This window comes from Oncorhynchus tshawytscha, linkage group LG13 (assembly GCF_018296145.1).
Source record: "Oncorhynchus tshawytscha isolate Ot180627B linkage group LG13, Otsh_v2.0, whole genome shotgun sequence".
Taxonomy (NCBI): Eukaryota; Metazoa; Chordata; class Actinopteri; order Salmoniformes; family Salmonidae; genus Oncorhynchus; species Oncorhynchus tshawytscha.
In genome coordinates, this window is record NC_056441.1 from 23,053,527 (window position 1) to 23,156,026 (window position 102,500).

General features: G+C 44.7%; 2 protein-coding genes across 6 annotated transcripts; both read right to left on the bottom strand.

The window, feature by feature from the left end:
- Positions 1 to 8,428: 8,428 nt before the first annotated feature.
- LOC112264501 (E3 ubiquitin-protein ligase TRIM71) lies at positions 8,429 to 61,713 on the bottom strand. The gene is made up of 9 exons (XM_024441148.2): positions 59,709 to 61,713; positions 29,331 to 29,498; positions 24,894 to 25,028; positions 18,698 to 18,802; positions 18,432 to 18,569; positions 17,855 to 18,190; positions 16,970 to 17,131; positions 16,612 to 16,806; positions 8,429 to 15,217 (listed from the first exon to the last, which is right to left on the bottom strand). Exons 1-9 carry the CDS (start codon positions 60,468 to 60,470, stop codon positions 14,699 to 14,701), a joined length of 2,520 nt encoding a protein of 839 aa, XP_024296916.1. The 5' UTR covers positions 60,471 to 61,713; the 3' UTR covers positions 8,429 to 14,698.
- A 13,666-nt stretch (positions 61,714 to 75,379) lies between these two features.
- Positions 75,380 to 91,426, bottom strand: topaz1 (testis and ovary specific TOPAZ 1). 5 transcript variants are annotated; one of them, XM_024441150.2, is made up of 20 exons: positions 90,425 to 91,409; positions 85,392 to 87,744; positions 85,242 to 85,309; positions 84,901 to 85,013; positions 84,549 to 84,598; positions 84,260 to 84,336; positions 84,092 to 84,156; positions 83,872 to 83,955; positions 83,524 to 83,587; positions 83,203 to 83,354; positions 81,672 to 81,761; positions 81,258 to 81,385; positions 80,643 to 80,703; positions 80,374 to 80,545; positions 79,392 to 79,498; positions 79,116 to 79,281; positions 78,841 to 78,993; positions 77,074 to 77,277; positions 76,784 to 76,967; positions 75,380 to 76,663 (listed from the first exon to the last, which is right to left on the bottom strand). In XM_024441150.2, exons 1-20 carry the CDS (start codon positions 90,807 to 90,809, stop codon positions 76,462 to 76,464), a joined length of 4,878 nt encoding a protein of 1,625 aa, XP_024296918.1. In that variant the 5' UTR covers positions 90,810 to 91,409; the 3' UTR covers positions 75,380 to 76,461. The 5 variants fall into 5 exon arrangements, with proteins under 5 accessions (XP_024296918.1, XP_024296917.1, XP_024296920.1 ...); XM_024441149.2 differs by having other exon boundaries at positions 85,392 to 88,446; XM_024441152.1 differs by lacking the exon at positions 90,425 to 91,409 and adding an exon at positions 89,684 to 90,413.
- Between the last annotated feature and the right edge of the window lie 11,074 nt (positions 91,427 to 102,500).

Below are 102,500 nucleotides of genomic sequence, written 5' to 3' on the forward strand. Positions count from 1 at the left end.
AAGGCCGCTCAGCAAGGAAGAAGCCACTGCTCCAAAACCGCCATAAAAAAGCCAGACTACGGTTTGCAACTACACATATGGACAAAGATCATGCTTTTTGGAGAAATGTCCTCTGGACTGATGAAACAAAAATAGAACTGTTTGGCCATAATGGCCATCGTTATGTTTGGAGGAAGAAGGGGGAGGCTTGCAAGCCAAAGAACACCATCCCAATCGTGAAACACAGGGGGTGGCAACATCATTTTGTGAGGGTGCTTGCTGCAGGAGGGACTGGTGCACTTCACAAAATAGATCACATCATGAGAAAGGAAAATTATGTGGATATATTGAAGCAAAATCTCAAGACATCAGTCAGGAAGTTAAACGCTTGGTCGCAAATGGGTCTTCCAAATGGACAATGACCCCAAGCATACTTCCAAAGCCGTGGCAAAATGGCTTAAGGACAACACAGTCAAGGTATTGGAGAGGCCATCACAAAGCCCTGACCTCAATCCTGTAGAGAATTTGTGGGCCGAACTGAAAAAGCGTGTGCAAGCGAGGAGGCCTACAAACCTGACTCAGTTACACCAGCTCTGTCAGGAGGAATGGGCCAAAATTCACCCAACTTATTGTGGGAAGCTTGTGGAAGGCTACCCGAAACGTTTGACCCAAGTTAGACAATTTAAAGGCAATGCTACCAAATACTAATTGAGTGTAAGCTGAAATAAATTATTCTCTCTTCTATTATTCTGACATATCGTTGGACTTCTATTGGAGGTATTGTATCGAATCTTTTCCATATGCATTACATTCCCTAAATCCCGTAACCACAATTCAAAGGTTTGTACAGTCTCCATTTTTCAAAATTGCAATATGAACCTTTTGGTTAATAGAGTACAACGAGAGACAGCCTTCCCTTCCTGGTTATTCCCATCAACTGTACCAAACAGAGAGATCAAGTCAGTAGAATTTTGATTCAGATTCAGTAGAGTCAGTAGAATGTTGTTTCAGATTCAGTAGTCAGTAGGATATTGTTTCAGATTCAGTTGATCCTTCATCACAGAGGAGGAAGGTAGATGGTGAGCTTACATTACTGAGAAGAGGAGAGAACATTCTCTCTCTCCGGCCTTGTTTGTCTCCTCTGCTCTGTGTCACTAATGCAGATAAACATTGTGTGTGTGCGTGTGTGTGTGTGTGTGTGTGTGTGTGTGTGTGTGTGTGTGTGTGTGTGTGCGTGTGCGTGCGTGTCCATCTGTATTGTGGTAGTGAGTAGCTGACGATAGGTATGAAAATGGCAGGAGGAGCAGAGAGGGTCAGATGATATGACTGTATGTCTGCCTAGGCAGGTTTCCAAAGACCCGGGTTCATTTGACAAAAGCAATGTCTCAAGAAAAACATTGCGACATGTCAATTGGAAACGGCCGATACAGGAACATTTTCTAAGATCGACAACATTTTTATCCTTTCGACATGTGTGGATTTTTATTTTGTCTCACTTTATTGCGACAAATTATGGTGAAACTGTTTGTTGAATAAATTATGATTGCAAAATCATTTTTAAGGTACGCAATGTCATCTCATAACTATAAAACTCCACTGCACATTAAATTCTAAATTCCTACTACTTACAAAATCAATTTGTTCAACTGTATAAAAAAAAGTGTTTCTTTGCAGGACAAGGATTGTCAAGAATGCCTGAATTTCTTTGCATTGCTTTTCACCATCCAATTATTTGAAATCCACAGGACTGCAAGATTCATCATGACAGGGACCATGGCGAGAAGTTGGCACATGAGAATTATTCGAATATGGCAAATCTTAATCAGTTCTTGCAATCTATCCATACTGGCTTTTGTGTGCTAACTGAGACATGAAACAGGTAGGTGGGAGGGTATACAGGCTGTCACCAAGTTGTATTTCTTTTGGTGTGATGTAATTATGTCCAGCTGTTTTTATCAAAACAAGATTGTAAATGGAAACACACCGTAACAGGCAAATGACGTGATCTTCCTTGTTGCACCCTCGACAACTACTGTGATTATTATTACTTGACCATGCTGGTCATTTATGAACATTTGAACATCTTGGCCATGTTCTGTTATAATCTCCACCCGGCACAGCCAGAAGAGGACTGGCCACCCCTCATAGCCTGGTTCCTCTCTAGGTTTCTTCCTAGGTTTTGGGCTTTCTAGGGAGTTTTTCCTAGCCACCGTGCTTCTACACCTGTAATGCTTGCTGTTTGGGGTTTTAGGCTGGGTTTCCGTACAGCACTTTGAGATATCAGCTGATGTAAGAAGGGCTATATAAATATATTTGATTTGATTGATTTGATTTGTAATGTCACATCTATTTTCTATGCAAACTTTCTAAATGTCGACAAAAAAATCACTGGACAAGTTAATGGAAGCATAGCTACAGACTGCTTTTTGCAACACAGAGGCAAATCTCTCCTGAATGATGTGTGTAACCTTTATTTAACTAGGCAAGCCAGTTAAGAACAAATTCTTATTTACAGTGAAGGCCTACCCCTGCCAAACCTGGACAACACTGGACCAATTGTGCACCGCCCTATGGGACTTCCAATCACAGCCAGATGTGATACAGCCTGGATTCAAACCAAGGACTGTAGTGACACCTCTTGCACCAAGATGCAGTGCCTTAGACCGCTGCGCAACTCTGGGTTCAGTGTCCCATGTAAGAATTAGGGTTAGGGTTAGTGTTAAGGCCAGGATGTAGATGTGAAGCTAGGGTTAGGATTGGCCGCACAGGAAGCATGACCTGGAAAAGGGTAAAGGCTATCCCTGACCTATGAAAGAGCTCTGATCAATATTGTAGAAATGTCAGTTGATTGGCTGGGACAGAGAGGAGCTTTGAACAATGTTTGTGTTGAAATCTCAGAGAACTCCCTGGAGCTTTCTCTCTTCCTCATATCTCTTCTTCTTTCTCTTTCTCTCACTGTCTGATTGTCTCTTTCTCTTTTTTCTCTGTCCTCTCCATCTCACTCTGCCCCTCTCCCTCCCTCCTTCCCTCTCTCCATTGGCTGAGTGGGATGATGCTGTGAGAGCGCCGTGGCCAATCAGGTCCTACAAGTTTCATCTATGTCACACATACGACACTCCTACGTCAGGGTTATGTCAAGCCTACGACAGCTGTCATGAACACTCTTCTCCGCCTTTCTATTCCTTCCATCCATCTCTCTCCCCATCCTTCTCGCTCTCTCCATACTCTCTCTCTCTGCGTACTCTCTATTGTCTCTCTTTTTCAGAACTGTGCTTCTCTCCTGTCGTCACATCTGCCAGTGTCATTGCAGCGTCTTAAAACTTTGTCACAGTGGAATTGACCAAACATCTTTGATAATACTCAGAATATCACAGTACCCAGGGATATATGAATAACAACAGTATTGCGTAAGAAGTGTTGCTCAGTTTTTTATGAGACACATCTCACTGTACCATTTACAGGGATGGTTATTCACTGGTATCTTCATCACGCTGTCAGTGACGTCAGCTATTCGGACCTGACAGCCAGAGAGCCAGGTCAACATTACTGTGGATGTGTGTGACTTTCTCAATTAGAGTGAACGCCACACACACACGTATTCTTGAACGCACACACGCACGCAAACACACCACACACAAATGCATGCATGCACGCACACACGTGCTCTTGAGAAGACTCAGGCCTAGATTCAATCAGATCCAGAGTTAACCGGCGATAGCCGACACCCACATAGGTGATGTTTTGATGGTGTTGGAGGCAGAACTGTGTTGGAGCTGTCAAATTAGTAAGCATCTGTTCTTAATAATTGTCACAAAGTCACACTGGTGTTAGAAGTTCAGAACGAGAAAGTGTAGGCTATATAGAAATAGTTATGCGCAAATTTAAAATTTCAACAAAATAATGAGGATTTCTATCAGCCTAATCGAGGCTTAGATTACATCTCACGTTCTAGTGCTTGAACTTGTAAACAAGGTTGCATGGGATTTCTCTTAATTTTTTATATTTATTTAACAGGAAAGACATATTGAGAACAAAAGGACTCTTTTTCAAATATGCCCTGTATAATACAACATAAATATACACATTATACCCAAATAAATACATACAGTTGAAGTCGGAAGTTTACATACACCTTAGCCGAATATGTTTAAACTCAGTTTTTCACAATTCCTGACATTTAATCAAAGTAAAAATTCCATCGTAGGTCAGTTAAGATCACCACTTTAATTTAATAATGTGATATGTCAGAATAATAGAAGAGAGAATAATTTATTTCAGCTTTTATTTCTTTCATCACATTCCCAGTGGGTTAGAAGTTCACATACACTCAATTAGTATTTGGTAACATTGCCTTTAAATTGTTTTTTTATTTTTATTTTTATTTATTTCACCTTTATTTAACCAGGTAGGCTAGTTGAGAACAAGTTCTCATTTACAACTGCGACCTGGCCAAGATAAAGCATAGCAGTGTGAGCAGACAACACAGAGTTACACATGGAATAAACAAATTAACAAGTCAATAACACAGTAGAAAACAAAGGGGGAGTCTATATACAATGTGTGCAAAAGGCATGAGGAGGTAGACGAATAGTTAGTTTAACTTGGGTCAAACATTTCGGGTAACCTTCCACAAGCTTCCCACAATAAGTTGGGTGAATTTTGGCCCAATACTCCTGACAGAGCTGGTGTAACTGAGTCAGGTTTGTAGGCCTCCTTGCTCGTACACACTTTTTCAGTTCTACCCACACATTTTCTACAGGTTGAGGTCAGGGCTTTGTGATGGCCACTCCAATACCTTGACATTGTTGTCCTTAAGTCATTTTGCCACAACTTTGGAAGTATGCTTGGGGTCATTGTCCATTTAGAAGACACATTTGCGACCAAGCTTTAACTTCCTGACTGATGTCTTGAGATTTTGCTTCAATATATCCACATCGTTTTCCTTTCTCATGATGTGATCTATTTTGTGAAGTGCACCAATCCCTCCTGCAGCAAAGCACCCCCACAACATGATGCTGCCACCGATGTGCTTCACGGTTGGTATGGTGTTCTTCGGCTTGCAAGCCTCCCCTTTATCCTCCAAACATAACGATGGTCATTATGGCCAAACAGTTCTATTTTTGTTTCATCAGACCAGAGGACATTTCTCCAAAAAAGTATGATCTTTGTCCACATGTGCAGATACAGTGAGTTATAGTTGAAATAATATGTCTGTAAACAATTGTTGGAAAAATGACTTGTGTCATGCACAAAGTAGATGACCTAACCGACTTGCCAAAACTATAGTTTGTTAACAAGACATTTGTGGAGTGGTTGAAAAACGAGTTTTAATGACTGTATATACAGTTGAAGTCGGAGGTTTACATACACTTACATCCACTCCACAAATGTCTTGTTAACAAACTATAGTTGGAGTCATTAGAACTTTCTTCTGAAACTTGTCAGTTTATTCTTGTTCTGAGAAATGAAGGCTATTCCATGCAACAAATGCCAAGAAATTGAAGATCTCGTACAACACTGTCTACTACTCCCTTCACAGAACAGGGTAAACTGGCTCTAACCAGAATAGAAAGAGGAGTGGGAGACTGCGGTGCACAATTGAGCAAGAGGACAAGTACATTAGCGTGTCTAGTTTGAGAAACAGATGCCTCTGTCCTCAACTAGCAGCTTCATTAAATAGTACCTGCAAAATACCAGTCTCAACGTCAACAGTTGAGGTCATCAGACTGGGGTGAAGGTTCACCTTCCAACAGGACAATGACCCTAAGCACACAGCCAAGACAACGCAGGAGTGGCTTCGGGACAAGTCGCTGAATGTCCTTGAGTGATCCAGACAGAGCCCAGACTTGAACCCGATTGAACAGACTTGAACCCGATTGAACAAACCTGAAAATAGCTGTGCAGCAACGCTCCCCATCCATCCTGACAGAGCTTGAGAGGATCTGCAGAGAAGAACGGGAGAAGCACCCCAAATACAGGTGTGCCAAGCTTGTAGCATCAAGACAACTCGAGTCTGTAATCACTGCCAAAGGTGTTTCAACAAAGTACTGAGTAAAGGGTAGGAATACTTACGTAAATGTGGTATTTCAGTTTTTTATATATATATAAAATAGCAAAAATGTCTAAAATCCTGTTTTTGCTTTGTCATTATGGGGTATTGTGTGCAGATTGATGAGATTTAAAAAAAAAAAATTTAATCAAGCTTTGAATAAAGTTGTAACCTAACAACATTTGGAAAAAGTCAAGGGGTCTGAATACTTTATGAATGCACTGTATATATATATACACATTAAAATATAATGCTTTAGGCATAATGCTTTAGGTATAATGCTTTAGGTATAATGTTTTAGGTATAATATTTTAGGTATAATGTTTTAGGTATAATGCTTTAGGTATAACCTGGGGCGGTAGGTAGCCTAGTGATTAGAGTGTTGGACTAGTAACCGAAAGGTCTGACAAGGTAAAAATCTGTCGTTCTGCCCCTGAACAAGGCAGTTAACCCACTGTTCCTAGGCCGTCATTGAAAAGAAGAATTTGTTCTTAACTGACTTGCCTAGTTAAAGAAAGGTAAAATAAATCAAATAAAATTGGGTATAATGCTTTAGGTATAATGCCAGGAGCCACAGTTCCATCTCCAACGCCACCAAAACAACCGCTATGGGGACGTCAGCTAAAACAGATCTGATTGAATAGAGCCCTTAGTCTGACATGAGAACATTGTAGAGCGCTGTCAACAGAAAACTTCTTACTGAACAACAAACAGATTGTCATTCACACACACCCAATCATCCCAACAATGTGTGTGTGTTTACTCAGGCGTAGCAACCTGGATCATCTCTCTGGCACTTTGTACACAAGATAAGCCCTGTACAGCTAATTGGCTCCTCTGAGAACACACACACTGAAAATCATACATACACAGAAAAACACACACACACACACACACTCGCCTGCGCACACACGCAGTGTGTTGATTGGTGTGTGTGCAGTCATACTTAATGGTGTGTGTACTAAAAGGCACTTCCCCACCATCTGGTGGGTTTCACCAGGTGTATTGTGGGTTGTTGTGTCCTACTGACATCTGAGTCGTGACTGAAACTCTTTCTGGACTGTGTGTGTGTGTGTGTGTGCTCAAGTGCACCATTGAAACAGTATGAAATGTTATGCTCTCTGGTTAAATGTACTAAGGCAATAGTGACATCAAGCTGTAGATAGAGGCAACTACAGCTGGTACAGAGTAAACCAGTGGTCACCTACTTCGAACAGTTAAAAGTGTGCAGGCTTTAGCTTCAGCCCAGCAATAAGACACTTTTTGATCACCACATTGAATGGTTTGATGATTAAACTGCATTAGGTGTGAATTATCCATGGACCAGAGCTGTTGAACACAATGTCTGGTACGGAAGGAATGGGCAACATGAGATGTGTATGCGTAATTTGTATTTGAATCATGCAACAACATTGATAGGAGATTTGTGCAACAACAACAAAAAATCCAGTTATACACAAGTATTTCAGGATTTAGCCCTAATTGATTTGAGGATGGGAATTCACATATCATGCAACTCCCCCTTTCTCCACTAGGGGGCACAGTGTACAAAATGTACATTCCACTACATTTTTTAATTACTGTCATTTAGCAGACACGTATCCAGTGTGACTTACAGTAGTGAGGTCATATATTTTAATACCTTCATTCATACTGATCCCCGTGGGAATCAAACTCACAACCCTGGCGTTGCAAGCGCCATGCTCAACCGACTGAGCCACACGGGACCTGGATGCTAGTTTGATGGATGACGGTCTACTCCGCTGCACCATCAAAGAGTTCTAGAAGCCCAATGTTCCTTTCTATTCTTGTTTTCCAAGAACTCCACTAAATCAGTTACATATATGAGCATTTCCCAAAAGCTTTCTGAATGGAGATACAGGGAAAAGGAATGGTTTATACATGACTGTGCGAGAGCGAGAGAGAGATGAGATTAGTAGCACAGCCTACATACATCCATAATAATATGACCTTGAACGCATGCAGCTGTCCCCTGCAGCACAACAGGAGAGGGTACCAGAGTTCAACGATCACTTCGAACAAGAATGATACTAACTCTTACACAACGTAGGAGCTCAGTTGAGTTGATGAGATTTCTGTCTTCATTTTGAGCAAAACATTTTTTTAGACAACTGCAAACCAAGGAGTTGGTCCGATGTGGTCATTGTCCTCCCCGTTGCTTCAGGAACAATATAGGAGCAATAGAGGGCACAAGAGGAAATTTATCTCCATTGCTGTCATTTCTCTCCAAAAGGGGTGAGATTCCTCCATGAGTGTTTGTGATGAAGGATATTGTTTAATTATAATAAACAATAAATAATCATAACAATGGCCAAACTTTCTCACTTAATCATGAGATAGCTTGCAATTTAGGAGAAAAAAAAGAGCTCCAGACAGAAATCAAAGAAATACAAGTTTATTTAAGTGTAAACCAAATAACTGCATAGGAAACGTTTATAGTCCACAGAAGACAGAGTGTAGCAGGTAACCGATATATTATAGTCTACTTTGCCATATTTAGACTGAAGACCTGACATCGGCACTTCTACACCAACCACAGTGTGAAAGGGGGAAACACACAAACGCACACAGGTATGCGCATGCACATACACACACGAAAGTACACCAACACAAAACACTCATGGATGTGCGCCCCCCCACACACACACACACACATATAGAAGCGCCAGCAGCACCCATCTAAACTTGGCTGGTCCCTGCCTTCCTCCTACCTCGTGGACTGAGAGGAGAATACATTCAGTGGATTTCTGTTCAACAACACGATGCAGCGCACAAACACACACACACTACCTGCCTGCACACAGGATACAGGACAGAACAGGGTAAAACAATTTTAAGAGCCGATAACTCCTTGTTTTATCTAGACAACTTGTTAGGACAACTCCTTGTTAAAAGCTGTGATGTTGAATTAGCTGTGCATTACTAAGCCCTGGAGGAATAGGCGTACAGAGAGTCTAAGTGTTGATAAACTGAGATTCTTAAAGATGCCATATTGTCACAAAAGCTCCATGACAGTAACATTCTAAATTGCAACTCAGTGGAACATCATTGGCATGGAATATTGGATGACAATGTGGCATCCGTTCTAATTCTCCAGACTCTGATTGGTTGGTAGCACAGTATCAGTCCTGTCCTGTGTTCCTGCTAGCAACGGATTGGGTGTGATCGAAAATCAACATGAACTCCCAACAAACCCTTTTCTTTAAAGAAATACATTCCAAAAGGGTCACAGAGAGTTGTGTGGTCTGGAGTATTTGTCCTTTTGTGTTAATCAAACAATTGAAAAATGAAACAAAAATAAAACATGAAAATAAAAGAGTACATTTGAGGGAGATTATCTAAAAAGCCCCCCAAAAATTATACGGTTCTTTTCCAGATTGAAAACTAATGTGTACTATGCTAAACGGACACACACATAGAACTTTTGGTCGCGTTCCAGCCCGTCTTTACCACAGTCGTGCTGCACATCTCACAAAGCCTGTAGAGGTGTTTAAAAGCACAGGAACCATATAGAAATCTCATCGTTTGGACAGCGCGAATGCAAAACAAGAATGTCCTGAAACGTGACCAATGAGACCAGTACTGAGGTCATAACAGAAAGGTTCACTACATTATCACAAGGGGGGACATGTTTCACTGTGACACCCGCATCACTGGGGAGACATGTTACACTGTGACACCCACAGGGTAGGGACATAGAACTACCTGAGTTTCTTTTCTTTTTTATCTTTCAATTTTTTTTCATATTTTTTTTTTCTTTAAAGATGATACAATCATTGACAGAGGTCTAAGACCTTGCAGACTTTCCAGCTGGTGCAGTTTCACTTTTAAAAACATCTCTTCTTTTTATTTTCTCTTAATGCTAAGAGAGGCCTGAAACAAAATGGTGGACAGAACCACACGGGCCAATAAAACCCCCGCCCAACAGGAGTACAGGTGACCAATCACATCCTCCGAAGACATCACCACACTTCCCGGATATCATTGAGGGGGAATCAAGCGATTCTAGCGATGCTAGGCAGCTAAACTTGTAAATAAACCTAGCTTCTTTTCACAGATAGTGTATGAGGTTGCAAAAAACACTACAGGAGGGGGGGGGTTTAAAAAAAAGCTGACTGTGCAGCTTTACAAGTTGTTGTTGTACTAACTGGCTCTGCTACATCTCTGTTTTAAGGGATGGCGAGTTGAGCTGTTTTTTTCCCATCTCAGGATTCAAGACATGGCCAGTCGAGCACTGATTGGCTTCTGCAGAGCCTCTTGGTTATAGGAAATACATTCGCAAAGGTCAAAAGGTTAAATACATCCAATGTACTCCTAACACACACACATCTTTGGCTATATAATCATGATAAAATCATCCAGATTCAGTAACCCACCCATCTGAGTTTACAACACCCATTTATCTGTGAGACGTTGGTTCACTGTAGAGAATTTTGAAAGAATGCAACAAATGAAAAATAAAAACAATGAACAAAACAGTTTAAAATACATGTTTTTCCTCTTTAAGAGTGAAGACCTAAGGATCTTAAAGATAGAATTTCCTGCAACTTAATTTAAAAAAAAGATTGATTTCCTGCAACTTAATTTAAAAAAAGATTGATGCAGACTACACATTTCATATAGTAATACTGAAACCCATCGACAGATCATATCGGTGAAGCGGTTGTGGGTTCTAAGCAGCAGGGTCTGGGGACTCCAACTCACTTGCCCTTTAATGTGCTAACGTCTCCACTGTATTAACATGTACTAAACAGGCTTATTAATGTGAAATAAACATCTTATTCACTCAATGTGTTCCTATACACCACAGTTTTGCATTGTCAAAGAGTTAGACTTTTACACTCATCTCAAAATAAATTACTATCCTCCTCAACCAACACTACGCTAACTCTAAAGTCCACACTTGTAAATGTTCTTACTGAGGAGAAATGGTGTATTGTGCTGCAATTAGAGGTCGTTCTTGTACATCTAAGGGGAGTAAGATGGAGGTCCTAACTCTTTAGAGAGAACACTCCCTCTCCCGCTAACGCATGGCAACAAATGACAAGGGGTATCTTACATGATCATGTGCCTCTGACATCACTAAGACTCTAAGGCCAATCAGCCAACAGTGACATCACAATCACTCTCACTGTTGGACAATCAGGTTACAGCTCTGCTGATCTGCAAAATGAGGTAAAGCAAAAGGGGGCCAGCCCCCCTAAGTGCATCCAATCAAAGCACAGGGATCTGTCCCCAACTGCTTTGATTCGCTAAACACATATCTAGGATATAATGGTCCAATGACATTCTCCATCTATGACAGTGTCATTCTGATGCCAACTCCATTTGGCACCAAACTCTCACAGATATCTTTTTGGCACAATTCTCAGATCTGCATTATTTGGTTTCTCCATATGATTAAAAGGCATAATTCACCACACTTCTAAACAACCCACTCATGGACACAGTGTGAAGAGAAGGCCATTTGTAACTTGTAATTTCAAATTAAATGGAGATCTTTGGTCTGACAGGTGAGGTAACATGTATTCAATTATGAGTTGAGGTAAAAGTAACATGAGGTATGTTAAAAACTAAAGTAAAGTGAAACTAAGGTATATAGTCCATAAGAGAGACTTTATGTTTATAAGTTACTAGTCAACATACTTGAGAGGTAGGCCTATTGTGTACTGTATGTAACATGAGGCATTTCAAGTGTGAGGTCAAATGTGTGCTGAGGTATATTTGCAAAATGACATTTGTATGTTGATGAGGTCTGAGAATGTAGGTACTGTAACAGTATGTATATGCTGGTTGAGGTAGGCTACATTAGAATTGAGATACACATGGGTAAATGTGAGGAATATGAAAGTTGAGGTATATATATGTTGAGGTAAATGAAGAGATGTGTAAGTTGATGCAAATTAGGATGGAAAGTGCAGGCCTACTCTTTACTCTGAGGTAAGAAGTTCAGTCAGCGACCCACTAATAGCACCCATACCGCTAGGCTAGGATATGCTAAGGGAGTGGCTAACTTTACAAGGGAAAGGGGTATTTACAACCCCTCTAACAGTTCCACCTCAGAGGTGATAAATCAGGAATCTGTTAGCACTCAATGGTTGTGTAGGCTGAGATGCTAATGCTAATAAGGGATGCCAGTTATGAGTCATATGAGTTATGAGTCAGTGTCACGTTAACATAGGTGGTGATGCTAGACTGAAATCACACACAGATACTCTTTGGTTGCTGTGCGATATGGTCTGGTTTCAGACCTTTCTACAACGTTCTCCTCAGACGTGGGCCTGAAAAGTACTTCAAAATCAAAGCTACATAAACCTATTGAGTTTTATATGGCTGGGATTCTTGTCTCAACAGGAAGTTACAGTACTGTGTGAATGTTAATAATATTTCACCACAGTTGGCCCTATATTCCTCTTCTCCCCACCTGACTGTCATTGACAGCATTGACAGTGCTTTGAATGCATCTTTTTGGTGAGAGTTGGAGGGTTTTAGACCTCCAACACTAATGATTAAACAACAAAGTGTTTCTTTCAATTTGTAGTTCTTTAGATGCCAAACCTACAGGTGGCCGTTGTGCAGAAATTCTATCTTTGGTTGACTCCACTAGCTGGGCTCTATATACCTCCATCTTTTGGAGGTCAGGTCCCAGATTCACAAAACGCTTCTTACGCAAAAACTTAAGAAGCTTCTTAAGAAAGAAAATAAGAAGTTCATAAGATAGTTCGTAAGTGCAATTCCTCAACAATATCTTAAGATGTAATGATTTTCTTACGAACTTCTCAAATATCTTCTTACAAATCTTAAGATGTTTGTTGCTAGGGAACCATTTTAGCTATCTAGCTAGCAATTGCAATCATGTTAGCATATTTCTTACTGAGATTACTGTTCTAAAACATGTTCTTGGGTTTAAAATAATCAATACAGAAACTTTCAGATGAAGTTTGTGAAGTGAATTAAACATGTTCAATTGCTTTTTAGATTTTCTTCTCTCACGGCCCTGAGTTTAAGACAATGGTTTAAAAACATTTCCAATAACTTTTTTTATGCACATGCTCCGGAACTCTCTCTCTCTCCAGCATTCCAGACTGGAAGTTAATAAATAGGGAGGGGCTTTGCAGTGACATCACAAGGGGATTAGATTCAATTCTAGGCCCCAAGAGCAAATCGGAATGCCCCCCAAATCAACACACAATCCAACCCTGATCTCTTATTAGCTCTCACTGTTGTCGGTCACGTCCTGTGGACAGTTACTCAAGATGCTCTCTTTATGGAGGCATCGTTCTCCACCTGCATCATTCACAACAAGATGTCACTCCGACACGATTCCAAATCAATAACTGATACAACATCCTGATAACTCCAGATAAACTTCTAAAATACTTTGGTGGGCCCTCTGTTTCAGAGTAGACAAACACTCATTTTTTTTTTTGCATTTTCATTATTTTTCTTATACTGTATATAGATCCAGCATGCTTTGCTTAATCAATCATGAACATATTCCTGTAATACTTTGATGCCTGACAGGGGAATCAACAATAGTCAATTGATAATAGGATCATTTGGGACAGCAGGGACAATCTCCCCACAACAACGACTACCTCGTGATTCCAACCAATTATCAAACTGCATCTGTCCCAGCTCCGCTGCGATCTATAATCAATAAACTAGTAAAGCTTAAAGGAGATTCTTCTGATTCTACTGATCAGTTTTACCTCAACATCAGTCTCCTCCTGTGGCTTGAGCTAACTAACTAACTAATTAACTAACTAATGCTGAATCAGTCTAAACAGGCTTGGCATTACATAAAACCCTCTCTTCTTCTTTTGACAGTGCCATGACACTACACATTGAGAGATGAGGGGGCAATTCTAAACAGAGATTTACTAACTAACAAGCTACCCTAAATCTAGATAACATCAAATGACACCACTGAACGCTCTAGACTACACTACAGGTCAGGTCGGGCTTCTATAACCAGAACTAAACATGCAGCGTAGAACTACAGCATCCGAGTGTCTCAGCAACAAAACACATTACCCAAGATGCACAGCATGAATCCTATTAATCCTGTGCAAATATATATATATATATATAAAAACATTTTTATGTTGCTCTTTAAATAAAATTCAGTATTGAGGTAGACTTTCTTTTCTTCTTTGTAAAACTTGACGGACTAGACCTCTGCTCGGAGAGTGTGAGTACATTCATAAAGAACTAGATGAGGTAGGTGGTGGAGCAGTGGGTTCAATATTTCAAGAAAAAGTGAGAAAAGTCCCTGAGATGGCGATTTGAGGAGAGTTTAGCGAGAGAGCTTTGAGCAGTTGAGATAGAAAAAATAGAAATTACGGATCTCTTTTTTGTCACTTTCACTAATGATTATCAATCATCTTAGTGGTCCCCTTTGTCATACAGTATACCACAATCTGAAGCTAAATGTAAAGAAATACAAACAATAATCAACAAATCCGTGTTTTCCCTTAATTTCGTAATAAAGTATTTCCGTCTGCTCTGTTCATCTCTCTGTTTTAACTGTTCTCTCTGTGTGTCTGTCTGTTGATTCCTCCTCTCTTTTATTTCCTCTCCCAAACTGAGAAACAGAGAGCAAAAAAAGAAAGAAAAAGAAAGAAAGCAAAAAGTTATTAGAACTCTTCAAAACTTGAGGATGCGGTTGTTTCCAAAATCGACGACCACGATGACTCCGTCAGGCGTCACGGCAACACCGGAGGGGCGGTCCATCTGTCCAAAGCCACTCCCTTGCATACCAAATTTACATAAGAAGTTCCCGTTGGGCTCGAATACCTGCACCCGGTGGTTCCTCGAGTCAGCCACGATGATCCGGTTCTCCTGGTCCACAGCCACACCCTGCGGACGCAGGAACTGACCGTTACCGGTTCCCTCTGAGCCCAAGAACCGGGCAGACTGGCAGTCCGGCCGGATAACCAGCAGACGATGGTTGTTGAAGTCGGTGACGACCAGGTGGTCCTCGTGGTTGAAGGCGACGCCGCGCGGTGAGTCAAAGTGTTTCCACAGAGCGCCCTCAAAGCCGTACTTGTTGATGAAGGACCCATCAGGGCCAAAGAGCTGGACGCGGTGGTTCCTGGTGTCAGAGACCAGTATCTTCCCTGCAGAATTCACCGCCACATCCCAGGGGTAGTTGAACTGCCCGTTCTACAATAGAGTAGAGTAGAATATCATTATTAGTTCAGCTCTAAAGTTTGTGTGTATATACTGTAAATAAGAGAGTGTGTGTGTGTGTGTGTGTGTGTGTGTGTGTGTGTGTGTGTGTGTGTGTGAGAGACTGATTTCCCTATCCCATCTGGACAAGAGGAATACATGTGTAAGAATGCTGTTCACTGACTATATCTCGGCATTCAACACCATAGTACCCTCCAAGCTCATCATTAAGCTCGAGGCCCTGGGTCTGAACCCCGCCCTGTGCAACTGGGTCCTGGACTTCCTGACGGGCCGCCCCCAGGTGGAGAAGGTAGGAAACAACATGTCCACTTCGCAGATCCTCATCACTGGGGCCCCACAAGGATGCGTGCTCAGCCCCCTCCTTTACTCCCTGTTCACCCATGACTGCGTGGCCATGCATGCCTCCAACTCAATCATCAAGTTTGCAGACAACCCAGCAGTATTAGGCCTGTATACCAACAATGACAACACAGACTACAGGGAGGTGAGGGCCCTGGGTGTGTGGTGCCAGGAAAATAACCTCGCACCCAAAGTCAACAAAACTAAGAAGCTGATCATGGACTTCAGGAAACAGCAGAGGGAGCACCCCCCCATCCACATTGACGGGACCGCAGTGGAGAAGGTGGAAAGATTCAAGTTCCTCGGCGTACACATCACTGAGAACCGGAAATGGTCCACCCACACAGACAATGTGGTGAAGAAGGCGCAACAGCACCTCTTCAACCTCAGGAGGCTGAAGAAATTTGTCTTGGCACCTAAAACCCTCACAAACTTCTAGAGATGCAAAATTGAGAGCATCTTATCGAGCTGTATCACCGCCTGGTACGGCAACTGCACCGCCCTGTGCGGTTTGCCCAACGCATCACCGGGGGTAAGCTACCTGACCTCCAGGACACCTACAGCCCCGATGTCACAGGAAGGCCAAAAAGATCATCAAGGACAACAACCACCCGAGCCACGAGAGACTTAAAAACAGCTTATATCTCAAGGCCATCAGACTGTTAAATAGCCATCACTAGCACATTAGAGGCTGCTGCCCTATATACACTTTAATAACGGTACACTAGTCACTTTAATAATGTTTACATATTTTGTATTACTCATCTCATATGTATATACAGTATTATATCCTATTCTCATGTCTTAGTCTATGCCGCTTTGTTTTTGCTCGTCCAAATATTTATATATCCTTAATTCCATTCCTTTACTTTAGATTGTGTGTATTGTTAGATATTACTTGTTAGATATTACTGCACTGTTAGAGCTAGAAACACAAGCATTTCGCTACACCCACAATAACATCTGCTAAACATGTGTATGTGACAAATAACATTTGATTTGGATTTTATTTGACTGAGAGTTTCTACCTTAGTGCCCTTCTCGCCAAACTTGAGCATGAACTGCCCGTCGAAAGTGAACACCTGCACGCGGTGGTTGTCTTTGTCCGCCACGATGATCCGGCGTTGGCTGTCGCATGCCACGCCCGCTGGACGGTCAAACTGACCGGGGCGAGAACCCAGGGAGCCAAACTTGTGGTAGAAGGCACCGCACGGTTTAAAGATCTGGACGATAGGAGTAGTACCAGAAGGACATTTTTTGGTTTTACTTGATATTAGGTTGCCACTGTACACGCAATCCTTCAGCTCTCACTATAGAAACAACATTTCTCCTTAGGATTACAGCTGACACCAAACCAATCCACGACATGAAATGAATGAAACCCACCTGTACGCGGTTGTTACTGCGGTCGGCCACCACCACGTATCCCTCCTTGTCCACGCTGATCCCCCAGGGGCGACACAGCTGCCCCTCCCCCTCCCCCTCCCCACCGAATGCAGACACCGGGGACCCCAGGGCGCAATAGCTCCGCCCAGACTTCACCAGCACCTTAGAACACAGGCAGGGAGAATGTTAACATTCTACATTACTTCTGCAATGTTAAAGTTGAATTATTCTATTGTTGCTTAAGACAGGGGGGTTCCCCAACTTTTTCACTCAGGCCCAACTCCCAGCATTGGGGAACATACCAGCCCCCCCTGTGTGCGCGCACATGAGCCACGTCTATTTCTATGGGAACAAGCACGGTTCATGATACATACGGTTCACACCCCTCTTGTTGGCAGAGAGGACCTTATGCAGGTTTAAAGCTTTTTTCCTGCAATTCTACACATTTTATTATGGGGTGCAGAGAAAATGTTGCAGTTTTAAAGCTCATTTTCTTGCATCTTGCAATTTGATACATTTTGCCATGTCTAATGTGTATTCATGTGATATTTGCGAGACTCAAATATTACTACAAAATATATGGGTTAAAAAACCTAGCTAAAAAATGTTAGCTGACATGGGCCATTTAATCTGGACATTTCTGACAAGTTATAAATAGCTCTCTGAGGTCTGACATGTCTGACATGACAAGAGGAACTGATGATGCACTGCCCAATTTTGAAAATGACTGTTGTGCATTCTACTATTACAACTTTCAAGAGTAAGTTGAAAGACGGAATGAGTTCCTTATAAAAAAGGCACGCCCCACAGTTTGGGAACCACTGGCTTTAGATGGTGATATATATTATTTGGTTGTTGTAACTAAAACAATAATATACATTTTACCTTAAAGGGGCTACCCATGATGTGCTGGTTACAGACCAGAACTGACACCAGATATTCTCCCTCTGCTTTGGGCAGGTAGCTGACTGTGTATGACCCGTTCAGGTGGTCACACACCTCGGCAGCCGACAGGTTACCATCCACTGCTGCCATCACTACTGCTGACACCGCATCACCGCCCGAGAGGCGGGGCTCCCCGTCATGGTCGTAGCCAATCACGGTGAAGGATGCAGGCTTGCCGCGGAGTGCGGTCTTTAGGCCCTCTCCATGAGCTTTGGTGACGGTAGCGAACGCTCCGCTACTGATCAGCCCCATGGACTGGATGGCTATGTACAGGGCCTGGGAGAGATAATAATGATATCATATCAATAATATGGACGAGTGGATACAGAAAAATTATGTACAAGAAATTGGCAGACAAGTCAATAATTTCATTAGTCCAAAGACACCAGAAATTTGGCAACAGTGTTGTACTATTACTGTAACAGTCAATAACATTGGCTCAGAGTGCACAGAGAGCCCACATGTCTCTAACCCGTCTCCTCTGGTCAGGGGGAGTGAACATAATGCGGTTATTTACCTGGTCTGGAGGCATGAACATGAACCTGTCGTCTTCCTGTGGCTGCAGCAGGCCTCTGAGAGACTTGAGCTCCTGGATCTGGGTCAGCATGCGCTCTCTGGCCAGCAGCACGTCCAGGTGACGGCCCTCGTCGAGCACCTGATGTTAAGTTATGAAGTCAGGAGACACAGACACCATATAATGACTTTAATGCCTTTGGACATTGTATTTAAAACTTGGCCGCCTTGCGTCCCCCCCTGTAGGGGGACATGCAACTTCTCCCATACCTGAGTGACGGCTGCAATGGTGCTGTCCAGCTTTGTCAGGTTCTGATGCAGCTTCTCTACCTGCAGGTACAGAGACTTGGCTTTCAGTTGGCGAATCTTCTCAACCTGGGAGATGGGGTAGAGGGAACAGGAGAGGGGAGGGAGGGTGGGAGAAGGGTAAAGAGAGAGATTCATTCATTGGGTAAGGGCAACCTCCAGTAGTGTGAAAATGGTTTTGCTCTCAATCAGGGGTATGATTTACTGCATATATATTTTATGAATAGGGATAGCAACAGAATGACATACCTAGAGTAGCAAAGAGGAGAGATATTATTTCCACTTCATTTCTCAACTCCTAATATTGATTAAATGACACTCATTGAAGCTAATTACACTAACATAGGCTTTGAAAAATCACCCGCAAGAACCAGTCGCAGCAATTATTATTTTTATTTATTTATTTTACCCTTATTTTACCAGGTAAGTTGACTGAGAACACATTCTCATTTACAGCAATGGTCTGGGGAATAGTTACAGGGGAGAGGAGGATGAATGAGCCAATTGGAAGCTGGGGATGATTAGGTGGCCATGAGTGCAGCTGGCTTTTGGTAAGCTTTCTTGACTTGAACATACATTTTTGCCAACACGACTAACCTTTTTTTAACCAGCTAAACAGCTGCTCTTAGCAAAAATATATTTGGAGTTGCCTTTCTAGCCAATAGGCTATGTTAGAGTTTATACTTCCTCTTGCGTCAAAATAATGAAAAGCTATTTACCAAATCTATTCATTTTTAAATGTTGATTACTTCTCCTTGTCATTATCATTCATCTGGTGAAAAGGCAATACATACAGGTTTGCCTGGTTGGGGGTCCCTGGGCAAGAAATGTTTGAAGACCCCTGCTCTAAATGACAAAAAGTGTAGAATGTAAATCAGTATACAGATTATAGTGACCTGTGGAACACATGCACACCTTTCAAACCAAGACGTTTTCCCATTATCTTCAGCATCCTGACATCTCTTTACAAATGAAAGGTATTGCCACCAACCGACCTAGTCATGATTGTGGTAAAGTTCTGCCTACGGCTTAGTATGAAATGGAGTCGTAATGCCGAGGCAAAATTGGCACGCACTACGCTCTTGATGGTTGCTAGGCAGCGCCCGTTACTACTGTATTCCTACCAGTTCTAAACTTTGCAAGGCATGTCACTTCACCCATCTCTTTGTATAGCCCACCACATGCACTGTTTTCTTAACCACAACTGGATGGATCAATAATGAATTACTGCGGGATGAATATCACTGATGAAAATATTGAAATAAAGTGGGCTAATGCAAATACAGGCATCAAATTGTTGCTTACTGAAACTCCAAAAGTCATCCAATTGTTACAATACATTTGAAGCAATAGCCTACCAGTGTGTGTTCAACTATTTCAGAACCGTTTTATTCTGCTTTGAGACAAGAGTGGGGACTCGTTTTGATAAATCCATCACTGGAATCTCTAATTGGATATTGGTTACGCTACAACTAGGCTGTGGAAATGTTAGCTAAGTTCAGGTAAGTGCTGCTCATCAGAACATTTTTCCAGCATGTTATGTAGCTTATCGAGTGGATTATTTTGCTCTTCACTCTGTCGCTTAGTAACCTAGGACTACTCTCAACCAAAAGCCTGTGACTTGTCTTAATCATCAATGTGATTTTGTTTCACTGAATGTCCGTCTGTATATTTGGTTAATTCTCTGGCTGGGAAAATATCTATCGGTGATCAGAAACATTTAGCATGCAATAATGTAGCCTAAATCAAGTGTAGGTCTATTATTTTGATCGGTCGTGTATAGGCAACTTCAAAATCCCGCAGAGGTTGTGAAATATGAACACTAGACGCACATGCTTTTGAAAATATAGATTGCTATTGTTTTCTATTGGTATCTTGATGATGCTTCTACATCTGCATTGCTTGCTGTTCTGGGGTTTAGGCTGATGTAAAAAGGGCTTTATAAATACATTTGATTTGATTGAATGTAAGACCCTACGCCCGCTCCCAAACAAAGCTGAGTAAGAGTAGGAAAGAGATGAAACGTGTATCAAAAACGCATGGGCTTGCCTTGGGTTCGGTTTCACAGATTGTCGTGACGTTATGTGGGGGAAATATTATTTGTATTTGATCCGGTATATTTTATTATATTCTTAGCCTACTATAAAACGTGTATGTTGACTGTGATCAGTGGTGTAAAGTAAACATTATTTAAAGTACTACTTAAGTAGTTTTATTGGGTATCTTTACTATTTATATCATTGACAAATGTTACTTTACTACATTCCTAAACAAGATTATGTACTTTTTACTCCATACATTTTCTCTGACACCCAGAAGTAGTCGTTACATTTTGAATGCTTATCAGGACAGAAAATGGTCCAATTCGCACACGTATCAAGAGAATATCCCTGGTCATCCCTACTGCTTCTGATTTGGCGGACTCACTAAACAGAAATGCTTTGCTTTTAAATTATGTCTGAGTGTTGGCTATCCGTAAATAAAAAATATAAATTGTGCCGTCTGATTTGCTTAATATAAGCGATTTAAAAATGATTCATACTTTTACTTTTGATAATTAAGTATATATTAGCAACTACATCAAATGTTTATACTTAAGTATATTTAAAACGCAATTGTTCTGGCCCCTGTAGTTGGGTTTGAGTTTGTTTAGGCTATCGTGTGATTCCATTGTTGACCACTTGGGGGCCACTATCCTGTGTTGATGTGTGTTGTTCGTTTAATACGCTAAATCCTGTAGAATAAAAATGGTCTACATTCCAAAATGGTGAAAGTCACATTGTGGAGCTGCAGACATGAAACTCCATCCTTCTTGCTATCATTTTGTAGAAGCATTGCCTGTAAGTCAAATTAATCATAACATATTTGGCATTCAACTCATGATGATATTTTGTATGAATGGTCGTTTTTAATGAGATTCATGAATCTTCTTGATAGCCACATGGATATCTGTTCAGTGCATTTGATCTTGTCATGTCTTGGGGAATCATTTACATCCGATTTAATGCATAATGCTGAATATTTCTGTGTTCATGAGCATGTATACAAATACATGCTGTGTTATTATTGAGTCATTTTCTTGTAAGGTATCTTTACTTTTACTCAAGTATGAGAATTGAGTACTTTTTCCCACCACTGACTGTGATCAGGGGAGCCTAACTGTGTCCTGTCCGTTTAACGAACAAAATAACTATTGATTTCATGTGCATTGCGGAGCCATGTAGCCTATAGGCTTCACACACCAGCAACATCATCAAACTCAAAATATGCCATTCTATTCTTTTGAAAATACATTTTATTAGTAATGTTTCTTAGGACCTGCCTAAACTAATGAATGATGGATTTCTTTGTGATTGTGTACATTCAATGATTTGAGTAAAATAGGTGTCCGCCCACATCGGCCCACTCTATTCCCAGTCCTATACGACCCGGCATGGGCACGGGAGACATAAAAGGGGTCACGTGGTAAAAATGGGACTGTAGGAATTGGGCTCTAAAAAACGGCAGATTTTTTGTTTTGTTTACAGGCAACATACCGTAAAGTCTGTAAAGGGTAATACAGTGACATTACTGACCGACTGAAAAGACCATTCAACAGAGGAAGGAGGGATGGGGGAGGGGGGGGGTAATAACATTACTACACAAAACTTAACAAAAGGCCAACCCCTTCCTATGTTAAAGAGAAGGACTAAACCCCCAGCCGGTCTGGTTCTATGTTAAATAGAGCCTTTTAGCAGAGACAAAGGAGGCTCTAAAAGAGAGAGGGGGTCTTTGTTAGGCCCTGTTGGAAGTAGAAGTGTGGTTTGAATCAGGGATAATCCTGTTATGGAGACGGGAGGGAGCCCCCAACCTGGATCTTTCTGTCTCACACACACAGACTTGCACACACATGCGTGCACAATTGATGGTTAAACCACACAATAGAAATCTCAATATCTCCTCTTTAGGTGTACTCCTTCTCCCTCTCTCACTCATGCACGCGCACTCACACACACACACACAAAAGACTGCTTAGATTTCTAAGAGAAGGAGCGAGTGTGTGTGTGTGTGTGTGTAACGGGGTTAGCCTTTAATGACTTTATCAGGAGAGAAAAGTGAAGCTGGGTTCTGTGGGTATATATGAGGGCTTTAAAGAGAGAACAAGGTAAGTGAAAACCTCCTCTATTATCTTCTGACCTCACACACACAAGCTGGGCGATATGGACAAAAATCTATATCGCGATAAATTGCCTGAATTTATGCGATAAACCAGTTTAATAAAACTACTACTACTACTACTAGTTTGATGGTTGTAGCCATAAATTGGCCCAACAATCACCGATATTAGCAAACGTATTTATTTTAAATGTCACATTTCTCTAGGCTACTTATCGTGGCTACTCAATGAACGATATCAGCAAAATGCCGATAAGGGATCCTTTAAGGTCATTTACGGTTTATCGTCCCAGGTCTAACATGCGCGGACACAAACGCCATCAGCAGCTGTAGCTTTTAATGCTGCTAGCGGAAGGCTATGAGTAAAGGTTGGTTTTAATGGTAGACTGGTGAGGATCAGGTTAAAGCTATGGGTCCACACCTGACAGGTTGAAACATGAAGGGTGTGTGTGCGTGTGGCAGGCCAGCAAGTGTCCTTTTGAATATATGATTAAAACCATGATCTCCTCTCGCCAGCCCCTAAAACTTTCGAACACACAACCAAACATACCCGCTCACACAAATATGAGTATTCTGCATATTAAAAGGTCTTAAAAAAAATCTACTTGATATTCATCATCTCCAGCACAACCCCAAATGTGTAAATAGCAATTAGTAAGCAAGGCGTACTCATAATTGGTTAAAATCACATAATGTATACTGATTATGTTGTTGGAAACATTTATCTTCCTTTATCTTTTTTTCTACAAAACATAGAAACATGCCATTTTCACATATGTTGGTGGTGCTGAAGATGATGAATATGAAGATAAAAATGGTTGCATTTCCCTTTAAATCAAATCATATTTTCCTTTAACTTGTCTGTGAGAATGTGCATATGTTACCACTGGCTCTCTGGGTTTCACATGAGTTGATATATCTTATTATTGAGCTCCAACAGCAGCCCATTTTTATTCTAAATCCAAGACTTCCTCTTCAGAGTCAGATAGAGTTGTGTATCAGAGTCTGGAGATACTGGGTACAGCTTACTCGGTTTGTTATTGAATCTTCAATGGGTCAGGTTTCACTCTGCATTTAGGCCAGGTAAAGAGAGAGGTTCGTAAACACTGGCTGAGTCAAACACACACACAGACAGACACACACACAAAGCACTAGTAAAGTCGTAAGTCATGTGGGTGGACAAGGAGAATTAGGTCCCCATTAGGTCCCCGCTTCCTGGTTCTGAGGCTTGGGGCCACATGGTCATACCTGTGTCAGGCAACATGTGTAAAAATCCAACATACCACACCTCACATTCCAGCTACATGCAAATACTCCCCTACACCGTCAGGTGGGTATGCAGACATGTAGAACCAAACATGTAGAACCAGTGTCTAGAGGTGTGAACAGATTCCCAACAGTGGTGGCTGCTGAGGGGAGGACGGCTCATAACAATGGCTGGAACAGAGCAAATGGAATGGCATCAAACACATGGAAACCATGTTTTTAATGTATTTGATACCATTCCACTCCAGCCAATACCACGAGCCCGTCCTCCCTAATTAAGGTGACAACAACCTCCTGTGATTCCCACTTCATAACATGTCTACTGTAGAAACACACCTTTTTGTTTAAAACAGGTCAGTCAAACAGTGACTGAACACCTGTCAAACCAGCTCTCTAACCATGTAAACTAGAGAGAGAGAGAGAGAGAGAGGGAGAGAGAGAGAGAGAGAGAGAGAGAGAGAGAGGGAGAGGGAGAGGGAGAAGACAGAGACAGACACACAGAGACAGACACACAGAGACAGAGACACAGAGACAGAGACACAGAGACAGACACACAGAGACAGACACACAGAGACAGACACACAGAGACAGAGACAGACACACAGAGACAGAGACACAGAGACAGAGACACAGAGACAGAGACACAGAGACAGAGACACAGAGACAGACACACAGAGACAGACACACAGAGACAGACACACAGAGACAGACACACAGATGGAGAAAAGAAAAGACGTACCCTCCAGAGTAGCTGACACTCTCTCTCCTCCAGGGCTTTCTTGTGTCTGATCATGATGTTCTTCACCTCTGTCTGAACCACCTTGGCCTTGATCTCTACCTGCTCCACTATGGCCTGGGCTTTCTCCATACTCAGCTAGAACAGGGGAACATGATAGGGTTAGAAATATCATACAACACCACTGGACTTGCCTCATTCTCAAATGAAGAAGAACCAACAAGGTCATAAATAGCACACTTCTTCATATACTCAGCTACAGCAGAGGTAATAGACTATAACAGGGGGTTTGAACAATCACACACCTCCTCCTGGTTGGTCCAATATCAACTACATCATGCAGGAAACAGGAAGTGGCCAGGAGATATGACTTAAAGGTGTAATCCGCAGTTAAAACGATAACAAAGCATGCAGTAAAAAGCTGAGGGATGTGGGGCTGGAGACATGTAAACTCTCTCAAAAGCATAGACAAAGCTGTAGATGCTAGGACTGACCATCCATGCTATCAAAAGTATAGATTTAACAATGTTTTGAGGCTATACAATGTTGGTTTACATTTACTTTGTTTACAAACATTGGAGTAAAACAATCGAATATTTTGAGTTCTGATGGGGTATGACAGCTGAACTAAGCTCATGAAGCATTTATTTATTTGTTATATCAAGAATCATTGGGGTACATATCATTAATTTATAAGTCCAAAAATTGATGTAGCAACTGCAGTGCCCGTTTAAAGACACTATGACATATCATCACCCTCTTATGTGACAAGGCACCTGCTCTGTTATGACATACTAAAATACAGGAAATAGACAGGACACAGGATATCTGGTGGTCAGGAATAGCACATAACCTCACACAACACAATGACACTACATCCCTCCTAACATTGCTGGTAGTTCCCAACTCTTTCTCAACATGAGCAGTGGCCTTTGAAGTCGAAGAGTGAGTAAGAAGATATGAAGTAGTAGAGGAGTAGTGTCACATTGACCACCATGTTGTTCTCACTCTATATGAGGGGAAGTGATGTAGTGGTAAAAAAATCAGAGAAATAGTTGAGTAAACACTTATTGCCGTTCACTGTGAGTAAAGTAATGCTTCCTATATTTCCAATGCATTTTTCCGCAAAAGGTAGGTAAACGCTAGCGCCGAATACAAAAGATGTGTAAAAAGCATTTACCCTCCACTTTTTTACCCATTTACTCTCACCACTGATGAGGGGTTACATTTGAAAGGAAACTGCATAAATGTTAAAATAGTGTGGTAAAAATCGTCAAGGGGACCTAATGGAAAATGTATGGAAAATAATTTTCAAACACATTCAATTCTATATTACTGGTATACACTGAGTATGCCAAACATTGGGAACACATTCCTAACATTGAGTTGCACCCCCCAATTTTGCCCTCAGAACAACCTCAATGGACAAGTTCTCTAAAGCATTCCACAGGGATGCTGGCCCATGTTGACTCCAATGTTTCCCACAGTTGTGTCCAGTTGACTGGAAGTCCTTTGGGTGGTGGACCATTCTTGATACACATGGGAAACTGTTGAGTGTGAAAAACCCAGCAGCGTTGCAGTTCTCGACACAAACCGGTGCGCCTAGCACATACTACCATACCCCTTTCAAAGGCACTTCAATTTATTGTCTTGCCCATTTACCCTCCACATACACAATCCATCAATAAGCTTTCACATAGATTCCCCTGGTCAGTCGATGTCATGGAAAGAGCAGGTGTCCTTAATAGCTTTCACCTGGATTCACCTGGTCAGTCTATGTCATGGAAATAGCAGGTGTCCTTAATGTTTTGTATATTGTTAGTCATTTATGTCTCTCTCTCTCTCTCTCTCTCTCTCCCTCCCTCCATTTCTTTTCCCCTCTCTCCTTATTCTTCCCCCTCTGTTTATCACTCTTTTCCTCCACTCTCTCCCCCTTTATCAGTCTGTACCTCTCCCTTCATTTGGGGGGTCAGGGGTGATTTGGACCTCACACTGTTGGGGGGGAAGGGCTCTTTTGTGACATCACCAGGAGTGGGGTGTCAAAGGTCACCTAAATCCCCCTGAGGTCATTGACCCCTGATCCATGGCTAAAGACCCACACCCTGGGGAACAAAGCCTGACAGCAGGGTCCTTTCTTCTCCCGCTGGCCGTTTGGGACGGGCAGCTAAAGGTTCAGCTATATCAGGACCCCTGGAGACAACAGCAGGAAGGGAGGAGGGGAATGGCTTCATCAATACTGACAGAGAAAGAGAGGGGGGAAGAGAGAAGGGGAGAATGAGAGAGCAAGAGAGTAATAGGAGAGAGAGAGGGAGATTTAGGACTAATTGTAAGCTCAAATGCGTAACTCAAATGACATTGAATTAATGAACTGGGAGATACAGTATGTGGTCCTTGTCCTGTGTGGCTCAGTTGGTAGTGCTTGGCACTTGCAACGCTAGGGTTGTGGGTTCAATTCCCACAGGGGACCAGTATGAAAATGTATGCACGCACTACAGTAAGTTGCTCTGGATAAGAGTGTCTGCTAAATAACAGAAATATATATTTCATGTCAAATGTATTCAACTGTTAAGCATCGATATGGCTGATCATGGTATATGTGGCTAATACAGCAGCAGCTTGGAGGCTTGAAGACACAGGAGGTAAAATTGACCAATCAGAAAGCAACGTAAGGCAGCTCTGGCCAACCAGCAGGTCACAAGTCCAGGGTCGGAGGTCAGAGGAGATAATGGATGTGGAGTGGGCAAAACTATTCTGGTACAGAGGTGGTGTGTGTGCCTGTACGAGGTCTGTATCAGGATATAAATAGAGGGACTAGTTGTAGAGTGACAATAATGTGGACTCTTCTTATGACGTACATAACCTTGGCTTGCTGGACTAGATAGTGTTTCAGGGTTATGCTCAGTCCTGACCAGAGTAAAGCCAGGTGTACACTCCACGAAGTCGGCCCCGATGTAGCTGTCCCAGACAAGTTTTTGGAGACAAAATCCCCATGTCGTTGCCTACTCGGTGCGAACAACGCTCGTTTAATGAGACACAATCTGAGGGCTACAGATCTCATCTTTGATGTCCCAATATTTTCAAACACGTTTGATTTTATCGACACAAAATTTGCAATACTCTTGTAGCGTGAGATCTGCAAAGACACGTTTTGAGAACGGTAATCAGACATAGCCAAAGAGAGCTCGCCCGAGAAGAAACCAGTGAAACGATGACATTGTTTTGCATCACCCAGAATGTGTAGACTCTCGAGCAGGGGCCATGACTACTACTAGTATGCGTTTGTACTTGCCAAAGCCAATGTGTCAAATCGTTACAGCTCTGAAGTTCACAAGCAATGTTGTTCAATTCAAAATGTTAGCTAGATATTACAACTCTGTATGGCAAGCGTGAATGTCTGACTGAAAATATTTCAGAGGCTGCTTTGAGCCACAGCTCGTCTAATCTCATCATCACATCATTGATATGGAGACTCCTCACAACCAAGTGTGTGACCCCTGTCTGTTCCACATTGTTCAGTGTGGAATGAATAGAATACTATTTATGTGTAAAAGTTATGACCGTTCTAATATATACATTTTAAAAATGATTATTATGTGTGTATTGTTTATCTTATTATTGCTAGGTATTACTGCCCTGTTGGCGCTAGAAACACAAGCATTTCGCTGCACCTGCGATAACATCTGCAAATCTATGTATGTACACGACCAATAAAATTGGATACCATTTTTCTCAGTCTCAGAGCCAGCTGCTTGTCAGTGAACACGTGGCTGTGTGGGAGGACATGGGTATCAACACCATGGCTGACTAGATACTATCTAGCATAATCAGTAACACCCATCTTCTCTCCCTTCTTCCGTCTTACCCGTCTCCCCTTATACTCCACTCTTTTTTCACCCCCTCTCTTCCCCTCCCCTCGTCCTGCTTTACCTTCCCTCTTCTCATCCTCCCCATCTCACCTCCTCCCCCTCACTTCCTCTCTTTCACATGCGTAACTTGCGTAAATGCCATTCTCTGCCCTCCCCTCCTCTCCTCCCCCTATCCACTCCCTCCCCTTTGACCCCCAGTCCTATCCCCTACCCCCATCACCCCAGGCAACCCACCCCCTCCCAGGGCCAGCTGGCTATGTCTAACCCCATGCTACAGTGATAGGAGTGTGTGGGTGATATGCAGAATATCCCACATTTCTAAACTGGTGCTGTGACAAAAACAACCCTGCACATTGACTCGGTACCGGTACCTCCTGTATGTAGCCTCGTTATTGTTCTTTTTATTGTGTTCCTTTTTTTACAAATTTTTTTGTGTGAATATTCTCTTAAATTCTCAAAACTGCATGGTTGGTTAAGGGCTTGTAAGGAAGCATTTCACGGTAAGGCTGTATTTGGCACATGTGACAAATAAAATAGGATTTATTCGATTTGACACACACACGCAGACACTCACCTGTACAGCCTGTCTTCCTTGCTGTGCGTCGGCCAGTAGCTGGATGGTGATGGCTCTGGAGTCCTGGACAGCATCCTGTAGATAGACGAAGCTGTGGCCCACGTGTCTGCCCACGCTACACTCCCTACAGATCGGCACCGAGCACGTCTCACAGAAAAACAGAAACACCTAGACGAGAGAGGGAGAGAGTTCATTAAATCATGCTATCAAAACACAATCAAATATATAATATATCGTTTTCTAATGGGTTAAGTGCTTTAATATGTTATGCATTAATTGTCATGGTGAGTGTAAGAGATCAGACACCATTGGGAGATGTTTTTTTTATTGACTATGAGGTGTGTTGACATGTAAATGCTGCAGTTTGATTGAACACATCTCCTGATCCTCCTCAGGCTCAAAGGGCTGACAGTGAGATAAGACAGGGCTATATGGGGCTTTATGGATCAATACACCAATAAGAAGGGTTAGTACACACACGTACACACACATAAGCTTATATTTGGTTTCAAGAAACTGACTCACTAAGTGAAAACTTCCAAAAAGATCATCAACTGATCATAACAAAATGCATTGATACATCTATAATTTCAACACATTGAATTATATTTAAATATAATATTTAAAAAATGATTTAATGCTGACTCATTGATAGTCACACGTAACCATTAGAATTAGCCCAAACTCCTATACACTGTGACTGGTAACAAAAGACTAATTAAATATGCGCTGAGCGACAAATCCCAGAGCGACAGGGATCAATGTTGTCCAATGTGAGTAGAGCGGAGGGGGGTGGGAACAGCAATCAATCCATCAATAATGGCTACGGTCCCAGGGGAGGCATGATATAATGACTCACACACACACACTTTACTTTATGCTACTCCTTTCCTTTTATCCTCTGCTCCATCCCTCTCTTTTCCTCCTCCAGCCCCTCCACACCTCCCCCCACCCCTCTTCTTCAACCTCTCCAAGGGGAGGGCAGAACAAAAGGATGGAATGCAGCTGCGTATAGATGGAGGGGTGAGGGTCAGACAGGAGAGAAAGTCTTCCATCTCCAACCAATGAGCTGAATCATCCTGATCATTAGATCCTAAAACACATCTGCTCTTCACTCTTCTTATCATGTTGTTTTTCCTTTCCCTTTTTCAAAGACATCAGATAGATTGGACTAACTCAAAAATGACTGATGTTTCAATATGGAGGAAAAACCAACAGAATTGAGCATTCAGCATTCCTTTAATTACATATTCTAATTGATCATTAGACACACAAAATAAAGTTTTGCTTTTCTGGGAAGAGACAGAAACTGGCTGAAGGATTTTGACCACTGTTGTGTCAAGCATGGCTGCGATGTTGAGATGAGACTTACAGAGAGAACAGTGGTGTCATGTTTTCACTGTAGATAGATTACATGGCCAGTTGTATAAAACAATTACTAAAGGGACTTCACCACCACTATCATGTCGGCTGTAACAATGGGTCACACACACAGGCTGGGGTTTCTTGTGGATTACATAACACCTGGAATGGATTTAATATTATCGACTGACCCACACAGGATCCACTAGCAGGAGTAGATTCCCCAATTCCCCAGATTCATAGCCTCCAAGAATACATCACACACACACACACACACACACACACACACACACACACACACACACACACACACACACACACACACACACACACACAATCCTAGTAGGGACCAAACATTTCTGAATTTTCCTTGTTTTAGTATCTGTGTGAGGTCTTCTGGTACCCATAAGCATAGTTAAACAAACACACACACATATTCTCTAGGCATTCCATGGGCCTGAGTACCAACACAACACACACACGTTGACAACAACAAACACACAGAAAGCACATGACACAGAAACATGAAAAACAAGATGTGTTCAGGTGTAAAACATCATAGGTGTGCTACCACGTTAGCGGGGGTTGTAAATTCTACACAGAACATTCTAGAACCAAAGGAGGCCTTTAGGGACAAATAATTCACAGAGTCACGCACAGACACCACCCCAATCCACTCCTGATCACAACCACTGTCCTCCTAGCTATTGTAACCATTTATGCAGGCTTTATAACTGTTTATGACCCCACTAAGCAGGCTGTGTGACCCTTGACCATAAAGTCATAAAGCCAAGACCAGGCTCTATTCTCTGCTCCCTGTGTTCAGCTCTCAGGCCCCAATAAAGCATTACTATTTTAAAAGAAGAAAAGAAAGACAGGTTCCTATGGGAAAGGGAAGGGAAAGGGGATACTTAGCACAACTGAATGCATTCAACCGAACTGGGTCTTCCGCATTTAACCCAACCCCTCTGAATTAAAAAATATATACATATTTTACCTTAATTTAACTATGCAAGCCAGTTAAGAACAAATTCTTATTTACAATGACGGCCTACCCTGGCCAAACCCGGACGGCACTGAGCCAATTGTGCGCCTCCCTATGGGGCTCCCAATCACGGACAGATGTGATACAGCCTGGATCAGAGAGGTGGGGTGAGCTGCCTTAAATCAATGTCCACTGCCTTGCTCAAGGGCAGAAGGGCATTTTTCCCACCTTGCTGGCTCAGGGATTTGAATCAGCCACCTTTCGGTTACTGGCCCAACACTCCAAACCGCTAGGCTACCTGCCACCCCTATGGTATGTCATAGTACAACTGCCAATGACAGGAGAGAATGACACATATTTGACCTTCTATGTATGCATGCATGTCACACATACACTCACCCACGTAAGCAGAAACATTGCACATAAACCCAGCAAATACATACACACACCAGAGGAAGGAAAACATGGAAGGTGTGTGAAATGGGTTGTGGACTGGGGAGCCTGGGAGCCTTCTGGGAAGGATGTCACACACGCTCGCTCACACACAAACACACACACACACACACACACACACACACACACACACACACACACAAACACACACACACACACACACACAAAACCATTCAGTTCAGAGCTACAGCGAAGTGAGTTATTGTATTTCATTAGTGCACTGGACTTTACTGCTCCCCCTCCCCTAAGCACAGAAAGCCCCCCACCCCACAGACATGCAAACCCCTTGTTTCAAAGTAGAATAATAACAGTAACATAAAGCTAAACAATTTACATGGTGGCTAATGGCTATCTCTGGTATACAAAGATAAATGTTACCATGGTGGCTAGCTGTCTGGTTTGCTACAAGGTTAGCATGGTTGCTAGCTCTCTGGTAAAGAAAGCTAATGGGCTAGCAGCACGGTGGCTATTAGCACTCTGGTTTATAAAACTAAAAGGTTAGCAAGCATGGTGGCTAGCTCTCTGGTAAAGAAAGCTAATGGGCTAGCAGCACGGTGGCTATTAGCACTCTGGTTTATAAAACTAAAAGGTTAGCAAGCATGGTGGCTAGCTCTCTGGTAAACAAATATAAAAGGTTTGCAATAGCATTGTAGTGGTAGTTAGGACTGGAATTCACATTCCTTGTAGCCAAAGGGATACGGGGGAGGGGGTTGAATAGCCAGTAACATCACACCATGGTGTCAGAAGCTCAACCTGCCTTGGAGAAAGGCACTGAAACACTGTAAAACACTGTAAAAAAAAATGTAGAACAACCATGACTGCTTCACATTTTCCCTTTCATACACAGACCAACATCCCACAAATTTACCATGTCTGCTTTGTTGTATATCTCAAAGAGGAATGGGGTAAAAAACAAAAACAGGGTAAATTGAACCCCACTAAAGACCTAGTCATGATTCCTGCATTTTCACAGACCCTGTAACCAAAATACAGGCGTTGGGTCTGTGTGAATGGTTCTCTGCTTTTTAGCAGGTAAATTAATTTATTACTTCTAATGTTTCACACCTCTCTCATTTCAAATACAAAACAGACCCCATGATATAACACCCCCCCCCCCATAAAAGGGGTGTAAATAAGTGGAGGTCTGAAAGGGGGTCATATCAAATCAAATGTTATTTGTCACATGCGCCGAATACAACAGGTGTAATGCTTACCGTGAAATGGTTCCTTACATACCCTTAACCAACAATGCAGTTAAGAAAATAGAGTTAAGAAAATATTTACTAAAAAGGTAATTTGTACACGTAGGTGGGGGTAAAGTTTTTTGGGGGCCTTCCTCTAACACTGCCCAGTATATAGGTATTGGATGGCAGGAAGTTTGGCCCCAATGATGTACTGGGGCACTACCCTCTGTAACGCCTTACGGTCGGATGCCGAGCAGTTGCCATACCAGGCGGTGATGCAACTGGTCAGGATGCTCTCGATGGTGCAGCTGTAGAACTAGTTAAGGATCTTGGGACATATACCAAATCTTTTCAGTCTCCTGAGGGGGAAAAGGCATTGTCGTGCCCTCTTCACAACTTTCTTGGTGTGTTTGGACCATGATAGTTTGTTGGTGATGTGGACACCAAGGAACTTGAAAATCACTACAGCCCCATTGATATGAATAGGGGTGTGTTCAACCCGCTTTTTCCTGTAGTCCACGATCATCTCCTTTGTCTTGCTCACATTGAGGGAGACGTTGTTGTACTGGCACCACACTGCCAGGTCTCTGACCTCCTCCCTATAGGCTGTCTCATCGTTGTCTGTGATCATGCCTACCACCGTTGGGTGGTCAGCAAACTTAATGATGATGTTGGAGTTGTGCTTGGCCACACAGTCGTGGGGGAACAGGGAATACAGGAGGGGACTAAGCACGCACCCCTGAGGGGCCCCAGTGTTGAGGATCAGCGTGGCAGATGTGTTGTTACCTACCCTTACCACCTGGGGGCGGCCCATCAGGAAGTCCAGGATCCAGTTGCAGAGGGAGGTGTTTAGTCCCAGGGTCCTTAGCTTAGTGATGAGCTTTGTGGGCAATAATGTGTTGAACGCTGAGCTGTAGTCAATGAACAGAATTCTCACATAGGTGTTTCTTTTGTCCAGTTGGGAAAGGGCAGTGTGGAGTCCGATTGAGATTGCGTCATCTGTGGATCTGTTGGGGCGAATTGTGTGTGTGAATGTGTGCGTGAATTGGAGTGGGTCTAGGGATTCCGGGATGATGTGGTTGATGTGAACCATGACCAGTGCTTCAAAGCACTTCATGGCTACCAACCTGAGTGCTATGGGGCAGTAGTCATTTAGACAGGTTACCTTCACTTTCTTGGCCACTGGGACTATGGGGGTCTGCTAATAAGCATTTCTTATAAGAGTCCGGATTAGTGTCCCACTACTTGAAAGCGGCAGCTCTAGCCTTTAGCTCGCTGTGGACCTTGCCTGTAATCCATGGCTTCTGGTTGGGATATGTACATATGGTCACTGTTGGGACGATGTCGTCTCTGCACTTATTGATGAAGCCAGTGACTGAGGTGGTATACTCCTCAATGACATTGGATGAATCCCGGAACATAGTCCAGTCTGTGCTAGCAAAACAGTCCTCTAGCAAAGCATCCGCATCTTCTGACAACTTCCGTACTGATCAAGTCACTGGTACTTCCTGCTTTAGTTTTTGCTTGTAAGCAGGAATCAGGACGATAGAATTATGGTCAGATTTGCCAAAAGGAGGGCGAGGGAGAGCTTTGTACATGTCTCTGTGTGTGGAGTAAAAGGTGGTCAAGAGTTTCCCCCCCTGGTTGCACAAGTTTTTTCCCCCTGGTTGGTAGAAATGAGGTATAATGGATTTAAGTTTGCCTGCATTTGAGAACTTGTTCTCAACTGGCCTACTTGGTTAAATAAAGGTGCACTAAAAAAAATATTTTAAAAAACATGACAGCCTGCTCAGAGTTTGACCAAAAGGCACCTAAAGACTCTCCGACCATGAGAAACAAGATTCTCTGGTCTGATCAAACCAAGATTGAATTATTTGACCTGAATGCCAAGCGTCACGTCTGGAGGAAACCTGGCACCATCCCTAAGGTGAAGCATGGTGGTGGCAACATCATGCTGTGAGGATGTATTTCAGCGGCAGGAACTGGGAGACTAGTCAGGATCGAGGGAATGACGAACGGAGCAAAGTACAGAGAGATCCTTGATGAAAACCTGCTCCAGAGCACTCAGGACCTCAGACTGGGGCGAAGGTTCACTTTCCAACAGGACAACAGCCATAAGCACATAACCAAGACAACACAGGAGTGGCTTCGTGACAAGTCTCTGAATGTCCATGAGTGGCCCAGCTAGAACCCGGACTTGAACACGATCAAACATCTCTGGAGAGACCTGAAAATAGCTGTGCAGCGACGCTCCCCATCCAACCTGACAGAGCTTGAGAGGATCTGCAGAGAAGAATGGGAGAAACTGCCCAAATGCAGGTGTGCCAAGCTTGTAGCATCATACCCAAGAAGACTTGAGGCTGTAATCACTGCCAAAGGTACTTCAACAAAGTACTGAGTAAAGTGTCTGATTACTTATGTAAATGTTATATTGCAGGGTTTTTTTCTAAAAAAAACTGTTTTTGCTTTGTCATTATGGGGTATTGTGTGTAGATTGATTAATCAATTTTAGAATAATACATTTTAGAAAAATTGAAGGGGTCTGAATACTTTCCAAATTGCACTGTACCTGCTCCTGGTGTGAGGAGGCACACACCATTCTAACAGAGCAAAGTTGGGTGTGTGAAAGAGAACTGAAGCAGCTGGTAGGTATTTTGTTTTGCTTGTCTGACATGCACACTGAGTGTGTGTGCAGGAGCTGGCTCTGTGAGGTCAAGGGTCAGGCAGATATCCTCCATCACAGTGACACCATGAGACCTGACACACACACACACACACACACACCAGCGTGTCAGCCTAAAGAGATTGATCCGTACATGGAAGTGTCCTGCTTACACAAGGAAGCTGACACTTCCACGTGAGTGCATGCCTCGGTGTGCAAAGAGTATCATAGTACACACACATGCACGGAAGAGACGCACACAGAAAAATTAGCAGTTGATATAAATAAGCTTCATTTAATGACAGTGTGTGTGTACACACCAACGACACAAACAAAACTACTGATTTTTTTTTACTCCCAATGAGATCACCAGGTTAAAGAAATTATGACAAAAGAAGAAGAGTAGACTAAGAAAAAGAATCTCTCTAAGACAGAGAAAGTGTGTTGTCAGAGGGGAACGCAACAAAGGGACACACACAGACACGCTTACTCACACGCACACATTGGGGCAGTTCTCTAATTGTGAGGCACATGTTGTGAATTAAGGCCCTGGAATTCCGACTCCACATAATCTAACTCTGCTGGCCGCTCAGAAACACACAAACACACACACACACAAACACACACTTCAGAGGATAAATGCCCACAGATGGAAGATACACGAAGGAGGAACTCTGAAACTTCAATGCCTGCCCTCCACAAACACACCCAGGCCAGACAGAAAGACATTTCCATGAGGTGTATTGACAGTCAACAGCCCCTCCAAGGAATAATCACAATTGTCTTCAACAAACTGCTGATGAGAAACACAGGCCTGCAGAGAGCTGGGGAAATCGCAGATGTGTTTTTGTGTGTGTGTATATATATATATATATATATATATATATATATATATATATATATATATATATATATATATATATATATATATATATATATATGTGTGTGTAAAAGGGAGAGAGAACTTGAGGAGGCCCAAATTCAGTTACGGGAATTCCTTTGCTCTTGTATCGGTCTCAGCTCTGGGTCGAATTTCCACCTAAGGCCTCACAAACTGACTCTGCTTGTGTGTGTGTGTGTGTGTCAGATAAAGCTCTCCTTTCTGATGTGTTCTCTCTGATCGTGTTCTGGCAGTAGGAACCTAAAACCAGCCGTTCGCTTGGGGAATCATTTCAGCACGACAAAGAAATAGACTCTGTGGGAGGCCCGATAGCTGCAATCCAATCCTGCTGGGCACTAACAACACAATGGTGTGGATCAAATCACATTTTATCTGTTGCATACACAGTTTAGGAGATTTTATAGTGGGTGCAGCGAAATGCTTGTGTTATGCGAAATGTGTGCAAGTGTTTGTTTTTTTCATCTCTAGAACTGGTTTTAGCCTAACAACCAGTAGTAGTAGTAGCTGAACATACTGATCAACCAGTAGTAGTAGTAGCTGAACATACTGATCAACCAGTAGTAGTAGTAGCTGAACATACTGATCAACCAGTAGTAGTAGTAGCTGAACATACTGATCAACCAGTAGTAGTAGTAGCTGAACATACTGATCAACCAGTAGTAGTAGTAGCTGAACATACTGATCAACCAGTAGTAGTAGTAGCTGAACATACTGATCAACCAGTAGTAGTAGTAGCTGAACATACTGATCAACCAGTAGTAGTAGTAGCTGAACATACTGATCAACCAGTAGTAGTAGTAGCTGAACATACTGATCAACCAGTAGTAGTAGTAGCTGAACATACTGATCAACCAGTAGACAAGGAAATGAAGAGAGGTTGGGGGAGGTGTGTGAAGAAAGAGTAACAATGAGAGTGACTTGTGTGTTGATGTGGAAATGAATGTTACACTGAGCTACAATACAAGGACACTCTTCTTCATTAAAACAATAGGCCCATGTGTAAAACCTACCTCCCATGGGACAGGGGGAAGAGCATGAAACCGATTAGTTAAAACCTTTGGCCTCACCCGTACAGTGCAGATTTTGTGTGTGTGTGTGTGCGCCCGAGCGCGCGCATCTGTCCATCCCCCAGCCTAACCCAGTGACACTTCACCCCTCACCTCTGACCCACAGCTAAAAAAAGACCCAGAGATGGGAAGTGTGTGTGTTGGGGGCGAAAATAATGGCGTCCTTTCAATAGCATAGCTCCTCCTTTGGACAGAGCTGTGTGTGTGTGTGTCCAATTTTCAATCACCATTGCTTGCATGACAGAGCCCATGAGAAGAAGGGATGACAGGGATCTGTCACACGCACGCTTATCAGCGAGGGAGTTTGATAAAGCTGAACATGGCTGGTGAAGTGACTGGGCAAAAGCGTTTTATATATAAAGCATATATTTGAATTTTCAAACTACTTTTTATTGGGAAGGCAGATAAAGCATTTCAATTTTGGATGTGAAAACCCAGAATCCTACTCATTACTCCACGTGCTTAACCTATTGTATGTCACTTTTGCTTTGTCAGCCTAAACGGGGTACCTGGCTCAAGGCCGGAATTCCACAATCAAAGCTAACCCGGTTCATGCGGGGCAGGCCCGGGGCATTAATCTAATCCCCTCAGTGTGTGGGCTACTCCATCTTACACAACCAAGTAGATATCATATAACGTAAAAGATGTTGACTACAGAGAAGCTGACCACCATGACGACTAACTATAAAGCACAACAACATTCTCATGGCAAACCCTTTATCCTGCAATGAATCAAATAATCAATCTGACCAACTGAAATGGTTATTTGGACTTGTAGTGAGCTACAAGCTACTTGTAGTGAGATTTTTTAAACACAAATATTACGCATTCCCCAAGCTGCAGAAGTTATATCTGTCACACCCTGGTCTAAGTATTTTGTGTTTTTCTTCATGTATTGGGTCAGGCCAGGGTGTGGCATGGGGTTTTTGTATTGTGGTGTGTTTTGTCTTGGGGTTTTGGTGTGTATGTATTGGGATTGTAGCTAGTGGGGTTATCTAGCAAAGTCTATGGCTGTCTGGAGTGGTTCTCAATCAGAGGCAGGTGTTTATCGTTGTCTCTGATTGGGAACCATATTTAGGGAGCCATATTCTTTGAGTTTGTCGTGGGTGATTGTCCTTAGTGTCCTCTATGTTAGTTTTACACAAGTATAGGCTGTTTCGGTTTTCGTTACGTTCTTTGTTTTGTAGTGTTTGTGTTTATTTCGTGTTTCGTTTTGTTCATTAAATATGGATCGCAATCTACACGCTGCAGTTTGGTCCGACTCTCCTTCACCACACCTAGAGAACCGTAACAGAATCACCCACCACCAACGGACCAAGCAGCGTGTCAACAGGCAGGAGCAGCCCAAAGAGGAGATGCGCTATAAGGAGTTCTGGACATGGGAGGAAATCCTAAACGGAGAAGGACCCTGGGCTCAGCCTGGAGAATATCGCCGCCCCAAAGAAGAACTGGAGGCGGCGAAAACGGAGAGGCGCCGGTATGAGGAGGCAGCACGGCGACTCGGAAGGAAGCCTGTGAGTCAGCCCCAAAAATTTCTTGGGGGGGGGGGCTCAGGGAGAGTGTGGCAGAGTCAAGAGTCAGACCTGAGCCAACTCTCCCTGTTTATCGTGAGGAGCCAAGGAGGAGACCAGAACCAGAGCCGGTGTTGGAGGTGAGCGAAACAGAGACTGTGAAGGAGTTAATGGGGAAATTGGAGGAGAGAGAAATGAGGGAGTTGCTGTGTTGGTGCTTTTTGCATGGAATTCGCCCGACGGAACGTGTCGGGGATTTGATGGCACCTGGGTTAGCGCTCCATACTCGTCCTGAGGTGCGTGTTAGTCGGCTGGTGAAGTTGGTGCCAGCCTCACGCACCAGGCCTCCTGTGCACATCCCTAGCCTTGCACGTCCTGTGCCAGCACTGCTCTCAAGATCTCCAGTACGCCTTCACGGTCTAGCCCATCCTGTGCCACCTCCACACTCCAGGCTTCCTGTGCGTGTTCTCGGTTCAGTACCACCAGTACCAGCACCACGCATCAGGCCTACAGTGCGCCTCGCCTCTCCAGCGCTGCCGGAGCCTTTCTCCTCTCCTGCGCTGCCGGAGTCTCCCGTCTGTTCAGCGCTGCCGGAGCCTTTCTACTCTACAGCGCTGCTGGAGTCTCCCGCCTGTTCAGCGCAGCCAGAGCCTTTCTCCTCTACAGCGCTGCTGGAGTCTCCCGCCTGTTCAGCGCAGCCAGAGCCTCTCTCCTCTCCTGCGCTGCCGGAGTCTCCCGCCTGTTCAGCGCAGCCAGAGCCTTTCTCCTCTCCTGCGCTGCCGGAGTCTCCCGCATGTTCAGCGCAGCCAGAGCTGCCAGCCTGCATGGAGCAGCCAGAGCTGCCAGCCTGCATGGAGCAGCCAGAGCTGTCAGTATGCATGGAGCAGCCAGAGCTGTCAGTCTGCATGGAGCAGCCAGATCTGTCAGTCTGCATGATGCAGCCAGAGCTGCCAGTCTGCACGGAGCTGCCAGTCTGCACGGAGCTGCCAGTCTGCACGGAGCTGCCAGTCTGCACAGAGCTGTCAGTCTGCACAGAGCTGTCAGTCTGCAAGGAGCTGTCAGCCTGCAAGGAGCTGCCAGTCTGTAAGGAGCTGCCAGTCAGCAAGGAGCTGCCAGTCTGTAAGAAGCCGCCAGAGCTGTCAGCCTACATGGAGCAGCCAGAGCCGCCAGTCAGCGTGGAGCAGCCAGAGCCGCCTGTCAGCATGGAGCAGCCAGATCTTTCAGTCTGCCAGGATCCGCCAGTCAGCCAGACTCTTCCAGATCCGCCAGTCAGCCAGACTCTTCCAGATCCGCCAGTCAGCCAGACTCTTCCAGATCCGCCAGTCAGCCAGACTCTTCCAGATCCGCCAGTCCGCCAGACTCTTCCAGATCCGCCAGACTCTTCCAGATCCGCCAGTCAGCCAGACTCTTCCAGATCCGCCAGTCAACCAGACTCTTCCAGATCCGCCAGACTCTTCCAGATCCGCCAGTCAGCCAGACTCTTCCAGATCCGCCAGACTCTTCCAGATCCGCCAGTCAGCCAGACTCTTCCAGATCTGCCAGTCAGCCAGACTCTTCCAGATCTGCCAGTCAACCAGACTCTTCCAGATCTGCCAGTCAACCAGACTCTTCCAGATCCGCCAGTCAACCAGACTCTTCCAGATCCGCCAGTCAACCAGACACTTCCAGATCCGCCAGTCAACCGGACTCTTCCAGATCCGCCAGTCAACCGGACTCTTCCAGATCCGCCAGTCAACCGGGATCTGCCAGATCCGCCAGTCAACCGGGATCTGCCAGAACTGCCAGTCAACCGGGATCTGCCAGAACTGCCAGTCAGCCAGACTCTTCCAGATCTGCCAGTCAGCCAGACTCTTCCAGATCTGCCAGTCAGCCAGACTCTTCCAGATCTGCCAGTCAGCCAGACTCTTCCAGATCTGCCAGTCAGCCAGACTCTTCCAGATCTGCCAGTCAACCAGACTCTTCCAGATCTGCCAGTCAACCAGACTCTTCCAGATCTGCCAGTCAACCAGACTCTTCCAGATCTGCCAGTCAACCAGACTCTTCCAGATCTGCCAGTCAACCAGACTCTTCCAGATCTGCCAGTCAACCAGACTCTTCCAGATCTGCCAGTCAACAGACTCTTCCAGATCTGCCAGTCAACCAGACTCTTCCAGATCTGCCAGTCAACCAGACTCTTCCAGATCCGCCAGTCGGCCGGGATCTGCCAGAACTGCCAGTCGGCCGGGATCTGCCAGTCGGCCGGGATCTGCCAGTCGGCCAGGATCCGCCAGATCCGCCAGGATCTGCCAGTCAGCCAGGATCTGCTGAAACCACCAGCCAGCCAGGATCTGGTAGATCTACCTACCTGCCTGAGCTTTCTCTCACTCCCGAGCTTTCTCTCACTCCCGAGCTTTCTCTCACTCCCGAGCTTTCTCTCACTCCCGAGCTTCCCCTCAGTCCCGAGCTGCCTCAGTCCCGAGCTGTCCTTCAGTCCCGAGCTGTCCTTCAGTCCCGATCTGCTTCTCAGTTCAGTGGGTTTCTGGGTGAGGACTACTAGGCCATGGTCGGCGGCGAGGGTGGCCTATCCAGGGACGCGAGGAGAGGGGACTAAGACATTGACTGAGTGGGTTCCACGTCCCGCGCCGGAGCCGCCACCATGGACAGACGCCCACCCGGACCCTCCCTATTGTTTTGAGGTGCGTTCGGGAGTCCGCACCTTAGGGGGGCAGTTCTGTCACGCCCTGGTCTAAGTATTTTGTGTTTTTCTTCATGTATTGGGTCAGGCCAGGGTGTGGCATGGGGTTTTTGTATTGTGGTGTGTTTTGTCTTGGGGTTTTGGTGTGTATGTATTGGGATTGTAGCTAGTGGGGTTATCTAGCAAAGTCTATGGCTGTCTGGAGTGGTTCTCAATCAGAGGCAGGTGTTTATCGTTGTCTCTGATTGGGAACCATATTTAGGCAGCCATATTCTTTGAGTTTGTCGTGGGTGATTCTGTTACGGTTCTCTAGGTGTGGTGAAGGAGAGTCGGACCAAACTGCAGCGTGTAGATTGCGATCCATATTTAATGAACAAAACGAAACACGAAATAAACAAACATTAAAAAACAAAGAACGTAACGAAAACCGAAACAGCCTATACTTGTGTAAAACTAACAGAGGACACTAAGGACAATCACCCACGACAAACTCAAAGAATATGGCTGCCTAAATATGGTTCCCAATCAGAGACAACAATAAACACCTGCCTCTGATTGAGAACCACTCCAGACAGCCATAGACTTTGCTAGATAACCCCACTAGCTACAATCCCAATACATACACACCAAAACCCCAAGACAAAACACACCACAATACAAAAACCCCATGCCACACCCTGGCCTGACCCAATACATGAAGAAAAACACAAAATACTTAGACCAGGGCGTGACAATATCTCTATTGAAATTTGTGTCTTAGTGGTTAGAGGTCAACAACGTGAAAACTCAGTGGAACTGGCATTGAGGTGCAGAGTTGAGTTTGAGGGCTATAGAGTATGAACTAATTGATCAATTGTGAGGAATAATGAGTTTGTGATTAAAATCATTCGTATGCCATATTTGCACACTAACATTCTGGCCAAGTTTTCAAACAGGTAGAGTAAGTGAAACCCAGTGTGTGGAATTCAAACTCTCCATGTCTCTTGCGAGATGTTACATTTTACATTTATGTTTACACTGAACAAAAATATAAAACGCAAAGTGTTGGTGCCATGTTTCATGAGCTGAAATAAAAGATCCCTGAAAATTTCCAGACGCACAAAAATCGTATTTCTCTCAAAGTCTGTGCACAAACATGTTTACATCCCTGTTAGTGAGCATTTCTCCTTTGCCAAGATAATCCATCCACCTGACAGGTGTGGCATTTTAAGAAGCTGACTAAACAGCATGATCATTACACAGGCCCACCTTGAGCTAGGGACAATAAAAGGCCACTCTAAAATGTGCAGTTTGGTCAAACAACACAATTCCACAGACGTCTCAAGTTGAGGGAGCGCGCAATTGGCATGCTGACTGCAGGAAAGTCTCTACCATAAACTGCCTCCACTGTCGTTTTAGAGAATTTGGCAGTACCTCCAACCGGCCTCACAACCACAGACAACGTGTAAACACACCAGCCAAGGACATTCACATCTGGCAAAAATACAGAATAAATGATATTGGAGTAAAACAGCATGACTACGCCCACTAATGTTGGTTCAGTTTAGATTTTGCCGCCATTACCCATTTGCAAGTGTCTCGCGAATGGAAAGAGTGGACAGATCGAGAGTGAGGATCCGCCGAACATCAGAAGTCATTCACAGGACCACAGAATTTCTTCATTTCTAAACTTTATTAGAATTCCAGGTAAGTTCACTGTCATTGGTCAACTTTGTGTGCAATTTAAAACTTTTGAGCAACATTACAGCTAGCTAGCATTGTAGTGTAGGCTTACTGTTACTGCACGATTTGAATAGTCAGATGCTAATGTGAGCATCTAGCTAGAGCTAATTAGCTAGCTAGCTAGCTACAGTAACATTAAGTTATACCACTTTTAGTGGTTTATGGACAGTATGTACACCCGGTGGATCAGTGCATCACCTATTTTAAATTTAACAGAGCGGTATTAATTAATTATTATCAGTAGCTAGCAGACTTTACTGACGTAATGCAGGCTAGTCAGTGCAACATGTGTTTTACTCTGAAAAACGAAGCTGTTAGCAGACAGTTAGCGGCAGTTGGTCTGTGCTACATGTGTTTCTCACTCAAGTTTAGAGCTATTAGACAGTCTTTAGCTGCAGTTTGGTCGGTGCGACAGGTGCATTTTACTCTGAAAAGAGAGCTGTTACCGGTTGATGGTTTTAGCTGCAGTTTGGTTGGTGCGACACGTGCGTTTTACTCTGAATAGAGAGCTGTTAGTAGACAGTATTTAGCTGTTGTTTGGTTGGTGCAACACGTGTGTTTTACTCTGAATAGAGAGCTGTTAGTAGACAGTATTTAGCTGTTGTTTGGTCGGTAAGACACGCGTGTTTTACTCTGAATAGAGAGCTGTTAGTAGACAGTATTTAGCTGTTGTTTGGTTGGTGCAACACGTGTGTTTTACTCTGAATAGAGAGCTGTTAGTAGACAGTATTTAGCTGTTGTTTGGTTGGTGCAACACGTGTGTTTTACTCTGAATAGAGAGCTGTTAGTAGACAGTATTTAGCTGTTGTTTGGTCGGTAAGACACGCGTGTTTTACTCTGAATAGAGAGCTGTTAGTAGACAGTATTTAGCTGTTGTTTGGTTGGTAAGACACGTGTGTTTTACTCTGAATAGAGAGCTGTTAGTAGACAGTATTTAGCTGTTGTTTGGTCGGTAAGACACGTGTGTTTTACTCTGAATAGAGAGCTGTTAGTAGACAGTATTTAGCTGTTGTTTGGTCGGTAAGACACGTGTGTTTTACTCTGAATAGAGAGCTGTTAGTAGACAGTATTTAGCTGTTGTTTGGTCGGTAAGACACGTGTGTTTTACTCTAAACAGAGCACTGCTCTCTTGTAATTTGTGTTTATTTGTGTTAATGCAATTTAAATAAACTTTTTTTTCTTGTCATCAAGGTTGCAGGCTGTACGCGTGAAGTACAGGGATCGTCAGAAATACATTTGTTATGAGGGGCAACTGACCTTCAAATCCTTTTTGGATTGTGGTGAGTGAAACGTTTCAAATTTCACACAATATCCTATGGAACAACATACTTATACTGACAGTCTTTAAATATACTTATATTACTGTCAAATTGATAGCTGATTTCCTTGCTGATAATGAGTACAAAGCAATCTTGCGCCTCCCCAAATCACAGATCAGTCAAAGATTGGTTTATAGTTTGTCTTTGCCGGTCATGAATGGTTTTAAAGAATAAGTGATACTAACATTTGTAAGCGGCTACAATCTCAGTGTTGATAGCTATCTGTGGTGTATTGCTATAATACTCAGACTGCTGTTGTAATAATTCAGTACGTGGCAGTAGTCGACAGGCTGTAGACTGCATATAATTGGAATTGACAAGGAAAGGAGAACAAAGTCAGTTTTAGTGTTACGATGTTCACGTAAGGTGACCTCTTGATTTCTGTCTTCTGTTCTGTTTTTTTTCTCTGAAAATACACAACATTTTTAATCAATAAGATTGTGCAATCTATTTTTGTCTTCAGTTGCCAATAAATGTGACATTCCAACCTTGGACTTAAAAGTCTATGATGAATTGAAGACTGAAGTTGATGAGGAGGTGTTTGAGTTTCTTCTAAAGAAACAAAACCTTGGTGTGCTGGAGGTTTGTTTACCCCAAGACCCAAATCCCGATGGTGAGTTGCATATGAGCTTAGAGTTTCACATTCATCCATACAGTCCTGGCTAGCCTAACACATGTTCTGAATATGTGAGACAAGCAGATATATCTGCTGATTTCTTTTCTCATTTTGATGTTTTAAAATTGTTTTTTTGTTTCTGTGCTGACCTCTCCCACCCCTTTTAGAACAGTAGTGGGCCTAATCAATTCAAAATGTTACATTTTTGCATTCCGCCTGTCATTAACAAAAGTCCTCTAATCATAATAATGGATGTTTCCACCTAAATGTGTTATAATTACAGTATTAATCACACCAGTTAAATGTTAACATGATTGCTAGATTTGTTGAGCTCCTCTGCAAGCAGCTCCTTATCAAAATGCAGTGGAGACAATGAGGGTGACTCCGATGACACCATTATACACCGTTTTACTGTTGGGTGATGTTTTTATTTAAACTATAGATCTGTTAACATGTCTGTATGCCCACCATCTCTGCCATCTCTCCTAAGCTCAACTCTGGTGGTATAAAAGCCTAGTTAAGTTCTGCACTGCGAGAGTCAGACCTGTTGAATGAGCAATTCTTCATCTATGGGCGTATCTGTAGTTTTAAGGATAAGAATGAACATGAAGATTGTAACGGTTTTCTAGTGGTGATGAAAGAGAGTCGGACCAAACTGCAGCGTGTCGATTGCGATCCATGTTTAATATAACAAAAAAACACGAACTTACAAAAAACAATAAACGAAACCGAAACAGCCTATCTGGTGCAAACTAACAACGAGTACACATAGGACACTAAGGACAATCACCCACGACAAACTCAAAGAATATGGCTGCCTAAATATGGTTCCCAATCAGAGACAACGATAAGCATCTGCCTCTGATTGAGAACCACTCCAGACAGCCATAGACTTTGCTAGACAACCCACTAAGCTACAATCCCAATACCACCACCAAAACCCCAAGACAAACACACCACAATTACAAACCCCATGCCACACCCTGGCCTGACCAAATACATAAAGATGAACACAAAATACTTTGACCAGGGCGTGACAGAACCCCCCCCCTAAGGTGCGGACTCCCGAACGCACCTCAAAACAATAGGGAGGGTCCGGGTGGGCGTCTGTCCATGGTGGCGGCTCCGGCGCGGGACGTGGACCCCACTCCTTAATGTCTTAGTCCCCTCTCCCTTCGTCCCTGGATAGTCCACCCTCGCCGCCGACCATGGCCTAGTAGTCCTCACCCAGAACCCCACTGGACTGAGGAGCAGATCGGGACTGAAGGACAGCTCGGGACCGAGGCAGCTCGGGACTGAGGGGAAGCTCGGGAGTGAGAGAAAGCTCAGGAGTGAGAGAAAGCTCAGGAGTGAGAGAAAGCTCAGGAGTGAGAGGAAGCTCAGGAGTGAGAGGAAGCTCAGGAGTGAGAGGAAGCTCAGGAGTGAGAGGAAGCTCAGGAGTGAGAGGAAGCTCAGGAGTGAGAGGAAGCTCAGGCCGGTAAATAGATCTACCAGCTCCTGGCTGGCTGGTGGTCTCAGCAGATCCTGGCTGACTGGCAGATCCTGGCTGACTGGCAGATCCTGGCTGACTGGCAGATCTGGAAGAGTCTGGTTGACTGGCAGATCTGGAAGAGTCTGGTTGACTGGCAGATCTGGAAGAGTCTGGTTGACTGGCAGATCTGGAAGGGTCTGGCTGACTGGCAGATCTGGAAGAGTCTGGCTGACTGGCAGATCTGGAAGAGTCTGGCTGACTGGCAGATCTGGAAGAGTCTGGTTGACTGGCAGATCTGGAAGAGTCTGGCTGACTGGCAGATCTGGCGGCGCTGGGCAGACTGGCAGATCTGGCGGCGCTGGGCAGACTGGCGATGCTGGGCAGACTGGCGGCGCTGGGCAGACTGGCGGCGCTGGGCAGACTGGCGGCGCTGGGCAGACTGACGACGCTGGGCAGACTGGCGGCGCTGGGCAGACTGGCGGTGCTGGGCAGACTGGCGGTGCTGGGCAGACTGGCGACGCTGGGCAGACTGGCGACGCTGGGCAGACTGGCGACGCTGGGCAGACTGGCGACGCTGGACAGACTGGCGGCGCTGGGCAGACTGGGGGCACTGGCGGCGCTGGGCAGACTGGCGGCACTAGCTGCCCCATATAGGCTGACAGCTCTGGCGGCTTCTTACAGACTGACCGCTCTGGCGGCTCCGTGCTGACTGGCAGCTCCTTGCAGACTGGCAGCTCCTTACAGACTGACAGCTCCGTGCAGACTGACAGCTCCGTGCAGACTGGCAGCTCCGTGCAGACTGGCAGCTCCGTGCAGACTGGCAGCTCCATGCAGACTGGCAGCTCCATGCAGACTGGCAGCTCCATGCAGACTGGCTGCTCCATGCAGACTGACATCTCTGGCTGCTTCATGCAGACTGACAGCTCTGGCTGCTCCATGTAGACTGGCTGCTTCATGCAGACTGGCAGCTCGGGCTGCTTCATGTAGACTGACAGCTCTGGCTGCTCCATGCGGACTGACAGCTCTGGCTGCTCCATGTAGACTGACTGCTTCATGCAGACTGGCAGCTCGGGCTGCTTCATGTAGACTGACAGCTCTGGCTGCTCCATGCGGACTGACAGCTCTGGCTGCTCCATGCGGACTGACAGCTCTGGCTGCTCCATGCGGACTGACAGCTCTGGCTGCTCCATGCGGACTGACAGCTCTGGCTGCTCCATGCGGACTGACAGCTCTGGCTGCTCTATGCAGACTGACAGCTCTGGCTGCTCCATGTAGACTGGCTGCTTCATGCAGACTGGCAGCGCGGGCTGCTTCATGTAGACTGACAGCTCTGGCTGCTTCATGCAGACTGGCAGCTCTGGCTGCGCTGAACAGGCGGGAGACTCCGGCAGCGCTGGAGATGAGGAAAGCTCCGACAGCGCTAGATAGGCGGGAGACTTCGGCAGCGCAGGAGAGGAGAAAGGCTCCGACAGCGCTGGAGAGGCGAGGCGCACTGTAGGCCTGATGCGTGGTGCTGGTACTGGTGGTACTGGACCGAGGACACGCACAGGAAGCCTGGTGCGGGGAGCTGCTACCGGAGGGCTGGGGTGTGGAGGTGGTACTGGATAGACCGGACCGTGCAGGCGCACTGGAGCTCTTGAGCACCGAGCCTGCCCAACCTTACCTGGTTGAATGCTCCCGGTTGCCCTGCCAGTGCGGCGAGGTGGAATAGCCTGCACTGGGCTATGCAGGCGAACCGGAGACACCGAGCGCAAGGCTGGTGCCATGTAAGCCGGCCCAAGGAGACGCACTGGGGACCAGATGCGTAGAGCCGGCTTCATGGCATTTGACTCGACGCTCAATCTAGCCCGGCCGATACGCGGAGCTGGAATATACCGAACCGGGCTGTGCACCCGCACTGGAGACACCGTGCGCTCCACAGCATAACACTGTGCCTGCCCGGTCTCTCCAGCCCCCGGTAAGCACAGGAGTTTGCGCAGGTCTCCTACCTGGCATAGCCATACTCCCTGTAAGCCCCCCCCAAGAAATTTTTGGGGCTGACTCTCGGGCTTCCATCCGCTCTGCCGTGCTAGCTCCTCATAATGCCGCCTCTCTGCTTTTGCTGCCTCCAGCTCGGCTTTGGGGCGACAATAATCTCCAGGCTCATTCCAGGGTCCTTTACCGTCCAATTCCTCCTCCCATGTCCATAACTCCAGGTGGTGCAATCTCTCCCACTGTAGCTGCTGCTGCTCCTGTTGCCTCTTCTCCTGTTGCTCCTTTGGGCGGCTACACTCCCCTGGTTTAGCCCAGGGTCCTCTCCCGTCGAAGATCTCCTCCCATGACCAGAAATCCTTGGTGAGCATCTCCTTTTCGGCTGCTCCTGCCTGTTGACACGCCGCTTGGTCCGTTGGTGGTGGGTGATTCTGTAACGGTTTTCTAGTGGTGATGAAAGAGAGTCGGACCAAACTGCAGCGTGTCGATTGCGATCCATGTTTAATATAACAAAAAAAACACGAACTTACAAAAAACAATAAACGAAACCGAAACAGCCTATCTGGTGCAAACTAACAACGAGTACACATAGGACACTAAGGACAATCACCCACGACAAACTCAAAGAATATGGCTGCCTAAATATGGTTCCCAATCAGAGACAACGATAAGCATCTGCCTCTGATTGAGAACCACTCCAGACAGCCATAGACTTTGCTAGACAACCCACTAAGCTACAATCCCAATACCACCACCAAAACCCCAAGACAAACACACCACAATTACAAAAACCCCATGCCACACCCTGGCCTGACCAAATACATAAAGATGAACACAAAATACTTTGACCAGGGCGTGACAAAGATATTTTAACCTGCCCACTCAAACTGAATTATACACTGCTCAAAAAAATAAAGGGAACACTTAAACAACACGATGTAACTCCAAGTCAATCACACTTCTGTGAAATCAAACTGTCCACTTAGGAAGCAACACTGATTGACAATAAATTTCACATGCTGTTGTGCAAATGGAATAGACAACAGGTGGAAATTATAGGCAATTAGCAAGACACCCCCAATAAAGGAGTGGTTCTGCAGGTGGTGACGACAGACCACTTCTCAGTTCCTATGCTTCCTGGCTGATGTTTTGGTCACTTTTGAATGCTGGCGGTGCTTTCACTCTGGTGGTAGCATGAGACGGAGTCTACAACCCACACAAGTGGCTCAGGTAGTGCAGCTCATCCAGGATGGCACATCAATGCGAGCTGTGGCAAGAAGGTTTGCTGTGTCTGTCAGCGTAGTGTCCAGAGCATGGAGGCGCTACCAGGAGACAGGCCAGTACATTAGGAGACGTGGAGGAGGCCGTAGGAGGGCAACAACCCAGCAGCAGGACCGCTACCTCCGCCTTTGTGCAAGGAGGAGCAGGAGGAGCACTGCCAGAGCCCTGCAAAATGACCTCCAGCAGGCCACAAATGTGCATGTGTCTGCTCAAACTGTCAGAAACAGACTCCATGAGGGTGGTATGAGGGCCCGACGTCCACAGGTGGGGGTTGTGCTTACAGCCCAACACCGTGCAGGACGTTTGGCATTTGCCAGAGAACACCAAGATTGGCAAATTCGCCACTGGTGCCCTGTGCTCTTCACAGATGAAAGCAGGCCCTCCATGTGCTCGCCAGAGGTAGCCTGACTGCCATTAGGTACCGAGATGAGATCCTCAGACCCCTTGTGAGACCATATGCTGGTGCGGTTGGTCCTGGGTTCCTTCTAATGCAAGACAATGCTTGACCTCATGTGGCTGGAGTGTGTCAACAGTTCCTGCAAGAGGAAGGCATTGATGCTATGGACTGGCCCGCCCGTTCCCCAGACCTGAATCCAATTGAGCACATCTGGGACATCATGCCTCGCTCCATCCACCAACGCCACGTTGCACCACAGACTGTCCAGGAGTTGGCGGATGCTTTAGTCCAGGTCTGGGAGGAGATCCCTCAGGAGACCATCCGCCACCTCATCAGGAGCATGCCCAGGCGTTGTAGGGAGGTCATACAGGCACGTGGAGGCCACACACACTACTGAGCCTCATTTTGACTTGTTTTAAGGACATTACATCAAAGTTGGATCAGCCTGTAGTGTGGTTTTCCACTTTAATTTTGAGTGTGACTCCAAATCCAGACCTCCATGGGTTGATAAATTTGATTTCCATTGATAATTTTTGTGTGATTTTGTTGTCAGCACATTCAACTATGTAAAGAAAAAAGTATTTAATAAGAATATTTCATTAATTCAGATCTAGGATGTGTTATTTTAGTGTTCCCTTTATTTTTTTGAGCAGTGTACTTTACTTTAGGAGCATTATGACAATGCAGAAGATGGGAGTGGATATCTAGCATGGAGACTGAAATGTGTTCAAAGGGAAGCGTCAGAGGGACGACAGAAGACCATGCGTCAGTCACTGACGTGTAAGTGATTTTGATTGTAGTTAAGTCTCATTCATGACACATGACCAGAGAATAGTTGTATGTAAACATCTGTATAAGCAAGTGTTTCTTAGAAATACTGAAAGAGTAAGATACTTATTATTAATTCTGTTTCTGAGTCAAATAAATGCTACTTTTCATCTGGTGGCATTACTGCATGCATGGCCGTCCTTGCAGAGTTCCTGAGCCTTGTTTTTTTTACATCTTATGACACAATACCATATACTTGTATAGAGCAGACAAACCCAGTAATCTGTAAATGTTTCACCATGTTACAGGTGGTCTAAAAGCAGATAGAACCCTTCAGAGAGAAACTATCCAACAACAGAAAGCCTGTGTTGAGGCCATTGCCCTGATGAAGCATACAGCTGTTGAAGCAATTGTAAAGGAGAAGATGAAGCAGACCTTCGCATATCGCCAAAAGATGGTTCATGACCCAGTGAAGTCCTCTGAAATATTCACAGTTTCCAAGATTCCAAAACATAGCAGGAATGGTATGTGGATCTTCAACTGCCTTGAAACTATCAGGACAATTGTTTTCTGTTCTACAACAGTCTGATTAGGACTGTGATATATTACATGATAGTGTCACACCATAATGTTTACTGTTCTGTCTTGACTTATTCCATCTTGTCTGCAGATTGAGCAAGATTTCAGTCTGATGTTTGGTGATGCAACCTCTGCAAAGTTCCTGGAGAAGTGGCCTACTCTCTATAAGCAGGAAGTCATTGACCAAAGCCGTGGCCTCACACAGACAGGCAAGCTGCAAGACCTGGTTAAAAATGCTGAATCCACAACAGAAGTGGAAAATGGTCTGCTGGAATAAAATGAATATACTAATGGAAGGGAGCATTGTTTTTGAAAGCAAAATGGAATGATGTAACTTTCAGTGAAAATGTGTACTTTCAGGATGGGACAGTGACATGTCCTCCATTTTGGTCCTTGTCCACCTTCTGCCACCGTCCCCTCATGGCCGCAAGAAACCAGGAAAAACCACAGCCAGACACACCAGTGACCACATTGTGAAGTTTATCAAGGTGAGGTTACAGTTGACTGTTCTGTCCCCATTCCTAATCCTAATAACTACTTTTAAGATGATGGACAAATCATGTTAAGATCATGTGTAGCTGTAATTGACATTTTCACAAACTGTTTGTGAACAGTGATTCATTTTAATAGCACACTAATGAAGTTCTTGTGTCACAGACTGGGATCAGCATCCAGGGGCATCTGGAGAGCGTCATGGAAAGCCTTCAACCCTATCTGCTTGCTGTGGGGACCCAGAGGAATGCGATTCACAAGTAATTCATTGTGATTGATAAACATGAAATACCATGTAAGTCACCAGACTCTCTTGCCTGTTTTGATGAGCTTTTCAAAGCTAATTTTGTCTTCGGTACCTCGTAGAAAGCATCTTTATAAAGCACATGAACCTTGTTCTGATCATGGTGAAGGCCCCTCTACAGCTGAATATGTAGCAGTAAGTCATTTTGATGACTTGCCATCAACAAGTTCCCCTTCTGACTCAGTCCTTGTCAATAAGAGTCTTGTAGACAGCTGCGCTGCAACCATAGCTGAACTTAGGTGTAGGTGAAACAACCATTAACTCTTTGGTCATTTCCATGGAAGAGACGGTTGATGATATTCATAATCAAGCTAAAAAATCTGTGAAGACGTGTCTGTCTACAGGAGCCTATTAAAAGTGACATTGAGTGTAAAATTGATCAGTGTTTTGAAAAAATGTAAAATCCTTTTGGTGTATTAAATTCTGAAAGTAAGAGAAGGCAGTATTTGACAGAAAAGTGGGGAAGGGTCGACCCAGTTGAATACGTTCTTGGTACTAGATTTGATACACGACACAATCAGACTACTGGAGGCTATGATCAAATTGTTGTTACTGATCCATTTGTTTACATCCCCATTTTGAAAACATGACAGTTTATTTACAAACACCCTGAATATAAAGGAGATGATGCAGACTGATTCTAGTTCAAGAAGACTTTATGACTGACGTGATGGAGATCTGTTCAAGAGCCATGCTCTGTTTTCAAAACAGAAGCATGCAATTCAGATACAGCTTCTCTATGATGATTTTGAAACTGCAAATCCTCTTGGATCATAACGGGGAATACATACATTAGGAGCAAACAACGTCAATTTACGGAATTTTTCTCCAAAGTTCAACTCATTTCTGCTTAATATTCATTTTGTTGCTTTATCTCATGCCCAAGACATTAAAACATATGGCTTTTCTAAAATACTTGATCCAGTTGTGCAGGATATTAAAGTACTTGAGAAGGATGTAATTATGGTCCCCTTGTATGATCAACCAGTGTATGGAACTATTGTCCAAGTTACAGGTGACAACCTTGGTCTTCACTGTTTATTTGGTTTTGTTGAATCATTCAGATATTTTTGCTGCTTTTGTCTTGCTGAGAAAGAGGACTTTCAAACTGCATTTGATGAAGATTCACCCAAGATAGTTATGCGAACTCAAGCACTTCATGCAGAACACCGCCAAAAAAATGAGCCAAATCCCAGTCTTCCCTGTGTGATGGGTGTTAAACGTTCTTGCATTCTAACCTCCTTGCGGTACTTCAATACATGTGAAAACTTCCTTGTCGATATTATACATGATATCTTGGAGGGAGTGGCACAATATGACATTAACCTGCTAATACTGCACTTGATAGACAAGTACACAACATCAAATGAAACAGAGAATAAAGAGCTTTAACTATGGTTACATGGAGCAAAACAACACACCTCCTGTAGTGAATTTAGGAGAGGACTAATGACTTGGGGTTAAACGCTATCCAGTCCTGGTGTTTACTTCCCAATCTACCACTTCTCTTTGGAGACTTAGTTTGTCCCAATGATCTACACTGCTATTTACTGTTGCTGTTGCTTCAGATTGATATCATTGGAGAAAATAAAATGTTTACTAAGGTTATTAGAATTTTTCTTAATCGCAGAGCACCACAGGTTTTTCAAGCAATTGTTTCCAAAAAAGAGGCTGCTACCGAAGCATCATTTTATGGTGCATTACCCCACATGTAGGCTTAAAATTGGACCAGTTTTGCATAGCTGGTGCATCCGCTATGAAGCAAAGCATCATTTCTTTCTTTTTTTTAACAATTAAAAAGCTTTAAAAAATGTAACTAAAACATTGGCAAAAAAAACACCAAAGTCAAATAGCATACATTTGACACCAACAGTCATGATCGGTCCAGGTAAAATGTTATCTTTAAATGTGGTGGACTGTGGCTGTAAGATGGCTGAGACTCTTCAGGTACCAATTGACACCACGGTTTTAAATGTTAAATGGGCCAAACACCATTGGCATATGTATCGTTCAGGTTTAGTTGTTTGTCTTAAAGTCCATTGTGAGATGCCAGTTTTTCAGAAAATCCACCATGTTGTTGTTAAAGATGAGAGGTTACTTTTGCAATAACAATATGTCTTGATTAGCATTTTAATGCATATGGAGTTGGGTGTACAACAGAGGGACCTTATGTAGTTGATGATAAAGAGCTTTTCTGTCACAAAGCATTTGATATACAGATGTCTTACAGTTGTGATGATTCAAGTTAGTTTATTGTCCCATACTGTTTCCTGTGATTGTAAAAAACTGCACAAAACCAAGATGTATTGTATTGCAATATTGGATTTTTTATTTACCTTTAATAAAGGGGGGACAGATGCCAAAATGTAATTTTACAGAGGCCACAATTTTATTTTCTCATCAGTGTTTTTGATATGTGAGATGCCAGTTTCACAAAATCCCCCATGTCATTGTTAGATGTATTGAATTGCAATATTGAGCTTTTTTATGTACATGTATTAAAATGAACAGAGGCCAACATTTCATTTCAGTCCACAATTTTATTTTATTATCATCAGTATTTTGATGTATGTATTGCAAAAGTCTTACATTTAAGAATAAAGTGCTTTGTTAAACTTCTTATGGCTGGGGGCAGTATTGAGTAGCTTGGATGAATAAGGTACCCAGAGTAAACTGCCTGTTACTCAGGCCCAGTTGCTAATATATGCATAGTATTAGTATATTTGGATAGAAATCACCCTGAAGTTTCTAAAACTGTTTGAATGATGTCTGTGAGTATAACAGAAATCATATGGCAGGCAAAAACCTGAGAAAAAATCCACCCAGGAAGTGGGAAATCTGAGGTTTGTAGTTTTTCAAGTAATTTTCTATCGAATATACAGTGTCTATGGCGTCATATTGCACTTCTTACGGCTTCCACTAGATGTCATGTCTTTAGAACCTTGTTTGATGCATCTACAGTGAAGGAGGGGGGAATGGGAGCTGAATGAGTCAGGTCTGCCAGAGTGACATGAGCTGACCCCGTACGTTCACGTGAGAGTTAGCTTTTGTTCCATTGCATTTCTACAGACAAAGGAATTCTCCGGGTGAAACATTATTGAAGATTTATGATAACATCCTAAAGATTGATTCTATACTTCATTTGACATGTTTCTACGAACTGTAACAGAACTTTTTGACTTTTCGTCTGCTCGCGCCTCATATGGATTGCTGGGCTAAACGCGCAAACAAAAAGGAGGTATTTGGACATAAATTATGGACTTTATCGAACAAATCAAACATTTATTGTGGAACTGGGATTCCTGGGAGTGCATTCTGATGAAGGTCATCAAAGGTAAGTGAATTTTTATAATGCTATTTCTGACTTCTGTTGACTCCACAACATGGCGGATATCTGTATGGCTTATTTTGTTGTCTGAGCGCTGTACTCAGATTATTGCATGGTGTGCTTTTTCAGTAAAGCTTTTTTGAAATCTGACACAGCGGTTGCATTAAGGAGAAGTTTATCTAAAGTTTAATTTTAAAGTAATTTTTACTCTATTTAGACTGGGACCAAATGTTATCTTTTGTAGAGTATAATTGTATTCAATTTGAGTAATATTTACTGTGTACTGGTGTGTGTATGTGTGTGAATTCCGGACACACAGCATTCCCTTCTATGTTTGAGAAACTTTAATTATGATTTTCTGCCCCACCCCACTGGCTGTTGTCATTCCCCACTCTTCGATCAAGACTTCTAAGAGGTTAAGTTTAGTTGTACAAATGCCACTGTGGTGTGTGAGTGCACACTTTTACACACAAAATAGACACATAGCTGTCCATTTCTGTAACAAACAACTCGCATTCCACGTTGGCCTGAGTAAAAATGACCACCCCAGATAATATAAAATTCTACTTGAATGCCAACCAACCCTTTACACAAATACAGTTTGTAACTTAAATACCCCCAACACCTGCCTCCAACTCCAGTGTGTCGTGTGTGTGTATCTTTGAGTTTGTCTGTGTCTAATGTGTGTGCATATAGTGTTTGTGAATGTGTGTGCCTGGCGAGGGGGCAGTGTGCCTGGCGGGATTTTCTCTGTTACACGTGTGTGGTGTGTGAGTGCACACACACACACACACACTAGACACATAGCTGTCCATTTCCAAACAACTCGCATTCAGTGTGCCTGGCGAGGGGGTGTGTCAGTGTGCCTGGCAGGGAACAGTGTGCCTGGCGAGGGAACAGTGTGCCTGGCGAGGGGACAGTGTGTCTGGCGAGGGGGCAGTGTGCCTGGCGAGGGGGCAGTGTGCAGGAGAGGGGGCAGTGTGCTGGCGAGGGGGCAGTGTGCTGGCGAGGGGACAGTGTGTCTGGCGAGGGGGCAGTGTGCTGGCGATGGGGCAGTGTGCAGGAGAGGGGGCAGTGTGTCTGGCGAGGGGGCAGTGTGTCTGGCGAGGGGGCAGTGTGTCTGGAGAGGGGGCAGTGTGTCTGGCGAGGGGGCAGTGTGCTGGCGATTGGGCGTGTGCTGGCGAGTGGGCAGTGTCCTGGCGCGGGGGCAGTGTGCAGCCATCTGGTCAGTATGGTTGATGGTGGTCAAGAGTCTCTACAGATCAAAGGGTCACTTTTCCTCTTTGTTCTGATCTTCCTCATCTGCGTACAGACCCCAGTGTGTACGGCAAAGGTTGGAGAACTGGGTCACTGTGTGTGTATCTGCCCTCAGGGAAAGGAGAGGTGAGGCTGGGTGAGAGGAGAGGTGAGGTAGGGTAAGGCAGGGCGAGAGGAGGGGTTAGGCAGGGTGAGAGAATAGGTGAGTTAGGATAAGGCAGGGTGAGATGAGGGGTGAGAGGAGTGGTGAGGCAGGGTGAGAGGAGTGGTGAGGCAGGGTGAGAGGAGTGGTGAGGCAGGGTGAGAGGAGGGGTGAGGCAGGGTGAGAGGAGGGGTGAGGCAGGGTGAGAGGAGGGGTGAGGCAGGGTGAGAGGAGGGTGAGGCAGGGTGAGAGGGGGGTGAGGCAGGGTGAGAGGAGGGGTGAGGCAGGGTGAGAGGAGGGGTGAGGCAGGGTGAGAGGAGGGGTGAGGCAGGGTGAGAGGAGGGGTGAGAGGAGGGGTGAGGCAGGGAGAGAGGGGTGAGAGGAGTTAGGATAAGGCAGGGGTGAGATCAGGGTGAGAGGAGGGGTGAGGCATGGGTGAGAGGAGGGGTGAGATGGGGTTAGATAAGGCAGGGTGAGATCGGGTGAAAGGGGGGTGTGGCAGGGTGAGAGGAGGGGTGAGGCAGGGTGAGGGGAGGGGTGAGAGGAGGGGTGAGGCAGGCTGAGAGGAGGGGTGAGAGGAGGGGTGTGAGGCTGAGGGGTGAGGAGGGGTGTGGCAGGCTGAGAGGAGGGGTGTGGCAGGGTGAGAGGAGGGAGAGGAGGGGGGGTGAGGCAGGGTGAGAGGAGGGGTGAGGCAGTGTGAGAGGAGGGGTGTGGCATGGTGAGAGGAGGGGAGTGGCAGGGTGAGAGGAAGGAGATAGGCAGCGACATCTAAAATAAACAAAACCACTAGAAATAATCATCAGCTAGAGGACTAGAGGCAGTCACATCACGGTTCAAACACACCATTGAGTGAGTCATGAGTGAGACATTACTGGAAAACAGAGCCCTTACTGGAAACTTGAACTCTTACTGACAATTTGACATTTCTGTATGTATGTGTGTGAGTCACTCCCTCCAACAGAGGCCATCTGGTAAACTAGACGTATAATAACGAGTGATGACAACCAAGACTTGATTTTAAGTAATGGTGCTCTTGTGGAATGTCTCTGCTTGACCACTACAGATATCACAGACACCAAGGTGCAGTTGCATGTGAAAACAGCATGGTTTACATTTGCTCCATTGTTAATGTTTTATTGGATGCCCTCTCTACTCCCTCGCTGAGCCACTACAGTCTTCTCTTCCCTCTGCCTAGGGGTTCTTTGCCGTCAGCGAAACATGTGTGGTGTTGGAGTGAGGGGCCTCTCCCTCTGGCCGGTGGGGTACAGCGTAATCAGTGTGTGTACAGTGCACGTGCATGCCTGTGTCTCCAGGGAAGTAGGTGAAGAGCCACTGAGCTCGTCTTTGAACTCCAGGCCATATGGCCCTCTGTGAGGCCCAGGCTACGGCACACTTACTCTAATACTATTACACTGTGTGTGTGACTACACATAATGCTATTACAGGGCAGGAAGCTGTGTGTGGTTACTACACACATAATGCTATTACACTGTGGTACCAGGGGGTCAGGGGTAAAGCTGCCTGGTATCACTCAACTAGCTGGCATTACAGACAGAACGCCTGGGCTTTAGACAGTTAATGTTGGTGTTTGTTTTTGACATGGCTGTGTGTGTGTGTGCTAATGTGAGAGTGTCTAAAGTCCACACCTATGGCCATATGAAGACCAGCTGTAAGGACTAAACCTATAGCTGCAGTGTAGTGATTTAGGGAGAACAGTGTAGTGATTTAGGGAGAACAGTGTAGTGATTTAGGGAGAACAGTGTAGTGATTTAGGGAGAACAGTGTAGTGATTTAGGAAGAACAGTGTAGTGAAGCAGTGCTCGAACCAGAAACCCTGTGGAGCCACAGAGTGAAGTCACTACCTCCTGTTCCATACACTGTTGGCCAAGGCCTCATTTCCGTTTGAATGTGTGTGTGTGTTTGTCTCCCTACCTCGTTGTCGTGGTTCTGACAGAAGCTCATCCTGTCCTGGAACAAAGGTAGCAGGGAGAAGTTGTAGTGAAAGGACTGGGCCAGGGAGACATCCACGCCCCCCCCCCCTTCTCCACCTCCTCCGATGGGGATGATCTTGCCTCGACCCGCTTGGTGCTGGTGCAGGCTCTCAGCTAGCCTCTCAATGAAGTGATCCTTGGTCAGCCGGACCCTCTGGTGGGCACGGACGCAGTTATCACAAAGGTACTCCTGGCAGTCCAGGCAGTGGGAGCCGGCCGGGTTCCCCTCGTCACAGGAGCTACACGTAGGCTCTCCCAGGCGGTGTGGGCGGAGGAGTCCGCCGTGGGGGTGGTGGAACCCGGGTATGGAGCCCCTGCTGACCCCCCGGTGGTGGCCGTTGATATTCTGGCCGAGTTGGAGCTGCTCCTCGGAGCTCACCACCACATCCAGAAGGTTACTGAAGAGGAAGTTGGAGGAAGGGAGGGAGTCTACTCCGGCTTCAGAGATGGAGACCTTCTGATTGCAGGTGGGGCAGCTGAGTTTGAGAGGGTCCCCAGGGCTGCGCTGGCCCTCCAGACACTGCCTGCAGAAGGCGTGGAGGCAGGGGAGGACATGGAGGCGCCGGGAGGAGAACGACGAGGAGGAGGAATGAGATGAGGAGGATGAGGTGGAGGAGTTGGAGGAAATAGGAGTGGAGGAGGAGCCACAGAGCTCCTTGCAGAGAGGACAGGTTTGTAGGTCGGAGTCTGAGAATGAAGCCATCTGAGGGGTTTTAAACAAGGCTACACTTTATAAAAACATCCACTCAGGTATTACTGGGGTATTCATTTGGGAAACGTACGTTTGTTTCTCCCCTTGTGTTCTCTTCTGTGGAAAACAGGTTCTTGAGGTAGGTAGTTTTTTACAGTCAAAATGCTCCACATACATAGGATTGGCCCTATAGGTGTTATCTCCAAAAAATAACCGTCAACTGACGCCAGATACGCAAATAAAGTCCGCCCTTTTTTTATAAGATTCTCTTCAAATCAAATTAGCAATATTAATTTCAGTTCACAATGAAACACTATCTTCACTTGGATACGGCTTTATAATAATTATTACAGGCTACTCACTACAATTATGGCCAACTTTACATAGGCCTAAATCTATTCTGTCTTTTTTTGTGTGGGCTATTTTCATGAGGGCAAATCCAAAAGAGCCACCTTTAGAGTTCACTGGTTTTTGTTTATTCATTCGTTTGTTGTTGTTTTTGTTGTAGATGTCGCGGCCTGGCAGGTTTATAGAATAGTCCGAAAACAGATGTTGTACAGGATCCCCCTCAAAGTGCCCAAAGCTCCTTTTTTCCTCCCCAACCAACACAGCATCACACTACTCAATGCAAATATTTCGTCCCGTTTTAGCGTCAACGTTGTCGGCCCTCTAGTCCACCATCCGGGCCCTCTCCAACGGCGTCAGAGGCTTGCAGAAGACGGTGGTTTCGGTTCGCTCTCTCTCCGCCGACAAGACCGTAAATTATTCATCAAAGCATTGGCTCAACAGCAACTCGATCTCATTGCCGCTCTATAGGTCCGTTTGGCGACAAAATAACCCCAACCGTCTCCGTTTTTAAACCCCCCCTTCTATATGCACAGTCCCACAGTCGAAACCAGCTCCAGGCACGTATGCATTTACGTATACGTATCCCCCTTCTTTCTCTCTCCCTCCCTCCCTCTCTTCGAGAGGAGGAATGCACAGGGCTTTTCTAAGCGCCTCTCTGGAACCTTGGAAGGGGGAAAGGCACGAGCCTCCGAGTCACTCCAATCGCATAAGCCTGGAGGAACTCCGAAGTTGCAATTGAAAGGCCGTTTTATAGCGATTCTGTAGTCCCAATTTTTCTATCTGTAGTTCTATTTTCTGTTCTGGTAAACGCGCTCTGAAACACAGACACATACACAACACGGTGCGCTCCTATTGCTGGCCACGCGCTCTTCCCGTCCTTGTTTATGGGCGCGTGTTGCTGACTGATCCTCCAACCGCTTTAATCCTACTGGGAGGAATGGACACACACTTCCGTCCTGGCTGGGAGGAGGGGAGGGGAGTGGAGTGGAAGAGAGAGGAAGGGAAACGGACAGGGGCTTGGCGTATTGCTTGTGCTGCGAATGGGGGCGAGGGGTTCCGGAGGCTCTTGCCCTTGTGATGGACGTGTGCTATAGGCTCAGGCAAATTACATTTTCAAAAAATAAATAAACGTTTCAAGACAGGTGATTTAGAATTGTATTTATTCCCCGATTCCAAGTCTGGAGGACCTCTTGTGAAACAATTTAGATGAATGAATGTGTTGTAGCCTAGCCTGTTGTAATAACTTGAGGCGGCAGGTAGCCTAGTGGTTAGAGGGTTGGGCCAGTAACCGAAGGGTAGCTAGTTTGAGTCCCCGAGCTGTCAGTTAACCCACTGTTCCTAGGTCATCATTGTAAATAAGAATTTGTTCTTAACTGACTTGCTTAGTTAAATTACATAAATAACAATGCATCTTTCTTCCATTAGAAGCACCTGTCTTTTTGTAAACATTTATGCTAAAGTCACTGATCGATGGGTTCAATGGGGACACATGAATCCCCTGTAGATTTACTTATTTGATATTACATAAATCTCTGTGTGTGCATGTGTGCTTGTGTGTGTGTCAGGGACGAACTGGTCATAGGGCAATTCTGGCAAATTCCAGATGGGCTAGTTCATTCTCAGCCCAGCGGGCCTGTCTACATTTTCTGCAAAGTTATCACTATTTGGCTAAAAATGGGGGCTTCAAGGAAAAACAATTGTTCAGTGTGGGGGTGTCGATAAATGGGCTGTCATGATAAAAATGCCAGCACCAATTTCTGGTCCCTGTGTGTGTGACCCCCCGTCCGTCCGTCCGTCCGTCCGTCTGTCTGTGTGTGTTTACACGTGTGTGTGTGTGTGTGTGAAGTGTGCGTGCATATGTGTGAAGTGTGTGTGGGTCTGTCTGTCTGTCCGTCCGTCCGTACGTCTGTGTGTGTGCGTGTTTACACTTGTGTGTGTGTGAAGTGTGCATGCATATTCGTGAAGTGTGTGTGTGTATATGTGTGTTATGACTGACATGACATCCTAGAAAGTAGCCTTGACTCAAATAACCAACAGGAAGCTTTGTCACAGTTGGAAACAACACACTAACTAAATGTATGACATGTACGGTATATGATCGGCATGTATGCAACAGTGATGTGTTCCAGAAAACCCCCATGTCTGACATGCCTTGTTTAAGAAGATAATATACTGTGTGTAGGTGCAGTAAATACAGTATTATAACTAGGTGGTTAAAGCATTGAAAGCTGATTGGCTGACAACTGTGGTATTTCAGACCGTATACCACGGGTATGACAGAACATTTATTTTTACTGTTCTAATTACGTTGGTAACCAGTTTATAATAGCAATAAGGCATCTCTTGGATTTGTGATATATGGCCAATATACCACATCTAAGGGCTGTGTCCAGGCACTCTGCGATGTGTTGTGCCTAAGAACAGCCCTTAGCCGTGGTATATTGGCCAATGTACCACACCCCCTCGTGCCTTATTGCTTAATTAGGTCAATCACTCTCCCATACATGCTTAGAACATGTATTGGATACATATTCCTAGCGATTGAGGGGAAAGATGAAGCGAGGTTTGAACCAGCAACACTGTCCATGGGGCAAGTACACTACCACCTGTGTCATTAAGGTCCAGATCTCGTAGAATTGGCTGTAGTAGTAGCCTATTCCAATGAGCTCTGTTCAGATACACGTATCTATGGAATAGGGCTGAATATGGAATCCTTCAATAAGGAAAATGGGGGGAAAGAATTAAAGACGAGGAGAAATGCACAGTCAAAAACAAGAGAGGGCAGGACAGGGTTAGGGCATGATTATGGGATTGTTGTCTGAACTCATCATAGGGATATACACTGGTAGAAATGCATTATGTAGAACAGACATGCATCAGAAAGAGATATTATTTAGACAGACATAATTGAGGATATTTCATATTGAACAGACATAATCAGAAGAAATACACTATTGAGCATGTGTGTGTTCCCCAAAACTATTGGTCCCAGTTCCATTTCTGTTGCTAAATCCATTCCCCAGAACTCTTGGGCCCAGTTACATTTCTGTTCCTAGACCCCTTCCCATAGTTCCTTCAACATGCACAGACAGACATGAAATGACTGGATTAGGGCGAGGCCAGTCTGTTATACAACGGAAATGTAACCATCCGGATATGGGACGGATATGTAAACCCAAAGCCAATTCCTCCTTTGGCCGCCTTTCCTTCCAGTTCTCTGCTGCCAATGGCTGGAACGAATTGCAAAAATCACTGAAGCTGGAGACTCATATCTCCCTCACTAACTTTAAGCATCAGCTGTCAGAGCACCTCACAGATCTTACACCTGTACATAGCCCATCTGTAAATAGCCCATCCAACTACCTCATTCCCATATTGCAATTTTTTTTCTTCTCCTTTGCACCCCAGTATCTCTACTTGCATATTCATCTTCTGCACATCTATAGCTCCAGTGTTTAAATGCTAAATTGTAATTACTTCGCCACTAGGGCCTATGTATTGCCTTACCTCCCTAATCTTACTTCATTTGCACATACTGTATATAGATTTTTTTCTATTGTGTTATTGACTGTACGTTTGTTTATTCCATGTGTAACTCTGTGTTGTTGTTTGTGTCGCACTGCTTTGCTTTATCTTGGCCAGGTCGCAGTTGTAAATGAGAACTTGTTCTCAACTGGCCTACCTGGTTAAATAAAGGTGAAATAAAAAATAAAAATAAATACGAGACCGTTTGCTCTGCTGCGGCACGGCAAGCGGTACAGATGCACAAAGGTTGGAGCCAACATCGACTCGGTACTGATAGGCTATCCCTGTATATAATCGATTCTCATTGTTTATTTATTATTCCGTGTTATTACTTTTCTATTATTTCACATTTTTGTCTGTATCGTTGGGAAGGGTCCGAAAGCGTTTCACTGTTAATGTACACCTGTTGTTTACAAAACATATGACGAATAAAATGTGATTTGATCTGTTTAGCCAATTAGAAAATAGGCCATTTTATGTCTCACACTCCACACGAGCACGGACCAAAATTGATCTGTTCTAATTTGGTGTCCGTTCTCCACGCATCAGTCTCGTCTCGCATCAGTTTTAAGAGTTCCCCTCTAATGAGCGAACATCAAGACAGCTCTAAATATTTTCTATGTTTGCATTTTACAGACGACGCACTCCCTCTAGTGGAGCTTAGGTAGCATTACCAGCCAAACCTAAATATAATAGTTATACCACTTAGCAGGCGCTTTTATCTTTGCATTTACATTTTAGTCATGTAGCAGACGCTCTTATCCAGAGCGACTTCAAGTTAGTGCATTCATCTTTAGATAGCTATGTGGGACAACCACATAGCACAGGCATAGAAAGTACATTTTCCTCAGTAATGTACCTATTAGCAGAATCAGAGCTAGAAAGGGGGTTGGGGAAAAAGTGCTGTTTATTAATGATTATTGTTTATTTATTTTAATTTGGTGGGGGGTCTAGGTGAGGAGGAGGATTATATAAGATACTCTTTGAAGAGGTAGGGTTTCAGATGTTTTCAGAAGATGGGCAGGGACTGCTGTCCTAGCTTAAGGGGGAAGCTGGTTCCACCATTGGGGTGCTAGGACAGAGAAGAGCTTGGACTGGACTGAGAGGGAGCTGCCCTCCCGTAGCGGTGATAGGACTAAGAGACCTGAGGAGGCAGAACGGAGTCCTCGGGTTGGGGTGTAGGGTTTGAACATAGCCTGAAGGTAGGGAGGGGCAGTTCCTCTTGCTGTTCCGTAGGTAAGCACCATGGTCTTGTAGTGGATGCAAGCTTCAACTGGAAGCTAGTGGAGTGTGCGGAGGAGTGGGGTGACATGAGAGAACATGGGAAGGTTGAAAACCAGGCGGGCTGCTGTGTTCTGGATAAGTTGCAGGGGTCTGATGGCACAAGCGGGGAGCCCAGCCAACAGCGAGTTGCAGCAGTACAGATGGGAGAACAAGTGCCTGGATTAAGACCTGCACCGCTTCTTGTGTGAGATAGGATCGTACTCTATGGATGTTGTAGAGCATAAACCTGCAGGAGCGAGTCACTGCTTTGATGTTTGCAGAGAACGACAGGGTGTTGGCCAAGGTCACGCCAAGATTCTTTGCCGTCTGGGAGGGCGACACTGGAGTTGTCAACCATAATGGAGAGGTCTTTGAGCAGGCAGGCCTTCCCCGGGAGGAAGAGCAGTTCCGCCTTGTCGAAGTTGAGCTTGAGGTGGTGGGCCGACATCAAAGTTTATATATCTCCCAGGCACGCAGAGATGCGTGTTGCCACCTGGGTGTCAGAAGGGGGGGAAGGAGAAAAGTTGCTGAGTGTCATCCGCATTGCAATGATAGGAGAGACCTTGTGAGGATATGACGGACCTGAGTGACTTGGTGTATAGCGAGGTGAGTAAAGGGCCTAGAACCGAGCCCTGGGGGACACCAGTAGGGAGAGTACGTGGTGCAGACACAGATCCTCTCCATGTCACCTGGTGGGAGCGTCCTGCCAGGTAGGATGCAATCAAAGAGTGTGCATTGCCTGAGACACCCATCCCTGAGAGGGTGAACAGGAGGATCTGATGGCTCACGGTGTCAACGGCAGCGGATATATCTAGTAGGATGAGAACAGAGGAGACAGAGTCAGCTTTGGCTGTGCAGAGAGCCTCCATAACACAGAGAAGAGCAGTCTCGGTTGAGCGACCCGTCTTGAAGCCTGACTGGTTAAGAAGATTGTTCTAAGAGAGTTTAGTTCTCCATTTTGGCTCAGAGAGAGTAGTGGGAGAGAGAGAGCGAAGATTGCGATGGCACATGACCATCTGGGTAGGGGCTGAGTGGTTAGGGTTGAAGAAAAGGGAGACAGAAAAGGAAACAAATTGCCTGCCTTGTGAGTTGGAGGGGATTGGGAAAGGGTAAGTTCAAACGAGTTAAGGAGGGGAAAGAGAGAGTTGGAATAAATTCATTGAAGGCAGATGTCGGAAGGTTGAAGTCGCCAAGTACGAAGAGTGGTGAGCCATCGTCAGGAAGTGAGCTTATCAAGGTGTCAAGCTCATTGAGGAACTCTCCAAGGGCACCTGGTGGGCGATAGATGACAATAATATTAAGCTTGAGTGGACAGGTGACAATGACAGCATGGAATTCAAATGAGGAGATGGACAGGTGAGAGAGAGAGAGAAAATAGAACATCTCCACCACCGTGACAACCAGACGCTCTCGGACTATGAGAGAAAACATAGTCAGATGAAGAAAGAGCAGCTGGAGTAGCAGTGTTCTCTGGGGGGATCCATGTCTCGGTCAGGGCCAAAAAGTTAAGAGACTGAAGGGCAGCATGGGCTGAGATGAACTCAGCGTTCTTCACCACAGGTCCCGCAGTTCCCACCCGGAATTCCACATGGGTTGTGCGTGCAGTGTACACTAAATTTGAAGGGTTGCAGCCATGGGGTGGGGAGCATCTGTAAAGCCTACACGGAGAGGTGTGAAATGTAGAGACAACACACACATAGTCGACAAAGCTACAAAATAGCTAAATTACATCATCTGTAAATAACTAGGTAAGATACTTAAGGTAGAGAGAGGTGTGGAGCCTCCCTCGAATAATTACGCAGAACTCTCTTTGTTTCGGCGACGGCCTTAGTTTTGCGTCAAAACTGCCACTGACACAACCTCCGCTAGGAAACCAGGGGAGACTGAATAACTGACAATAATTGCTAATTTCTAATTGCCTAGCAGAGGTGGAGAGCACACTATCAACAACTATCTGCAAATTATGAGCAGTCAGTAGTTCACACATCAAGCAGGCCACTGGGAAGACAGGCAGCACTTAAAGTAGCACTTATACCACAACAGACAAAGACAAAAGAGAAAATATACACACCTGGAGATATCAGGAGTCATCTAGCCATAGACTAGTAGTACAGTAATAATAATAATACATGGGAATTTCAAGGACCTAAAGTTGCTTTACAGTTCTAGAAATGAAAAACAAAACCTCAGACTAAACAAGACATGAATAAAGAGATGGGTGGGCACAAAGAAGGGAAAGAGTGTGATGTATCAGTTTATGGGGAGGGGAGGGTTGGGATTTGGATATGAACCCGGTTTAGGGTAAGGGGTAGGGTAAGGGTTAGGTGCTGCTCAGTATGGTGAAGAGAGGAATGGCTTAGTAGTGCATTTCTTTGCTTGTATGTGTGTATGTGTGTGTTCCAGAGCCTGGAGAAGGCCCTATTGCCAAGGCTCTGGAGCTTCGACCTGGGGATGACAAAGTGACCCACTGTGGTGGAATGGAGTGCGCGTGTGGGTTGGTGGGGGAAAAGGTCTGAGAGGTAAAGGGGGGCAAGGTGGGGAAGGGCTTTGTACAGTGAGGGAAAAAAGTATTTGATCCCCTGCTGATTTTGTACGTTTGCCCACTGACAAAGAAATTATCAGTCTATAATTTTAATGGTAGGTTTATTTGAACAGTGAGAGACAGAATAACAACAAAAAAATCATCCAGAAAAATGCATGTCAAAATTGTTATAAATTGATTAGCATTTTAATGAGGGAAATAAGTATTTGACCCCTCTGCAAAACATGACTTAGTACTTGGTGGCAAAACCCTTGTTGGCAATCACAGAGGTCAGACGTTTCATGTAGTTGGCCACCAGGTTTGCACACATCTCAGGAGGGATTTTGTCCCACTCCTCTTTGCAGATCTTCTCCAAGTCATTAAGGTTTCGAGGCTGACGTTTGGCCACTCGAACCTTCAGCTCCCTCCACAGGTTTTCTATGGGATTAAGGTCTGGAGACTAGCTAGGCCACTCCAGGACCTTAATGTGCTTCTTCTTGAGCCACTCCTTTGTTGCCTTGGCCGTGTGTTTTTGGGTCATTGTCATGCTGGAACACCCATCCACCACCCCTTTTTCAATGCCCTGGCTGAGGGAAGGAGGTTCTCACCCAAGATTTGACGGTACATGGCCCCGTCCATCATCCCTTTGATGTGGTGAAGTTGTCCTGTCCCCTTAGCAGAAAAACACCCCCGAAGCATAATGTTTCCACCTCCATGTTTGACGGTGGGGATGGTGTTCTTGGGGTCATAGGCAGCATTCCTCCTCCTCCAAACACGGCGAGTTGAGTTGATGCCAAAGAGCTCCATTTTGGTCTCATCTGACCACAACACTTTGACCCAGTTGTCCTCTGAATCATTCAGATGTTCATTGGCAAACTTCAGACGGGCATGTATATGTGCTTTCTTGAGCAGGGGGACCTTGCGGGTGCTGCAGGATTTCAGTCCTTCACGGCGTAGTGTGTTACCAATTGTTTTCTTGGTGACTATGGTCCCAGCTGCCTTGAGATTGACAAGATCCTCCCGTGTAGTTCTAGGCTGATTCCTCACCGTTCTCATGATCATTGCAACTCCACGAGGTGAGATCTTGCATGGAGCCCCAGGCCAAGGGTGATTGACAGTTCTTTTGTGTTTCTTCCATTTGCGAATAATCGCACCAACTGTTGTCACCTTCTCACCAAGCTGCTTGGCGATGGTCTTGTAGCCCATTACAGCCTTGTGTAGGTCTACAATCTTGTCCCTGACATCCTTGGAGAGCTCTTTGGTCTTGGCCATGGTGGAGAGTTTGGAATCTGATTGATTGATTGCTTCTGTGGACAGGTGTCTTTTATACAGGTAACAAACTGAGATTAGGAGCACTCCCTTTAAGAGTGGGCTCCTAATCTCAGCTCGTTACCTGTATAAAAGACACCTGGGAGCCAGAAATCTTTCTGATTGAGAGGGGGTCAAATACTTATTTCCCTCATTAAAATGCAACAATTTTGACGTGCGTTTTTCTGGATTTTTTTGTTGTTATTCTATCTCTCACTGTTCAAATAAACCTACCATTAAAATGATAGACTGATCATTTCTTTGTCAGGCGGCAAACAAAATCAGCATGGGATCAAATACTTTTTTCCCTCACTGTAGGTTAGAAGGAGGATCTTGTAATCCAGTGGTTCCCAAACTTTTTATAGTCCCGTACCTCTTCAAACATTCAACCTCCATCTGCGTACCCCCTCTACGACCATGGTCAGCGCACTCTCAAATGTTTTTTTGCAATCATTGTAAGCCTGCCACACACACTATACGATACATTTATTAAACATAAGAATGAGTGTGAGTTTTTGTCACAACCTGGCTGGTGGGAAGTGAGGAAGAGCTCTTATTGGGCCAGGGCACAAATAATAATATAAAAATAATCAATAATGTTGCTCTTTATTTAGTCATCTTACATACAAAACCTTCAAATCAAATCAAATGTTATTAGTCACATGAGCCGAATACAACCTTACAGTTTACTTACGAGCCGCTAACTAACAATGCAGTTTCAAAAAATATGGATAAAAACAAGAGATAAAAGTAACAAGTAATTAAAAACAGCAGTAAAATAACAGTGAGACTATATACAGCGGTGTGCCGATACAGAGTCAATGTGCAGGGGCACTGGTTAGTAGTATGTACATGTAGGTAGAGTTATTAAAGTAACTATGCATAGATGGCAACAGAGAGTAGCAGTGGTGTAAAGAGGGTGTGTGTGGGGGGGTAGGTGGGGCACTGCAAGTAGTCTGGGTAGCCATTTGACTAGATGTTCAGGAGTCTTATGGCTTGGGGGTAGAAGCTGTTTGGAAGCCTCTTAGACCTAGACTTGGCGTTCCGGTAACCGCTTGCCGTGCGGTAGCAGAGAGAACAGTCTATAACTAGGGTGGCTGGAGTCTTGGACAATTTTTAGGGCCTTCCTCTGACACCGCATGGTATAGAGGTCTTGGATGGCAGGAAGCTTGGCCCCAGTGATGTACTGGGCCGGTCGCACTACCCTCTGTAGTGCCTTTCAGTCGGAGGCCGAGCATACCAGGCAGGAATGCTCTCGATGGTGCAGCTGTAGAACCTTTTGAGGATCTGAGGACCCATGCCAAATATTTTCAGTCTCCTGAGGGGGAATAGGTTTTGTCGTGCCCTCTTCATGACTGTCTTGGTGTGCTTGGACCATGTTAGATTGTTGGTGATGTGGACACCAAGGAACTTGAAGCTCTCAACCTGCTCCACTGCAGCCCCTTTGATGAGAATGGGGGCATGCTCTGTCCTCTTTTTCCTGTAGTCCACCATCATCTCCTTTGTCTTGATCACGTTGAGAGAGAGGTTGTTGTCCCGGGACCACACGGCCAGGACTCTGACCTCCTCCCTATAGGCTGTCTCGTCGTTGTCGGTGATCAGGCCTACCACTGTTGTGTCATCGGCAAATAATGATGGTGTTGAAGTCGTGCCTGGCCGTCCAGTCAAGAGTAAGATGAGCACGCACCCCTGAGGGGTCCCTGTGTTGGGGATCAGCATGGCGGATGTGTTATTACCTACCCTTACCACCTGGGGACAGCCCGTCAGGAAGTCCAGGATCCAGTTGCAGATGGAGGTGTTTAGTCCCAGGGTCCTTAGCTTATTGATGAGCTTTGAGGGCACTATGGTGTTGAACGCTGAGCTGTAGTCAGTGAATAGCATTCTCACATAGGTGTTCCTTTTGTCCAGGTGTGAAATAGCAGTGTGGAGTGCAATAGAGATTGCATCATCCGTGGATCTGTTGGGGTGGTATGCAAATGTGAGTGGGTCTAGGATTTCTGGGATGATGGTGTTGATGTGAGCCATGACCAGCTTTTCAAAGCACTTCATGGCTTACAGACATGAGTGCTACGGGTCGGTTGTCATTTAGGCAATGCTCTTGGGCACATGGACTATGGTGGCCAGCTTAAAACATGTTGGTATTACAGACTCGGACAGGGAGAGGTTGAAAATGTCAGTGAAGACACTTGCCAGTTGGTCAGTGCATGCTCGCGGTACACGACCTGGTAACACAGTCTTCCGGAACAGCTTCTGCTCTCATGCATGTTTCAGTGTTATTTGCCTCGAAGTGAGCATAGAAGTAGTTCATCTGGTAGGCTCGTGTCACTGGGCAGTGCTTTCCTTCATAGTCTGTAATGGTTTGCAAGCCCTGCCACATCCGTTGAGCGTCAGAGCCGGTGTAGTACGACTCGATCTTAGTCCTTTATTGATGCTTTGCCTGTTTGATGGTTCGTCGGAGGGCATAGGGAGATTTCTTATAAGCTTCTGGGTTAGTCCCTCTCCTTGAAAGTGGCAGCTCTAGCCTTTAGCTCAGTGCGGATGCTGCCTGTAATCCATGGCTTCTGGTTGGGGTATGGGTACTTCCGGCGCCGACAGAGATGGCCGCCTCGCTTCGCGTTCCTAGGAAACTATGCAGTATTTCTTTTTTTTTTACATGTTATTTCTTACATTGATATCCCAGGTCATCTTAGCTTTTATTACATACAGTCGGGAGGAACTACTGGATATAAGAGCAACATCAACTCACCATCATTACGACCAGGAATACGACTTTCCCGAAGCGGATCCTTTGTTTTGCCCACCACCCAGGACAATGGATCGGATCCCAGCCAGCGAACCAAAACAACGACGCCGTAAAAGGGGCAGATGAAGCGGTCTTCTGGTCAGGCTTCGGAGACGGGCACATTGCGCACCGCTCCCGAGCATACTACTCGCCAATGTCCAGTCTCTTGACAACAAGGTTGATGAAATCCGGTCAAGGGTAGCATTCCAGAGAGACATAAGAGACTGTAACGTGCTTTGCTTCACGGAAACATGGCTCACTCGAGACAGGCTATCGGAGTTGATACAGCCAGCTGGTTTCTTCAAGCATCGCGCAGACAGAAACAAGCATCTTTCTGGTAAGAATAGGGACAGGAGGGTATGCCTTATGATTAACGAGACGTGGTGTGATCATAACAACATACAGGAACTCAAGTCCTTCTGTTCACCTGACTTCCTCACAATCAAATGTCGACCGCATTATCTACCAAGAGAATTCTCTTCGATTATAATCACACCCGCATATATTCCCCCCCAAGCAGACACATCGAAGGCCCTGAACTAACTTTATTTGACACTATGTAAACTGGAAACCACATATCCTGAGGCTGGGGATTTTAACAAGGCTAATCTGAAAACAAGACTCCCTAAATTCTATCAGCATATCGATTGTGCTACCAGGGCTGGTAAAACCCTGGATCATTGTTATTCTAACTTCCGCGACGCATATAAGGCCCTCCCCCGCCCTCCTTTCAGAAAAGCTGACCACCACTCCATTTTCTTGCTCCCTGCCTATAGACAGAGACTAAAACAGGAAGCTCCCGTGCTCAGGTCTGTTCAACGCTGGTCCGACCAATCGGATTCCACGCTTCAAGATTGCTTCGATCACGTGGATTGGGATATGTTCCGCATTACATCAAACAACAACATTGACGAATACGCTGATTCGGTGAGCGAGTTTATTAGCAAGTGCATCGGCGATGTCGTACCCACAGCAACTATTAAAACATCCCAAACCAGAAACTGTGGATTGATGGACGCATTCGCGTGAAACTGAAAGCACGAACCACTGCTTTTAACCAGGGCAAGGTGACTGGAAACATGACTGAATACAAACAGTGTAGCTATTCCCCCCGCAAAGCAATCAAGCAAGCTAAGCGTCAGTATAGAGACAAAGTAGAGTCGCAATTCAACGTCTCAGACACAAGAGGTATGTGGCAGGGTCTACAGTCAATCACGGATTACAAAAATAAACCAGCCCCGTCGCGGACCAGGATGTCTTGCTCCCAGACAGACTAAACAACTTCTTTGCTCGCTTTGAGGATAATACAGTGACACTGACACGACCCGATACCAAAACCCGCGGATTCTCCTTCACTGCAGCCAACATGAGTAAAACATTTTAACGTGTTAACCCTCGCAAGGCTGCGGCCCAGACGGCATCCCTAGCCGCGTCCTCAGAGCATGCGCAGACCAGCTGGCTAGTGTGTTTACGGACATATTCAATCAATCCTTATCCCACTCTGCTGTTCCCACATGCTTCAAGAGGGCCACCATTGTTCCTGTTCCCAAGAAAGCTAAGTTAACTGAGATAAATGACTACCGCCCCGTAGCACTCACTTCCGTCATCATGAAGTGCTTTGAGAGACTAGTCAAAGGACCATAACACCTCCACCCTACCTGACACCCTAGACCCACTCCAATTTGCTTACCACCCCAATAGGTCCACAGACGACATAATCGCAACCACACTGCACACTGCCCTAACCCATCTGGACAAGAGGAATACCTATGTGAGAATGCTGTTAATCAACTACAGCTCAGCTTTTAACACCATAGTACCTTCCAAACTCATCATCAAGCTTGTATGCAAAGCAGTAATTGTTTCAAAACATCTCCTGCCATGTCACTGACACGTCGTGAAACAGTGTTGTTTGATGAAAGCATTTCCTGTACAGTTTTGTCCTTTTCCCCAAGCATTGTCCCAGCCATATTCACGTAAGCAGGAAGAATTAAGTCCTTAACAATAGTATGGGGCTTGCCTGTCCTAGCCACTCGTTAGCTCACCATATAAGACGCTTCTAGCCCCTTCTTATTAATGGTATCTGTTGCTTTTATACATGTCTTACAACTCAAAAGTCATCTTTATTCTCACTCAAAAACCTCCTGTGGCTTATTTTTCAAATTGTCATGTTTAGTTTCTAAATGTCTGCACAAGAGTGAAGGTTTACCGCAAGAGAGTAACAGTTAACGTGATTGGATGTTAATTATTTGACTAGGCTACATGTATTTGACATTGTGTTATTTCCATGAATTTTATTTTTGGTAGTGAAATGAGGCTACTCAGGCGAGAAAAAAAAAACTCACCCAAATGTATAGCCCATTAGAAAATATAAATGGACTGTTTGAAAATGCGAACATAAACACCAAAAAGTTTTTATAAATGTGAATCACATTTTTATTTTGGCGTACCCCTGACGGCATTGCACCCCCGGTTGGGAATAAGTGTTGTAATCAATGCGTTGGGAGACAGGGACTTGGTGTGGGTGAGGAGTCCGGCTGCAGTGTTTTAAACCATTTGGAGCTGATGGAGAGAGATCTGTGTCATTGGTATAGCATTGGAAGTCAAGGTTTAAATGACAGAGGGTCTGACCAAGAGGGAGGATGTAGATGAAGAGTAATGGAACCAGCAGAGCCCTGGGGGATACCCTATATAACTGCAGCGGAGTCTGAGGTGTAGCCATTGAGGGAGCTGTAGTGGGTCTGTTTTGTGAGGTATGATAAAAGGTAGGAGCAGTCAGAGCACATACACAGGTGATTCCTGCAAGGGTTAAACCCACGACTTTGGCATTGCTAGGTCCTTTCCCCTTATCACCGGAGCCACATCTTGCCTGACGACTCAGCGGAATTCAATTCAGGGTGTTCTATTAAAGACTGCAACATACATTCAGCGATTGGCTCATCTCTAACAAATCAAGAGTATCAAAATTGATAAGGTCGTCGTCAAATAGGCTGGCTCTGGCCCAGCCCGTCAGTTTCTGGGACCAATCAGAACATGTTCACATTCTAAAAATTGTAGGAGATGGAGGCAAAACCAGACTCCTCGTGGACATCAGTTTGGCTAGAGTGATGTGGATGGATAAGCCAGGCAAGAGCCACACGAACACATTATTGATAATACACACAAAAACAGAAGTCAGTCAGTAGTAGTTTATTTTTCCTTTAAGAAATACAAAATAAGACAAACTAAATAGAAGCTTCTAGACTGTTGTTCCAGAAAACAATGTGTTTTACACAACCAATCATACCTACAGTAGAAGATGCTGAAATACTGTTCATCGCTAGAACCGGCGATAGACTTAGAACAGAGAACCAGGTTCTCGACAATCACTTTGAAGCACGAGAAGAATTAAATGATTTTGCACTGGAAAAAGGAAACAAATAGGAATGTAAAGAAATCAGGGAAGTCGTAAACACTGATGTGATTCCAGCTAGGACCATTAGGTTAACTGGGATCAAAATGTCTGTCTCACAAAATCACAGTGAGATCAGAGTTTTGGGACACGCTTGCTTTCCTTACAATAATAATAGTACTGTTGTAAATTTATTCCATTAAAATGTAGCATTACTGAAAGAGCTGACTGACACAAAATAAAACATCTTAGGCTTTTAAATCTGCCTAGAAACAAATGCTAAGGAAAATAAACATTTTCTGAAACAAACCTTGTAGTCAAGTATGAATGGTACCCAGTTCAATACAGACATTCTTTAATCTTTTTTACATTTCTTACAAAACAGTAAAATCTAGCTTCACAATTGTTCAAGTGCCTCAGAAATGTGCAACAAAAAGTGTTTAAAGACAATCAAGCTAAAATTAGAGAACTTTCAAATAAACCACATTTTTCAAACAAAATCTAGTCAAAGCCAAACAAACTTGGAAAGTTCTTCGTACTTTCGCCTCCATTCAACATTTCCTTTAAATTAAAACGACTTACAATGAAAAACTCAACATACAATTAAGTTTTGTAAAAAACTCAAACAATTATATGCAGTTCTGATAGTCTTTTCTTGATATAAATCCCTTGATCAGATCAGCCTGTAAAGTCTAGACAGACTAGACTAGGCAGGTTAAACTTCGAAGAGTGTCACACACACGGCCATGGAAGTGTTCAGTACAACCTTGTCCTGTTCCAAACCTTCCTGGTATTCCCAGAAAGAACATTGGTCGGTATTCCCAGGATGGGAACGTAGGTCAGTATTCCTGGAACACTTTTATTTTTAGGAATGTGTCCAGACCTCTTTGGCCCAGGTGTGGTTGTGTCGGAGCCAGCGGCGCGCAGTGTGTGTGTCGACCACGAACAGTTGTTCCTGACAGGAGTTGACCGCTGTATAGTGGACGGTCAGTTTAGGGTTGGGGACGATCGCTGCCGAGAGGAGGCGACTGCCTGCCGCCAAGTACTCACTCTCACGGTCCCCTGTTCTGTAGAGGGCGAGAGAACCATTAGTATGTATAGTCAACTGCCAGTACTAGACATTCACTTTCAGTCTCCAGTCCTACAGGAAAACGCATGTATGCGCGCGCGCGCGCACGCACACACACCTCTTGAGTGTGATGATGACGGACTGTGGTGTGCCTGTTGTGTTGAGGATGGTTGTAGCATTGATGGTGAGGACCATCTCAAAGGCCAGAGCTATCTCCATCTCCCCCAGGGAACAGGGAACGGTCAGTGCTAGAGAGCCTGGCACGGACTTCACACCAGGATAATAGCCTAGACACAGGGCCTCTGAAACACACACATCGCTCTCAAACTACAGTGTTTCCTAATAAAAAAAGACCAATCTTATTTGATAGATAAGCATGTTTTATTATCTAGTAAGTAATAGACTCACGTTTGAAGAGAGCTCTAGCCCGTAGCCAGATGTTTTGCTTGCCCAGTTTGTGCAGCAGAGTGTGCAGCAGAGGAGGGTCCACAGCCAGGCTCTTAGACAACATGAAACCCAGCGTGTCTGAGGCCACAGTCACAGTTTGTCTGTCGACACATGACTTGAGGTGACTGTTGAACAGACAGCCGTATATGGAGATGTCTGCTAGGTCTGGGGGAGGGTCACACACGGATGGTAACGTCATAAATAAATATGCAACTCACTGGTACCTCTTGGGCCATATACACTACCAGTCAAAAGTTTTAGAACACCTACTCATTCAAGCGTTTGTATTTTTTTTCCATTGTAGAATAATAGTAGAGATATCAAAACTATGAAATAGCACATGGAATCATGTAAAGAATCATGTAGTATAATTTTTATTTTATTTTTTAAAGTTAAATCAAAATCTATTTTATATTTGAGATTCTTCAAAGTAGCCACCCTTTGCCATGATGACAGCTTTACACACTTGGCATTCGCTCAACCAGCTTCATGAGGTGGTCACCTGGAATGCATTTCAATTAACAGGTATGCCATGTTAAGTTAAAATTCTGGAATTTATTTCCTTTAATGCGCTTGAGCCAATCACTTGTGTTGTGACATGGTAGGGGTGGTATACAGAAGACAGCCCTCCTTGGTAAAAGACCAAGTAAGAAAAGAGAAAATTACAGTCTAAGACATGAACGTCAGTCAATATGAAACATTTCAAGGACTCTGAAAGTGCAGACGCAAAAACCATCCAGGGCTATCATGAAACTGGCTCTCATGAGGACCGCCACAAGAATGGAAGACCCAGTGTTACCTCTGCTGCAGAGGACAAGTTCATTAGAGTTACCAGCCTCAGAAATTACGGCCCAAATAAATGTGTCAGGTGTTCAAGTAACAGACAACAACTGTTCAGAGGAGACGGTGTCAACTTAAGGACAATAAGAAGAGACTTGCTTGGTCCAAGAAACTCGAGCAATGGACATTAGACCCGGTGATATTTTTCCTTTGGTCTGGAGTCCTAACAGGAGATTTTTGGTGCCAACTGCCAAAACAGATGCGGTGTGGGTGAACGGATGATCCCTGCATGTGTATTTCCCACCGTAAAGCATGGAGGTGGTGTGGGGGTACTCTGCTGGGGACACTGATTTATTTGGGCTTAGTGGGAATATCTTTTTTTCTTTCTTCCACAGGACAATGACCCAACAACTTCAGGCTGTGTAAGGGCAAGTTGACCAAGGAGAGTGATTTTTTATTTATTTCACCTTTATTTAACCAGGTAGGCCAGTTGAGAACAAGTTCTCATTTACAACTGCGACCTGGCCAAGATAAAGGAGTGATGGTGCTGCATCAGATAACCTGGCCTCCACAATCACCCAATCTCAACCCAATTGAGATGTTTTGGGATGAGTTGGACCGCAGAGTGAAAGAAAAGCAGCAAAGTGCTCAGCATATGTGGGAACTCCTTCAAGACTGTTGGAAAAGCATTCCAGGTGAAGCTGGTTGAGAGAATGCCAAGAGTGCAAAGCTGTCAAGGCAACGGGTGGCTATTTGAAGAATGTAAAATATATTTAGAATTTTAAAACACTTATTTGGTTACTAGATCATTCCATATGCGTTTTCATAGTTTATGTCTTCACTATTATTCTACAATGTAGAAAAATCCAAATAAAAACCCTTGAATGAGTAGGTGTTCCAAAACCTTTTACCAGTAGTGTAGGTTGGTGAGACAGTTTGGGAGCGTACCTGCAGGTTCCTTAAGACCAGGCAGGTTAGTGAGGACCTCCAGTGTGTCTCTGTGGGATGTTATCTCAGCCAGTCGTACCAGAACAGTTGTTCTCTCCGCTACGTCCTCCACCGAACACGGCCACACACACGAACTCAGGAACCACTCGTTATCTACAAGACACACCAGAGGTCTCAAATATCAAACACACACCTTGTTCAATCACTTGAAACTTGGTTTCCTGTGTTTGTGTGTTACATGTTTACATTGGAGTGTGAGACAGTGCATTCGTTACCTCGGAGTGTATTGAGTGCCCCCTCAACACTGTTGCTCCTAAGGAAAAGTTCTGTAGCTATTGTGATTAGGTGACAGCGAGAAGCTCCATCCTCGTTACCGAACAGTCCCTTCAGAGTGGAGTAGTTTACCTTTAACCTGGATAACACATCCACCAGCCTCCGGCCCTTCACAGACAGAGAGAGAGAACACATACGACCTGCATCAGACTCGCATATACACCAATATTACAGACCACATCAGCCTTTGATCCAGTGTGAGAGAGAAACACAGTTACCTTGGCCCATTGTTGTGTCTTGTGGTATCTGAACATCAGAGAGACTCCTATTCTCCCCAGGAAGCTCTTGATCAGACCATCATCCCAGTCCTCTGTCTCCTGGTACACTGGAACAGAGAAGAAAACTATAAAAACACAACAATTAACAATTTTACTGAGTTACAGTTCATAAGGAAATCAGTCAATTGAAATCATTACATTAGGCCCTAATCTATGGAGTTCACATGACTGGGAAGGGGCACAGCCATGGGTTGGCATAGGCCCACCCACTTGGGAGCCAGGACCAGCCAATCAGAATACATTATTCCCCACAAGAGCGTTTTTTTACAGACAGAAATTCTCCTTAGTTTCATCAGCTGTTCGGGTGGTTGGTCTCAGACAATCCCGCAGGTGAAGAAGCCGGATGTGGAGGTCCTGGGCTGGCGTGGTTACACGTGGTCTGTGGTTGTGGGACCTACTGGAACATCTCTAAAATGACGCTGGAGGTAGCTTATATAGAGAAATAAACATTCAATTCTATGGTAACAGTTCTGGTGGACATTCCTGCAGTCAGCATGACAATTGCACACACCCTCAAAACTTGAGATATCTGTGGCATTGTGCCGTGTTAAAATTGTACATTTTAAAGTGGCCTTTTATTGCCCCCAGCACAAGGTGCACCTGTGTAATGAACATGCTTTTTAATATGCCACACCTGTCAGGTGGATGGATTATCTTCTCCTATGCCAAATGTTCACTAACAGGGATGTGATGTTCACACCAAGTGGAGAAATCCATTTTTTGTGCATTTGGAACATTTCTGGGATCTTTTATTTAAGCTCATGAAACCAACACCGCATGTTGTGTTTATATTTTTGTTCAGTATAATATCATCCCAGTCCTAGGTCTCCTGGTACACTGAAACAGAGACAACAAACTAACACACTTATTCATTCATTCATTATCAATGCTCAAAGACCTGTCTATCTCTGTAGTGTCTCACCTGTCTCAGTGAAGGAGGCGAAGGGCAGGGCTAGTCTGTCTTTGTCCCCCTCGAGCAGTGCTATGGCAATGCAGCCGCTGAAGTGCTGTAAGTCGACAAGGCTTCTGTGGGAGTGGCATATGGAGCGGAAGACTACACCCAACCTCCCCCAGTCCTCCTGCTGGGAACACAACTAGAGGGAGAGAGGGAAGGGAAGGAGAGAGAGAAATGTGCCAAAATGATTACATTTAGATCAAACAAGCAACAGAACTAGGAGAAAAATACCTCACCTCCACGAGAGCATGGGCCAGACTCAGCGCTTCAGGAGTGGGAGCTTCGGTGTTCATCGACCTGGAGTGATGAACAAATCAAACAGCCAATCACCCAACACCAATGACAAGATAAAAACATGGGCTGCGATCAGTACGAAAAAACCATGTGCAATGTTAAAATCAACAGAAACACTACTGTACGACCAAGTTCAATAACAGTATGATTATATGGCGGCCTAGAGATCGTATAATGCACGAGTTCTGCCATTTCTCATTGCCACACCCACATTGAGCAGACTAGCATCCTGTCCAGAGGGTGTACTTGTACAACAAGCGGTCTCATGCTACAGAAACAGGAGATCTTCTCCTATGAGCCGAAGGCTACTTAGTTTATATTGATCTTGCGACACCTCGCCACACCCCACCAAACGTGCCTCAAAGGCTTTTGAAGAACGGTGCACACCGTTTTGGGGAAACGTCACTTTCAGTACAAACCATCACGCAACGTAGTAAACATTGAATCGAATTGAACGCACCCATGGGTTTCTCAGCCAGTACCAAAACAGCTCCTATAAAACAGGCTTGGGTTGCCAGGTACAGGACTGACCCGAAGGTGTGTGTAAGATGACTCACCTGTGGTTGCCAGGTTTAGTTGTGTAATTCTCAGGTGAGTCTGCTGGGTGGTATTGTGGCGACTGAAGGAACATGTGTAGGACACGCTCACATTGGTCGACATTTAACCCCAAGCCTGCATCCACCATCTGAACTCACACCATTTAGATCAGCAGGGTCACACGCTTTACTTAAAACAAATAAAACTGACAAACAACAAGTCAGCTTCAGTGCACACACACCAGAGGAGGCTGGTGGGAGGAGCTATAGGACAAAAGGCTTATTGTAATAGCTGGAATAAATGGAATGAAGTCACAAGGTTTCTATATGTTTGATACCATTTAATTTATTTAATTCCAGCAATTACAATGAGCCTTTCCTCCCTATAGCTTATCACACAATCCTCCACTGACAGAGACACATACACCTTAGTACCTTAGAGGTGAGTTGAATGAGTTCAGGTAAGATGGATTGGTCTCTCTCTCCCACATAGTCGAACAGAGCCAGGAGAAACGCTGGACTGGGCTAGATGGGGGAGAGGGACAAGTCAAATAATACCAGTTTGCTTTGCTGACCACTAGGGGTGTAACGGTACACATATTCGTACTGAACCGTTCCTGCACGGGGACCTTGGTTCGCACACGAATGAATATATAAAAACAATCTACTAAAACACTAGGCCAATAGGCTATGCCTACGCTGCATTGTATGCCATTGCCTCAAGTAAACTGAGCTGGAAAACATTTGTAGGGCATATTGTTAAAACAAGAGTCTATACGCACACAATAGAAATGATAACCTTAACTGGCACATTCCTTTTGTGAAGCGCTGCCGGGAACTAGTACTGTACGATGGCGAGTGGTGGGGGTCGATCCTCCATCATAGTTTAAATCTCCAGTTTGGGAACATTTTGGCTTCACAGTAGATTACAATGGCGATGGACAGAGAGTTGCTGATAAAACATTTAACAGTATGTCACCACTGCTCAACGCGAATAGCCTATGCAGAGTGGCGCGTGTAGCTTGTCGGCCAATCACAAGTCATCAAAACAGCGCTATAGTCAGAGCCTCCACGTGCAGCAAAGCAAGTAAAGCGATTATGTAATCAAAGGAAATTGTTGACTTAAATGAAACTATTATGCCACAAACGACCAAGAGTCAACAGGTAGGCTGCTACCTAATCTAAATGAGGTGTTGTTTTTAACGGTAGGACAGGGAGAAAAGCACATGCAGCCTCAATTAGCCATACTAGCTAAATTAACCAACTTGCTTTCTCAGTTTGATGCAGCCAAGACAGGTACTACTTAATCATATTGGATGATAAATAAACTCAGTTATTTTACTAGCGTGACTCAGCTTGGTTGGTTGCTCTCCCTCCTCCTCGCTCCCTGTGTACACACACAGCAAGGCCCCTCCGTCACCTGCTAGAGCGCGTCTCCCTCGCACATAACCATCTCTGGTTATTAAAGTAGCTAACAAATATACTTTGCTGCTGCTTCCCTCAGACAAATCAGTCTATGCAGAACTGGCCTAGTTGTCTTTGGGTCTTTTCGGAACGGGATTCTATCATTTATTTATGCATATCGGGTCCAGGTGGGAAATCCCCAGGTCCATGAAGACCTCTACCTGAAAGGCCCAACATAATAATCCCTGTCACAACAGAGAATCAAATCAAACTTTGCCACGTGCCGAATACAACAGGTGTGGACTTTACAGTGAAATGCTTACTTATGAGCCCTTTCCCTACAATGCAGAGTTCAAAAGTAAGACAAATTCTAACATCTTTAACAGAAATAGTAACACAAAATTACAATGAGGCTATATACAATACAAGGAGTACCGGCACAGAGTCAATGTGCAGAGGTACGAGGTAGTTGAGGTAATATGTACATGTAGGTTTGGGGTAAAAGTGACTACGCAATCAGGATGGATAATAAACAGAGTAGCAGCAGTGTGTGTGTTCGTACCAGTATGTTGTGGGCGGTGCTGACGTGCAGCACCGTGATGATGTCAGACAGAAAGCCAGCTTTGAGCAGAGCGGCCAGGAGAGAATTCAGGACCAGAGGGGTGTGGTAGACACCTGGAGGACTGAACTGGTAGTACGACGTAAACACTGACACTGAAGGGAGAGGTGGACGGAGGTGTGAAAGGAGAGAGAAGGGACACGGACCGTAAGCAGGACAGTGAAGCGTGTCAAAGAACCATCCATCTGTGTTGTTCCTGCATCTACCCCAGTCAGATATGTCTGAGGAGCAATCAGCACTACAATTTCATCAAAACACACTAACCTGCCCTCTGCAGACAGACAGGGTTGGAAGACCTGACAAACCTCAGCACCGTCTCTACACAGAACTAAAAGAAAACGCATGAAATAGTCAAGACATAACGCTCAGCAATCTTCACATGGAAAGAATTCACAGGTCAACCAACAGACACCATCATATCCATTAAGCCTTCCACTTGGCATGAACATTATCAAAGCTCAAGCTCTCAACCACAAGCAGAGGGTGCTCTTACATCAGCAGTGCTACCAATTTGGACTACAGCTCAATTTATTTTCCATAGCTAAATGTTTTTGCTACGGTGCACCCTAATGAAGAGGACCCAGGTGGTTATTGGAGGCAGTAGCAGCCTACCTTCTCGTCTCCTCTCTTGGGCACATGGAGGAACCAACAGGTCTTATGGAAACAGTCCGACATGCTGAAATAGTACTTGCAATACTGAGGGAGGAGAGAGGGAATGGAGGACAGAGGGAATTCATCAAATCTGTTTTGTTTTTTTATGGATAACTAGGACAATTCATAAAAGTATATTTTATAAAGACAAACATAAGTAGTTTTATTATGAGGTAGTTACACTGTCAAATTGTCTTTGAGGGCCGGTGTCTGCTGCCGCTGGGTCTTTACATGAGGTTGTATGTCCTGTGGAACGACATGAGTCAGTTCTCTCTGCGGCTTCACATCAAAGCTGTACAGATACAAGTTTTCATTATGTATTGTGGATGTTGTGCGTCTTCCCCCTCACCGTTGCACCAGGAGTCTCCAGTCATCAGATAAGGCAGTGTGCTCTTAAATGAGTTCAGAGACTGGAAGGCCTGGGCCCTGCAACACAACTTAATCATCATTCTCCTTCACCCCTGAACCATCATTGCCACCACTACCCTTCTCAAACATCATCATCTCTCTGATAGAAGTACAGTGGTATGAAAGGAATGAAGTGTTGATGAACAGTACTACTGCAGAAAGAACAGTAGAGGTGTAGTGTTGGAGTAGGCCTAGATGGTATATTGTATTAGTCAGTGTAAGTAATATACCTCTCAGAGATCTCTGCCTTCATAGGACTGTAGTTGTAGTCAGTTCCACCCTGCTCAAACACACAATACAGCAATGTCACAATTGTACTTATTCAAAAGCAGTTTGTTTCCTGAATTGAACCCAATCATGGTTTATGCTATGAGCATCTCTCCCTCTGCATATATAGATCTGTAAATTGTAGATCCTCACCATACTGCAAGTCAGCTTATACTGCATATTCTGTATCCTGACTATGTGTCTGTAATCTGTTAGTACAATGTCTATTGCTGGCAGCACCTATTCACGGAGTCAAATTCTGCACATTGGTAAATGTACTTGGTGAATAAAGTGATTGTGATGCTATGAGCTGACCTGGTCTGGATGTAATGCGTGGACAGTAGGGGGCCAGCTGTTGCTGTGGACCAGGGCAGGCTTAGGGTTGGAACTGGCTACAGGTCTCCAAGATCGTCCTGCACTCTCCTCATCTAAACACAAAACACACATTACAACAGGTTTACACTATCATCTCATATTAAAAGGTCATTATTGAGCGACAAAAAGAGATTTATCAGAATTTCACACTAGCTGGTTTTCAGTCTTTCCATAGTTTATATTGTGACTGTGTGTGTGTGTGTGTGTACACACACACACACACACACACACACACACACACACACACACACACTTCTATTGACCCTTTCAGAGGCACAAACCTTTAAAGTGGATAATTCTTCTCTGGTCAGTCTTAAAACCAGGAGGCCCATCTGTACCCGTGGTGGAGCTATAAGACAAAACAGAGAGAGAGCATTTTCAAAGTCCTGTATAAGAGGTAGCTAACAAATTCAAACTTAAAACGATCATACCTTTTCTCAGTGGCCCATGAGGGACCTGCACCTGTGAGTAGTAGGGCTCTCCCTGCCCCAATGGTGGTCCTGGCTCTAGGGGCCCTTCGTCCCTTGGTTGACCCGAGCATGGGTTCAAGGTCCTGAGGCAAGCTCCCAAACAGCTCTGGGTCATCCAGGAGAACATCTACAAGCAGGATGTCCTGCTTGTAGGCTGTGAACTCATCCAAGAGGTGAGCTTTGGGGTCACTAGCCAGCTTGACTTTTGACCCTGCCCTAACTTCTACTTCCTGGTGTTGAGTGTGTGACCCGGAAAAGGAAGGAGTGCCGGCTTCCTGGTTCTCAGACGTGACCTTAGTACAGGAGGTGGACTGATTATGATGATCGACATCATCTTCATCAGTACAGGGCTGGGTTCTAACAGGCTCTAGTGTCCCCTCTTCACCACATGTACCATCATCTTCATCAGTGGAGGATGCCTGGGCCTGTGTTCCAACACCTACTGCACTGGACAACTTCTCTTTCTGGACTACAAAGTCATCATCCTCTTCTGAGTAGCTCTGTGTCTGCAGCATCAGGCGTGTTATGCACAGCATTGGTGTTTGACCTCCAAGAATCCCAGGGGCGAGGTTACTGATCGTGGCCACCACAGCCTCTCCCTCTTTGGGCTTGCCAAGCGACGAGCCCCCCTGTGTGCTCTTCTGCTCTGGACGTTGGTGCTCCTGCTTCTCTGGACTGGAGGACTCACTGCCTGGTAAAACCAAAACCTTCAGTTCTCCACTCGCAGCCGCCTCTCCTTTCATTTCATCTCCCTCTCTGCTCTGCATCTCCACTCCCTCTGCCTTTCTTTTTTCTTGAGGCAGAAGTGAGGAGCTGGATGAGAGAAAGGAGGATTCAGCTGAAAGACAGGAGAAATCTGGTGGAAGAGAGGATGACTCTGCTGAGTGAAATGAGTTTGAGTGAGACGTGTCGGTCTTACTGTCCACAGCTGATGGGGAGGATGGTGCATTGAACATAGCCCCACCTTCATCCTTCCTCCGAGGGGAGGAGGGAGTAAGAAAGGAGGAGGGAGTAGGAGAGGAGGGTGGTGGGGATGTCTCTATGTTTTGGGATGCAGATGAGAACAGCAGAAAGGTGGCAGTGGCTATGTCACTACCGACGCCTATAGGAGGGGGGGTGGAGGCTGTCTCACCGCCGCCACTGACTTTAGCTGGAGGGAAGGTTGAGACAGAGTCAGTTTTGGGTGGAGAGAGGCAAGAAACAGTGTATGTGTCAGTCTGAGAAAGGTTGGAGGAAACTGAAAGAATTGGATCAGTTTCACTGTGGTTTTTGGGTGGGGTGAGGAGGGCGGAGATAGTGGGAGCTTTAGGTGGAGGGGATATGGAAGCTTTGTTGCGATGGAGACCCCTAGTTCTGAGTTGGGACTGTGGTTTCTTGTGACAGAGAGGATGGGATGGGTACACCTTGCTTGAAGTGTCAGGAGAGAGTGAACACTGGGTCACGCTCTCATCCTCTTCTCCTCCTCCTTCTCTTCCATTGCTCATGTCTTTCTCTTCCATCATGTTTCCCTCTCCCTTCATCCCATTCCTATGAGCATAAACCTGGTAGCTTGTCTGTGGAGTGTATTCAGTGAGTGTACAGTGAGAGGTGAGAACTCTGGTTCTCTCAGCCCTCACCAGTGAGTCTCCATAACCGTTCACCAAGGCTCCATTAACACAGCCCACAGCTGATGACACAGAATCCGCTGGGGGTGTCAGTGGTCCATTTGCATTGAGGACTGATGTCACAGAGAGTGACTGTGCAGAATCAGGTTTGGGGAAGGGCCAGGAGAGGTAGGTGCGTGCACAGGACAGGTGCAGCCTCTTGATGTAGGCCACCACTCTACGACAGGAGAACAGGTCTTGGTCCTCAGTGTCGCTGTCAGAGGGGGGGTCTACTCCCACGCCGTTCTCCATGGACCAGGGAGACAGCGTCCCGTTGGCAGTGGACTCCAGTGACCTGTCACCTCCCCCGGGCCCTGCCCTCCAGCCTCCATCCTGTGTCATAAAGTGGTGTGATCTCACAGGAGCATCTGTAGCGTTGCTATGACTACGACTGACATGACTTGTGTGTAAATGCGGCGGGACTTCACATGGCATCTCAGACATCGTCCCACTGTCTTCAAGGGAAGCGATAGCTATCCCAGGATCCAGTTCTGGTTCACTTGGACTAGAATGTTTTTGCTCCATTAGGTCTCCGTGGACATAACCCAATCTCATCCGCTTAGCGACTGGCTTTCCTGTTTCTACGTCATCACTTCCTGTTCCAGAGTCTTCAAGAATGCCTCTGTCATGCGTTCCAGCCCCGCTTGACCCCCTGCTCACCTGCTGCTTACCTAGTGAGAGACAAGCAAAACCATTGGTGGAGGCTTCAGACATCCCGCGATCCGAGGCAGCGAGAGATGCAGAACGATTTGACTCAGTCAATCTGTGCGCCCCCGTGTGCATGCACTGGTGAATTTCAGTCTGCGTCAAAAGCTGACCATTCTTCCCACACTGAGAACAGTGACGCAACTTCTTTCTACTAATGCGCTCCCAGGTCGTCTCACTCCCATGGCTCCCTCTGCTGCAACAACTAGGCCCTAACAGACCAACTTTGCTCCGATAGTCCCACTTGAAACAACGCACTACTTTGGAAGTCAGGAGTTGGGCCGGCAGCAGGCAGGAAAAGCCCCCAACCGAGACGTCACATATTTGAGCTACATCGCAGAGCTTGACCTTGGGGTACCTCCCTATCCAGATCACCAGCTTCTTGGGGGCCTTAATGGTGGAGGTGAAATTCTTCCTGGTTTTAACCCTGACCGTAGGCTGCTCAAGCCCTACTACTCTGCTGAGGACGATGGCCCTGCCTCTGCCTGTCACTCCAACTGGCTCAACCCTGGTCAGCTTCCTTCTCTTAGGGGGCGTGTATTTAATTTCTCCACACAGGGCGCAGCACAAGGTTTTAACCACTCTCCTGACTGACCGCTGTGGACAGGATGGCGAGCTGAGAGGGGGTTTGGGGCGATGGCGTGTAACAATGGGACTCCTATCAATATCTGGAAGCGGAGATGAACACCGTCAGTTGATCTAAGTTATTTTAAGGTAACTATGGGTGTATCTCAATAGTTTCAACTGGCTTCCTCTCCTTGATCCTCTCCTTCATTTAACTTCGCTAGAATATTTAGAACAGGAAAAGGCCTACACTTGTCCAGTTTTTTGACGTCAGTGCAAATTAAGGGAAGGAGACAAGGGGGGAAACCGGAGATGAGGGAAGGAAAGGAGACGAGGGGAGGAAGTCAATTACCACTATTGAGTTGAAACCTATAAGCTAAGTAGTCTGAAAATGCATATACTTCAACCAACGACATATAAACCCTGGATTGCTGATGCTATGCAGCAACCGGTTGGCCATATTGGCACTCCAGGAGAAGCAGTCCTCCATAGGAATTAATGGAATTCTATATTATTTCAATTAACTGTTTCAAGGACAAAATGACATGTATTTAAGTATTTTTGTTGTAGTGGAGACAGTAACATTAGCACTCTAATAAAATATATATATATTTGTTTTAAATACATTTTATATTTAGCTCACATATAATTTAAAATTATGCATTAAGATGTAATAGAATAAACGTGTCAGAAACGTAGACATTGTAGAGTTGTGCCAAGATGGCTGAGGTGGCTTCAATACAGCGCCCCCTGACAGTCATCCAGGGCTTATACAGACTTCAACTCATTTTTAGCATACATAACGTGGAGATTAATTGGAAATCTAGCGTACATTAGTTACAATCGATTTAAAAATCAGGCTCAAACGTCATAAAAGTTAACTAGATCGCTTTTCATGGGTTGATTGGTCAAAGCTGAATTACCCCTACAGATTTCTCAATGCATTAATACAAATTCATGCAACTTTAAAGCCATCTAGCCATGTGAAATAAATGCCTGCTAGTCATCAACTGTCTCCTGGGAAGCTAGAAATGCAGACTGCGTGGAGCACAGCATTCATAATGTAATTTTGGTCGACAATGTAACAGACATTTCAGAAGCAACAGCTAACTGAGCTTGCCTCAACAGTGACGTTTCATTCATTGCCACGTTGCTGCAAGTGGAGTTAGCGCCAGAGTGAGCGTTACTGATTACAAGCCCGCTAGTTAGCTTAAATGCTAGTGGGCTAGCTAGCTATACCTAGCATGTTGAGGCAGGCTAGCTTGCATACGAAACCAGTCAATCACATTATCGATGCAGTGCTCAATTCAATACGATAAAATGGTAAAACATGTATCTTACTTGATATCCCATTAAGTAGGGAGATTGCCCTTTTTACGGCGTGGCCAGCATCTCCTTCGGTAGATTCTGCACCTCCTCGTTCTGTCCCTGCACTTGTTGCAGATCGTAAGTTCTCAACTTCAAACTTTCCTTCGCTCCCCTTGCGCTTTCGCAAGTTTCAAAGCAGCACTCACCCGGTTATTGGTTCTTTTTCGTGACTGCGCTGGAGACTGCTCTTCAACTGCCTTGTCTGACTCTAAACAAGAGACGTTCCTCCTGCGCTCTATTGATCGTGTTCTTCTCAGCACAGATTTTCTAGTTTTCTTGGCCAATGTCACTGGAGACTTGCCAGCAGCAACATCTCGAGTATTGACAGCTGCACCGCACGCTCTCACTCTGGACTTCACCGATAGGTCGCTCTCTATGTAATAAGAAAGGTCGCTCTCTATGTAATAAGAAACGTGCTTAGAGTTTTTACCCTTGGAAATTGCTTGGTTAAAAAAGTATTGATTTTATCAGTCAGTTCGTTGGAGCCCTCACTGCCAAAGGACACCGCCAACTGCAGCCTGCAACATAATTCGTTCTTATGCCCCGCTGTCACCCTATTCGGCCTAGTTGCATATTTCCTTCTTGTCTGAGGTCCCCCGACTTTAGCCTGGACATATTTGCTTTAGTATATGGCCCATCTACTTTCACCTCAATCATTCCCAGTGCTCAAATGCCCATTGTATTTAAAATCATTTATCTTGGACAGCTCCATACCTTCACATTCAGTCAATGGTGTTGACCTCTGTTCCCCACTGTCTGCTGGCACCGCAGTTGTTTTTCCGACAGCTGTCTCACTCGCAAGGTGCCCCTTTTCTGTCCCCAAGTATGGGGGGAAATTATGATTTTCGGATTTCAAAACTGTGGATTCAGTGTACCCCAAAACAAAATCATCCTTCGTTTTCAATTCACTGTTTTCCTCGTTTTGTGAAGAGCATTCCAGAGTTTTCCTGATGCTGTTAGGATCGCCATGTGTATCGCCGGTTGGCGAGTACAACACTTTGAATGGCCGTCTCCGTCTGGGCACGCTTGGCAGTCCATTATTGCCTTCAACTTTCAGCACGCTTCGATTTAATTTGATCCTCCCGGTAGATGGGAGCATGGTCGCATTTCAGAGCTATTTTATCAGCGAACACGAAAAATATTTTATTTGCACCGTTTTTTCTTTACTTTTTGTCTGCCAATGCGTTATTAGAGTTTGATAAACCTCAAATCTGTTCAAAAGCTAACTTTGAAAGAAAAAAATGTAAACCAAAATTGTCTCTTCCCACTAATAAAATAAACGTAAGTTTAACTTAGGCAACGGGAAATACCATGCACGGGCTATAACTATTTGTCGGATGATAAATAAATAACACAAATGTCAAATTCAGACGCTGGCTAGTAGGCGAAAATCGCTCCATTCAATTTCGATGCAAATGCAGAATTTGTTTACACAAATTATTCTTACAAACAACTCTGGTTTCTAACGTTCTCGTTAATTGAAAATGTTATGTAGAGCCTGTCAGGCTAGCTTTCCCTGCCTCACTTCCCATTTAAATCACACCTGTTGCAGCGGAGCTTGATGCTATCCTACTGGGCATGCGCATAGCCACGAACGTCCGACAATTTACATACATTTTCTTAGATACTGTAGCCTAGGCTACATTTTTCATTTAGTCTATCCTATCAGAGAAAGTCAAACATAATGAATAATTCAACATATAGGCTATGAGTTTGAATGCTGAGCATGATCCCATTATTGTTGATCCCAAAAGTTGTCGATGGATGCAGGTTAAAGCCCCAAACCAGAGAAGGCTACAAGAACTATGCCTTATACACCTCACATAGATTACATGGCTACAAATACAAAATGGACACAACACAGGACTAAAATTCAATACATCTTTATTGTCTATGAAAGGTAGTTGACAAGATCATTGGAAAACATTAAAAATAGCACTATGCAGAGATCTGTATATAATGACGAGATGCTCATGTCTCCTTCATAACAATAGGTAGATTTTTGACAGATTTTGGCGAGAGCTAAACCTCTCGCTTCGACTCTTCCTCTCTGTACTAGGATAGCAGAAGCCTTCTTTAATCATTATGTCAAAACAAATCAAAGTGTATTGGCCACGTGCACAGGGTACAGTGAAATGCTTGTTTGCTAACTTTCCTTAACAATGCAGTACAATAACAATATCATTACAAAAGTCCCAAAATTACAAATAGTAATACATAGTAGAAGAAAAAAAGAGTAATAAAAACTATTATGAGAAGTAGATAATATAATATATACAGTAGCCTATGATTGAGATAAAAATAAGGACGGTTTAATACAAGTAATAAAGTGAGTAAAAGGACTTGGTATAGCAGTTTAAATAAATAGTAATAATAAGTTGCAACAGCAGTGCTGAATGTGTGTGAGTGCGTGTGTGCGAGAGTGTATGTGTATGTGTGTCTAGCAGGCCAGATAAAGGCCAGGTTGTTCTAGATTGTGTCACATTAACCTTGTGTCCTCATTGACCTTTTGATAATTGTCTAGTTGTGTAGTGGATTACTTTAAGGAAAGACCTTTTTAAGCTGCAGCTGTGTTCATAGTCAATTTACACACAGCCTACGGGCCATCGCAACACCCTACCTACACTACCATCCCATTTCATATAATCACAACATACATTATACAAAACCAGAGGTCTGGGATAGAGAAAGTCCCTTGTGTTGGGAAGTAGGCTCCGCCCTCTTCACTGCAGAGGTTACGGGTGAAAGGTATTTGACATATGTATTTAACCCAGCTCTGGAAGTCAGGGTTGAGGGGTCGTAGGTGAGAGGTCAAGGAGAGACCCTGGTGTTGGGAAGTAGCCGGTCTCATCACCACAGCGGCCTGATTCACAACACCAGCTGCCCCGCCCTACCGGACCTGACCAGTAGATGGTGCTCCAAATTCTCGGCCCTACCAGACCTGACCAGTAGATGGTGCTCCAACTGCCCCGACCCTACCAGACCTGACCAGTAGATGGTGCTCCAACTGCCCGACCCTACCAGACCTGACCAGTAGATGGTGCTCCAACACCAAACACAGTGGTCTTCTGTCCTGAGGGGAAGGGAGAAGAAAAGAGGGACATACAGATGATTGAGAGAGAAAAGTGTTAAGGGACCACTAAGTTCCCTATAAGCGCTAATATGACTGCAACATAGAGAGGGAGAGAGAGAGAGAATAAGAGATAGAGAATATGAGAGATGGAGAGTGAGAGATAGAGAGAATAAAAGAGAGAGAATATGAGAGAGTGAGAGACAGAGAGATAATAAGAAAGAGAGCGAGAGATACACAAAAAGAGCAGGAGAGATGAGCCTTCCTAGCTCCTCTCACAGCCAGGGAGGACCCTGGGAGATTCGTTAACTGATAGGCTTTTACCCACAACCCCTTGCTCTACTGCCATCACAATCTGAGGCCTGACACGACACCCATCGCTCCCTATGCAGATTTTATAATCAGGGTGTGTGTGGGGGGAGAGAGGTTAGGGGAATATATAAGCTTTTACTTTGCATTTCAAATGATTGGGGATTAGTACTCGTATGAGATAAATGGGAAGAGAGAGAGTCAGCTCAAAGTCACAAGTCAGTCAGTCACTCGTCTTACTGTAGTTGACTTTCATGCACGATTTCTAATCTCATGACTTAAAGGAATCGGAAAAGCGAAGCAGACGTTTCTGGCGTTTGGCAAAAAAATTTAAGTTCTCTAAAGCCTCCATAAATGTTGTTTCATCTTTACATTCTCCTCTCTATGTCTCTCTCTTTCTCGAGAACTTCTCAAACTTTGTCTCTGTCTACCATGAGGTCCCTAATATTTTGGGTTGTAAACTGAGGGGTCTTGGTGCTTTATAAATGTTATGGTTTTAAAAAGCCTGTCAAAGAACCTTCACATATTATAACTAGGGCCCAGAGCCTTTTTTTGGTCAGGTCGAGTGACTTTAATTTAGAGCCATAGAGTTGCAGGATATTGCAGAGTATCACCATTAGAAAGACCATGTTAATGATGAGTTTGGGTTTCTATACATCTCTACTCTGATCTCAGGAAGCAGAATCAATCATGGAACTTGGCCTGCCAAGAAGACAGAATGATCAAACATATACCAACATGGAAATACCTTCCATGAATCCAGAATAACAAAAAGTAAAGATGAAAGATGCTGCATGCAGTGGAGGATGTGGAGGGGAAGACGGTTCATAACAATGTCTGGAACAGAGCAAACGGAATGGCATCAAATACGTGGAAACCATGTGGAAACCAAGTGGAAACCATGTGGAAACCAAGTGGAAACCATGTGGAAACCAAGTGGAAACCAAGTGGAAACCATGTGGAAACCAAGTGGAAACCATGTGGAAACCAAGTGGAAACCAAGTGGAAACCAAGTGGAAACCATGTGTAAACCAAGTGGAAACCATGTGGAAACCAAGTGGAAACCATGTGGAAACCAAGTGGAAACCAAGTGTAAACCATGTGTAAACCATGTGGAAACCATGTGGAAACCAAGTGGAAACCATGTGGAAACCAAGTGGAAACCAAGTGGAAACCAAGTGGAAACCATGTGGAAACCATGTGGAAACCAAGTGGAAACCATGTGGAAACCAAGTGGAAACCATGTGGAAACCAAGTGTAAACCATGTGTAAACCAAGTGGAAACCATGTGGAAACCAAGTGGAAACCAAGTGTAAACCATGTGTAAACCATGTGTAAACCAAGTGGAAACCATGTGGAAACCAAGTGGAAACCATGTGGAAACCAAGTGGAAACCATGTGGAAACCAAGTGGAAACCATGTGTTTGATGTATTTGATACCATTCCACTGATTCCGCTCCAGTCATTACCACAAGCCCGTCCTCCCCAATTAAGGTGCCACCAACCTCCTGTGGCTGCCTGCTGTCTGGTCATATGAGCTCAGTAGAACGAGAGGGAGAGTTGATAGACAGACAGAGTAACTGCAGCTGTCTCAGTGGGAAATACACTGTAATGATCGCTCACACACCCTCTATCCAGGGACAGAGAGAGGAAATGTGAGGGCTTGTGTGTGTTTTTAATGTTATGTAAAAATGTAGACTTTCCCCCTGCATTCCCTTTACTGTATTGTATCATATCATATTGCATACTGTATTCTATTTTATTACATTAAGTTGAATTGAATGTCATTAAATTCCATTTGATTCTATACCTGGCTAGTGTAGAGCTGGAGAGAAATGGAACGGACAAGGAACAGTTCTAGAAATCACCCTGGATTCCACATTCTAGGGTTGTTATAGAATTCCTTAAATAGCCCTTTCTTCCACATCCTATATGGTTGCCATGGCATCCAGCATCCAGCCTCCAGCTTTAAGAGAACGCCCACAAGCTTTTAGAAATGTGGACCTATACTGTATAGATTCACACCGTTGTCTCTGCATTCAAGAGTGTCTAATAATACCTATAACATACCCCCATTTGGTTATGATGATGCTGGTGGTGGTGATGATGATGATGATAATGGTTTTATGTATACATTTAGGGTTTTGTCATAAGTGTGTGTAAGTTCTCTCTTTCTCCATCTCTTCCTCCTCACAGTCAGTAGTTCAGTCGGGTGTTGGGGGGGTGAATAGGATATTAACAATATATAATTTTAGGGTGCATATAGGCAGAGTTTTCCTGGAATATGTGTGTTTGTATTTTCCTCTACTGCCGGGTTTGTCCTGAATATCCCCTAAGATCTCTGAGAAAAATACTGTGAGACTTATAGGTGTCAAATCAATTAGTATGAGAGAGAGATAGAAACTTCCTGTTATAAAACTCTCCCCCATTAACCTACAGGGAGGTAGCCATTTTGTTTCACCTAGCTCTCATTCCGACTGGGTTTGAACCATCTGTACGACACAAAAGTGTGTTAGCCCACTGAGATAAAGCCCTTGGCATAGGTTGTAGGACCTAACGCAATTATTCAAGTCTCAGGCAAGGTTACCCATTGCGCCATAAACAGGAGAGGTGAAAATAATATGGTGGATAGTCAGAGACTTAGTGGGAAATTAGCTTTGAACTATCCGGTCTGATCCGGTCCTATCCGGTTGTTAGACATTCAGTGAGGATGAAGAAGATGAGACGAGGAGAGGAAAACACTAGACTATTGAGATGCACTTTGTATTTTCCCTTAAAACACTCAGACAGACAAACAGTGTGAATACATTGGGCACACCTCAACACTTATGCAACTGTAGATTGAGTTGGAAAATAAAGATGTCGAAGCTGGGAGTCAGAGAGCCAATCTCAAGTGTGGTTTGTGTGTGTCAGAGTAGAGGGGGGAAGGGTGGTGACTGGATGTGGATTTCACTCTCAGCTAAAGAGACACACGCACATACACACAGCTTGATGGCCGACTCATGACCCTATCCCTGCTGTCCTCATGTCCCCTACCGAGAAAACTGGAGAGAGAGAGAAAGAGAGAGGGTGGGGGGGGGGGGGTCAGAGACTGACTAAAGATGAATCTCTATAGGGAACCCACCTCTGTCTGCTCTCTCTTTCTCGCTCTCTCTCTCTCTGCAGTAATAAAAGATAGTAATCTAATGGCTCCATTCTATTCAGCCACATTGGAAGAGTCATGAGATGGAGAGAGAAACATAGAGAGACATAGAGAGAGCGACAGAGAGAGGGCTAGAAAGAGAGATAACGAGAGTCATACAGAGAGAGAGAGACAGAGAGAGACAGAGAGACATACAAAGAGAGAGAGACATAGAGAGACAGAGACAAACAGAGAGAGAGAGACATAGAGAGACAGAGAGACATACAGAGAGAGAGAGAGACATACAGAGAGAGAGACATAGAGAGACAGAGAGACATACAGAGGGAGAGACATCGAGAGATAGAGAGACATACAGAGAGAGAGACATAGAGAGACAGAGAGACATACAGAGAGAGAGAGACATACAGAGAGAGAGACATAGAGAGACAGAGAGACATACAGAGAGAGAGAGACATACAGAGAGAGAGAGAGAGAGAGAGAGACATAGAGAGACAGAGAAACATATAGAGAAATCACACCACACACACACGCGTGTGCTGTGGTAGTAGTGATAAGGTTGGATAGTCATTTTGTTCAGCTCAGTGTTGATTGAGTTTTCCTGATGAACTACTTATAGAAAATGCAGAAGCGGCAGTATTTGAATTCATAGCAAAAACTTTGAATTAATCCAGGCCATTTTCATAATCTGTGGCGGGTGTATGCTTCAGGGTCTGGTCAGGGCAAGTCGAGCCCTACCCTCCGTGTAAGTAAATATAACAAGTATAGCTATATAACTGTCTATAACTGTCTAAATACACAATACAGCCCATAGTTAGGCGTTGTGTGATTGTATATAACTGCAATGCATAAATAACCTTTGTGTTCGTATAGAGATTAAGATCGATGTGCCAGAGGAGCACTAACTCTGATGACTCCTCCAGGTGCCAGGAGTGAGTGAGTGTGTGTGTGTGTGTGTGTGTGTGTGTGTGTGTATGTGTGTGTAAAGCTGTAAAAAAAAACTACTAGTTCAGCTCTTCAGAAAAATCCACTCAGCAGCAGACAGTGTTTTATGGAAATGTACATTGTGTCCCTCAGTTGGTACTTAATGGCTAACAGTGACTATCGTTTTCACAAGAGGTCACTTTTAGACAATTTTATATATATTTTTTGGTTTACATTTTTTATAGTATGTAGAAATTGTGCTTCAATATTGAATTAAAAACGTATGTTATTTCGAAGTGCTCTTTAATATAGTGTCACGCCCTGACCTTAGAGAGCCTTTTTTATTCTCTATTTGGTTAGGTCAGGGTGTGACTTGGGTGGGCAAATCTATGTGTTCTATTTCTTTGTTGGCCGGATATGGTTCCCAATCAGATGCAGCTGTCTATCGTTGTCTCTGATTGGGGATCATACTTAGACAGCCTGTTTTCTACCTGAGTTTGTGGGATCTTGTTTTGTACGGTTGCTTTCCAGCACTACAGAAGTTTGTGTATGTTTTTCATCAATAAAAGAAAGATGTACGCTTACCACGCTGCGCCTTGGTCTCCATCTCTAAACGACCGTGATATATAGACCACATGGAGAATTCAATACATTTTTATATGATTAAAGACTTGGTAAAGTGCCCAAATTCTGCATTTTGACACCCCCCTTTGTGCACCCTCTGTAACTTCCAGACAGACTTTAACCCATTTAACATAAACATTTCTCCAAGTTTCACCTTGATTGTAAAGCCCAAGCTATTTTCGGAAGATTATAATTTATGTAACGTGATTAATGACTCATTTTAAGGTTAAAAAAAATAAAAATAAAAATAAAATAACCTGTCCCTCATTTTAAAATCAAACCTGTTACATGAACTGAACTCTCAATTTTGTGAAACTATTCCTTTTAAAATATTTAATAGTCAAATCATAGTGTAAAGCAGATGAGCTGGTTCTACTCTTTTTGGCCATTTTCTGGTGTTTTGTGGTGAAAACTGAGCAGGTCGAGCCTAACACTGCATTTGTTTGGGTGAAGAATGCGTTCAGTTGCTTCTTCCTGTTGCACACAACAACCTAGAGTACCATTTCCCCTGTTACAATAGGATTTATGGCTGATTTAAGAAGAAATTGTCAACCCTTTTACGGTCAACCCTGTTACTTTATTTGGCACTTAATAGGCCCATACTATAGTCCTTAAAAAAAAACTCTTGAGATGGGAAGATGTGTTTTTTATTCAGATGAACATGTGCTCTTTATGACAGAATGTTAAAATGAGGTGAAATCAAACGGGTTTTTTTTCTCACCAAGTTACACATCTCAAAAGGCACCAAATTGGTGGAACGACCAACATAGTAACTCTATTTTCATAGAAAACATAATATCTATACATTACATTGGGATAATGTATTTTAACTTTGCAGTTTTATATTTGGTGAACAGTGGATCCGGTGATCGAGACAGATTGAGAGAGAGAGTGAAATGCAGGGAAGAAGAAATACTGGAAACTTTCTGGCTGCCATCACAGACTGTATCTAAACGGCAGCCATTTTACAGGGATGTTCCGGAATGTCAAATAAGGGTAATTGTTGCTTACGACGACAGTTCCTAGTGTTCCCAGCATCATGTACTCAACAACGTCTCAATTCTTTGACACTGCTGCTGCGAGACGGGTACGTCTAAAGAAAGACATGTACTTTCCATTCATTCTGTATCTAAAGCTCTAATCAGACCTCCACAAAACTTCCCAGGACTACATATCCAGACAGAACACATACACGCACGCACGCACACACACACACACACACACACACACACACACACGCACACACACGCATGCACGCACACACACGCATGCACGCACACACACACACACACACACACACACGCACACACACGCACACATGCATACACACACACACACACACGCACGCATACACACACGCACACGCACACACACACACATGGACACACACTTGCATGGACGCCCCTTCTTACAGTCACCCTGTGCCCTAACAAGACAAGGAGACCGAGGGGAGAAAGGGAGAGAAAGAAGAATAGAGAATGTCTCAATTTATAAGAGAAAGGAGTGGAAAGCTACAGAGTGAAATGATAGAGAGAAATAGAAAGAGTGAGAAGCACACCTTGGTATTTTTGACTCCATCTTTAAACATAGACTAGGCCTTCTGTCTCTCTCTCTCTCTCTCCCTCCCTCTCCCCGTCTCTCTCCTCTCTCCCTCTCGTTCCATGTATTCTTCCCTCTGTCTCTCCTCCTCTCTCTCTCTCTCTCTCTCCCTCCCTCTCCCCGTCTCTCTCCTCTCTCCCTCTCGCTCCATGTATCCTTCCCTCTGTCTCTCTCTCTCTCTCTCTCCTCTCCCTCTCCCCGTCTCTCTCCTCTCTCCCTCTCGCTCCATGTATCCTTCCCTCTGTCTCTCTCTCTCTCTCCTCTCCCTCCCCTCCCCATCTCTCTCCTCTCTCCCTCTCGCTCCATGTAACCTTCCCTCTGTCTCTCCTCCTCTCTCTCTCTCCTCTCCCTCCCTCTCCCCGTCTCTCTCCTCTCTCCCTCTCGCTCCATGTAACCTTCCCTCTGTCCCTCTCTCTCTCCCTCCCTCTCCCCGTCTCTCTCCTCTCTCCCTCTCGCTCCATGTAACCTTCCCTCTGTCTGTCTGTCTCTCTCCTCTCCTCTCCTCTCCCTCTCCCCGTCTCTCTCCTCTCTCCCTCTCGCTCCATGTAACCTTCCCTCTGTCTCTCTCCTCTCCTCTCCCTCCCTCTCCCCGTCTCTCTCCTCTCTCCCCCTCTCGCTCCATGTAACCTTCCCTCTGTCTCTCTCCTCTCCTCTCCCTCCCTCTCCCCGTCTCTCTCCTCTCTCCCTCTCGCTCCATGTAACCTTCCCTCTGTCTGTCCTCCTCTCTCTCTCTCCCTCCCTCTCCCCGTCCCTCTCCTCTCTCCCTCTCGCTCCATGTATCCTTCCCTCTGTCTCTCCTCCTCTCTCTCTTCTCTCCCTCCCTCTCCCCATCTCTCTCCTCTCTCCCTCTCGCTCCATGTATCCTTCCCTCTGTCTGTCTCTCTCCTCTCCTCTCCCTCCCCCTCTCCCCGTCTCTCTCCTCTCTCCCTCTCGCTCCATGTATCCTTCCCTCTGTCTGTCTGTCTCTCTCTCTCCTCTCCCTCCCTCTCCCCGTCTCTCTCCTCTCTCCCTCTCGCTCCATGTATCCTTCCCTCTGTCTCTCCTCCTCTCTCTCTCCTCTCCCTCCCTCTCCCCATCTCTCTCCTCTCGCTCCATGTAACCTTCCCTCTGTATCTCTCTCTCTCCTCTCCCTCCCTCTCCCGTCTCTCTCCTCTCTCCCTCTCGCTCCATGTATCCTTCCCTCTGTCTCTCCTCCTCTCTCTCTCTCTCCCTCCCTCTCCCCGTCTCTCTCCTCTCCCTCTCGCTCCATGTAACCTTCCCTCTGTCTCTCTCTCTCTCCTCTCCCTCCCTCTCCCCGTCTCTCTCCTATCTCCCTCTCGCTCCATGTAACCTTCCCTCTGTCTCTCCTCCGCTCTCTCTCTCCCTCCCTATGTTTCTCTCTCTCTCTCTCTCTCTCTCTCTCTCTCTCTCTCTCTGCAGCTACTCTCAGTCCTCAGGAATAGAATCCTATGGAACATAGAATATAGAATATGGAATACTGGGAGTCGTCTCAGAATATAGAATATCCTGAAAAAAATATTCCCCACTTAGCATCTTTGTTTATAGAATACTTCCTTTCGAAAGATAGCCTATAAGGAATATGGAATTCTCCTGCCTCTGAAAATAGATCCATGGAATATGGAATACAGAATACTCCCTGCTTTGCTATGTCATTCCCATGATGTTCCCATGACATTCCCAAGTCCAGACATGTTACATATATGTTACACGTTATCTAGTGGTAATATTGATCATACAGTGTGTGATGTCGGATAGCTAGGATGAACCAAAGGGCGTATAGGGAACGGAGTCAGGAAGATATGGAGAATATGGCCGCGAGATGCATTACTTTCTCTCTCTATTTCTTTCCTCTATCTTTTTCTCTCTCACGCTCACACGCAGAAAACAGACACACACACACACACATACTAGCTGATGTTAAACATCTCTTTGTCTGGGTTGATTGCGTAATAACCACAGCGGTCATACACACACACACGCACACGCACACGCACACGCACACACACACACACACACACACGTTAGTCTCTTTCCTATTTTTCTATACCCATATATTCCCTGTTTAAACCAACCTTTCACTTCACATCATAACTCTCCGACATATAGTACATCATTCATGACACCCCTATAAACATGTATTCTCTACATACTGTATACACCAGAGGAGGCTGGTGGGAGGAGCTGTAGGAGAAACGGCTCATTGTAATGGCTGGAATGGAATAAATGGAACGGTATCAAACACAAAAGGTTGCAAGATCGAATCCCTGAGCTGACAAGGTAAAAATCTGTCGTTCTGCCTCTGAACAAGGCAGTTAACCCACTGTTCCTAGGCCATCATTGAAAATAAGAATTTGTTCTTAACTGACTTGCCTTGTTAAATAAATGTTAAATAAATAAAAACACATCAAACATATAGAAACCATGTTTGACTCCATTCCATATAGAAACCATGTTTGACTCTATTCCATATAGAAACATGTTTGACTCTATTTCATATAGAAACCATGTTTGACTCCATTCCATTTGGGCTCCCGAGTGGTGCAGCGGTCTAAGGCACTGCATCCCAGTGCTAGAGGCGTCACTACAGACCCTGGTTCGATCACGGCTGTATCACAACCGGCCGTGATGGAAAGTCCCATTGGGCGGAGCACAATTGGCCCAGCGTCGTCTGGGTTAGGGCAGGGTTTGGCCAGGGTAGGCCGTCATTGTAAAACATAATTTGTTCTTAACTGACTTGCCTAATTAAATTACAAAAAAAATAAAAAAATGTATTACATTCCAGCCATTACAATGAGTTTGTCCTCCTATAGCCCTCCCACCAGCCTCCTCTGGTATACCCCTATATACATATACCTCTATATCTACCCATATATACATGTACACAATTCATTTCCTAGATGAGCAGTCAGAGTTGGGTAAGGAAATCAATTTGACTCAAGAAGGAACCAAATTCAACATGAAACTGAATTTGGTAAATGAATTTGACGGTGATGGGACATTATCCCACCCTTCCATGGCTGTGAGTATACAACTCATATGCACAAACGACGCTTGCACACACCAATAAATGTATTAAAGAGTGGTAGACCAAGCATTTGCTTCACTATAAAGGCAAAGGCCCTGTG

Coding starts and splice junctions, on each gene's coding strand:
- LOC112264501 (XM_024441148.2), bottom strand. CDS start 60,470: ATGGCTTCATTCTCAGACTCCGACCTACAAACCTGTCCTCTCTGCAAG. Junction 29,499..59,708: donor GTCAGAACCACGACAACGAG/GTAGGGAGACAA, acceptor TCTCTCGTCTAG/GTGTTTCTGTTTTTCTGTGA. Junction 15,218..16,611: donor TTGGCGAGAAGGGCACTAAG/GTAGAAACTCTC, acceptor ACTCTATTGTAG/AACGGGCAGTTCAACTACCC.
- topaz1 (XM_024441149.2), bottom strand. CDS start 90,809: ATGCTCCCATCTACCGGGAGGATCAAATTAAATCGAAGCGTGCTGAAA. Junction 83,956..84,091: donor CTCAAAGACAATTTGACAGT/GTAACTACCTCA, acceptor CTCCTCCCTCAG/TATTGCAAGTACTATTTCAG. Junction 80,704..81,257: donor ACTAAACCTGGCAACCACAG/GTGAGTCATCTT, acceptor TCATCACTCCAG/GTCGATGAACACCGAAGCTC.